The sequence below is a fragment of the Osmerus eperlanus genome, chromosome 19, assembly GCF_963692335.1.
Source record: "Osmerus eperlanus chromosome 19, fOsmEpe2.1, whole genome shotgun sequence".
Taxonomy (NCBI): domain Eukaryota; kingdom Metazoa; phylum Chordata; class Actinopteri; order Osmeriformes; family Osmeridae; genus Osmerus; species Osmerus eperlanus.
In genome coordinates this window covers 6,528,225-6,666,459 of record NC_085036.1, presented here as the reverse complement: position 1 = coordinate 6,666,459, position 138,235 = coordinate 6,528,225, and the positions used below count along the sequence as shown (strand labels likewise).

The 138,235-nt window shown below is 44.1% G+C and overlaps 12 protein-coding genes, 5 long non-coding RNA genes and 1 pseudogene across 24 annotated transcripts in view; 15 read left to right on the top strand and 3 right to left on the bottom strand.

Moving 5' to 3' along the window:
• Nucleotides 1–4,899, top strand: part of birc2 (baculoviral IAP repeat containing 2) — a 7,436-nt gene extending 2,537 nt beyond the window's left edge. For 2 of the 3 annotated variants that reach the window (XM_062486189.1, XM_062486190.1), the window contains exons 4-14: nt 6–286; nt 469–786; nt 1,081–1,348; nt 1,794–1,893; nt 1,979–2,057; nt 2,166–2,214; nt 2,299–2,541; nt 2,868–2,966; nt 3,210–3,365; nt 3,999–4,040; nt 4,537–4,899. In XM_062486189.1, coding sequence (XP_062342173.1) covers nt 6–286; nt 469–786; nt 1,081–1,348; nt 1,794–1,893; nt 1,979–2,057; nt 2,166–2,214; nt 2,299–2,541; nt 2,868–2,966; nt 3,210–3,365; nt 3,999–4,040; nt 4,537–4,730 — 1,829 coding nt within the window. In that variant the 3' untranslated portion in view covers nt 4,731–4,899. The remainder of the gene's footprint in view (nt 1–5; nt 287–468; nt 787–1,080; nt 1,349–1,793; nt 1,894–1,978; nt 2,058–2,165; nt 2,215–2,298; nt 2,542–2,867; nt 2,967–3,209; nt 3,366–3,998; nt 4,041–4,536) is intronic. The other variant, XM_062486191.1, reaches the window with a different exon arrangement.
• A 937-nt stretch (nt 4,900–5,836) lies between these two features.
• LOC134039397 (DNA polymerase theta-like) lies at nt 5,837–22,444 on the top strand. Of its 4 annotated transcripts, none has more exons than XM_062485239.1 (35): nt 5,837–6,115; nt 6,264–6,372; nt 6,460–6,926; nt 6,997–7,235; nt 7,464–7,646; nt 8,087–8,217; nt 8,448–8,604; nt 8,693–8,804; nt 8,917–9,118; nt 9,274–9,415; nt 9,643–9,789; nt 10,041–10,253; nt 10,478–10,620; nt 10,719–10,950; nt 11,086–11,228; nt 11,605–11,798; nt 11,986–12,110; nt 12,374–12,617; nt 13,011–14,703; nt 14,840–16,583; nt 16,749–16,886; nt 16,981–17,183; nt 17,351–17,567; nt 18,623–18,816; nt 18,938–19,066; nt 19,178–19,352; nt 19,532–19,655; nt 19,881–19,978; nt 20,102–20,184; nt 20,379–20,480; nt 20,693–20,804; nt 20,966–21,090; nt 21,206–21,341; nt 21,663–21,766; nt 21,924–22,444. In XM_062485239.1, the coding sequence occupies exons 1-35, from the start codon at nt 6,048–6,050 to the stop codon at nt 22,035–22,037; spliced, it is 8,742 nt and encodes a 2,913-aa protein (XP_062341223.1). In that variant the 5' UTR covers nt 5,837–6,047; the 3' UTR covers nt 22,038–22,444. The 4 variants fall into 4 exon arrangements, 3 of the variants coding, with proteins under 3 accessions (XP_062341223.1, XP_062341222.1, XP_062341224.1); XM_062485238.1 differs by having other exon boundaries at nt 19,878–19,978; XR_009932772.1 differs by lacking the exons at nt 19,532–19,655; nt 19,881–19,978; nt 20,102–20,184; ... (4 more) ...; nt 21,663–21,766; nt 21,924–22,444 and having other exon boundaries at nt 18,922–19,066; nt 19,178–19,316.
• An 11,944-nt stretch (nt 22,445–34,388) lies between these two features.
• Nucleotides 34,389–36,603, top strand: LOC134039399 (DNA polymerase theta-like). Of its 2 annotated transcripts, none has more exons than XM_062485242.1 (7): nt 34,389–34,467; nt 34,684–34,785; nt 34,987–35,098; nt 35,252–35,376; nt 35,492–35,627; nt 35,949–36,052; nt 36,227–36,603. In XM_062485242.1, exons 1-7 carry the CDS (start codon nt 34,390–34,392, stop codon nt 36,338–36,340), a joined length of 771 nt encoding a protein of 256 aa, XP_062341226.1. In that variant the 5' UTR covers nt 34,389; the 3' UTR covers nt 36,341–36,603. The 2 variants fall into 2 exon arrangements, with proteins under 2 accessions (XP_062341226.1, XP_062341225.1); XM_062485241.1 differs by having other exon boundaries at nt 35,468–35,627.
• A 12,869-nt stretch (nt 36,604–49,472) lies between these two features.
• Nucleotides 49,473–58,042, top strand: LOC134040027 (DNA polymerase theta-like). The gene is made up of 14 exons (XM_062486250.1): nt 49,473–49,646; nt 53,649–53,855; nt 53,992–54,085; nt 54,398–54,489; nt 54,589–54,763; nt 55,159–55,282; nt 55,515–55,615; nt 55,741–55,823; nt 56,014–56,115; nt 56,326–56,437; nt 56,593–56,717; nt 56,833–56,968; nt 57,290–57,393; nt 57,566–58,042. Exons 1-14 carry the CDS (start codon nt 49,473–49,475, stop codon nt 57,677–57,679), a joined length of 1,743 nt encoding a protein of 580 aa, XP_062342234.1. The 3' UTR covers nt 57,680–58,042.
• A 4,585-nt stretch (nt 58,043–62,627) lies between these two features.
• On the top strand, nt 62,628–63,186 carry LOC134039401 (uncharacterized). The gene is made up of 3 exons (XR_009932773.1): nt 62,628–62,706; nt 62,932–63,029; nt 63,155–63,186. It is a non-coding gene; the product is annotated as an uncharacterized LOC134039401 (long non-coding RNA).
• Nucleotides 63,187–63,195: 9 nt separating this feature from the next.
• Nucleotides 63,196–65,131, top strand: LOC134039400 (DNA polymerase theta-like). The gene is made up of 7 exons (XM_062485243.1): nt 63,196–63,237; nt 63,462–63,563; nt 63,774–63,885; nt 64,045–64,169; nt 64,261–64,420; nt 64,742–64,845; nt 65,018–65,131. Exons 3-7 carry the CDS (start codon nt 63,798–63,800, stop codon nt 65,129–65,131), a joined length of 591 nt encoding a protein of 196 aa, XP_062341227.1. The 5' UTR covers nt 63,196–63,237; nt 63,462–63,563; nt 63,774–63,797.
• A 2,146-nt stretch (nt 65,132–67,277) lies between these two features.
• LOC134040026 (DNA polymerase theta-like) lies at nt 67,278–72,599 on the top strand. The gene is made up of 15 exons (XM_062486249.1): nt 67,278–67,304; nt 67,434–67,544; nt 68,036–68,086; nt 68,191–68,421; nt 68,532–68,810; nt 68,871–68,984; nt 70,073–70,158; nt 70,384–70,481; nt 70,607–70,689; nt 70,934–71,035; nt 71,246–71,357; nt 71,513–71,637; nt 71,753–71,888; nt 72,210–72,313; nt 72,486–72,599. The coding sequence occupies exons 1-15, from the start codon at nt 67,278–67,280 to the stop codon at nt 72,597–72,599; spliced, it is 1,773 nt and encodes a 590-aa protein (XP_062342233.1).
• Nucleotides 72,600–74,745: 2,146 nt separating this feature from the next.
• Nucleotides 74,746–80,251, top strand: LOC134040025 (DNA polymerase theta-like). The gene is made up of 15 exons (XM_062486248.1): nt 74,746–74,772; nt 74,902–75,012; nt 75,504–75,554; nt 75,659–75,889; nt 76,000–76,278; nt 76,339–76,452; nt 77,533–77,618; nt 77,844–77,941; nt 78,067–78,149; nt 78,392–78,493; nt 78,704–78,815; nt 78,971–79,095; nt 79,211–79,346; nt 79,668–79,771; nt 79,875–80,251. Exons 1-15 carry the CDS (start codon nt 74,746–74,748, stop codon nt 79,986–79,988), a joined length of 1,773 nt encoding a protein of 590 aa, XP_062342232.1. The 3' UTR covers nt 79,989–80,251.
• Nucleotides 80,252–84,948: 4,697 nt separating this feature from the next.
• LOC134039793 (uncharacterized) lies at nt 84,949–85,758 on the top strand. 2 transcript variants are annotated; one of them, XR_009932824.1, is made up of 3 exons: nt 84,949–84,997; nt 85,223–85,320; nt 85,680–85,758. It is a non-coding gene; the product is annotated as an uncharacterized LOC134039793 (long non-coding RNA). The 2 variants fall into 2 exon arrangements; XR_009932823.1 differs by lacking the exon at nt 85,680–85,758 and adding an exon at nt 85,444–85,475.
• A 10-nt stretch (nt 85,759–85,768) lies between these two features.
• On the top strand, nt 85,769–87,602 carry LOC134039792 (DNA polymerase theta-like). Its single transcript, XM_062485877.1, has 6 exons — nt 85,769–85,781; nt 85,984–86,095; nt 86,251–86,375; nt 86,491–86,626; nt 86,948–87,051; nt 87,226–87,602. Exons 2-6 carry the CDS (start codon nt 86,008–86,010, stop codon nt 87,337–87,339), a joined length of 567 nt encoding a protein of 188 aa, XP_062341861.1. The 5' UTR covers nt 85,769–85,781; nt 85,984–86,007; the 3' UTR covers nt 87,340–87,602.
• A 4,711-nt stretch (nt 87,603–92,313) lies between these two features.
• LOC134039348 (uncharacterized) lies at nt 92,314–92,908 on the top strand. Its single transcript, XR_009932765.1, has 3 exons — nt 92,314–92,362; nt 92,588–92,685; nt 92,809–92,908. It is a non-coding gene; the product is annotated as an uncharacterized LOC134039348 (long non-coding RNA).
• A 23-nt stretch (nt 92,909–92,931) lies between these two features.
• LOC134040024 (DNA polymerase theta-like) lies at nt 92,932–95,052 on the top strand. Its single transcript, XM_062486247.1, has 7 exons — nt 92,932–92,940; nt 93,112–93,213; nt 93,438–93,549; nt 93,703–93,827; nt 93,943–94,078; nt 94,400–94,503; nt 94,676–95,052. The coding sequence occupies exons 1-7, from the start codon at nt 92,932–92,934 to the stop codon at nt 94,787–94,789; spliced, it is 702 nt and encodes a 233-aa protein (XP_062342231.1). The 3' UTR covers nt 94,790–95,052.
• Nucleotides 95,053–96,935: 1,883 nt separating this feature from the next.
• Nucleotides 96,936–102,485, top strand: LOC134040023 (DNA polymerase theta-like). Its single transcript, XM_062486246.1, has 15 exons — nt 96,936–96,962; nt 97,092–97,202; nt 97,694–97,744; nt 97,849–98,079; nt 98,190–98,468; nt 98,529–98,642; nt 99,735–99,820; nt 100,046–100,143; nt 100,269–100,351; nt 100,626–100,727; nt 100,938–101,049; nt 101,205–101,329; nt 101,445–101,580; nt 101,902–102,005; nt 102,109–102,485. Exons 1-15 carry the CDS (start codon nt 96,936–96,938, stop codon nt 102,220–102,222), a joined length of 1,773 nt encoding a protein of 590 aa, XP_062342230.1. The 3' UTR covers nt 102,223–102,485.
• Nucleotides 102,486–110,372: 7,887 nt separating this feature from the next.
• Nucleotides 110,373–113,016, top strand: LOC134039623 (uncharacterized). The gene is made up of 7 exons (XM_062485602.1): nt 110,373–110,406; nt 110,662–110,740; nt 110,899–111,224; nt 111,378–111,428; nt 111,567–112,124; nt 112,288–112,581; nt 112,764–113,016. Exons 5-7 carry the CDS (start codon nt 111,576–111,578, stop codon nt 112,965–112,967), a joined length of 1,047 nt encoding a protein of 348 aa, XP_062341586.1. The 5' UTR covers nt 110,373–110,406; nt 110,662–110,740; nt 110,899–111,224; nt 111,378–111,428; nt 111,567–111,575; the 3' UTR covers nt 112,968–113,016.
• Nucleotides 113,017–118,196: 5,180 nt separating this feature from the next.
• Nucleotides 118,197–118,774, top strand: LOC134039481 (uncharacterized). The gene is made up of 3 exons (XR_009932783.1): nt 118,197–118,317; nt 118,438–118,541; nt 118,669–118,774. It is a non-coding gene; the product is annotated as an uncharacterized LOC134039481 (long non-coding RNA).
• A 5,978-nt stretch (nt 118,775–124,752) lies between these two features.
• LOC134039759 (uncharacterized) lies at nt 124,753–126,330 on the bottom strand. Its single transcript, XR_009932820.1, has 3 exons — nt 125,891–126,330; nt 125,433–125,715; nt 124,753–125,279 (listed from the first exon to the last, which is right to left on the bottom strand). It is a non-coding gene; the product is annotated as an uncharacterized LOC134039759 (long non-coding RNA).
• Nucleotides 126,331–130,282: 3,952 nt separating this feature from the next.
• LOC134039249 (beta-1,4-galactosyltransferase 1-like) lies at nt 130,283–134,039 on the bottom strand (annotated as a pseudogene).
• Nucleotides 134,040–135,899: 1,860 nt separating this feature from the next.
• The window catches only part of LOC134039250 (tripartite motif-containing protein 5-like), a 2,502-nt gene continuing 166 nt past the window's right edge, over nt 135,900–138,235 (bottom strand). Inside the window, exon 2 of the mRNA XM_062484965.1 lies at nt 135,900–137,595. Coding sequence (XP_062340949.1) covers nt 136,593–137,582 — 990 coding nt within the window. The 5' untranslated portion in view covers nt 137,583–137,595 and the 3' untranslated portion in view covers nt 135,900–136,592. The remainder of the gene's footprint in view (nt 137,596–138,235) is intronic.

Here is a 138,235-nt window from a genome sequence, read left to right as displayed (position 1 = left end):
TCCAGAGCTGTTCCGCTTCTCCACGTTTGCCCGTTTCCCAGCATCGGGGGTGACTGAGAGGAGCCTGGCGCGGGCAGGCTGGTTCTACACGGGCGTGGGGGACCGGGTGCAGTGTTTCAGGTGTAACGTGACCATGGAAGGCTGGCAGGCCGGAGACTGTCCCACAGAGCGACACCGGCAGCTCTCCCCCTCCTGCTCCTTCATCCAGAGCCTCCCCTCCACAGCCAACCTGCTCTCCTCCTCCCACTCCGCCTTCTCCCCACTCCGCAGTGCCCAAGCCATACCGGTGAGAGCAGGGATGATGATTAGAAAAACATCCAAATGTCGTCCATATGCATATTCGCATCCATCTCTTATGAACAAAGTGAACGTTGGTTGATTCGACTACTTTTGTCGACATACCGCTTTTAATGATGTTCGGCAAACTCCGACATTGACCAAAAAATAAAACCATTGTCCACTCCACAGGTGTCTGGCCCAGGTCCGGCCCCCGTCCCAGCTCCGAACCCCCCCACGGCAAGCCAGGGGGAGGAGGTGGTGGGCTATCTCAACATGGGCTTCTCCGCGCCTCCCCCCTCCAGCCCACTGAGCTCCAGGGGGGTGGAGGACATGTCCCATCAGAGACCCCCCACCTGCCACAACCCCAGCATGCGCAGGGAGCAGGACCGCCTAGACTCCTTCAACACCTGGGTCCTCTCCACCATCACGCCCAGCGAGCTGGCCAAGGCTGGTTTCTACTACTTGGGCATGGGAGACAGGGTGGCCTGCTTCACCTGCGGAGGACAGGTACTGGAGATACAAGTTATGCTATCATCCTCGCCAACACCTTTCTTCCTTCCTGTTTTGAGATGGTGTCGGTGTACACATGAGTGGATAGGTCCCGTTTCACCAGTGAACTTATCAAATGGGCGATGCTACACAATAACAGACAGAGGAGGATATTTTATGAGTATTCCAAAAGCGAGGTTTATATTTACAACTCCTGTGATTTTATTGCTTGTGGTGTTTCTGTTGGTACTCATAGCTAAGTTACTGGCAGCTCACTAACTGTTCTGTTGATAAACATTTGATATCTTGCAGCTAAGCAACTGGGAGCCTGGCGACCGTGCCGTGTCGGAGCACCAGAGGCACTACCCCAACTGCCGCTTCGTTCGAGGGGACCGCGCTGACAACGTGTCCCTGGCAGGGGTGGCCGGGGCTGGGCCGGCAGGGGCCCCCGTTGCCCTCAGCAACGTGTCCAACCCAGCCATGCAGCAGAGCGAGGAGAGGCTGCTCACCTTCGTCAACTGGCCTTCTCGTATCCCCGTGCGGCCCGACCAGTTGGCCAAGGCTGGCTTCTACTACGTTGGTGAGGAGGAATATTGGCTTTTAAGGAGCTTGTCCAGGCTACTTTACTTTTTTATTTAAATTACGGTGTCGATTGTTGCAGATAGGGGGAAAAAATCTCCACTCTTGTACTGAAAAGTATTGCCGCTTAACACCCTGAACCGACGGTTTGTTTTGTTTAAAACGAGTCATACAACACTTTTGCATTTCTTTTAAATAAGGTGGTGGGTGGAGTTTTCAGGTTATTGTGGGTCACTTGTGGAGTTCCCCCCCTCCCTCACTGAACCCACACAGCTTTAGTATATGTCATTACACCACCGAAGATGATTTTTCTCCATCCTATTTTAAGTGTGAAACCCTGTTTTTTTTTTTTTTTTTTTTTTACTGGTGGTAGTTCCCCCAGAACTTTCCAGAATGACATTACACACCATCTCTGAGTACTCAAAATGTGTGTGCCTGTGCCCAAGGTCGCAACGATGACGTGAAGTGTTTCTGCTGTGACGGAGGCCTGCGATGCTGGGAGTCTGGGGACGACCCCTGGGTGGAACATGCCAAATGGTTTCCAAGGTAACCGTTTCTAACAATCGACTTAAAAGCGTTACATGGAAGCTGTCTGGGGGCAATCTTTGTTCATTATAACTGTGGTTGACAGGTGTGAGTACTTGCTCCAGGAGAAAGGCCAGGAGTTTGTTCAACAGATCCAGGCTCGTTTCCCAAGGCTGTTTGAGCAGGTAAATTTAAACTACAACTGTGGTCCAGTAACACACACCTAATCACAGGAAGTGCCCACAATAAAACAGGAAGTCACATGTCTCTCGTTCGCCCCCCCCCCCCCCCAGCTTCTCACCAACGGAGACAGCAGCTCCAGAGAGTTTGTGGATCCACCAGGTGAGCGAAGGGAGCGAGACGCAAATGCCCAAATCCAATTCAGCTGAACACTCACAAAATACAATCTCTCCCTGCGCCTCTCAGTGGTCCACCTGGGTCCAGGCGAGGAGCGGTCAGAGGACGCGGTCATGATGAACACCCCGGTTGTGCTCTCGGCCCTGGAGATGGGCTTCGACCGCAGCGTGGTCAAGCAGACGGTCCAGAGCAAGATCCTGACCAGCGGGGAGAACTACAAGACGGTGCAGGAGCTGGTGTCCGACGTGCTGTGCGCCGTGGAGCAGAAGAAGGAGGAGGAGAAGGAAATGCTGGCCGAGGCCATGGCATCCGGTACAGATAGACGTTTTGACTAGGCTGCCGGCGCGGCGGCCATTTTGAACACAGTCTCTAGGATTACGCTAGAGCTAGTTTGTGTTTAACCCCAGGCCCCAGGTAGGCCTGCTCGCGAGTCTTTCCCAGCCACTTGTTCACTAAGTATAAAGTAACACAACCAAAACCTTCCCTTGTCTGTTCCCACGGCTATCATTTATCACACAGCTTTGCATTGTGGGTAATGTAAACATGCAACCACTGGCCACTGATGAGCATCCATCTTTAGAAGAGGGATGAATAGGGTACATATGCAGTCGTCTAACTGGTCTCTCTTTTGTTTTTAGATGGTTTCACCTTCCTAAAGAGACACCAGACAGCATTGGTTCAGCGCCTGAAGAGCGTCGAGTCAGTGTTGGAGCACCTGAAAGAGCAGAATGTGATAAGTACGTGTGGCTCTTATCGCAACTAGCCTAGGGCTTTGGTCTTCTCTCATGGTAACTGTTATATAGTTTGACATCGTCCCTTGAGTGCCAGCAAGCTCTGTACAGTTTCTGAATAAATAATGAATATGAAATAATAAGAACAAAATAATATTCTTAAGGAAATTAACAAAGTAAATATTTGGACTATATGAAAGGCTAAAATAAGACGAGCCTTGGTTAATCTTGGTCTGATTGCTGTCTTAGCTGCGGAACAGTACGCCGACCTGCAGAGCCAGACCACTCCCCAGCTGCAGACGGCCAAGCTCATCGAGCTGGTGCTCGCCAAGGGCAACGCCGCCGCCGAGGTCTTCAGGAACTGGATCCAGAAGAATGACGTGCTCCTGCTCAGAGACCTCATGGGTACCTACCTAGCTCCATCGCCCGTCGCCATGTCATCCCCACTCCTCACCACCGCCCCAGATTGTCACATCTCCTAAACTACTTCCCGGGATGGTCTCCCGGAGACAGATTAAACCTAATCCCAGGAGATATGCAGATATGCAGTGCGCTTTCCAATTGGAAATGGCATTTTTCTTTCATTATGAGGCTGTGAACATCTGGGTTTGGGGAAATGTCTATTTTGTTGTTGTTGTTGTATTTCCCGGTGAATAAGAAGTCGGGGTGGGATGTTGAGGGACCAGTGAGTCAACTTGTGTTGTATCGTCTTGACCATGTCACTGTGAGAATGATTGGTGGGCTTGGGTTAGGAGAGTCAGGTAGGCACACAACTGATCTAGACAGGCCTATTTCTTCAACTACTATGCCAAACAGAATTCATCCTTTTTTTTTAAATAATTTTAAAAACTTATTATGAAGGTGTGTGACAAAGGTTTAGAATTTGCAGGATTGAGCCGAGTTTATCTTAGGCTCAACACAGCTGGAGTTTAGCCCAGACCAGCTCGGCACGACTCGGGTTTCATCCCTATCCAATCCAGCCCAGCACTCCCCCGAATCCAAGCGCGTGTTTAATTTCTCTTCTCACTGCACTTTCAGCCCAGACAAATGAAGCTGCATCACCGAGTCAAGATCTCTCAGGTATACACACAAATACACACATACTGCTGCTTATGCTTCTCTCTCTCACACACACACACACACACACACAAACACATGCTTGTAGCTTTGGCTTAGAGAGATTCAGCTCGCCTTTGGAAGATGAGGCCTCTGAACCTGGATTGGGAATAGGCTGGTTGTCACAGGCTGGGTCCGATCCTCCTTCCCCAATACTTAGAATTGGCCTGGTGTTAGAGAGGGTTCCGAGGCCTCATCCCTGCTCTTTCCTGCGCTAGTGAGAAAGGAGAGTGTGTGTGTGTGAGAGATTGCACAAGTGTGTGTTGGTGTGTCGATGCACGCATGTCAGGATGTGAGCGTTCTGCACATATGTAGATGTTGGTGTTCCGTGTGTGTGTGTCTAACTGAAGTACAACTCGTTTTCTCGCATGCGTCCATAACTCTTCTCCCTCTTCTCTGCTTCCTCCTCCTGCCGTCACGGCCTTCCTCCCCCTCCCCTCCCTCCCCCATCTTCCTGCAGACCTGCCCATGGAAGAGCAGCTACGAAGGCTGCAGGAGGAGCGGACCTGCAAGGTGTGCATGGACAAGGAAGTCAACATCGTGTTCATCCCCTGCGGACACCTGGTGGTGTGCAAGGAGTGCGCTCCCTCGCTGCGAAAGTGCCCCATCTGCCGGGGCCTGGTGAAGGGAACCGTGCGCACCTTTCTCTCCTAGATAATAAAGAGCCACACCCAAACTATACGGCTGGTTGCTTGCGTTGCAGCAGCTCCTAGAACTGCTCGATGTTCTAACTAGACATATGTTAACTGTAAATCCCCATGGGTCACTATCATATGATCATCTCTGATGTTATTGTATTTAATAAAGTGAAAGACAAACACTGTGTCTAAGAATACATTTGTTTAGGGTTGTTTGGATTAACCTTCAAAAATCATCTCAACAATAGGTGACCAAAGATGTATTTTTCTGTCACCAATTCCATGCCACATGGTTGGCTTCCGGCCCGGAAAGGTTTTTTTTTTTTAATCCAGCCATACTGAAAACCAAGGCTTACATCCGAACCCAGACAGGCATGCATGTGGTCTATAACTATAAGTAGGCTAATAGGTGTAGTAGTTACATGATACAGTGTAGGTTGAAGGTAGGTTTACGGTTAGCTCTCCTCTAAATCCCAGGTATGCAGTGAGGGACTTTCAAAAAGTATTGTGACGGCTGAAGGAGATCAAAGCATGTCAGCATAGCATGTGTACGGTCGGTTAAGGTGAGACTGCATCAGGACCAATCAGATGGCTTCCTTAAAGGATTAGTCATAGATCACGCTAGATCCCCTCACATTTCGCAATTCAGGACTGGTCACAAGTCACAACTATATACTAATAAAGTGTTTGTTGATTATATGCAATTTCATACAAACGAATCAATACTATTCACTTCCTCGTGATCGCGTAGCTTAACCTAGTTAGCCCCGGTCGTTCGGTTTCAAAGTTGACTTGATGACACATGAATTGCCAGACACCGACCACAAAACACACAAACCAAGCCATCTCAAAACGCATCATAATTAAGAGATTATTTACCGTTATCGATTCAGTTCAATCCAAACTCCTATTCCACATGCACAGAACCCTCGAATTTCGGATTGAATGCAAAGCGACATGTTGTGATGAACTTGGAAAAAGTTCATAACTGTTTCCCCACAGTTTGATGCCGCCTGCCGGGGGTGTTATTATGGCCAGCATGGCCGTGTAGATGGGCGTGTCTGAAACTTGGCCAGGATAAGTGTGCGGTACTTTCGAATTTTAGCACTCGACACACTCGGAACTGTTTTTGTGAAACACCGGGGCGGTCTTTTTGATTTCTGCTGCGAAGAAAGCCATGTTTATGTCTTCTATGAAAATGTTTAGTAAATTACTTTCCGCTTTTGTTCTTTGATTAACTTGTTAATATAAACAAACATGAGATTTATTTTCGAGCTTTATTTATTGTCAATATCAAACTAGAAATGTAATTTGGGGCAGTAACACTGCCAGAATGAGCTCCTCTGGTCCACCGAAAAGGAAATGCTATATGGGACAGCATCAGGTCATCAAGAAAAAAAGGTAGTTAGCATTTGACACATTGACAGCGCAATTCATAATATATAATGCGCGCCTATTGCAGTTGACAGTGAGTGTAATGTAATTTACCGTTTGTCGCTAGTGATCATTGTAAACACTTTGGTGCAACCTTCTTATCCTCTGTGTAAAGTATTGTGGTACCTGTGGAGCCACTGACACCAAGACGATCCAGACGCCTACTGGAGACACATGCACTGGGAGATAAATTACATGGAGCCAAACACAAAACACACGGCATGGTGAGTTTGGAACATGTTGATAGTCAGTGGCACGCTTGGACTGTTTGAAGCTGAACTTTAAAAGGCTTGTTGTGGAACTGTATGTAGGCTGTCGGGCAGTCGTTTGCAGTGGGTGAGTCGTCACTGGCTCTGGATGAGGAAATGCTTCAGGTGTTGGATGCCTTAGAACCCTCTGTAGAGAGAGGTGAACAGGGAAGACCAGCCCCACCAGTGGTAAGCTTTCATCCACCTCCGCTACCAGAGAATAAGGAGATTAACCAGAGGATGGGACTTGGAGACCAAGCACCTCTTCAGCCCACTGGACCAGGACCAGGGTCTCACAGACCCCACAGCCCAGCAGCACTCCCAGGGGCTGGGGAGAGTGTGTGTGAGGGACTTGGGGGGAGGTGGAGAGCAGACTGTAAAGGCCTGGCCCAGCGACTTCTCTTCAGTGAGGACACCGAAGAGTCAGACCAATCAGAGAAGGGCTGTCTCAAGCCAATGACAACTAACTGCAAGGATGGCTTGCCCCTTCCTACCAAAAAGAACAATCAGAAATCCAGCCGTTCCAAAGGGTGAGTGCTCATAGTTCTTCCTGAAATGAATTTAAAAATAGAAGAAAACTAACTAGCTATCAACGAACAGGGTTAAGCACAGGTCCAGGAGTTCCCCTCTGAGCACGGAGAAAGGAGACGGGCCAAGTGTACATGCCGACTCCCCATTGGACAACTCTGGTAACTACATCCTGTTCAGCCCCACCCACCTGGCCGCGGCGAGGGAGAGGGCAGAACTGCAGCGCTCGCTGAGGAACCAGTCCGTCTCCGTGCTTACGCCCCCTACAGGCCTGGAGGCCAACTCCCTCAACGACACAGTGCCCCAGCCAGGTAGTAGGACAGTCAGCCACAGCCTGTAGAAGGTCTGGACTGAACTTACACCTAACAAAAGTTGTTTTTAAATTGAGTTTAGAGCTTATAGTTATAGCATGTATGAGCAAGCTCTTCACATCCAGTAGGCCTATGGTGTAGACCTTGTGCTACACCATTCTATTCAATATGTCTATCAGCGGCCAGTGTGTGTAGGTGTTTTATGTAAACCCCTCCCCCTCCCTCCAGGTCAGAATGCGGCTATATGCGCCCCAGGGGAGCAGGCTGACAGGCTGCAGCTGTCCAGCTGGGGTCTACCCCGGCCTGTCCTGGAGCGCTACCACAGACACAGGCTCACCCACATGTTTGACTGGCAGGCTCAGTGCCTCATGGTGGGACAGGTGCTGCAGGGACGCAACCTGGTGTACTCTGGTGAGTCTGATCCACAGTAACCTGGTGTACTCTGGTGAGTCTGATCCACAGTAACCTGGTGTACTCTGGTGAGTCTGATCCACAGTAACCTGGTGTACTCTGGTGAGTCTGATCCACAGTAACCTGGTGTACTCTGGTGAGTCTGATCGGCAGCACCCTGGTTCTCCTCTGGTGAACAGCCTGCTGGTCCTGGCTGCTGGTGGGAATCGGATCTGTTCCAACCTGGTCTATTTGTCTCTCTCTCTCATGCTCTCTCTCTCTCTCTCTCTCTCTCTCTCTCTCTCTCTCTCTCTCTCTCTCTCTCTCTCTCTCTCTCTCTCTCTCTCTCTCTCTCTCTCTCACTTTCTCTCTTCCTTTCTTTTTCTTGCTCTCTGTCTGTCTCTCTCTCTCTCTCTCTCTCTCTCTCTCTCTCTCTATCTCTCTCACCCTCCTCCATGTAGCTCCCACCAGTGCTGGGAAGACCCTGGTGGCGGAGCTGCTGATGTTGAAGCGTGTGCTGGAGACCAGGAGGAAGGCCCTCTTCATCCTGCCCTTTGTCTCCGTGGCCAAGGAGAAGATGCACTACCTGCAGGTCCGCCATGGACGCCTGGACAGATGCATGGGAGTGTGTGTGGTTGTCTGTGTGGGTGTTTGTGTCTGGGTGTGAGTGTGTAATTGTGTCTCTGTAGCTGCCTGTGTGTGTGTGTGTGGTGGGGGGTAGTTATGTCTGGGTGAGTGTGTAATTGTGTCTGTAGCTGCCTGTGTGTGTGGTAGCCTTTGTGCGTTTGTGTAACTGTCGAGTGTCTCTCTCTATCCGTGTAGAGTGTGTTTGAGGAGGCAGGGGTGCGCGTGGAGGGGTACATGGGGAGCACCTCTGCTGCGGGCGGCTTCACGTCACTGGATGTGGCCGTGTGCACCATAGAGAAGGCCAACTCTCTCGTCAACAGACTCATAGAGGAAGACAGCCTGGATCTACTGGGTAAAGTGTATTTGTGTGTGTGCGTGTTAAAAGGACAGGGTGCAAGAGAGAGCGGGGGGATGAGATGACGTTTTGTTGTCTGCTGCAGGTATGGTGGTGGTGGATGAGCTCCACATGGTTGGAGACTCTGGGAGAGGATACCTCCTGGAATTGCTGCTCACCAAGATCCGCTACATCGCCCAGAAGCAAAACGCATCGGGGTGTGTGTGTGTGTTAAAAGCGTGGTGGTCGTGCATAATTCAAGCGAGGTTGTTTCTTTTTCAAAAAGTATCAAAAGTATAACATTTTATTTTTGAACATGTATATGTGTAGGTCTCTGTCTGAGGGGATCCAGATTGTGGGTATGAGTGCAACCCTGCCTAACCTGGAGCTCCTGGCTGGCTGGCTGGACGCGGAGCTCTACCAGACAGACTACAGGCCCGTGCCCCTGCAGGAGTGGCTCAAGGTGGGCAGCAACATCTACGACAGCAGCCTCTCTCTGGTCCGCTCGTTCGCACCCGCGCTGGCGGTCAAGGTATGAAAACAAAAAGTGGTCTGTTTATCTACGTGATGGGTGATCCTAGCATATTTGCTCATGAAGATAACTTTAAGTATTCTTACCTCGAGAAGTATACTGTGCGTATATGTGTAGAATTGATCGTGTGTAAACTAATTTGTGCGTGTGTATAGGGGGATGATGACCACATAGTGAGTCTGTGCTATGAGACTGTTAGAGAGGGGCACTCCGTCCTGCTGTTCTGCCCTTCCAAGATCTGGTGTGAGAAGCTGTCGGACGGCATCGCCAGAGAGTTCTACAACCTGAAACGCACAGGTAGATCCCTCACACACACACACACATACACACACACAACTACGCCATGACCCTCAACCGCACACACACACAGTCATCAATACTTGTACAGGACCCGCATTCAAAGGTGCTCATGATTTCTTTGTTTTAAAGGGTTTTGAAATTCAATGTGTGTGAAATGAAGTGTTTTTCTGACCTCAGTTTAGTTTTTTTATCGCTGACTGTCTTGTGTCTCCCGTCCCTCTCAGAGGGGCAGGGAGATGGTGACCTCCAGGCCGTGTGTCTGGACCAGGGAGGACTGGCGGATGTGTTAGCCCAGCTGAGGCGCACCCCGGCTGGGCTAGACCCCATGCTGCAGCGCACTGTTCCCTGGGGGGTGGCCTTCCACCATGCCGGTAAAAAAATACGGGTTTTTAAACCCCAAACACACACAGTACATTTACCACATCAAGCCCCGGGATATATTCATGGGGTTATCTCAACTCATTTACGTACTTCAAGTATTTCACTCCAACTGCATATCAATAAGGGCTCCAGAATTAAGATAAGGAGACTTCGAGAATCGAGCCACTGACCCAACAAACCAGGCAAACCCTTCCTGGGTCAAACTGGTGTACTCCGATGCCCCCTATGTTGTCATTTTAAGGCTTGACGTTCGACGAGCGAGACGTGTTGGAGGGGGCGTTCCGCCAGGGACTGGTCAGGGTGCTGGCCGCCACCTCTACCCTCTCCTCGGGGGTCAACCTCCCGGCCCGCAGGGTCATCATACGAACGCCCACCTTCAACGGACGCCTGCTGGACCCGCTCACCTACAAGCAGATGGCCGGCCGGGCGGGGAGAAAGGGAGTGGACACCATGGGTAAGGAGAGAGGGGAGGGGGGGAGGGGACAAAGGGACAAAGGTAATGTATCAGGATCTGCAGGACCTAGAGGAGGAAACCTTATTACATGTATAAACACTGTGTATATTCCCACATTACTTTATTTGAGAAGGACATTGATTAACAACGCTCTAACTATTTAGCCAGCGGAACATGTCTCTGTCTTTCTCTCCCTCACCCTCCTCTCCTTTCCTCCTTCTCAGGGGAGAGCGTGCTGGTGTGTAAGGAGGCGGAGCGTCAGAAGGGTGTCAGCCTCCTCCAGGGCTCCCTTCAGCCAATCAGCAGCTGTCTGGTGAAGAGGGAGGGGGAGGGCGTGACCACCAGCATGCTCCGAGCCATCCTGGAGGTAAAAAAAAAAACCTGAACACTAACTAACCAACTATTAAGGACAGTTTTTTTTTCTTTCCTACTCAGCACTAACACACTTGAAATTCTCTCCCCCAGATTATTGTCGGAGGCGTGGCCAGCACTCCACAGGATGTGAGGTTGTATGCTTCCTGTACTCTGCTAGCTGCTAGCCTGCAGCCTGGCCAGAGACCAGAAGGGGGCGCCGTGGGGAGGAAGGCCAAGAAGGGAGGCCGGGGACGGGGGCCGGAGGCTAACGAGGGGGCGATCGAGGCCTGCGTGGACTGGCTGATGGAGAACGAGTTCATCAACATCCAAAAAGAAGGAGAAGGTGAGAGAGAGAGCTGTGGAGCTAACATCAACAAGCTAACACGGCATCATCGTCAAACCTTTCCCAAACGTTGAACCTCTTTCCTTCAACTAGTCACCTCTCTTTGTCTCCTCTCTCCCTCTCCTCTCGCCACAGAGGAGCGGTACTGCCCCACCCTCCTGGGCGCGGCCACCCTCTCCTCCTCCCTCTCTCCCCCCGAGGCTCTTGGGATATTTGCCGACCTCCAGCGGGCCATGAAGGGCTTTGTACTGGAGAACGACCTTCATATCCTCTACCAGGTGCAGCACGAGCACTCACTCACACACTCACTCACTCACACAAACTCACTCATTCTCACCCACTCTCACTCTCTCACTCTCTCACTCACTCACTCACTCACTCACTCACACAAACTCACTCATTCTCTCTCTCTCTCTCTCTCACTCACTCACTCACTCACTCACTCACTCACTCACTCACTCACTCTCTCTCTCTCTCTCTCTCTCTCTCTCTCTCTCTCTCTCACTCACTCACTCACTCACTCACTCTCACTCACACACACACACACACACACACACTCACAAACGCACTCATTCTCACCAACTCTCTCTCACACACTCACTCTCTCTGTCACACACAGTACACACACCCGGTCCTCACCGTGTCTCTCTGTAGATCACTCCAGTGTACGCTGAGTGGACCACCATCGACTGGTACCAGTTCTTCTGCCTGTGGGAGCAGCTGCCCTCGTCCATGAAGCGCGTGGCCGAGCTGGTCGGCGTCCAGGAGGGCTTCCTCGCTCGCTCCGTCAGCGGCAAGCTCGTCGCCAAGACGGAGAGGCAGCACAGGCAGATGGCTGTGCACAAACGGTACACACACACACAGATATATACACACACACACATGTATTTACACTGCTGGCCATGAAGACTCAAGTTACCGATAAACAAAAAGGAAAAGAGGAAGAGGGTAAAAAAAACACAGTTGAAAGTAGAAGTACACACTTATCGAATGACCCCTCCCACCTCCCTCCCTCTGTTCTTCTTCTGTCTGTAGGTTCTTCACCACTCTGGTCCTACAGGACCTAGTCAATGAGGAACCGCTGGGTGCCGTGGCAACGAAATACAACTGCAACCGTGGGCAGCTGCAGTCCCTTCAGCAGTCAGCATCTACCTATGCTGGTACACACACACACACTCTCCTACACAAACACACACACTGCACCCTTCTCCTACACATACATAAACATACACACCATACCCATCTCCTACACACACACACACACACACACACACACACACACACACACACACACACACACACACACACACATACATACATACCTACCTACAAACTCCACCTTCAATACACAGCCACACATACACACTCCAACACCCCCCCTAACACACCAGGCTGAGGTCCTACATGTGTCCCCCTTCCTCAGGCATGGTGACGGTGTTCTGTAAGCGCCTGGGCTGGCACACCCTGGAGCTGCTGCTGTCCCAGTACCAGACCCGGCTGAGCTTCGGGGTGCAGCGGGAGCTGGTGGACCTGGTCAGGGTGTCCCTGCTGAACGCGGCGCGGGCCCGCACGCTCTACGACCAGGGCCTCTGCACCGTGGCCCAGCTGGCCCGCGCCACGCTCACGGAGGTGGAGAAAGCTCTGAGGAAGGCCGTGCCCTTTAAGAGGTGTGGTGTGGGTGTGTGTGTGTTTCACGTTTATGGTTCTGAGGCCCGGTCCACACATACATGCGTATTTATTTTTGGTCACAGAAAATGTGGCTTTCGCAAAACGTCCTCCAGGGTGACATGTAGACAGGGAAAACACCGTTTTTGGCTTGTCATGTCATTGTTAGCAACTGTTAACCGGAACTGGTAATAACTTGTTTTTCAGGCTTCTGATTGGCCAACATGGCTTAAGGGTTATACCGCCCCCTGTTGGTCGCCTCTTGGTAGCGTGTGTTAGCGTTTTTATGTGGTGGGAGAATTTTAAAACAGGGCTTGTGTGGACTAGGCCTGAGATTGAATGGATGACAGTGCGGATGATGATGATGGTGGTGGTGGTGTGCATGTCACCCTCAGCTCGAAACGGGCCGTGGACGAGAGCGAGATGGAGGCGGCCGAGAGGCGGAGCCTTCGCTGCGTTTGGGTCAGCGGTGGGCGGGCCCTGACGGAGCGGGAAGCAGCCAATGAGATTGTGTCGGAGGCTAGGCTCCTCCTCCAGCAAGACCTGGCCGATTTAGGAGTGGAGTGGGACCCCGGGACCCTCCCCCCAGAGGCGGGCCTCGACAGCGATCCTGACGAAGACTCTCACAGCTCGCCCGAAACGCAACAAAACCACAGCAAACCTCAGAGGGAGGACGCGAAGAAGGAGGAGAAGAGAGAGGGAGACAGGAGGGGGAGAGGAGAAATGAGGAGGCGGGATGGAAAAACTGAGGTGGAAGTGGGAGAGAGGGAAGGAGCGAACCGGCCAGAAAAGACAGAGGCAAACAGGAAGGGGGGAGAGACGAAAATGAACGAGGGGGGAGGAGCTGGTGGGGAAAAGACGAAGGGAGAAGATGCAGGACGGAGGGACGGACAGAAGTTAAGGGCTGAGGAAAGAGAGGAGGATCAGGAACAGCCGAGAAGTACCACAGGAAGTTCAGGGCGAGAAATGGGGACGGAAAAAAAGGTAGGACCAACACAGAGACGTGTAGAAATGAAAGTGTCAGAGCAAGCGGAGGAGGTTGAAAGCGCCCTGTCCACCTCTGCGCTTCCGGAAGGACCCATCGCCATCCCCACCCGTCCTGAGAGGAGTCTCACACAGGAGTTAGCTGAGTTGGTCTTCAGCCCCCTTCCCCCACCCCAGCCCTCTCCCATGCCCCCTCCTCGCTTCAGAGCCCCCATCTCCCGCGTGGAGGAACCTCCAGCAGTAGGCTGCGTTTCCTCTGGGACACTAGAGAGGACAGGACCAGCTCAGACAGCTACATCACCCATGCAGACAGGGAAAGGGCACCAGTCTAGAGCTCTGAGGAAAGTGCTCCATTTCATCCATTCAGAGGCAGGGCAAGAGAGGGGAGAGACGGACCCCGTCCGAACCACATCTCCACTCCCTTTGATTCCCAAACACGCACCCCCAACCCCGGCCACGCACCTCCTTCCAGCTCCAGCTTCTCCCCCCTTACTCGACCCCGTCCTCCCTCAGAGGGCGGCACCCTCCCCGGCCTCGCCCCCCCAGCCCCTCTCACCGGCTCAGCCTCCAGCCCCGCCTCTCTCCACTGTGGCCACGCGCAGGAGGCTCGAGGACGAGGGGACGGACGACTTCTCGTCCCCGGAGCTGTACGTCAGAGAGGAGAGGAGGAGGGAGGAGGAGGAGAAGGAGGAGGCCCAGGAAGGAGAGGGCTTCGGGGACAGCTTTGAGCTGGACACCCAGACAGAGCTAATGATCCAGCAGCAGGAGAATCCACAGAGAGAAGTGAAAGCGGGCGACGGAGGGATAGAGCGGAGGGAGGGAGCGCTGGGGAGCGCAGCGGAGGAGGAGGGAGAGGAAGAGAGGCGTGTTTTAGAGAGGGAGACGCGTTGGCCTGCGTCGGGGAAGACGGGGAGAGGAGGAGGTTACGGCGACGAGAGTGCAGGTGAAAAGGAAGCCCTGCGTGGGTCTCCGAGCAACGGTGTCCACAGCGACCGTGACAGGGAGGTACTTGGTGGCTCCGTCACCATCGGCAACGGACAACCCAAACTTGGCATCTCTTTAACTGACAGTCAGATGGAAAACTTCCTCAACTACAGTCAAGAGGTAGGGGACCAATGCCCCTCCACACACACTTTACTGGCCACAACCCACAATGTGTCAGTGTGTGTGTGTGTGTGTGTAAAATAATTGGTTCTTTTTACACTTTTAGAATCCAAACATCCTGCTTTTCCTCCCTCAGGTCTTAGCAGATGGAGATGGTGGTGTTTATGAAGATGACAAAGAGGATGAACTTTTTGGTAGAGGTGATCTGTCTCGTGTCTCAGTGTCAGATCACGTCACGTCTAACAGTCTGAACGGCAGCAGTAGCTTCCTGTTTGACAGCCTATACGATAGCTCCCTTTTGGCTGCCCTGAGCCCGGAAGAGGAATCTAACCAATCAGAGAAGGAGGAAGTGCAGGGGGAGGGACCAGCTGCCACAGAGGCCGCAAGCCGCCACAAGCTCCCCTCCACACAAGAGAAAAGACGAAGTGGGCTCCTGACAAATCAGGAGGCAGAAGAGCAGGAGGCTATCCAATGGGGAGAGTCGTCCTTCAACCTATCAGAGTGGGGCGACTCGTTGTTGGTGGGTGAACATTTCCTGGAAAGGCGGAGCCTCCTGAGACACACAGAGAGAACCCAGCAGGAAAATAATCCCAACCGTGGTCAAACAGAACATCCCGAACCAACGGACCAACAAATACCAGAACCACAACACGGTCAGGATACTGCTCAAACTCGCCCTACAGAAGCACAACCGCACCACGGTCAGACAGACCCACTCAAACCCGACCAGTGCACGTTTCAGACAGACCGACCACAACCGCAACACAACCCCAGTCAGACGAACGAACAACACAACACTGAAGACCCAAGCCCCAGCGGACCAACCTTGAGCCGAGAGGTTGGCGTCGAGGAAGAGAGGGAGAAGAGGAGAGACGAGGGGAGAGAACGGGAGAGAGCGGACAGAGAGGCAGGGGCCCCGCCCGACCCATCGGTGTTTAAACACCCGGCACTGCCGAGTCAGCCGACTGACACCTGTCCTCAGTGCAGCCCCGGACTCCAGGACATCTTCGACCGTTGGCCGAGCATGTCCGACCAGCTGTCACCACACACCCTCCTGGTGGGGTCGACACGCACGCACACGGACGCGCAGCCTGCTAGTGAGGGAGAGCGAGCGTTCTCAGAGAGGCAGGTTGTTAGTGGAGAGACCAGAGCGAGCAGCAGTCACAGAGATACAAGAGGGAGACTGGAGGAGAGACCTGGTTCTGGTGACCTCATCCCCCCCACACCAGAAACTAACCCCGTCACCCCCAGAGTCAAACGAACCACCTCCTCGGTCCAGTCACCTCTTACCACACGGCCCCTCAACCAATCCACTCCCACTACCGCCCGCCCTGACCAACCAGGAGTCCCTGAATGTCCCCAGTCCCGCCCACGGCCCAGAATTGACCCGATCAGCAGTAAGCGACACAGACCTCTGCCAGTCGAGGCTGTATCAGACACTGAACAGCAAGAGTCTACCTCGCACACCCCAAACCCCGACACGCACTTTGGCACTGAGACAAAGGCCCCAGGAGAGCGTACACACTCAACGTTAGACCCCACATCTGTCCCCCATCCCAAAACCCAGCCACGCCCTCGCATGGACCCCAGACCTCCCCCGGCTCCGGCCCAAACCCCAGCCCCCGCCCCCTCACTTCCGCCCCCAGCCGAGGCTCCTTCCCCCCTGGACTCGTCTCTCACCGACGAGGGCTTCACCCTCCAGCTGTCCCAGGATGCCCCTCTCACCCCCGGCAGCCCCGGGGCCTTCTCCATCGTGGACGTGGCGAGCGACAGGCGCCTGTTTAGCACCTTCCTGAGCGAGTGGAGGACGAAGGGCAGGTACTCCCTCGCTCTGGCCTGCGAGAGGAGGGAACACACACAGCCGCCCAAACACAGAGGAGGTGAGGAAGAGTAACACACAGACACACATACAAACTCAGACACACGCGCACACTCAGACACACATACACACACAGTCAGACATGCACATAATACCACGCCCAAGCCAGAACATGTCTTCGTATGTGAGCTAGGTCATGCTAACCCCAGCGCTGGGCTGTGTCCAGTCTCGTGTCTTCAGCCCATCTCAGAGCCAGACGGGTTCTCCGTGAGGGGGGGCGAGGGGCTGCTGCTGACCGGCCTGTCTGTCTGCTGGGGGGGGCGCGACGCCTACTACATATCACTGCAACAGAAGCAGAGCACAGGTACACACACACACACTAACACAACCAACATGCCTGCGTAGCTACACACAACCCACGCACAACTTCTCCATCAATTCCTCTTTGTCCCCCACAGATATCAGTTCAAGTCTGGCCCCGCCTCCACTGGATGCTGATTTGCCGGTGGTTGAGAGGCTGGAGCAGGTAAAGGCCTGCCTAAACCGGTCATTGGTTAAAGGTGCAGGAGGCGTGGTTATCACTTACGACATCATCGAGGCGTACAAGACCTTGGTGCTTAGCTGTGGCATCGGTCTAGACGGCAGTTGTGAAGACCCCAAGGTAATGCACACACACACATACACGTGTACAAAACACACACACACACATACACGTGTACAACACACACACACAGCATATGTTGTTCGTATTCTCCCTGAGTGAGGGTGTGCGTGCATGCATTACCTCGGGGTCTGTCGAGGTCTCGTAATGCTCTGTGCGTCCTGTAGGTGGCGTGTTGGCTGTTGGACCCTGGCAGTGAGGAGAGGACCCTGGCCAGCGTGGTGACCTGCTTCTGCCCCCAAGAGCTGGATCTGCTGGAGGGCCTGGGGGAGGGGAGACACGCACACACTCACTCCCCACGCCTGAGGGCCGCCACGGAGAGCGTGTTGGTGCATGCTGCCATGGACCAGCTGAACACGCTGCTGGAGAAAGATGGACTGCTAGGTGGGGAACACACACACACATGTAGTCCTGTGCAAATCACTTTTTACAATCATCTTAATTCTTTCTTTTTTTTGTCTTTTGTATTTGTGCTGCCGTATAGAAGTGCAATGTCTCATTTAGTGCTGTCAAACGATAAAAATATTTAATGGTGATTAATCGCATTAATGTCCTAGTTAACTCGCGATTAATTGCAATTAATCGCACATTCTTATCTATTCTAAATGTCCCTTGATTTATTTTTGTCCCATTATTTTTTTCTCATTTTAATGCTCTTATCAACATTGAAAAGTGGATTGGATTGCTTCGTTAGTGCAAATGTTTTTTTTTTAATTGAAAACAACATTGCAACATTGCCTGGCTTTGACGAGGGGGCGGAGAATTCGCATCAGCTGTGTGCTTGGCCATCAAGTGGTAACTGGACGTGCTGCGATGATAGCTCAGTTCACAACGACAAAACACACAGATCAATTTGGTCTTGTCAATGGAACCATTTGACCATTTCCATTCAGAATCTTATTGGTATCCTTTTTGGCATCTCGCGCTCGCTATCCACTCAAAACGTAACGTTAGCCTACTACTGTGTGCGGCGTGCCTGTTGTTTTGTTTTGCTAGATCCGGTGTGGTGTTGTAGTTTTTCTAACGTCAGTAGTCGTTGCAACAGCATGTGAAAAAAACTACAAAGTTTGCTAGGCCAAAAACAACGTTAATCTCGCAATAAAAGAATTAACACCGTTAAAATGGGTTTGCGTTATCGCCGTTAATAACGCGTTTAACTGACAGCACTAGTCTCATTATGTCTTAAAGCATTTTTTTGTAACTTTTTTTGTGCCTAAGACTTCTGCACAGTACTGTGCGCACACACACCTGCATGATATTCCTCCTAATCCACTGTTCAGTTTCACCATGTTAAATTTTCAATGTATTCATGCTGTGTGTGTGTGTGTGTGTGTGTGTGTGTGTGTGTGTGTGTGTGTGTGTGTGTGTGTGTGTGTGTGTGTGTGTGTGTGTGTGTGTGTGTGTGTGTGTGTGTGTGTGTGTGTGTGTGTGTGCCCCAGACGTGTTCCGCCGTGTGGAGATGCGTTCGCAGGTGTGTCTGGCTCTGCTGGAGCTGAACGGGGTGGGCTTCAGCGTGGAGGAGTGCAAGAGACAGAAGCACGTGATGCAGGCCAAGCTCTCTGCCCTGGAGGCCCAGGCCTACAGCCTGGCCGGCCACAGCTTCTCCCTGACCAGCATCGATGACATAGCCCAGGTCTGACCTGAAGCTAGCTCTGTCTGTCTGTCTGTCTGTCTGTCTGGAGATACACACATGTGCATGACTCTACCTTGTCTGTCCATTTGGCACTGTCTGTTAAAGGTGTGTGTGTGTTCAGATTATGTTTCTGGAGCTGCGTCTGCCTCCTAATGGAGACGTGACTGGTCTGAAGAACAAGAGGACCCTGGGATACGCCAGGAGAGGAGCGGGGAGGGTGCGCCTGGGCAAGCAGTTCAGCACCACCAAGGTAACTCTCTCACACACACACACACACACACACACAGCCAGCCATGCAACAACATGCAGCTGGGAACTGAAACATGCAAGGTTTCACCGGTCGCTTACCTGACATCATCAGGACGTTCTGGAGAAGCTCCGCCCCCTGCACCCGTTCCCAGGGGTGATCCTGGAGTGGAGGAGGATCACCAACGCTATGACCAAGGTGGTGTTCCCTCTCCAGAGAGAGAGACAACACCACCCTCTGCTGGCCATGGACAGGATACACCCTGTGTCTCAGACACACACCACCACAGGTAGATGAACACACCCACGCAGATGTCAACATAGCCCTACACAACAATAACCAAATGCGTTAGCGTGTTACCCATCTATATGAGTTAAGGTTATATGGGCTCATTAACAAATACAGTGTATTCTATAACATTTATTTGTTAGGACATGTTATGCAATGTTTCTTGTTTCCCTGTGCCAGGCCGAGTGAGCTTCACTGAGCCCAACATCCAGAACGTTCCGAAAGACTTTGAGATCCAGATGGCCACCGTTGTGGGCGAGAGCCCCCCCTCACAAGATGGCCGCCAGGCTGCCACCCGGCCAGGGTACGTGGGGACCACAGGGAGAGACCGAGAGGGTGACCGTAGGGACACAGAGTGCTGGGGTGGATGGGAGGAGAGACCACAGGAAAAGGCATGCTGGAGAGAGGAGCTGAGTCAAAAGGGGCTCTGTGGAGATCTCAGAGAAAAGCACAGAAAAGTCTCCCTCCAGCTGTATGCTCCTAGGGTGACATTCTTAACGATGACATGGTGGGATTGTCCTCCCAGCAGGAGAGGGCGCTCCAGGCTGCCAGCCCCTCCTGCAGGCAGTCCAGAGAAGGATGTCGCCTTCTCCGTCAGCATGAGACACGCCTTCGTACCCTTCTCAGGTTAGGCCACCCCCTCCTTTGGCTTTGCGTGCGCGTGCAGTCAAAATTAGTTTTGATTGGATTAATTGAAGGTGTGTCTCTCTCTATCTCTCTACCTCCCTCTATCTCTCTCTCTCTCTGTAGGAGGGATGATCCTAGCTGCAGATTATTCCCAGTTGGAGCTGCGGGTGCTAGCTCACCTCTCTAAGGACCGGCGCCTCCTACAGGTCAGGAGATGCACGCATGCACAAACACAGTCTGACAGGAATGCTGACAGCAAAATGGTCCTCACCTGATGCACTCTCTCTGTCTTTCTCTGTTTCCTCTCTCTCTCTGTCTCTCTCTATCTCTCTCTCTCTTTGTCTCTCTCCCTCTTTCTGTTTCCTCTCTCTGTCTCTCTCTCTCTCTCTCTCTGAGCCAGGTGCTGAACGGAGGGGTGGATGTTTTCCGCTGCATCGCGGCAGAGTGGAAGAACATAACCCCAGATGCTGTGAAGGACGGCCTCAGACAGCAGGCCAAGCAGGTGGGGTGGGGCGAGGGGGGGGTGCTATCAAGGCTAGTTGGTCAAGAAAAAAATAAAAAGGGCTGGGTGAGGCTGACTGTCCGATAAACAAATACACACATACTCACTTCATGAAGGTGTGCCACTTACAAATCAGCAAAGTCCCGAAATATGACAAGTCACATCATGACAAGTCATTAATGTGTGTTAAACATGTGTGCTAACACACTCAGATTTGCTATGGCATCATCTACGGGATGGGAGCCAAGTCTCTGGGGGAGCAGATGGGCGTGGATGAGAACGATGCTGCCTGTTACATAGAGAGCTTCAAGGCCAGATACACAGGTAGACACCATTTCACCATTCCTGTTCAACTTGTGTGTTGTGTTCATGATTGGTTAAGAGTATGTTTCTGTGTGTGTGTTTCTCTCTCTCTGTGTGTGTATTTCACTCTCTTTCTCTGTGTGTGTGTTTCTCTGTGTGTGTGTGTGTGTGTGTCCATCCAGGGATCCAGTCCTTCCTGAGAGACACGGTGAAGAGCTGTGTAAAAAAGGGCTACGTTCAGACACTGCTGGGACGCAGGAGATACCTGCCTGGGATCACAAACGGCAACACTTACGCCAGGGCACATGTATGTGTGTGTGTGTGTGAGGGGGTGAGGGGGTGTGAGGCCCATCTGAAGTGTTATAACACATCTTATCTCTGATGTTTGACTGTAACAGAGTGTGTGTGGTTCTGCCTCTCAGGCAGAGCGCCAGGCGGTGAACACCACTGTTCAGGGTTCAGCTGCTGACATTGTTAAACTGGCCACTGTCAACATCCAGCAGAGACTACAGGAAACCTTCCCTACTGCCCCCCTGTCACATCAACACCCACACTCAGGTAACACACACAGTAGCAAGTAGCTCACAACATTTACAAAAGGTACACATCATGTGACTATTTCAAATATGTCTGTATGAACACAAACACTAATGGCCTTTGCACACATTTGAGTCCGAAATTCGTGTCTGAAATGTTTGCACGTTAAAAAACGTTATGTCAATCACGCTTACACACTACCTCCGAAACATTTAGAGTTTTTTTGACAATTCAAAGCCACCAAATTTTGAGGCTGACGATTACAAAAAAACGCATACGAACATTTTGCACTCAGTGTGAAAAGGCCTTTACTGTGGTACTGATGCGTCGATGGCTGTGCAGACAGGGGCCGTAGCAGGACATGGCCTCGGGTCAGAGGGGCTTACTTCATCCTGCAGCTGCATGACGAGCTGATCTACGAGACCACAGAAGAAGACCTCATTCGGGTATGACTGAACCCTGAGCTTTAACCCCTGACCTTTAGCACCCTAACCTTGATAGACAGGCTCAGGCCTTAACCCTTCAAGGCTGCCTACAGTGAGATACAGGACAATACTGTGTAAGGACAGAATTTCAGACATGTTTTTCCTCCATCTCCCTTAGGTGGCTCAAATAGTGAAGAGAGAGATGGAGTCAGCAGTCAAGCTTTATGTGAAGCTCAGAGCCAAAGTCAAGGTGGGACCCAGCTGGGGTGACCTCCAGGACATGGAAATATGAAGGTGGGTTGAAAGTGGCCTTAGACATACTGAAGTAGGACTTGACAGCTTTACACAAGTGTTGCTTTCTGTGTTTTTCTACGTATATTTCTGTGTGATAGTCATTTATTCTCAACAATATACTGAATGGACTGAAATGTTTAACATATAACATATAAGTGTCAAGATAAGTTTTAATCTCTGCTGTTTACGAATGAACTGAATGTAGTAATGCATATGTATATTTTTAATCCTCTAAATTGTGATCCTGTGTAAAAGTTATTTGTCGGGGTAACGTATTTGATCCCATAATTACATATTAATAATATTGTGTTTGAAACATACAGTAAATGTAATCCATGAATCTCTGAATGTAACCTCCATACTGTGCTGTATGTTAGGATGATTTGTAAATAAAACAAATATATATGAGCAGAGCATCAACAGTGAGACCTCTTTATTAATATCATTTAATAACTATTGAAGCATCTGGTGTTGGAACACCTCAAATCCATCACGGACCCTCTCCTGGACCCCCCTGCAGTTTGCCTACAGAGCCAACAGGTCTGTACATACAGCTACAATTAAAACACAAACAAGGTGCTTGGACTGGGGCAGCTAGCTGAGCCAGTGGTTAGCTGGTCAGGTCCATGCTGGCATGCACGAAGCAAAAATGTTTTGGAGGGAAACAAGAGCTTGCTTATGAAAAATAATGTCTGTATCTTACTTCGACTCGAATGCCGGAGGAGTTCCCGAACAGACCTACACTGCTACAATTATAGACAGGAAAGAATGTAGTCCCAGCCAAGTATTGCTTTGTATGGATTTCAAAATAAAAGATTTACTAAATGACAACATGTGGCGCAAATGAGCGAAATAACAATAATTGCAGATCATTTATTGGAGTGATTTAAATGATGAGAAATATGGACGTAGGCCTATGTATATTTATATCAATACGTTCCATCTTTATGAAAAATACATCCGAATGCTAGACATAATGACGTACAAAAAAACGTAATAATGTGTTATCTGCATACTTTATTGTAACATTACAGAGCTTGCTCATATTTCTTCTGAACAAGCAGGTGAACAGTACAGCTTTCTCAGGAGATTTTCTCAGTCAGGCTAATCAGCCAATTTTGTGTTTTTGGTGAGTAATTCTTATTTACTTATTAATATTTACTTTGTATAATATTAGTCGTAACATTGTATTTTATTACTTTGTTTTATCCACATTGCCTGGTGAATGTTTGGAACGGTTGGAAAAAGGTGGCGTTTGTGTTTTAACAACGTTTCTGTAATTAGTTATCGCTTAGGGAATTGTTCAAATCTGTGAATATATTTCCAACTTTATCTGTCTTGGCTATACAACCAATTAATAATTTATCAGTAAGGCAGAGATAATAATATGTAGAGAACCAGCCTTTTAGTGCCAAATTGAATTTTAGTGCTGGCTATATTCATAATGGAAACAGTTTTCTATTCTGATTATTTAAAAACTGAAAAAACTGAAAGTAGTACTGTCATTGTTCATGCAATTCACGTTTTACAGAAAACACAATCGGTATGACCAAATGAGGAATATTGACGTATATTTATTTAAAATTATATAGGCTACTGTATAAAATATGTATTATGTCCAAATGCTACACATTATGACGTAGGCTACAGCAACGTAATAATGGTGTACATTCATACTTTAATCTAACATTACAGAGCTACATCACATTTCTTCTGAAAAAGTGAACGGTATTTACTGTCTAGCTTTCTCTGAAGATTTTCTCAAGCTAATCAGCCAATTTCGGTGAGTAATTCTTCTTAACACATTAATACTTAGTGTAATCTTACATGTAACGGAATTTAATGCTAAATGTAATCCACACTTCTGTAATGCAGTTACCGTCAATAACATGGGTGTACAACTAAAAACAAATGTCCTCCACATTCAAAATTCAGTACATTTACAGCAAGTTTTGATACATGGTTTTCTTATTGTGCATTGTTATGACAGACCACATCAGTAAAAAGAGACTCAAGACTCAGTCCACAAAAGTAAATCAAACCTCAACAGCATTGCAGTTACTAACATTTTTTTTTAAATCTCAATTGCTTCACAGCCAATTACTGTGCGAAAACATTAAGGAGAGGCAGATTGATGGCTGCAACAAACATGCCGAATCCAGACTCTCCCAGTCAGGTCAGCTCCTCTTTAATAACACTTTCCCATATCACTGTTATTGGCCATAGGCTAATGCAGGGGTTTTCAGAGATTTATGCAAACCGTGCCCTGACTAATTAACGATGTTGATGATTCTCCACAGTCTGACAGAGTGACAGCATTGCTGAAGAGAAGGGATGAGCGTCCTCTTTCCTCCATCAGCTTGTCATACTCGGATGTCACAACTGACTCAGACACTGATGGTGAATCTCAGGTGAGAGAGCTGTACCTGATGCTGACATTGGGTTATATATTGTTTTCTGTAATGACAAGTAACCATGGTTGGTGAAGACTAACGACGTATCTTTCACAGAGTGATGATCCTCAGAACCATCCTTGGACCAAAAGAAGTGGCAAGGATTCAACCAAGGGGGATGACCTGTCTCTACATTCATTTGATGAGGCAGATTTTCTGGTCAGCTTGTGCATAGTGATAAGTGAAATGGATAAGGTCTTGCATCAATTTACATTTAAATACTTAAACACCAAACATAGTCAAATCCCAGTGACTGTGTCTCTAATGTAGGGAGATGAACATGATGGAATCAGTTCCCGACAGAATGTCAGAGATTCGAAAAATGGGGATGACCTCTCTATTCATTCATTCGATGAGGCCGATTTTCTGGTCAGTTTGTGCATCAAAAGCATCAAGGTACATTACATTTTTGAACATAGACTAACAATATGTTACCATCTGACCCACAGTGTGATGAGGACTGTGACCACAGTGTGAAACCTGTTCAGGACAAACGCCTGGTATGTGTGTGACAAAAGGTCTATGAATTGGCCTGTTTTTCTGTTCAGATTTTCCCCTCTGCCCTGTTCCTGCACATTGTACTTTACTCTTGCTCTCCCTCTAGAATCGTGTTACGGATTGCGAAGTCCAGGACATTCTGTCTCCCTCTGTGAGTGTACGGAAAGAGAACAGAGCCAATCTGCGGAAGAGAGCCAGGCAGGCCCGTGCTGAAAGACACAATTTCTTTAAAATGTTTGAAAAAATCCTGCAAGACCTGGAACGTGACGCAGACATGGAGGAGATCCCGAACACCAAACACGTCAAAGACGTGTCTGCTGTGAAGATCCAGAGACAGGTATCGAATGACACTATCCTGATTAAGTTGGTCGATTGTCATCCTAAAGCGCCTTGGAAAGATCTCAGGTCCCACATGCCAAAAGGTTATATCTTCTCTTGTCTCCCCAGGATCTCTCTGAGATAGAGATCACTTCTGTGGTCCCCCTCTCCATTGAGGATGCCACGGACTCAACCCCTCTGACTCCTCCTACTCCCGAGGTCCTCCTCTTGAACCAGCAGGTCCCCCAGGCTCCTCTCAACTGTGTCACCGTTGGAGTTGTGACTCCTAGCAGGCCTGAGACTCCGCCTGCTGTGGGGTGTTTGCCCCACTCTCGTCTGCCACCAATCACCAACTTGAGCACTGATGCAAAGAAGCTGCTGCAAGGAGGATTGGATGAGCTCCAGCAGGTGGGTCATTATCATCACAGGCAAATATATGATGATATTCACAAGGTGTTCTGTTTTCAGGATATGACGAAGCAGACAACGGGGAAAAAGAAGGCCAAAGCCCAGTCACACATCCAACCACTGACTGTGGAGGAAGATTCCATTAACAACGGGAAGGAGAAGAAAAAGAAAAATGTGGGAAAGAGGTGAGGGCAGATAGCAGAAAGGCTAAATGAAGGGGGTCGTACAATGTGGGTAAAGAGCGCAAGACCCTCATTGTAAGGATGTGAGAATGCATACTGGTATGGCAGATTACATTTGATGTTTTTTCTTATGATTGACAGGTTTCTCCAGTGGCTGTCGCGCAAACTCATATGCGGCTGTTGTTCAGATGTTTAACAAACATCATGCATGCATATGCTCTTTCTCTCTCTCTGTCTTTCACTACACAGAGATCATGTAGACATACACACATATGACATCATCCGTTACACACCACCCTTACACACACACACATTCATTCTCTCTCTCTCTCTCTCTCTCTCTCTCTCTCTCTCTCTCTCTCTCTCTCTCTCTCTCTCTCTCTCTCTCTCTCTCTCTCTCTCTCTCTCTCATACACACTTATGATGTCAGCAGTTGCACACCACCCTTTCCTCAGACTTTTTTTTTCATATCACAGATGCTTGACTTAATGTTGTTCTCAATAAAGTTATCATTTTGTGCTTCATTTGGTATTGCTTTTTGATGGTTACTACTTGATGATTATTACTGCACTGCATCACGTGGGCTTGCTGTAATGGAGATGTTGATGAAGAAAGTGTTTTGTCCGTCTCTTCATAAACGGAGTGACTAAGTTCAGTTGAGTTCTGGATTTTAATAAGTATTATCAATCTGCAGATTGGGAGAGAAAACCAGACCTCTGACAATAAATGACCACACAACACCAGGCTTAGGTCTCAATCATGTCTCTCTCAGCTCTGAAAGCCGGAGGACCATCTTTTATAGGGCACAGGAATGTAAACATAGATAGTGACAGTCAGGCTGTAATGACGTTACAACAGTCTCAGAGGAAGAGATTCACAGCTCCCAACACATGACCACTCAGACTAGAGAGATCATAGTTGGCGCTCTCCTTGTAGTCATGACCAAGGACGTTTACCCAGTACTTTCTCCTGATCACGAACATCTATTAACCCTGACACATAGACACCATCTACTCTTATTAATAGCAAGCTTACATGAGAACATACTAACTAGTATCCAATGACTAGTTATATTGATTAGTGAATAATGTAAGCACACAGGAAATCCCAATTTCTTCCACAATGTACTACCAGTGTTTTCTTTTGGGAGTCTGATAAAGGAAAGAATAGAAATATGGTCACGCACAAAATATACACAGAAAAACTCCTTCAAATATTGTTACAATGTAAACTTGACAAAATGTGTAGTCTAAACTGGTCTTTGGGCCGTACTTGATGGACAATCTCATATGGCCGCCACCTAGAAGGGATGACATCACTCTCCCACACGGCCAGCACCTAGAAATCACAGAAATTCACAATCATCAAGGAAGTACACAGCCTCATAAGATCTCTCAGACCATCTGTCTCAAACAAATGACTTTTCAAGAGTGCCCATTTCTAGTCTAGGATCCATTCTATTTTGTGCAGTTTCTGTGGTCAAGATTATTGCCTATCAATATTGCTGTTAACTTGGCAGGCTAACACGAGCATCTAGCTGCCCTGTTGACTGTTGGACATTGTGATACTCAATGAGAAACAACAACTTGATAAATGAGTCCATTCATACCCTGGTCCTAAGATTTTCCCCGGCGAAAACCTTGGTTGACTGTGGTGCTAATGTCCTTCCCATTATAAACCCTCATTTTAGGCAGGAGCACCATCAGCTTGTAGTTGTCATTGACCTGAAAAAATGTTCATTCATTAAACAGTTTGAAACACAAAAGAAAGCCCATGTACAAAACAAATATAAAACCTAGATCAATACTTACTGTAAGGTTTAGGTTATCCTCAACTTTCAGCTCCTCCAACGATTCATGTGTGGTGACATCCTCCAGGTCATTGTTGCTTAGGTCCAGTTTGAGCAAGGAGGGCAGACACATACCCTGGGGCATCTCTTCAAGAGAGTTCCCAGATAAGTCCAACTGTTCCAAACATTTGAGGAGAAAAAGCAATGGAACAGGCAAGTCCTTACTCTTAAGTCCCAACTTCGAGAGGCTGTGATCATTACAGAACTACATCACATTTCTTCAGAAAAAAAAAAGTGAACAGTATTTACTGTCTAGCTTTCTCTGAAGATTTTCTCAAGCTAATCAGCCAATTTGGTGCTTTTCGGTGAGTAATTCTTCTTAACACATTAATACTTAGTGTAATCTTACATGTAACGGAATTTAATGCTCAATTTAATCCACACTTCTGTAATGCAGTTACAGTCAAATGGGCTCTGTGGAGATCTAATAGAAAAGCACAGAAAAGATTGTCTCCCTCCAGCTGTATGCTCCTAGGGTGACATTCATAACGATGACACGGTGGGTTTGTCCTCCCAGCAGGAGAGGGCGCTCCAGGCTGCCAGCCCCTCCTGCAGGCAGTCCAGAGAAGGATGTCGCCTTCTCCATCAGCATGAGACACGCCTTCATCCCCTTCTCAGGTTAGGCCATGCCCTCCTTTGGGTTTGCGTGCGCGTGCAGACGAAATTAGTTTTGATTGGATTCATTGAAGGTGTGTCGCTCTCTCTCTTTCTGTAGGAGGGATGATCCTAGCTGCTGATTATTCCCAGTTGGAGCTGCGGGTGCTAGCTCACCTCTCTAAGGACCAGCGCCTCCTACAGGTCAGGAGACGCACGCACAAACAGTCAGACAGGAATGCTGACAGGACACCTTGTGGACAGCAAAATGGTCCTCACCTGATGATGCTCTCTGTCTCTCTGTTTCCTCTCTCTCTCTTTGTCTCTCTCCCTCTCTCTGTTTCCTCTCTCTCTCTGTCTCTCTCTCTCTCTGAGCCAGGTGCTGAACGGAGGGGTGGACCTCATTCGGGTATGACTGAACCCTGAGCTTTAACCCCTGACCGTTAGCACCCTAACCTTGATAGACAGGCTCAGGCCTTAACCCTTCAAGGCTGCCTACAGTGAGATACAGGACAATACTGTGTAAGGACAGAATTTTAGACATGTTTTTCCTCCATCTCCCTTAGGTGGCTCAAATAGTGAAGAGAGAGATGGAGTCAGCAGTCAAGCTTTATGTGAAGCTCAGAGCAAAAGTCAAGGTGGGACCCAGCTGGGGTGACCTCCAGGACATGGAAATATGAAGGTGGGTTGAAAGTGGCCTTAGACATACTGAAGTAGGACTTGACAGCTTTACACAAGTGTTGCTTTCTGTGTTTTTCTACGTATATTTCTGTGTGATAGTCATTTATTCTCAACAATATACTGAATGGACTGAAATGTTTAACATATAACATATAAGTGTCAAGATAAGTTTTAATCTCTGCTGTTTACGAATGAACTGAATGTAGTAATGCATATGTATATTTTTAATCCTCTAAATTGTGATCCTGTGTAAAAGTTATTTGTCGGGGTATCTTATTTGATCCCATGATTACATATTAATAATATTGTGTTTGAAACATACAGTAAATGTAATCCATGAATCTCTGAATGTAACCTCCATACTGTGCTGTATGTTAGGATGATTTGTAAATTAAAAAAATATATATGAGCAGAGCATCAACAGTGAGACCTCTTTATTAATATCATTTAATAACTATTGAAGCATCTGGTGTTGGAACACCTCAAATCCATCACGGACCCTCTCCTGGACCCCCCTGCAGTTTGCCTACAGAGCCAACAGGTCTGTACATACAGCTACAATTAAAACACGAACAAGGTGCTTGGACTGGGGCAGCTAGCTGAGCCAGTGGTTAGCTGGTCAGGTCCATGCTGGCATGCACGAAGCAAAAATGTTTTGGAGGGAAACAAGAGCTTGCTTATGAAAAATAATGTCTGTATCTTACTTCGACTCGATTGCCGGAGGAGTTCCCGAACAGACCTACACTGCTACAATTATAGACAGGAAAGAATGTAGTCCCAGCCAAGTACTGCTTTCTATGGATTTCAAAATAAAAGATTTACTACATGACAACGTGTGGCGCAAATGAGCGAAATACATATTGCAGTTAATTTATTGGAGTGATTTAAATGATGAGAAATATTGACGTAGGCCTATGTATATTTATATCAATACGTTCCATCTTTATGAAAAATACATCCGAATGCTAGACATAATGACGTACAAAAAAACGTAATAATGTGTTATCTGCATACTTTATTGTAACATTACAGAGCTTGCTCAAATTTCTTCTGAACAAGCAGGTGAACAGTACAGCTTTCTCAGGAGATTTTCTCAGTCAGGCTAATCAGACAATTTTGTGTTTTTGGTGAGTAATTATTATTTACTTATTAATATTTACTTTGTATAATATTAGTCGTAACATTGTATTTTATTACTTTGTTTTATCCACATTGCCTGGTGAATGTTTGGAACGGTTGGAAAACGTTTGTGTTTTAACAACGTTTCTGTAATTAGTTATTGCTTAGGGAATTGTTCAAATCTGTGAATATATTTCCAACTTTATCTGTCTTGGCTATATACAACCAATTAATAATTTATCAGTAAGGCAGAGATAATAATATGTAGAGAACCAGCCTTTTAGTGCCAAATTGAATTTTAGTGCTGGCTATATTCATAATGGAAACAGTTTTCTATTCTGATTATTTAAAAACTGAAAAAACTGAAAGTAGTACTGTCATTGTCACGTTTTACAGAAAACACAATCGAAATGACCAAATGAGGAATATTGACGTATATTTATTTAAAATTATATAGGCTACTGTATAAAATATGTATTATGTCCAAATGCTACACATTATGACGTAGGCTACAGCAACGTAATAATGGTGTACATTCATACTTTAATCTAACATTACAGAGCTACATCACATTTCTTCTGAAAAAGTGAACGGTATTTACTGTCTAGCTTTCTCTGAAGATTTTCTCAAGCTAATCAGCCAATTTCGGTGAGTTATTCTTCTTAACACATTAATACTTAGTGTAATCTCACATGTAACGGAATTTTATGCTAAATGTAATCCACACTTCTGTAATGCAGTTACCGTCAATAACATGGGTGTACAACTAAAAACAAATGTCCTCCACATTCAAAATTCTGTACATTTACAGCAAGTTTTGATACATGGTTTTCTTATTGTGCATTGTTATGACAGACCACATCAGTAAAAAGAGACTCAAGACTCAGTCCACAAAAGTAAATCAAACCTCAACAGCATTGCAGTTACTAACATTTTTTTTAAATCTCAATTGCTTCACAGCCAATTACTGTGCGAAAACATTAAGGAGAGGCAGATTGATGGCTGCAACAAACATGCCGAATCCAGACTCTCCCAGTCAGGTCAGCTCCTCTTTAATAACACTTTCCCATATCACTGTTATTGGCCATAGGCTAATGCAGGGGTTTTCAGAGACTAGATTTATGCAAACCGTGCCCTGACTAATTAACGATGTTGATGATTCTCCACAGTCTGACAGAGTGACAGCATTGCTGAAGAGAAGGGATGAGCGTCCTCTTTCCTCCATCAGCTTGTCATACTCGGATGTCACAACTGACTCAGACACTGATGGTGAATCTCAGGTGAGAGAGCTGTACCTGATGCTGACATTGGGTTATATATTGTTTTCTGTAATGGCAAGTAACCATGCTTGGTGAAGACTAACGACGTATCTTTCACAGAGTGATGATCCTCAGTACCATCCTTGGACCAAAAGAAGTGGCAAGGATTCAACCAAGGGGGATGACCTGTCTCTACATTCATTTGATGAGGCAGATTTTCTGGTCAGCTTGTGCATAGTGATAAGTGAAATGGATAAGGTCTTGCATCAACTTACATTTCAATACTTAAACACCAAACATAGTCAAATCCCAGTGACTGTGTCTCTAATGTAGGGAGATGAACATGATGGAATCAGTTCCCGACAGAATGTCAGAGATTCGAAAAATGGGGATGACCTCTCTATTCATTCATTCGATGAGGCCGATTTTCTGGTCAGTTTGTGCATCAAAAGCATCAAGGTACATTACATTTTTGAACATAGACTAACAATATGTTACCATCTGACCCACAGTGTGATGAGGACTGTGACCACAGTGTGAAACCTGTTCAGGACAAATGCCTGGTATGTGTGTGACAAAAGGTCTATGAATTGGCCTGTTTTTATGTTCAGATTTTCCCCTCTGCCCTGTTCCTGCACATTGTACTTTACTCTTGCTCTCCCTCTAGAATCGTGTTACGGATTGCGAAGTCCAGGACATTCTGTCTCCCTCTGTGAGTGTACGGGAAGAGAACAGAGCCAATCTGCGGAAGAGAGCCAGGCAGGCCCGTGCCGAAAGACACAATTTCTTTAAAATGTTTGAAAAAATCCTGCAAGACCTGGAACGTGACGCAGACATGGAGGAGATCCCGAACACCAAACACGTCAAAGACGTGTCTGCTGTGAAGATCCAGAGACAGGTATCGAATGACACTATCCTGATTAAGTTGGTCGATTGTCATCCTAAAGCGCCTTGGAAAGATCTCAGGTCCCACATGCCAAAAGGTTATATCTTCTCTTGTCTCCCCAGGATCTCTCTGAGATAGAGATCACTTCTGTGGTCCCCCTCTCCATTGAGGATGCCACGGACTCAACCCCTCTGACTCCTCCTACTCCCGAGGTCCTCCTCTTGAACCAGCAGGTCCCCCAGGCTCCTCTCAACTGTGTCACCGTTGGAGTTGTGACTCCTAGCAGGCCTGAGACTCCGCCTGCTGTGGGGTGTTTGCCCCACTCTTGTCTGCCAGCAATCACCAACTTGAGCACTGATGCAAAGAAGCTGCTGCAAGGAGGATTGGATGAGCTCCAGCAGGTGGGTCATTATCATCACAGGCAAATATATGATGATATTCACAAGGTGTTCTGTTTTCAGGATATGACGAAGCAGACAACGGGGAAAAAGAAGGCCAAAGCCCAGTCACACATCCAACCACTGACTGTGGAGGAAGATTCCATTAACAACGGGAAGGAGAAGAAAAAGAAAAATGTGGGAAAGAGGTGAGGGCAGATAGCAGAAAGGCTAAATGAAGGGGGTCGTACAATGTGGGTAAAGAGCGCAAGACCCTCATTGTAAGGATGTGAGAATGCATACTGGTATGGCAGATTACATTTGATGTTTTTTCTTATGATTGACAGGTTTCTCCAGTGGCTGTCGCGCAAACTCATATGCGGCTGTTGTTCAGATGTTTAACAAACATCATGCATGCATATTCATGCTCTTTCACTACACTGAGATCATGTAGACATACACACTCCACCCTTACACACACACATTCACTCTCTCTCTTTCTCTTTCTCTCTCTTTCTCTCTCCCTCTCTTTCACACACATACCCTCTCTCTCTCTTTTTCTCTCTCTCTCTATTTCTCACACACACACACACATCTACACACATTCACTCTCTCTCTCTTTCTCTCTTTTTCTCTCTCTTTTTCTCTCTCTCTCTCTCTCTCTCTCTCTCTCTCTCTCTTTCACTACACATAGATCATGTAGACATACACACTTATGACATCATCAGTTACACACCAGAATTTTTTTTTCATATCACAGATGCTTGACTAAATGTTGTTCTCAATAAAGTTATTATTTTGTGTTTCATTTGGTATTGCTTTTTGATGGTTGATGATTATACTGACCTGCTTCACATGGGTTTCCTGTAGTGGAGATGGACTACTAGTGTTTTCTTCTGGGAGTCTGATAAAGGAAAGAATAAAAATGAATGGTCACACATAAAATATACACAGAAAAATTATTACAAATATTGTTACAATGTAAACTTGACAAAATGTGTAGTCCAGAGCCATAGAAAAAATGTCTATGGCTCTGGTGTAGTCTAAACTGGACTATGGGCCGTAGTGGACTTGATGGACAATCTCATATGGCCGTCACCTAGACATTACAGAACCTTAGCAGCGAAAGTTGGATCCCTCTGCATCAAAACACTTCCTGACGTCACAGTTTGGCTTTCACAACGTATGCTGTATCTAGCCAACCAACTTTGAGATCCAGATGGCCACCGTTGTGGGCGAGAGCCCCCTCTCACAAGATGGCCGCCAGGCTGCCACCCGGCCAGGGTACGTGGGGACCACAGGGAGAGACCGAGAGGGTGACCGTAGGGACACAGAGTGCTGGGGTGGATGGGAGGAGAGACCACAGGAAAAGGCATGCTGGAGAGAGGAGCTGAGTCAAAAGGGGCTCTGTGGAGATCTCAGAGAAAAGCACAGAAAAGTCTCCCTCCAGCTGTATGCTCCTAGGGTGACATTCATAATGATGACACGGTGGGTTTGTCCTCCCAGCAGGAGAGGGCGCTCCAGGCTGCCAGCCCCTCCTGCAGGCAGTCCAGAGAAGGATGTCGCCTTCTCCGTCAGCATGAGACACCCCTTCTCAGGTTAGGCCACCCCCTCCTTTGGCTTTGCGTGCACGTGCAGTCAAAATGAGTTTTGATTGGATTCATTGAAGGTGTGTCTCTCTATCTCTCTACCTCCCTCTATATCTCTCTCTCTCTCTGTAGGAGGGATGATCCTAGCTGCAGATTATTCCCAGTTGGAGCTGCGGGTGCTAGCTCACCTCTCTAAGGACCGGCGCCTCCTACAGGTCAGGAGATACACGCATGCACAAACACAGTCAGACAGGAATGCTGACAGCAAAATGGTCCTCACCTGATGCACTCTCTCTGTCTTTCTCTCTGTTTCCTCTCTCTCTCTCTCTCTCTCTCTCTCTCTCTCTCTGTCTGTCTGTCTGTCTGTCTGTCTGTCTGTCTCTCTGTCTCTCTCTGTCTCTGTCTCTCTCTGACACGTGTGTCTGAGCCAGGTGCTGAACGGAGGGGTGGATGTTTTCCGCTGCATCGCGGCAGAGTGGAAGAACATAACCCCAGATGCTGTGAAGGACGGCCTCAGACAGCAGGCCAAGCAGGTGGGGTGGGGCGGGGGGGATGCTATCAAGGCTAGTTGGTCAAGAACAAAATAAAAAGGGCTGGGTGAGGCTGACTGGCCGATAAACAAACACACACATACTCACTTCATGAAGGTGTGCCACTTACAAATCAGCAAAATCCCGAAGTCACATCATGACAAGTCATTAATGTGTGTTAAACATGTGTGCTAACACACTCAGATTTGCTATGGCATCATCTACGGGATGGGAGCCAAGTCTCTGGGGGAGCAGATGGGCGTGGATGAGAACGATGCTGCCTGTTACATAGAGAGCTTCAAGGCCAGATACACAGGTAGACACTGTCTGTGGGCACATTCTTTTAGCCTTGCAAAACAAAGATGCACCATTCCTGTTTGTTCAACTTGTGTGTTGTGTTCATGATTGGTTAAGAGTATGTTTCTGTGTGTGTGTTTCTCTCTCTGTGTGTGTGTGTGTGTCCATCCAGGGATCCAGTCCTTCCTGAGAGACACGGTGAAGAGCTGTGTAAAAAAGGGCTACGTTCAGACACTGCTGGGACGCAGGAGATACCTGCCTGGGATCACAAACGGCAACACCTACGCCAGGGCACATGTATGTGTGTGTGTGTGTGAGGGGGTGAGGGGGTGTGAGGCCCATCTGAAGTGTTATAACACATCTTATCTCTGATGTTTGACTGTAACAGAGTGTGTGTGGTTCTGCCTCTCAGGCAGAGCGCCAGGCGGTGAACACCACTGTTCAGGGTTCAGCTGCTGACATTGTTAAACTGGCCACTGTCAACATCCAGCAGAGACTACAGGAAACCTTCCCTACTGCCCCCCTGTCACATCAACACCCACACTCAGGTAACACACACAGTAGCAAGTAGCTCACAACATTTACAAAAGGTACACATCATGTGACTATTTCAAATATGTCTGTATGAACACAAACACTAATGGCCTTTGCACACATTTGAGTCCGAAATTCGTGTCTGAAATGTTTGCACGTTAAAAAACGTTATGTCAATCACGCTTACACACTACCTCCGAAACATTTAGAGTTTTTTTGACAATTCAAAGCCACCAAATTTTGAGGCTGACGATTACAAAAAAACGCATACGAACATTTTGCACTCAGTGTGAAAAGGCCTTTACTGTGGTACTGATGCGTCAATGGCTGTGCAGACAGGGGCCGTAGCAGGACATGGCCTCGGGTCAGAGGGGCTTACTTCATCCTGCAGCTGCATGACGAGCTGATCTACGAGACCACAGAAGAAGACCTCATTCGGGTATGACCCTGAACCCTGAGCTTTAACCCCTGACCTTTAGCACCCTAACTTTGAGCACCCTAACCTTGATAGACAGGCTCAGGCCTTAACCCTTCAAGGCTGCCTACAGTGTGATACAGGACAATACTGTGTAAGGACAGAATTTCAGACATGTTTTTCCTCCATCTCCCTTAGGTGGCTCAAATAGTGAAGAGAGAGATGGAGTCAGCAGTCAAGCTTTATGTGAAGCTCAGAGCCAAAGTCAGGGTGGGACCCAGCTGGGGTGACCTCCAGGACATGGAAATATGAAGGTGGGTTGAAAGTGGCCTTAGACATACTGAAGTAGGACTTGACAGCTTTACACAAGTGTTGCTTTCTGTGTTTTTCTACGTATATTTCTGTGTGATAGTCATTTATTCTCAACAATATACTGAATGGACTGAAATGTTTAACATATTTTAAAGTGTCAAGATAAGTTTTAATCTCTGCTGTTTACGAATGAACTGAATGTAGTAATGCATATGTATATTTTTAATCCTCTAAATTGTGATCCTGTGTAAAAGTTATTTGTCGGGGTAACATTTGATCCCATAATTACATATTAATAATATTGTGTTTGAAACGTACAGTAAATGTAATCCATGAATCTCTGAATGTAACCTCCATACTGTGCTGTATGTTAGGATGATTTGTAAATAAAACAAATATATATGAGCAAAGCATCAACAGTGAGACCTCTTTATTAATATCATTTAATAACTATTGAAGCATCTGGTGCTGGAACACCTCAAATCCATCACGGACCCTCTCTTGGACCCCCCTGCAGTTTGCCTACAGAGCCAACAGGTCTGTACATACAGCTACAATTAAAACACGAACAAGGTGCTTGGACTGGGGCAGCTAGCTGAGCCAGTGGTTAGCTGGTCAGGTCCATGCTGGCATGCACGAAGCAAAAATGTTTTGGAGGGAAACAAGAGCTTGCTTATGAAAAATTATGTCTGTATCTTACTTCGACTCGAATGCCAGAGGAGTTCCCGAACAGACCTACACTGCTACAATTATAGACAGGAAAGAATGTAGTCCCAGCCAAGTATTGCTTTGTATGGATTTCAAAATAAAAGATTTACTAAATGACAACATGTGGCGCAAATGAGCGAAATAACAATAATTGCAGGTAATTTATTGGAGTGATTTAAATGATGAGAAATATTGACGTAGGCCTATGTATATTTATATCAATACGTTCCATCTTTATGAAAAATACATCCGAATGCTAGACATAATGACGTACAAAAAAACGTAATAATGTGTTATCTGCATACTTTATTGTAACATTACAGAGCTTGCTCATATTTCTTCTGAACAAGCAGGTGAACAGTACAGCTTTCTCAGGAGATTTTCTCAGTCAGGCTAATCAGCCAATTTTGTGTTTTTGGTGAGTAATTCTTATTTACTTATTAATATTTACTTTGTATAATATTAGTCGTAACATTGTATTTTAATACTTTGTTTAATTCACATTGCCTGGTGAATGTTTGGAACGGACGGGAAAAGGTGGCGTTTGTGTTTTAACAACGTTTCTGTAATTAGTTATTGCTTAGGGAATTGTTCAAATCTGTGAATATATTTCCAACTTTACCTGTTGGCTATATACAACCAATTCATAATGTATCAGTAAGGCAGAGATAATGATATGTAGAGAACCAGCCTTTTATTGCCAAATTGTATTTTAGTGCTGGCTATATTCATAATGAGAGATTATTCTGATTATTTAAAAACTGAAAAAACTGAAAGTAGTGTCATTGTTCATGCAAATCACGTCTTACAGAAAGCACAATCGTAATTACCAAATGATAAATATTGACGTATATTTATTTAAAATGATATATAAATATCTGTATAAAAGTAGCTTATGTCCAAATGCTACACATTATGATGTAGGCTACAACAACGTCATAATGGTGTACATTCATACTTTAATCTAACATTACAGAGCTACATCACATTTCTTCTGAACAAGTGAACGGTAATTACTGTCTAGCTTTTACTGAAGATTTTCTCAAGATAATCAGCCAATTTGGTGCTTTTCGGTGAGTAATTCTTCTTAACACATTAATACTTAGTGTAATCTTACATGTAACGGAATTGAATGCTAAATGTAATCCACACTTCTGTAATGCAGTTACCGTCAATAACATGGGTGTACAACTAAAAACAAATGTCCTCCACATTCAAAATTCTGTACATTTACAGCAAGTTTTGATACATGGTTTTCTTATTGTGCATTGTTATGACAGACCACATCAGTAAAAAGAGACTCAAGACTCAGTCCACAAAAGTAAATCAAACCTCAACAGCATTGCAGTTACTAACATTTTTTTTAAATCTCAATTGCTTCACAGCCAATTACTGTGCGAAAACATTAAGGAGAGGCAGATCGATGGCTGCAACAAACATGCCGAATCCAGACTCTCCCAGTCAGGTCAGCTCCTCTTTAATAACACTTTCCCATATCACTGTTATTGGCCATAGGCTAATGCAGGGGTTTTCAGAGACTAGATTTATGCAAACCGTGCCCTGACTAATTAACGATGTTGATGATTCTCCACAGTCTGACAGAGTGACAGTACTGCTGAAGAGAAGGGATGAGCGTCCTCTTTCCTCCATCAGCTTGTCATACTCGGATGTCACAACTGACTCAGACACTGATGGTGAATCTCAGGTGAGAGAGCTGTACCTGATGCTGACATTGGGTTATATATTGTTTTCTGTAATGGCGAGTAACCATGCTTGGTGAAGACTAACGACGTATCTTTCACAGAGTGATGATCCTCAGTACCATCCTTGGACCAAAAGAAGTGGCAAGGATTCAACCAAGGGGGATGACCTGTCTCTACATTCATTTGATGAGGCAGATTTTCTGGTCAGCTTGTGCATAGTGATAAGTGAAATGGATAAGGTCTTGCATCAACTTACATTTCAATACTTAAACACCAAACATAGTCAAATCCCAGTGACTGTGTCTCTAATGTAGGGAGATGAACATGATGGAATCAGTTCCCGACAGAATGTCAGAGATTCGAAAAATGGGGATGACCTCTCTATTCATTCATTCGATGAGGCCGATTTTCTGGTCAGTTTGTGCATCAAAAGCATCAAGGTACATTACATTTTTGAACATAGACTAACAATATGTTACCATCTGACCCACAGTGTGATGAGGACTGTGACCACAGTGTGAAACCTGTTCAGGACAAACGCCTGGTATGTGTGTGACAAAAGGTCTATGAATTGGCCTGTTTTTCTGTTCAGATTTTCCCCTCTGCCCTGTTCCTGCACATTGTACTTTACTCTTGCTCTCCCTCTAGAATCGTGTTACGGATTGCGAAGTCCAGGACATTCTGTCTCCCTCTGTGAGTGTACGGAAAGAGAACAGAGCCAATCTGCGGAAGAGAGCCAGACAGGCCCGTGCCGAAAGACACAATTTCTTTAAAATGTTTGAAAAAATCCTGCAAGACCTGGAACGTGACGCAGACATGGAGGAGATCCCGAACACCAAACACGTCAAAGACGTGTCTGCTGTGAAGATCCAGAGACAGGTATCGAATGACACTATCCTGATTAAGTTGGTCGATTGTCATCCTAAAGCGCCTTGGAAAGATCTCAGGTCCCACATGCCAAAAGGTTATATCTTCTCTTGTCTCCCCAGGATCTCTCTGAGATAGAGATCACTTCTGTGGTCCCCCTCTCCATTGAGGATGCCACGGACTCAACCCCTCTGACTCCTCCTACTCCCGAGGTCCTCCTCTTGAACCAGCAGGTCCCCCAGGCTCCTCTCAACTGTGTCACCGTTGGAGTTGTGACTCCTAGCAGGCCTGAGACTCCGCCTGCTGTGGGGTGTTTGCCCCACTCTTGTCTGCCACCAATCACCAACTTGAGCACTGATGCAAAGAAGCTGCTGCAAGGAGGATTGGATGAGCTCCAGCAGGTGGGTCATTATCATCACAGGCAAATATATGATTATATTCACAAGGTGTTCTGTTTTCAGGATATGACGAAGCAGACAACGGGGAAAAAGAAGGCCAAAGCCCAGTCACACATCCAACCACTGACTGTGGAGGAAGATTCCATTAACAACGGGAAGGAGAAGAAAAAGAAAAATGTGGGAAAGAGGTGAGGGCAGATAGCAGAAAGGCTAAATGAAGGGGGTCGTACAATGTGGGTAAAGAGCGCAAGACCCTCATTGTAAGGATGTGAGAATGCATACTGGTATGGCAGATTACATTTGATGTTTTTTCTTATGATTGACAGGTTTCTCCAGTGGCTGTCGCGCAAACTCATATGCGGCTGTTGTTCAGATGTTTAACAAACATCATGCATGCATATTCATGCTCTTTCACTACACTGAGATCATGTAGACATACACACTCCACCCTTACACACACACATTCACTCTCTTTTTCTCTCTCTCTTTCTCTCTCTCTCTCCCTCCCTCTCTCACACACACACATACACACACATTCACTCTCTCTCTTTCTCTCTCTCTCTCTCTCTCTCCCTCTCTTTCACACACATACACTCTCTCTCTCTTTTTCTCTCTCTCTCTCTTTCTCACACACACACACACATCTACACACATTCACTCTCTCTCTCACTTTTTCTCTCTCTTTTTCTCTCTCTTTTTCTCTCTCTCTCTCTCTCTCTCTCTCTCTCTCTCTCTCTCTCTCTCTCTCTCTCTCTCTCTCTCTTTCACTACACATAGATCATGTAGACATACACACTTATGACATCATCAGTTACACACCAGACTTTTTTTTTCATATCACAGATGCTTGACTAAATGTTGTTCTCAATAAAGTTATCATTTTGTGTTTCATTTGGTATTGCTTTTTGATGGTTGATGATTATACTGACCTGCTTCACATGGGTCCTGTAGTGGAGATGGACTACTAGTGTTTTCTTCTGGGAGTCTGATAAAGGAAAGAATAAAAATGAATGGTCACACATAAAATATACACAGAAAAATTATTACAAATATTGTTACAATGTAAACTTGACAAAATGTGTAGTCCAGAGCCATAGAAAAAATGTCTATGGCTTGGGTGTAGTCTAAACTGGACTATGGGCCGTAGTGGACTTGATGGACAATCTCATATGGCCGTCACCTAGACATTACAGAACCTTAGCAGCGAAAGTTGGATCCCTCTGCATCAAAACACTTCCTGACGTCACAGTTTGGCTCTCACAACGTATGCTGTATCTAGCCAACCAACGTGACCGTGACACATCTCCAATATTATTCAGAGGACTGGTTTTAGAAGTGGTATACACCTGTAAAACAATGACATTTCTTTACAAAGAGGAGCACCCGTTTGAGAATAGGAGGTCAGAGGGAGAGAAAATAAGGAAGAACCTAAACCAACCTAAACCTTGAGGGTTTAGGTTGGTTGAGGGGCAGTTCTATGGGCATATGTGAAGCCCTCTGTGACATGCTTGCGTGTAAAAAGGGCTATACAAATAAATTTGATTTGATTTGAAGAAGTACCCGGACAGGGTGCCAGTAAGTTGTCACAACTAAAGATTGTTGCATACATTTACTTGATGCTAAACCTGCTACCCATGCTAGATGCTCTGAGGTATGTTTGTAAAACGCTGACAGGGCTGTTTTGTTATGAGTCTACATTCATTATAAGGGTGGGAACAGCTCAGTGGCAGAGCATTTGACTACAGATCAAGGTCAAAGGTTCCAAGCCCCCTCTTTGTCTCTTAAGCGTCTGTATATAATATAAATTATATATTACTGTATATACTCCACACTTATATTCATATAATATACATTATATATTACTGTATATACTCCACACTTATGTTCATATAATATACATTATATATTACTGTATATTCTCCATACTTATATTGTTTTTTTTCTTTTTTGTTGCAGATTCACTTCAGATGTCCGGTCCGTTCTAAGTCGAAACCTCCATCAGCATCGGCTATGGTGATTGGTCAGTTTGAGCTAGCAACTGGCTCCACTTCTTAGAATGCCTTCTCTGCTGGCTGTTGCACACGCCCCTCCCTCCCCTTTCCCCATACAGTCAGTTCTTCATCTCTATGTGAGGCCTTTGAGAATGAGATGAGACTTGGGACCTCAATAGGAAAGGGGAGCAACAAGGAAACCTAAAAACAAGTAGAGAACAGCTTTTTAGTTTTTTTTGTTTTTTGAAAACAAACATTTTTGCCTTATAGTCTTTGGATTCTTGGTCTCAGTCTATATTACCTGTCAACGTTTCAGAAAATGTTTCGTATTCCATTCCTGTCTTCACCTTGTCATCTATTTGCTCAGGTGAAATATCACATTGAAAGACATTTCTGGGGTTTCAAAGCCACATTATAACAATCAAGTTGAAAATATCCATGTCACAGATGGACTGCTCTCTTTCAATTATTGAGAATGTACAGATTTTTTCAGTTGTCGTAATATGAAATTACATAAATGTCAGCAATTTTTAGAAATACTTTTCTATTTTCAAATTATTGACTGTTTTCTATTTTTCTATATTTTTCTATTTACTTCGATGTACCAAAACATCCCAGCCCTATCAATCAACAATGTATGTCTCTGGGTGGGTATGGGTAGAAAACATGGAGTCTATCAGTGTTTCCAATAAAACGCTGGGTATCATCCTTGTGACAGATCGGTGTTGAGATTGGGCATGGTTTCATTATAAGCAAAAGTCCTAGCATGTCCTGTATTGACATGGTCACCTATCTGTTCAGTAAATATTTTTACCTTGAAGGTAAGACATTTGACATGAGCTCTGGAAGAAATTGAGAGACCGACGCAAGCAAGCACACCCTACAATTTCCCCTGAAATTGTACCCTCTCTAGTTTAAATAGTCATTTTCTCAAAATGTATACATTAAAATTCCTTACAATGAGCATAAGTCTATTAACCCTTGTGTTCTCCTCGGGTCGTTCTGACCCATCAGTCATTGTGACCCACCGTCGTATTGCGACAACTTTACCGCATACAAAAACAAAGTGAAGCATTTTCTTTTAACCGTCGGGCTGTCTCAGACCCCCCACATTGCGAAGGTTAAAAGAAAAGTATTTTTATTTGGTTTTGTATTGGGTAAAATTGGGTAAACACAATGATGGTTCGTTATGAACCTTTGGGTCATGTGACCCGAAGGCAGCACGAGGGTTAATTGTTAAATATATTCAACATAATCAATTAAAATATACTATAATGTTTTAAATATGGCTAGCTGTGAAACAAGCAAGATTCAAAACTCGTATGAGATTGGTTTACATGTAATTTTCAGGAAGTGAAATAGTTTTGAGGTGGAAATGACCTCAGTTTTCGCGCTTTCCCAACCGTTTCTCTTTTCCAGCATTTCACCTCGGCGCTGCCTGCCAGGATCGTGATTTTGCTCTGTAACGGTAAACTATCTGCAGTCATCCAATATAACTGCTAGTAATCTCTGTGCGTACTTATGTTTTACTTGTGCAGTTAATACCGTACTTAACTGATTTGAATAATCAAATCCAGTAAATCCGTCATGATACATTTTCGTCTAGTTTGATGGCTAGCTAAGTCTCACATGGTCGATGCTTCAGCTAGGGTGGCTAATTTGCGGCTGGCGTCAGTGAAATAGGAACATAGAGTATGTTTCCTCAGATAAAGATTCGTAGCAAGTACAGTTCAAATTATACATACAAATTTGTAGGTTTTTGCCAGCTCCAAATTTAGGATGAACTATTAGCTAGCTCTGCTGTGGGTCAGCGCGAATGCTATTTTTATAGCTAATTATTAACATTGGAGTGAACTAGCTAGTGTTGCACAGTAAACCTGTACTAAAAAGAGACACTCTTACATAGCTTCAGTGTCCCTGTGCATACATAGGAGACAATCACTGTAAAAGAGCTGCAGTTCCGGTGCAGACAGGAGAACCTAGCAGAACGCCATCTCTGTAGCACTCTCCAGTCCAGAACCCTCGACTCTTACGATACTTCAAACGATGCGATGTTAATATACCTCTCTGTACAAACGAGTCTGACGAACTGTCGTGACCTCAGGTGGGCGATGGCTGCGATGGAGAGCTGGAGAGATGGTTGTTCTGCTAGGTTCTCCTGTCTCTGCACAGGAACTGCAGATCTTTTGCAGTGATCGTTAATGAGCCTAATGACGAATCATAGTCAGAATGATGATGGCCCATGCTACACCCCCTACAATGGAAGCCAATTCCAGGTTGATGGTAAACAATATAAAACAGTACATGGGAAGTCCGAAAGTTAAATTGTTGAATTTAATAGTGAATTTAATACTTGTTATCATTATTAAAAAGTTTAAATGAGTTTTGTCTTTGTTCTTGCTTTGACTTTTAATTTAGCAAATCCAAAGCACGTTTGTGTGGTAAAATCACAGTTAACAAGTCAAATTTGCAGTATTTTGCAGTGTTATTTAAATTGTAAATGTACAGTAAATTAGTGGCTACTAGTTGCATTACTTTTACAGTAAAAAAACCTAGAAATACAGACACTGTAATTTATATACAGCAAGACAATGTAATTCCACAGCTACATACTGCTATATCACAGTAATCCAATGGCATGACAACTGTGAAGTTACAATATACCGCTGTAGTTGCATTGCATTTTACTGTGAAATGTTTACAGTTCGTTATTGTGAAACGTGCAATACATTACTGTGAAATATTTATAGTAAATTACTGTAAAATTACTGTGAAAGTAATGCAACTAGTAGCCAGTAATTTACTGTAAAGTATAAAAACGTCATAATGGTGTATATTTATACTTAAATGAAACATTACAGAGCTACATCCCATTTCTTCTGAACAGGCAGGTGAATAGTAACTTGAAGACTCGTATTGTAAGCCTTCTCAGAAGATTTTCACAGGCTATTCAGACAATTTTGTGCTTTTTGGTTAGTAATTCTTATTTACACATTAATGTTTCCCCTACTTATTGTAATCTTACACGTAAAACATAATTTAATTCTAAATGTAATCCATACTTTCGTTACATTTAAAGCAAGTTTTGATACATGGTTTTCTTTTTGTATTGTTATAACTGGCCACATCAGTACAGAGACTCAAGGCTCAGTCCACAAATGGCCTGTAAATCAAACCTCAAAAGCATTGCAGTTACAAAAGTTACAAGTTCTCTCTCTCAATTGCTTCACAGCCAATCATTGTGAGCCAATCAAGGAGAGGCAGATATCTGGGGTTCAGCAACAGATATGCCGAAACCAAATTCTCCCAGTCAGGTCAGCTCCTCTCTAATAACACTTTCCCATATCACTGTTATTGGCCATAGGCTAATGCAGGGGTTTTCAGAGAATAGATTTATGCAAACCGTTCCCTGACTAATTAACGATGTTGATGATTCTCCACAGTCTGACAGAGTGACAGCATTGCTGAAGAGAAGGGATGAGCGTCCTCTTTCCTCCATCAGCTTGTCATACTCGGATGTCACAACTGACTCAGACACTGATGGTGAATCTCAGGTGAGAGAGCTGTACCTGATGCTGACATTGGGTTATATATTGTTTTCTGTAACGGCGAGTAACCATGGTTGGTGAAGACTAACGACGTATCTTTCACAGAGTGATGATCCTCAGTACCATCCTTGGACCAAAGGAAGTGGCAAGGATTCAACCAAGGGGGATGACCTGTCTCTACATTCATTTGATGAGGCAGATTTTCTGGTCAGCTTGTGCATAGTGATAAGTGAAATGGATAAGGTCTTGCATCAACTTACATTTAAATACTTAAACACCAAACATAGTCAAATCCCAGTGACTGTGTCTCTAATGTAGGGAGATGAACATGATGGAATCAGTTCCCGACAGAATGTCAAAGAGTCAAAAAATGGGGATGACCTCTCCATTCATTCGATGAGGCCGATTTTCTGGTCAGTTTGTGCATCAAAAGCATCAAGGTACATTACATTTTTGAACATAGACTAACAATATGTTACCATCTGACCCACAGTGTGATGAGGACTGTGACCACAGTGTGAAACCTGTTCAGGACAAACGCCTGGTATGTGTGTGACAAAAGGTCTATGAATTGGCCTGTTTTTCTGTTCAGATTTTCCCCTCTGCCCTGTTCCTGCACATTGTACTTTACTCTTGCTCTCCCTCTAGAATCGTGTTACGGATTGTGAAGTCCAGGACATTCTGTCTCCCTCTGTGAGTGTACGGAAAGAGAACAGAGCCAATCTGCGGAAGAGAGCCAGGCAGGCCCGTGCCGAAAGACACCATTTCTTGAAAATGTTTGACAAAATCCTGCAAGACCTGGAACGTGACGCAAACATGGAGATCCCGAACACCAAACACGTCAAAGACGTGTCTGCTGTGAAGATCCAGAGACAGGTATCGAATGACACTATCCTGATTAAGTTGGTCGATTGTCATCCTAAAGCGCCATGGAAAGATCTCAGGTCCCACATGCCAAAAGGTTATATCTTCTCTTGTCTCCCCAGGATCTCTCTGAGATAGAGATCAGTCCTGTGGTCCCCTTCTCCATTGAGGATGCCACGGACTCAACCCCTCTGACTCCTCCTACTCCCGAGGTCCTCCTCTTGAACCAGCAGGTCCCCCAGGCTCCTCTCAACTGTGTCACTGTCGGAGTTGTGACTCCTAGCAGGCCTGAGACTCTGCCTGCTGTGGAGTGTTTGCCCCACTCTCGTCTGCCACCAATCACCAACTTGAGCACTGATGCAAAGAAGCTGCTGCAAGGAGGATTGGAAGAGCTCCAGCAGGTGGGTCATTATCATCACAGGCAAATATATGATGATATTCACAAGGCATAAATCACAATATGCACAATAACTGACTGTATAAATTGTGGACTAATGAGGCTTGAAAAGAACCACGATTGGTTCATTGTCATCCATGTAAGCATGTGTTCTGTTTTCAGGATATGACGAAGCAGACAACGGGGAAAAAGAAGGCCAAAGCCCAGTCACACATCCAACCACTGACTGTGGAGGAAGATTCCATTAACAACGGGAAGGAGAAGAAAAAGAAAAATGTGGGAAAGAGGTGAGGGCAGATAGCAGAAAGGCTTAAATGAAGGGGGTCGTACAATGTGGGTGAAGACAGCAAGACCCTCAGTGGAAGGATGTGAGAATGCATACTGGTATGACATATTTAATTTAATTAGTATTCTTATGATTGACAGGTTTTTCCAGTGGCTGTCGCGCAAACTCATGTGTGGCAGTTGTTTAGATGTTTAACAAACATCACACACATACTCATGCATACATATACACACACATTCTCTCTTTCTCGATTCTCTCTGTCTCTCTCTTTTTCTCTCTCTCTTTCTCTCTTTCTCTGTCTCTTTCTCTCTCCCCTTCTCTCTTTCTCTGTCTCTCTGTCTCTCTCTTTCTCTCTCCCCTTCTCTCTTTCTCGCTCTGTCTCTCTTTCTCTCTCTTTCTCTCTGTCTCTTTCTCTGTCTCTCTTTCTCTCTCTATTTCGGTCTCTCTTTTCTCTCGTTCTCTCCCTCTATTTCTCTTTGTCTCTTTTTCTCTCCCTCTCTTTCTCTCTTTCTCTCTGTCTATCTTTCTCTCTGTCTCTCTGTTTCTCTGTCTCTCTCTTTCTCTCTGTCTCTCTTTCTCTCTTGTCTCTCCTTCTCTATCTCTCTGTCTCTCTCTCTCTTTCTCCCATTCTATCTTTCTCTCTGTCTCTCTCGCTTTCTCTGTCTCTCTTTCTCTCTCTATTTCGGTCTCTCTTTTCTCTCGTTCTCTCCCTCTATTTCTCTCTGTCTCTTTTTCTCTCCCTCTCTTTCTCTCTGTCTCTTTTTTTCTCTCTCTCTCTCTCTCTCTCTCTCTCTCTCTCTCTCTCTCTCTCTCCCTTTCTCGCTGTCCCTCTTTCTCTCTCGCTGTCCCTCTTTCTCTCTCGCTGTCCCCCCCCCCCCTCTCTCTCTCTCTCTCAAAAAAAAAAAAAAAAAAAGAGAGAAACACACACTCATACACTTATATATAGATAGCACAACCCTCAACATAAGAAGACTGAACACTGCTCAATTACACATCAAACACGGAAGACTTCAGATAACTTCTCAGGACTGGTAAATTAAAGGTGAGAGCCGAAATTACTTTTGAATGTATTTTTTACCACATACACATTTTTTTATTTAAAGTGCTGGTGAATTGAACAATCTTCTCAATGAGTTTCTCATTATATAATCCCAACTAGTTATCCTTTTATTACAGCTGTAGTTCTAATCAATCTGTCACGACCCCACCCCCTTGAGCTTGTTTTCCCTGTCTGTCTGGTTTCTTCTGTGTTTTGTGTTGTGTTCCTGAACGTACCCCGTTGGTAGGTTGGTACTAGCGTGCCAATCTATATAAGTATATATATAAACTTTTTCTTGTTTTTTCAGTCTCTTCACCCCGGAATCCCTTCACTCCCGCCTGGCCACCTGGAATCACTAACCTGCACGTTCGGCACCACCATCCGCCTCTCATCACCTGTACTCACCTGTCTTCACGTCTGGCAATACCCTTCTGTTTTGCATCATCAATAAACATCACCTTTTTCACCACCTACCAGTCCAGGTCTGCGTTTGGGTTCAATCACTGGGAACTGTGACACAATCAGTCATTTCTTGCCTCTCTGACATGTTGGGCCTCCCATTGTTTAAAACTTTTATCAGTGCAAACTGTATTGTGTGTGTGTACAACGTTTTGATAATGGATGGCCTTAAAATCATAAATGAGCGAAGCAGGTTCAGGCATGGCACTCGGGCAGCGCGCATCATATCACCCACATGCATACGCATCCTCAATTACCTGTGTGTTCTGCGCTGCTGCCACCCACCACCATCCCCTTCTCCCCCATGTTGTCTGTCTGTTCTCCCCGTGGGGGATTTAACTCTTTGCTCCCTGCCTCATGTCATGCATGCTGCAGTGAAGGCAGGGAGCGCCTTCCCATGTACATCCATTCCGCCAATGTAAAACCATTTGTCATGTGTATGAATAAAGGGTGAAATCAATCACGTGAGTGTCTTGACTGAACAGTTGTAATGTGGTCAACAAAGTGTGTAATTCAGTTAACAAAGGTTAACTTGTGTGTGGTTAAAACATTTTCAGTTCTTCCCCTTGACCATTCATTCAGCTCCAGTATGGCAGCAGCTTCCTCAACTCTGACAGACCACCTCCTCTGCTCCATCTGCACTGAGGTCTTCACTGACCCAGTGTCTCTCAGCTGCCAACACACCTTCTGTATGAGATGTATCCAACAGAGTCTGGATGCTGGTCACCAGCACTGACCAGAGTGCAGACAGCCTGTCAGGGACAGGAACTTCCAGATCAACAAGCTGATAAAGAACATAACTGACCAGCTGAGACTGAAGGAGAACAAGAAGGGGAGAGGAGGAGTGGAGAGAGAAGATGTGTGTCCAGAACATGGAGAGTCTGAAGCTGTTCTGTGAGACAGACGACCAGCTGATCTGTCTGATCTGCAGAGATGGAAGAGAGCACAGAGGTCACACATTCAGACCTCTCAAAGAGGCCCAGGAGGATCTGAGAGGAAAGTTGGTGTCAGTTATACTTGGTAGCTCTGAGGGGGACATTGATGAGGCAAGCAAAGCAATACATGAGCAACAACAAGTCCTCTCTGATCAAAGGCATCGATGCGATGACATCCAAAGCAAGATTAAGGCCCAATTTGAGGAGGTCATCGCCATGTTGAGGGAAAAAGAGAAGGAAGCAATGAGAAGAATTGACATTCAGCGTTGTCCGGCTAACATGAGAAGGCGTCTGACTGAGCTGGAGAGATACTTGGCTAAAGCCAGAGAAAGAAACAACACACTGCAGTCTGGGATGGAGATCACTGACCCCAGAGAATTCCTTAGGTGGTGGAGAGAGAAGGGCAGTGCTTTGTGTAATACATCTCCCAAATGTCTACAGGTCTGCAGATCCAGTGTGTTGATGCATATGCATATGCAAGATGCCACTATAGATTATGACAACCTTACGGGTTGCATTCTTTGGGAGAAAATGGATAAAATCCTGAAATGGCATCTTAGTACAGTAAAACAAGACATGTGCTGCATAGCATAACCTTTTCTCAAATTGTATTGTAAACTGTATAGCTTAATAGTTACAGATTGCTCTCGCATACTTATGATTAATTCCAATGCTTGCCTTGTACATGTAAATCTCACATAGCCAGTGTAAAACTATTTAGCACAACTTTTAGCTGGTTTGCCTATTAATATTTGTTTTAGTATATTTTAATCAATATGTATTACATTAAATAATGGCTTGAGGGTTTAGGTAACTTTAGGGGCAGTTCTATGGGCGTATGTGAAGCCCTTGTGACATTGTTTGTAAAAAGGGCTATACACAAGTACATTTGATTTGACTTAGAGAACAATAAAAGTCAAACAAAGCATGATGTAAAAGTCAAAAGCTATTTCCTGATAGCATTTAAGATCAGTAAAGACAGCAATAGCCTCACTGGTTTCAAAGCAACAACACAAAGAAATTGTATTGAAAACGATTTTTTAAATGTAGCAATTTTATTTTTCTTCTGTTTCCTTTTCCACTAATTGACATTGACATTACATTTTTTTGGGTTGGGGAAATACTGATAGAGAAATGGGTTAAGATATTGTCTAAGGGTGTGTAAAAATCTATATTCCCATTTTCATATTGTCCGTCATCCAGATTTTTTTTTTTCATTAATGGAAAACGGGATTTCAACTTCACTGTAGGACAAATCAGACTCAAACAATTATTTTAAAACACATTTTAGCCTATAGAAACCACAGTCTACGATTGAAACGTTTCATCAGTGCTTTGTGTGATACATCACCCAAATGTCCAGAAGTCTACAGATCAAATGTGCGCCGTCTTCAACAACTGGAGGATATAGATTATGACAACTTTACAGGTTGCATTCTTTGGGAGAACATTGATAAAATCCTTAAATGGCATCTTAGTAAAGTAAAGCAGATACAAAGAGAGAACCCCAACAAGACTGACACAAGGACAACACATGCAAACAGAAATGTAATGACATGCATCTGTATTTGTACTCTTACAAAGTATGCAAAAACCTGCTTGGAATATATCAGGTCAGGATGAAGTGCATGGAGAGGAACTGCTGCCCACAGGATCTGATCCTGGTGAGACACAGGATGCTTCAGAGAGGTTTGGCCACGTCGAGAGAGGCAACTCCTCAACCGTTTTAGAGTGTATACACTAACATTTGTGTCTTGGGTACAAGCAACAGCTTTATCCTGTCCTTTCCTCAAGTATTATTATAAACTGTATAGTTTAATAATTAAAGGTTAATCTCACATACTTTTTATGATTAATTCAAATGTCTGCCCTCTACACCTATTAGTCTGATACAGCCAGTGTAAAACAATTTAGCAAAGTTTCTAGTTGGTTTACCTCTTAATGTTTGTTTTTACTGGATGTTAATCAACATGTATGAAATAAAATTATGGCTGTAAGAACAATCAAAGTCAAACAAAACATGATGTAAAAGTCAAAAGGTATGGCCTTATAGCATGTAAGAGTGAAGACAAGACAATAGCCATCCCCTTCTCCCCCATGTTGTCTGTCTGTTCTCCCAGTGGGGGATTTAACTCTTTGCTCCCTGCCTCATGTCATGCATGCTGCAGTGAAGGCAGGGAGCGCCTTCCCATGTACATCCATTCCGCCAATGTAAAAACATTTGTCATGTGTATGAATAAAGGGTGAAATCAATCACTTGAGTGTCTTGACTGAACAGTTGTAATGTGGTCAACAAAGTGTGTAATTCAGTTAACAAAGGTTAACTTGTGTGTGGTTAAAACACTTTCAGTTCTTTCCCTTCACCATTCATTCAGCTCCAGTATGGCAGCAGCTTCCTCAACTCTGACAGACCATCTCCTCTGCTCCATCTGCACAAAAGGTATGGCCTTATAGCATGTAAGAGTGAAGACAAGACAATAGCCACAGTGGTTTCAAAGTATACACACAAATAATGAAATAATGTTGAAAACTAAAAAAAAAGAAAATCTTTTTCATTCTCCACTAATTGGCACTGACCGCTGACATGCTTAGGTAAAGTATATGTATTTATTTTAATGACAAACCATCCAAATGTAGCAGATACGAGATATACATATATTGTTTTCCTCTTTATCTTTAATACTAATTTCCTATACGTGTATTCACTAGCCAATCAGCAGGTTGGATATACAGGTGAGACTAAACAGGAAGTAGTCGGAGCCCGGGAAGGTGAAGAACGTGAGTGCAGCTGCTTGACTGCAGAATTGGAAGAGTGAACAATGAAGTTAAATAGCCTACTCAATATAGTTTAAGTTAGCGACACAAAGTGATTGCCTTTTTGCCTTTGGAGTGTGTAGCCGTTAAAACGTTAGCGAGGCGCGGTACACCGGCCAGAGGAAGAAGTTAGAATCGCGTTGGTTTGTGTACGCTGTCCTTTGATCCTTGCCGCCGCTGAGGTCGACAGTTCCCTGCCATCCAGAGACTGCTTCAGAGCTCCAGCGACCGAGTGTAAACTGAAGAGAAGTCTTGAGGTGAAGTAACCTGACTTTGGGTTATTAAACAGTTAATTAGTGGAGAGAAGCCAATGGTGTTACTCGCGAATGCGACGGAGAGAGATGGACTGAAACTTTTGTTAATTGACAGTTTTTTTCCTGTGGACTAAGTCTGAACGAGATTTGAGTATTTTGCTCTGGACTGAAACCATTTTCTGTTTAACACAAGTATTTAGTATGTTGGCCAACATTAGTGGTAACATGTTTGAATTACAACTGTGAAGTGATTTTGAATAACCAGGTTATTTCTATACACTGCATTTGTATTATTTTCCTAATTGACTTAGTATAATAAATCATCACTAATTTTCAATCTTCAACTATTTGTTTACACTGCGAAGTTCTTGATCTTCTCTGAAGTAGGGGCGTCTCATACCCTGCCCGTAGAGTATGGTAGTTAGGGGAAGTACAGGGTAAGTTGCACATACGGACACTTATGCTTGTATTCTGTCATTTAGGTCATCACCGTGACATGTACAAATCCTAAAGCCTAAATTATTATATTTGTTTCACTTAGGGCAGGGTAGACTTGGGACTAGTAGGCCTGGGGGTTAGGGACTCAGATCCTTTAATCTCCAGCCTTCAGGGAAGAGTCATTTACCCCTACTAAGCGGACGTAGGTCCCGTTCGCTACACAAAAATAACATAAATATATTCAATATGTTTGTGAGAATATTCAATTCCACACACAAACACTGTAACAGTGACCCAGCTGGGTCAACACAGCAAGCAGATAGGAGTATTGGTCAGATATGAAAGTTTCTGGTCTTATACAGACAGATCTCTCCCCACAAGCTGCCTGGTCATATGTTAGATCTCTGACACAAAACGCCTCTGATCACAGGAGTTGTGAATGCAAAGGAGGAGATGGTGGTGTTACATGACTTAGTTACACACTCTTCCTGCAACTAAAAGTGGGAAAGAACAAATTGATTTCATGACAGGATCATATACATATCACTGCAACAGAAGCAGAGCACAGGTACAGACACACACTAACACAACCGACATGCCTGTGTAGCTACACACAACCCATGCTCTGGCCCCGCCTCCACTGGATGCTGATTTGCTGGTGGGTGAGAGGCTGGAGCAGTTAAAGGCCTGCCTAAACCGGTCATTACTTAAAGATGCAGGGGGCGTGGTTATCACTTACGACATCATCGAGGCGTACAAGACCTTGGTGCTTAGCTGTGGCATCGGTCTAGACGGCAGTTGTGAAAACCCCAAGGTAATGCACGCACACATACACGTGTACAACACACACACACAGCCTATGTTGTTCGTATTCTCCCTGAGTGAGGGTGTGCGTGCATGCATTACCTCGGGGTCTGTCAAGGTCTCATAATGCTCTGTGCGTCCTGTAGGTGGCGTGTTGGCTGTTGGACCCTGGCAGTGAGGAGAGGACCCTGGCCAGCGTGGTGACCTGCTTCTGCCCCCAAGAGCTGGATCTGCTGGAGGGCCTGGGGGAGGGATGACGCAGACACACACACACAGTCCTTTATTTCTTTTTTTTGTCTTCTGTATTTGTGCTGCTGTATCTTATTATGTCTTAAAGCATTTTTTCGTAACTTTTTTTGTGCCTAAGACTTTTGCACAGTACTGTGCGCACACACACCTGCATGATATTCCTCCTAATCCACTGTTCAGTTTCGCCATGTTAAGCTTTCAATGTATTCATGCTGTGTGTGTGCGTGTGTGTGCGCCTAACGTGTTCCGCCGTGTGGAGATGCGTTCGCAGGTTTCTGGAACTTCGTCTGTCTCCTAATGAAGACATGACTGGTCTGAAGAACAAGAGGACCCTGGGATACGCCAGGAAAGGAGCGGGGAGGGTGCGCCTGGGCAAGCAGTTCAGCACCACCAAGGTAACTCTCTCACACACACACACAGCCAGCCATGCAACAACATGCAGCTGGGAACTGAAACATGCAAGGTTTCATCGGTCGCTTACCTGACATCATCAGGATGTTCTGGAGAAGCTCCGACCCCTGCACCCGTTCCCAGGGGTGATCCTGGAGTGGAGGAGGATCACCAACGCTATGATCAAGGTGGTGTTCCCTCTCCAGAGAGAGAGACAACACCACCCTCTGCTGGCCATGGACAGGATACACCCTGTGTCTCAGACATACACCCCCACATGTAGATGAACACACCCACGCAGATGTCAACATAACCCTACACAACAATAACCACATGTGTTACCCAGTTACCCATCTAGCTGAGTTAAGGTTATATGGGCTCATAAAGAAATACAGTGTATTCTATAACATGATGAATTTATTATGACATATGTTATGCATGCGCGGAGTCAGGTGGCTGAGCGGTTAGGGAAGCGGGTTAGTAATCAGAAGGTTCCCAGTTCTATTCCCGGCCGAGCCAGATGACGTTGTGACGTTGACGTTGTGTCCTTGGGCAAGGCACTTCACCCTACTTGCCTCAGGGGGAATGTCCCTGTACTTACTGTAAGTCGCTCTGGATAAGAGCGTCTGCTAAATGACTAAATGTATGCAATGTTTCTTGTTTCCCCGTGCCAGGCCGAGTGAGCTTCACTGAGCCCAACATCCAGAACGTTCCGAAAGACTTTGAGATCCAGATGGCCACCGTTGTGGGCGAGAGCCCCCCCTCACAAGATGGCCGCCAGGCTGCCACCCGGCCAGGGTACGTGGGGACCACAGGGAGAGACCGAGAGGGTGACCGTAGGGACACAGAGTGCTGGGGTGGATGGGAGGAGAGACCACAGGAAAAGGCATGCTGGAGAGAGGAGCTGAGTCAAAAGGGGCTCTGTGGAGATCTCAGAGAAAAGCACAGAAAAGAAGAAAGAAGTCTCCCTCCAGCTGTATGCTCCTAGGGTGACATTCATAATGATGACACGGTGGGTTTGTCCTCCCAGCAGGAGAGGGCGCTCCAGGCTGCCAGCCCCTCCTGCAGGCAGTCCAGAGAAGGATGTCGCCTTCTCCGTCAGCATGAGACACGCCTTCGTACCCTTCTCAGGTTAGGCCACCCCCTCCTTTGGCTTTGCGTGCGCGTGCAGTCAAAATGAGTTTTGATTGGATTCATTGAAGGTGTGTCTCTCTATCTCTCTACCTCCCTCTATTTCTCTCTCTCTCTCTCTGTAGGAGGGATGATCCTAGCTGCAGATTATTCCCAGTTGGAGCTGCGGGTGCTAGCTCACCTCTCTAAGGACCGGCGCCTCCTACAGGTCAGGAGATACACGCATGCACAAACACAGTCAGACAGGAATGCTGACAGCAAAATGGTCCTCACCTGATGCACTCTCTCTGTCTTTCTCTCTGTTTCCTCTCTCTCTCTCTCTCTCTCTCTCTCTCTCTCTGTCTGTCTCTCTGTCTCTCTCTGTCTCTGTCTCTCTCTGACACGTGTGTCTGAGCCAGGTGCTGAACGGAGGGGTGGATGTTTTCCGCTGCATCGCGGCAGAGTGGAAGAACATAACCCCAGATGCTGTGAAGGACGGCCTCAGACAGCAGGCCAAGCAGGTGGGGTGGGGCGAGGGGGGTGCTATCAAGGCTAGTTGGTCAAGAACAAAATAAAAAGGGCTGGGTGAGGCTGACTGTCCGATAAACAAACACACACATACTCACTTCATGAAGGTGTGCCACTTACAAATCAGCAAAGTCCCGAAATGTGACAAGTCACATCATGACAAGTCATTAATGTGTGTTAAACATGTGTGCTAACACACTCAGATTTGCTATGGCATCATCTACGGGATGGGAGCCAAGTCTCTGGGGGAGCAGATGGGCGTGGATGAGAACGATGCTGCCTGTTACATAGAGAGCTTCAAGGCCAGATACACAGGTAGACACTGTCTGTGGGCACATTCTTTTAGCCTTGCAAAACAAAGATGCACCATTCCTGTTTGTTCAACTTGTGTGTTGTGTTCATGATTGGTTAAGAGTATGTTTCTGTGTGTGTGTTTCTCTCTCTGTGTGTGTGTGTGTGTGTCCATCCAGGGATCCAGTCCTTCCTGAGAGACACGGTGAAGAGCTGTGTAAAAAAGGGCTACGTTCAGACACTGCTGGGACGCAGGAGATACCTGCCTGGGATCACAAACGGCAACACCTACGCCAGGGCACATGTATGTGTGTGTGTGTGTGAGGGGGTGAGGGGGTGTGAGGCCCATCTGAAGTGTTATAACACATCTTATCTCTGATGTTTGACTGTAACAGAGTGTGTGTGGTTCTGCCTCTCAGGCAGAGCGCCAGGCGGTGAACACCACTGTTCAGGGTTCAGCTGCTGACATTGTTAAACTGGCCACTGTCAACATCCAGCAGAGACTACAGGAAACCTTCCCTACTGCCCCCCTGTCACATCAACACCCACACTCAGGTAACACACACAGTAGCAAGTAGCTCACAACATTTACAAAAGGTACACATCATGTGACTATTTCAAATATGTCTGTATGAACACAAACACTAATGGCCTTTGCACACATTTGAGTCCGAAATTCGTGTCTGAAATGTTTGCACGTTAAAAAACGTTATGTCAATCACGCTTACACACTACCTCCGAAACATTTAGAGTTTTTTTGACAATTCAAAGCCACCAAATTTTGAGGCTGACGATTACAAAAAAACGCATACGAACATTTTGCACTCAGTGTGAAAAGGCCTTTACTGTGGTACTGATGCGTCAATGGCTGTGCAGACAGGGGCCGTAGCAGGACATGGCCTCGGGTCAGAGGGGCTTACTTCATCCTGCAGCTGCATGACGAGCTGATCTACGAGACCACAGAAGAAGACCTCATTCGGGTATGACTGAACCCTGAGCTTTAACCCCTGACCTTTAGCACCCTAACTTTGAGCACCCTAACCTTGATAGACAGGCTCAGGCCTTAACCCTTCAAGGCTGCCTACAGTGTGATACAGGACAATACTGTGTAAGGACAGAATTTCAGACATGTTTTTCCTCCATCTCCCTTAGGTGGCTCAAATAGTGAAGAGAGAGATGGAGTCAGCAGTCAAGCTTTATGTGAAGCTCAGAGCCAAAGTCAGGGTGGGACCCAGCTGGGGTGACCTCCAGGACATGGAAATATGAAGGTGGGTTGAAAGTGGCCTTAGACATACTGAAGTAGGACTTGACAGCTTTACACAAGTGTTGCTTTCTGTGTTTTTCTACGTATATTTCTGTGTGATAGTCATTTATTCTCAACAATATACTGAATGGACTGAAATGTTTAACATATTTTAAAGTGTCAAGATAAGTTTTAATCTCTGCTGTTTACGAATGAACTGAATGTAGTAATGCATATGTATATTTTTAATCCTCTAAATTGTGATCCTGTGCAAAAGTTATTTGTCGGGGTAACATTTGATCCCATAATTACATATTAATAATATTGTGTTTGAAACGTACAGTAAATGTAATCCATGAATCTCTGAATGTAACCTCCATACTGTGCTGTATGTTAGGATGATTTGTAAATAAAACAAATATATATGAGCAAAGCATCAACAGTGAGACCTCTTTATTAATATCATTTAATAACTATTGAAGCATCTGGTGTTGGAACACCTCAAATCCATCACGGACCCTCTCCTGGACCCCCCTGCAGTTTGCCTACAGAGCCAACAGGTCTGTACATACAGCTACAATTAAAACACGAACAAGGTGCTTGGACTGGGGCAGCTAGCTGAGCCAGTGGTTAGCTGGTCAGGTCCATGCTGGCATGCACGAAGCAAAAATGTTTTGGAGGGAAACAAGAGCTTGCTTATGAAAAATTATGTCTGTATCTTACTTCGACTCGAATGCCGGAGGAGTTCCCGAACAGACCTACACTGCTACAATTATAGACAGGAAAGAATGTAGTCCCAGCCAAGTATTGCTTTGTATGGATTTCAAAATAAAAGATTTACTAAATGACAACATGTGGCGCAAATGAGCGAAATAACAATAATTGCAGATAATTTATTGGAGTGATTTAAATGATGAGAAATATTGACGTAGGCCTATGTATATTTATATCAATACGTTCCATCTTTATGAAAAATACATCCGAATGCTAGACATAATGACGTACAAAAAAACGTAATAATGTGTTATCTGCATACTTTATTGTAACATTACAGAGCTTGCTCATATTTCTTCTGAACAAGCAGGTGAACAGTACAGCTTTCTCAGGAGATTTTCTCAGTCAGGCTAATCAGCCAATTTTGTGTTTTTGGTGAGTAATTCTTATTTACTTATTAATATTTACTTTGTATAATATTAGTCGTAACATTGTATTTTAATACTTTGTTTAATTCACATTGCCTGGTGAATGTTTGGAACGGACGGGAAAAGGTGGCGTTTGTGTTTTAACAACGTTTCTGTAATTAGTTATTGCTTAGGGAATTGTTCAAATCTGTGAATATATTTCCAACTTTACCTGTTGGCTATATACAACCAATTCATAATGTATCAGTAAGGCAGAGATAATGATATGTAGAGAACCAGCCTTTTATTGCCAAATTGTATTTTAGTGCTGGCTATATTCATAATGAGAGATTATTCTGATTATTTAAAAACTGAAAAAACTGAAAGTAGTGTCATTGTTCATGCAAATCACGTCTTACAGAAAGCACAATCGTAATTACCAAATGATAAATATTGACGTATATTTATTTAAAATGATATATAAATATCTGTATAAAAGTAGCTTATGTCCAAATGCTACACATTATGATGTAGGCTACAACAACGTCATAATGGTGTACATTCATACTTTAATCTAACATTACAGAGCTACATCACATTTCTTCTGAACAAGTGAACGGTAATTACTGTCTAGCTTTTACTGAAGATTTTCTCAAGATAATCAGCCAATTTGGTGCTTTTCGGTGAGTAATTCTTCTTAACACATTAATACTTAGTGTAATCTTACATGTAACGGAATTTAATGCTAAATGTAATCCACACTTCTGTAATGCAGTTACCGTCAATAACATGGGTGTACAACTAAAAACAAATGTCCTCCACATTCAAAATTCTGTACATTTACAGCAAGTTTTGATACATGGTTTTCTTATTGTGCATTGTTATGACAGACCACATCAGTAAAAAGAGACTCAAGACTCAGTCCACAAAAGTAAATCAAACCTCAACAGCATTGCAGTTACTAACATTTTTTTAAAATCTCAATTGCTTCACAGCCAATTACTGTGCGAAAACATTAAGGAGAGGCAGATCGATGGCTGCAACAAACATGCCGAATCCAGACTCTCCCAGTCAGGTCAGCTCCTCTTTAATAACACTTTCCCATATCACTGTTATTGGCCATAGGCTAATGCAGGGGTTTTCAGAGACTAGATTTATGCAAACCGTGCCCTGACTAATTAACGATGTTGATGATTCTCCACAGTCTGACAGAGTGACAGTACTGCTGAAGAGAAGGGATGAGCGTCCTCTTTCCTCCATCAGCTTGTCATACTCGGATGTCACAACTGACTCAGACACTGATGGTGAATCTCAGGTGAGAGAGCTGTACCTGATGCTGACATTGGGTTATATATTGTTTTCTGTAATGGCGAGTAACCATGCTTGGTGAAGACTAACGACGTATCTTTCACAGAGTGATGATCCTCAGTACCATCCTTGGACCAAAAGAAGTGGCAAGGATTCAACCAAGGGGGATGACCTGTCTCTACATTCATTTGATGAGGCAGATTTTCTGGTCAGCTTGTGCATAGTGATAAGTGAAATGGATAAGGTCTTGCATCAACTTACATTTCAATACTTAAACACCAAACATAGTCAAATCCCAGTGACTGTGTCTCTAATGTAGGGAGATGAACATGATGGAATCAGTTCCCGACAGAATGTCAGAGATTCGAAAAATGGGGATGACCTCTCTATTCATTCATTCGATGAGGCCGATTTTCTGGTCAGTTTGTGCATCAAAAGCATCAAGGTACATTACATTTTTGAACATAGACTAACAATATGTTACCATCTGACCCACAGTGTGATGAGGACTGTGACCACAGTGTGAAACCTGTTCAGGACAAACGCCTGGTATGTGTGTGACAAAAGGTCTATGAATTGGCCTGTTTTTCTGTTCAGATTTTCCCCTCTGCCCTGTTCCTGCACATTGTACTTTACTCTTGCTCTCCCTCTAGAATCGTGTTACGGATTGCGAAGTCCAGGACATTCTGTCTCCCTCTGTGAGTGTACGGAAAGAGAACAGAGCCAATCTGCGGAAGAGAGCCAGGCAGGCCCGTGCCGAAAGACACAATTTCTTTAAAATGTTTGAAAAAATCCTGCAAGACCTGGAACGTGACGCAGACATGGAGGAGATCCCGAACACCAAACACGTCAAAGACGTGTCTGCTGTGAAGATCCAGAGACAGGTATCGAATGACACTATCCTGATTAAGTTGGTCGATTGTCATCCTAAAGCGCCTTGGAAAGATCTCAGGTCCCACATGCCAAAAGGTTATATCTTCTCTTGTCTCCCCAGGATCTCTCTGAGATAGAGATCACTTCTGTGGTCCCCCTCTCCATTGAGGATGCCACGGACTCAACCCCTCTGACTCCTCCTACTCCCGAGGTCCTCCTCTTGAACCAGCAGGTCCCCCAGGCTCCTCTCAACTGTGTCACCGTTGGAGTTGTGACTCCTAGCAGGCCTGAGACTCCGCCTGCTGTGGGGTGTTTGCCCCACTCTCGTCTGCCACCAATCACCAACTTGAGCACTGATGCAAAGAAGCTGCTGCAAGGAGGATTGGATGAGCTCCAGCAGGTGGGTCATTATCATCACAGGCAAATATATGATGATATTCACAAGGTGTTCTGTTTTCAGGATATGACGAAGCAGACAACGGGGAAAAAGAAGGCCAAAGCCCAGTCACACATCCAACCACTGACTGTGGAGGAAGATTCCATTAACAACGGGAAGGAGAAGAAAAAGAAAAATGTGGGAAAGAGGTGAGGGCAGATAGCAGAAAGGCTAAATGAAGGGGGTTGTACAATGTGGGTAAAGAGCGCAAGACCCTCATTGTAAGGATGTGAGAATGCATACTGGTATGGCAGATTACATTTGATGTTTTTTCTTATGATTGACAGGTTTCTCCAGTGGCTGTCGCGCAAACTCATATGCGGCTGTTGTTCAGATGTTTAACAAACATCATGCATGCATATTCATGCTCTTTCACTACACTGAGATCATGTAGACATACACACTCCACCCTTACACACACACATTCACTCTCTTTTTCTCTCTCTCTTTCTCTCTCTCTCTCTCTCCCTCCCTCTCTCACACACACACATACACACACATTCACTCTCTTTCTTTCTCTTTCTCTCTCTCTCTCTCTCCCTCTCTTTCACACACATACACTCTCTCTCTCTTTTTCTCTCTCTCTCTATTTCTCACACACACACACACATCTACACACATTCACTCTCTCTCTCTTTCTCTCTTTTTCTCTCTCTTTTTCTCTCTCTTTTTCTCTCTCTTTCTCTCTCTCTCTCTCTCTCTCTCTCTTTCACTACACATAGATCATGTAGACATACACACTTATGACCTCATCAGTTACACACCAGAATTTTTTTTTCATATCACAGATGCTTGACTAAATGTTGTTCTCAATAAAGTTATTATTTTGTGTTTCATTTGGTATTGCTTTTTGATGGTTGATGATTATACTGACCTGCTTCACATGGGTTTCCTGTAGTGGAGATGGACTACTAGTGTTTTCTTCTGGGAGTCTGATAAAGGAAAGAATAAAAATGAATGGTCACACATAAAATATACACAGAAAAATTATTACAAATATTGTTACAATGTAAACTTGACAAAATGTGTAGTCCAGAGCCATAGAAAAAATGTCTATGGCTCTGGTGTAGTCTAAACTGGACTATGGGCCGTAGTGGACTTGATGGACAATCTCATATGGCCGTCACCTAGACATTACAGAACCTTAGCAGCGAAAGTTGGATCCCTCTGCATCAAAACACTTCCTGACGTCACAGTTTGGCTTTCACAACGTATGCTGTATCTAGCCAACCAACTTTGAGATCCAGATGGCCACCGTTGTTGGCGAGAGCCCCCCCTCACAAGATGGCCGCCAGGCTGCCACCCGGCCAGGGTACGTGGGGACCACAGGGAGAGACCGAGAGGGTGACCGTAGGGACACAGAGTGCTGGGGTGGATGGGAGGAGAGACCACAGGAAAAGGCATGCTGGAGAGAGGAGCTGAGTCAAAAGGGGCTCTGTGGAGATCTCAGAGAAAAGCACAGAAAAGTCTCCCTCCAGCTGTATGCTCCTAGGGTGACATTCATAATGATGACACGGTGGGTTTGTCCTCCCAGCAGGAGAGGGCGCTCCAGGCTGCCAGCCCCTCCTGCAGGCAGTCCAGAGAAGGATGTCGCCTTCTCCGTCAGCATGAGACACGCCTTCGTACCCTTCTCAGGTTAGGCCACCCCCTCCTTTGGCTTTGCGTGCGTGTGCAGTCAAAATGAGTTTTGATTGGATTCATTGAAGGTGTGTCTCTCTATCTCTCTACCTCCCTCTATTTCTCTCTCTCTCTCTCTGTAGGAGGGATGATCCTAGCTGCAGATTATTCCCAGTTGTAGCTGCGGGTGCTAGCTCACCTCTCTAAGGACCGGCGCCTCCTACAGGTCAGGAGATACACGCATGCACAAACACAGTCAGACAGGAATGCTGACAGCAAAATGGTCCTCACCTGATGCACTCTCTCTGTCTTTCTCTCTGTTTCCTCTCTCTCTCTCTCTCTCTCTCTCTCTCTCTCTCTCTCTCTCTCTCTCTCTCTCTCTCTCTCTCTCTCTCTCTCTCTGTCTGTCTCTCTGTCTCTGTCTCTCTCTGACACGTGTGTCTGAGCCAGGTGCTGAACGGAGGGGTGGATGTTTTCCGCTGCATCGCGGCAGAGTGGAAGAACATAACCCCAGATGCTGTGAAGGACGGCCTCAGACAGCAGGCCAAGCAGGTGGGGTGGGGCGAGGGGGGTGCTATCAAGGCTAGTTGGTCAAGAACAAAATAAAAAGGGCTGGGTGAGGCTGACTGTCCGATAAACAAACACACACATACTCACTTCATGAAGGTGTGCCACTTACAAATCAGCAAAGTCCCGAAATGTGACAAGTCACATCATGACAAGTCATTAATGTGTGTTAAACATGTGTGCTAACACACTCAGATTTGCTATGGCATCATCTACGGGATGGGAGCCAAGTCTCTGGGGGAGCAGATGGGCGTGGATGAGAACGATGCTGCCTGTTACATAGAGAGCTTCAAGGCCAGATACACAGGTAGACACTGTCTGTGGGCACATTCTTTTAGCCTTGCAAAACAAAGATGCACCATTCCTGTTTGTTCAACTTGTGTGTTGTGTTCATGATTGGTTAAGAGTATGTTTCTGTGTGTGTGTTTCTCTCTCTCTGTGTGTGTGTGTGTGTGTGTCCATCCAGGGATCCAGTCCTTCCTGAGAGACACGGTGAAGAGCTGTGTAAAAAAGGGCTACGTTCAGACACTGCTGGGACGCAGGAGATACCTGCCTGGGATCACAAACGGCAACACCTACGCCAGGGCACATGTATGTGTGTGTGTGTGTGAGGGGGTGAGGGGGTGTGAGGCCCATCTGAAGTGTTATAACACATCTTATCTCTGATGTTTGACTGTAACAGAGTGTGTGTGGTTCTGCCTCTCAGGCAGAGCGCCAGGCGGTGAACACCACTGTTCAGGGTTCAGCTGCTGACATTGTTAAACTGGCCACTGTCAACATCCAGCAGAGACTACAGGAAACCTTCCCTACTGCCCCCCTGTCACATCAACACCCACACTCAGGTAACACACACAGTAGCAAGTAGCTCACAACATTTACAAAAGGTACACATCATGTGACTATTTCAAATATGTCTGTATGAACACAAACACTAATGGCCTTTGCACACATTTGAGTCCGAAATTCGTGTCTGAAATGTTTGCACGTTAAAAAACGTTATGTCAATCACGCTTACACACTACCTCCGAAACATTTAGAGTTTTTTTGACAATTCAAAGCCACCAAATTTTGAGGCTGACGATTACAAAAAAACGCATACGAACATTTTGCACTCAGTGTGAAAAGGCCTTTACTGTGGTACTGATGCGTCAATGGCTGTGCAGACAGGGGCCGTAGCAGGACATGGCCTCGGGTCAGAGGGGCTTACTTCATCCTGCAGCTGCATGACGAGCTGATCTACGAGACCACAGAAGAAGACCTCATTCGGGTATGACTGAACCCTGAGCTTTAACCCCTGACCTTTAGCACCCTAACTTTGAGCACCCTAACCTTGATAGACAGGCTCAGGCCTTAACCCTTCAAGGCTGCCTACAGTGTGATACAGGACAATACTGTGTAAGGACAGAATTTCAGACATGTTTTTCCTCCATCTCCCTTAGGTGGCTCAAATAGTGAAGAGAGAGATGGAGTCAGCAGTCAAGCTTTATGTGAAGCTCAGAGCCAAAGTCAGGGTGGGACCCAGCTGGGGTGACCTCCAGGACATGGAAATATGAAGGTGGGTTGAAAGTGGCCTTAGACATACTGAAGTAGGACTTGACAGCTTTACACAAGTGTTGCTTTCTGTGTTTTTCTACGTATATTTCTGTGTGATAGTCATTTATTCTCAACAATATACTGAATGGACTGAAATGTTTAACATATTTTAAAGTGTCAAGATAAGTTTTAATCTCTGCTGTTTACGAATGAACTGAATGTAGTAATGCATATGTATATTTTTAATCCTCTAAATTGTGATCCTGTGTAAAAGTTATTTGTCGGGGTAACATTTGATCCCATAATTACATATTAATAATATTGTGTTTGAAACGTACAGTAAATGTAATCCATGAATCTCTGAATGTAACCTCCATACTGTGCTGTATGTTAGGATGATTTGTAAATAAAACAAATATATATGAGCAAAGCATCAACAGTGAGACCTCTTTATTAATATCATTTAATAACTATTGAAGCATCTGGTGCTGGAACACCTCAAATCCATCACGGACCCTCTCCTGGACCCCCCTGCAGTTTGCCTACAGAGCCAACAGGTCTGTACATACAGCTACAATTAAAACACGAACAAGGTGCTTGGACTGGGGCAGCTAGCTGAGCCAGTGGTTAGCTGGTCAGGTCCATGCTGGCATGCACGAAGCAAAAATGTTTTGGAGGGAAACAAGAGCTTGCTTATGAAAAATTATGTCTGTATCTTACTTCGACTCGAATGCCGGAGGAGTTCCCGAACAGACCTACACTGCTACAATTATAGACAGGAAAGAATGTAGTCCCAGCCAAGTATTGCTTTGTATGGATTTCAAAATAAAAGATTTACTAAATGACAACATGTGGCGCAAATGAGCGAAATAACAATAATTGCAGATAATTTATTGGAGTGATTTAAATGATGAGAAATATTGACGTAGGCCTATGTATATTTATATCAATACGTTCCATCTTTATGAAAAATACATCCGAATGCTAGACATAATGACGTACAAAAAAACGTAATAATGTGTTATCTGCATACTTTATTGTAACATTACAGAGCTTGCTCATATTTCTTATGAACAAGCAGGTGAACAGTACAGCTTTCTCAGGAGATTTTCTCAGTCAGGCTAATCAGCCAATTTTGTGTTTTTGGTGAGTAATTCTTATTTACTTATTAATATTTACTTTGTATAATATTAGTCGTAACATTGTATTTTAATACTTTGTTTAATTCACATTGCCTGGTGAATGTTTGGAACGGACGGGAAAAGGTGGCGTTTGTGTTTTAACAACGTTTCTGTAATTAGTTATTGCTTAGGGAATTGTTCAAATCTGTGAATATATTTCCAACTTTACCTGTTGGCTATATACAACCAATTCATAATGTATCAGTAAGGCAGAGATAATGATATGTAGAGAACCAGCCTTTTATTGCCAAATTGTATTTTAGTGCTGGCTATATTCATAATGAGAGATTATTCTGATTATTTAAAAACTGAAAAAACTGAAAGTAGTGTCATTGTTCATGCAAATCACGTCTTACAGAAAGCACAATCGTAATTACCAAATGATAAATATTGACGTATATTTATTTAAAATTATATATAAATATCTGTATAAAAGTAGCTTATGTCCAAATGCTACACATTATGATGTAGGCTACAACAACGTCATAATGGTGTACATTCATACTTTAATCTAACATTACAGAGCTACATCACATTTCTTCTGAACAAGTGAACGGTAATTACTGTCTAGCTTTTACTGAAGATTTTCTCAAGATAATCAGCCAATTTGGTGCTTTTCGGTGAGTAATTCTTCTTAACACATTAATACTTAGTGTAATCTTACATGTAACGGAATTTAATGCTAAATGTAATCCACACTTCTGTAATGCAGTTACCGTCAATAACATGGGTGTACAACTAAAAACAAATGTCCTCCACATTCAAAATTCTGTACATTTACAGCAAGTTTTGATACATGGTTTTCTTATTGTGCATTGTTATGACAGACCACATCAGTAAAAAGAGACTCAAGACTCAGTCCACAAAAGTAAATCAAACCTCAACAGCATTGCAGTTACTAACATTTTTTTTAAATCTCAATTGCTTCACAGCCAATTACTGTGCGAAAACATTAAGGAGAGGCAGATCGATGGCTGCAACAAACATGCCGAATCCAGACTCTCCCAGTCAGGTCAGCTCCTCTTTAATAACACTTTCCCATATCACTGTTATTGGCCATAGGCTAATGCAGGGGTTTTCAGAGACTAGATTTATGCAAACCGTGCCCTGACTAATTAACGATGTTGATGATTCTCCACAGTCTGACAGAGTGACAGTACTGCTGAAGAGAAGGGATGAGCGTCCTCTTTCCTCCATCAGCTTGTCATACTCGGATGTCACAACTGACTCAGACACTGATGGTGAATCTCAGGTGAGAGAGCTGTACCTGATGCTGACATTGGGTTATATATTGTTTTCTGTAATGGCGAGTAACCATGCTTGGTGAAGACTAACGACGTATCTTTCACAGAGTGATGATCCTCAGTACCATCCTTGGACCAAAAGAAGTGGCAAGGATTCAACCAAGGGGGATGACCTGTCTCTACATTCATTTGATGAGGCAGATTTTCTGGTCAGCTTGTGCATAGTGATAAGTGAAATGGATAAGGTCTTGCATCAACTTACATTTCAATACTTAAACACCAAACATAGTCAAATCCCAGTGACTGTGTCTCTAATGTAGGGAGATGAACATGATGGAATCAGTTCCCGACAGAATGTCAGAGATTCGAAAAATGGGGATGACCTCTCTATTCATTCATTCGATGAGGCCGATTTTCTGGTCAGTTTGTGCATCAAAAGCATCAAGGTACATTACATTTTTGAACATAGACTAACAATATGTTACCATCTGACCCACAGTGTGATGAGGACTGTGACCACAGTGTGAAACCTGTTCAGGACAAACGCCTGGTATGTGTGTGACAAAAGGTCTATGAATTGGCCTGTTTTTCTGTTCAGATTTTCCCCTCTGCCCTGTTCCTGAACATTGTACTTTACTCTTGCTCTCCCTCTAGAATCGTGTTACGGATTGCGAAGTCCAGGACATTCTGTCTCCCTCTGTGAGTGTACGGAAAGAGAACAGAGCCAATCTGCGGAAGAGAGCCAGGCAGGCCCGTGCCGAAAGACACAATTTCTTTAAAATGTTTGAAAAAATCCTGCAAGACCTGGAACGTGACGCAGACATGGAGGAGATCCCGAACACCAAACACGTCAAAGACGTGTCTGCTGTGAAGATCCAGAGACAGGTATCGAATGACACTATCCTGATTAAGTTGGTCGATTGTCATCCTAAAGCGCCTTGGAAAGATCTCAGGTCCCACATGCCAAATGGTTATATCTTTTCTTGTCTCCCCAGGATCTCTCTGAGATAGAGATCACTTCTGTGGTCCCCCTCTCCATTGAGGATGCCACGGACTCAACCCCTCTGACTCCTCCTACTCCCGAGGTCCTCCTCTTGAACCAGCAGGTCCCCCAGGCTCCTCTCAACTGTGTCACCGTTGGAGTTGTGACTCCTAGCAGGCCTGAGACTCCGCCTGCTGTGGGGTGTTTGCCCCACTCTCGTCTGCCACCAATCACCAACTTGAGCACTGATGCAAAGAAGCTGCTGCAAGGAGGATTGGATGAGCTCCAGCAGGTGGGTCATTATCATCACAGGCAAATATATGATGATATTCACAAGGTGTTCTGTTTTCAGGATATGACGAAGCAGACAACGGGGAAAAAGAAGGCCAAAGCCCAGTCACACATCCAACCACTGACTGTGGAGGAAGATTCCATTAACAACGGGAAGGAGAAGAAAAAGAAAAATGTGGGAAAGAGGTGAGGGCAGATAGCAGAAAGGCTAAATGAAGGGGGTTGTACAATGTGGGTAAAGAGCGCAAGACCCTCATTGTAAGGATGTGAGAATGCATACTGGTATGGCAGATTACATTTGATGTTTTTTCTTATGATTGACAGGTTTCTCCAGTGGCTGTCGCGCAAACTCATATGCGGCTGTTGTTCAGATGTTTAACAAACATCATGCATGCATATTCATGCTCTTTCACTACACTGAGATCATGTAGACATACACACTCCACCCTTACACACACACATTCACTCTCTTTTTCTCTCTCTCTTTCTCTCTCTCTCTCTCTCCCTCCCTCTCTCACACACACACATACACACACATTCACTCTCTTTCTTTCTCTTTCTCTCTCTCTCTCTCTCCCTCTCTTTCACACACATACACTCTCTCTCTCTTTTTCTCTCTCTCTCTATTTCTCACACACACACACACATCTACACACATTCACTCTCTCTCTCTTTCTCTCTTTTTCTCTCTCTTTTTCTCTCTCTTTTTCTCTCTCTTTCTCTCTCTCTCTCTCTCTCTCTCTCTTTCACTACACATAGATCATGTAGACATACACACTTATGACCTCATCAGTTACACACCAGAATTTTTTTTTCATATCACAGATGCTTGACTAAATGTTGTTCTCAATAAAGTTATTATTTTGTGTTTCATTTGGTATTGCTTTTTGATGGTTGATGATTATACTGACCTGCTTCACATGGGTTTCCTGTAGTGGAGATGGACTACTAGTGTTTTCTTCTGGGAGTCTGATAAAGGAAAGAATAAAAATGAATGGTCACACATAAAATATACACAGAAAAATTATTACAAATATTGTTACAATGTAAACTTGACAAAATGTGTAGTCCAGAGCCATAGAAAAAATGTCTATGGCTCTGGTGTAGTCTAAACTGGACTATGGGCCGTAGTGGACTTGATGGACAATCTCATATGGCCGTCACCTAGACATTACAGAACCTTAGCAGCGAAAGTTGGATCCCTCTGCATCAAAACACTTCCTGACGTCACAGTTTGGCTTTCACAACGTATGCTGTATCTAGCCAACCAACTTTGAGATCCAGATGGCCACCGTTGTTGGCGAGAGCCCCCCCTCACAAGATGGCCGCCAGGCTGCCACCCGGCCAGGGTACGTGGGGACCACAGGGAGAGACCGAGAGGGTGACCGTAGGGACACAGAGTGCTGGGGTGGATGGGAGGAGAGACCACAGGAAAAGGCATGCTGGAGAGAGGAGCTGAGTCAAAAGGGGCTCTGTGGAGATCTCAGAGAAAAGCACAGAAAAGTCTCCCTCCAGCTGTATGCTCCTAGGGTGACATTCATAATGATGACACAGTGGGTTTGTCCTCCCAGCAGGAGAGGGCGCTCCAGGCTGCCAGCCCCTCCTGCAGGCAGTCCAGAGAAGGATGTCGCCTTCTCCGTCAGCATGAGACACGCCTTCGTACCCTTCTCAGGTTAGGCCACCCCCTCCTTTGGCTTTGCGTGCGTGTGCAGTCAAAATGAGTTTTGATTGGATTCATTGAAGGTGTGTCTCTCTATCTCTCTACCTCCCTCTATTTCTCTCTCTCTCTCTCTGTAGGAGGGATGATCCTAGCTGCAGATTATTCCCAGTTGGAGCTGCGGGTGCTAGCTCACCTCTCTAAGGACCGGCGCCTCCTACAGGTCAGGAGATACACGCATGCACAAACACAGTCAGACAGGAATGCTGACAGCAAAATGGTCCTCACCTGATGCACTCTCTCTGTCTTTCTCTCTGTTTCCTCTCTCTCTCTCTCTCTCTCTCTCTCTCTCTCTCTCTCTCTCTCTCTCTCTCTCTCTCTCTCTCTCTCTCTCTCTCTCTCTCTGTCTGTCTGTCTCTCTGTCTCTCTCTGTCTCTGTCTCTCTCTGACACGTGTGTCTGAGCCAGGTGCTGAACGGAGGGGTGGATGTTTTCCGCTGCATCGCGGCAGAGTGGAAGAACATAACCCCAGATGCTGTGAAGGACGGCCTCAGACAGCAGGCCAAGCAGGTGGGGTGGGGCGAGGGGGGTGCTATCAAGGCTAGTTGGTCAAGAACAAAATAAAAAGGGCTGGGTGAGGCTGACTGTCCGATAAACAAACACACACATACTCACTTCATGAAGGTGTGCCACTTACAAATCAGCAAAGTCCCGAAATGTGACAAGTCACATCATGACAAGTCATTAATGTGTGTTAAACATGTGTGCTAACACACTCAGATTTGCTATGGCATCATCTACGGGATGGGAGCCAAGTCTCTGGGGGAGCAGATGGGCGTGGATGAGAACGATGCTGCCTGTTACATAGAGAGCTTCAAGGCCAGATACACAGGTAGACACTGTCTGTGGGCACATTCTTTTAGCCTTGCAAAACAAAGATGCACCATTCCTGTTTGTTCAACTTGTGTGTTGTGTTCATGATTGGTTAAGAGTATGTTTCTGTGTGTGTGTTTCTCTCTCTCTGTGTGTGTGTGTGTGTCCATCCAGGGATCCAGTCCTTCCTGAGAGACACGGTGAAGAGCTGTGTAAAAAAGGGCTACGTTCAGACACTGCTGGGACGCAGGAGATACCTGCCTGGGATCACAAACGGCAACACCTACGCCAGGGCACATGTATGTGTGTGTGTGTGTGAGGGGGTGAGGGGGTGTGAGGCCCATCTGAAGTGTTATAACACATCTTATCTCTGATGTTTGACTGTAACAGAGTGTGTGTGGTTCTGCCTCTCAGGCAGAGCGCCAGGCGGTGAACACCACTGTTCAGGGTTCAGCTGCTGACATTGTTAAACTGGCCACTGTCAACATCCAGCAGAGACTACAGGAAACCTTCCCTACTGCCCCCCTGTCACATCAACACCCACACTCAGGTAAAACACACAGTAGCAAGTAGCTCACAACATTTACAAAAGGTACACATCATGTGACTATTTCAAATATGTCTGTATGAACACAAACACTAATGGCCTTTGCACACATTTGAGTCCGAAATTCGTGTCTGAAATGTTTGCACGTTAAAAAACGTTATGTCAATCACGCTTACACACTACCTCCGAAACATTTAGAGTTTTTTTGACAATTCAAAGCCACCAAATTTTGAGGCTGACGATTACAAAAAAACGCATACGAACATTTTGCACTCAGTGTGAAAAGGCCTTTACTGTGGTACTGATGCGTCAATGGCTGTGCAGACAGGGGCCGTAGCAGGACATGGCCTCGGGTCAGAGGGGCTTACTTCATCCTGCAGCTGCATGACGAGCTGATCTACGAGACCACAGAAGAAGACCTCATTCGGGTATGACTGAACCCTGAGCTTTAACCCCTGACCTTTAGCACCCTAACTTTGAGCACCCTAACCTTGATAGACAGGCTCAGGCCTTAACCCTTCAAGGCTGCCTACAGTGTGATACAGGACAATACTGTGTAAGGACAGAATTTCAGACATGTTTTTCCTCCATCTCCCTTAGGTGGCTCAAATAGTGAAGAGAGAGATGGAGTCAGCAGTCAAGCTTTATGTGAAGCTCAGAGCCAAAGTCAGGGTGGGACCCAGCTGGGGTGACCTCCAGGACATGGAAATATGAAGGTGGGTTGAAAGTGGCCTTAGACATACTGAAGTAGGACTTGACAGCTTTACACAAGTGTTGCTTTCTGTGTTTTTCTACGTATATTTCTGTGTGATAGTCATTTATTCTCAACAATATACTGAATGGACTGAAATGTTTAACATATTTTAAAGTGTCAAGATAAGTTTTAATCTCTGCTGTTTACGAATGAACTGAATGTAGTAATGCATATGTATATTTTTAATCCTCTAAATTGTGATCCTGTGTAAAAGTTATTTGTCGGGGTAACATTTGATCCCATAATTACATATTAATAATATTGTGTTTGAAACGTACAGTAAATGTAATCCATGAATCTCTGAATGTAACCTCCATACTGTGCTGTATGTTAGGATGATTTGTAAATAAAACAAATATATATGAGCAAAGCATCAACAGTGAGACCTCTTTATTAATATCATTTAATAACTATTGAAGCATCTGGTGTTGGAACACCTCAAATCCATCACGGACCCTCTCCTGGACCCCCCTGCAGTTTGCCTACAGAGCCAACAGGTCTGTACATACAGCTACAATTAAAACACGAACAAGGTGCTTGGACTGGGGCAGCTAGCTGAGCCAGTGGTTAGCTGGTCAGGTCCATGCTGGCATGCACGAAGCAAAAATGTTTTGGAGGGAAACAAGAGCTTGCTTATGAAAAATTATGTCTGTATCTTACTTCGACTCGAATGCCGGAGGAGTTCCCGAACAGACCTACACTGCTACAATTATAGACAGGAAAGAATGTAGTCCCAGCCAAGTATTGCTTTGTATGGATTTCAAAATAAAAGATTTACTAAATGACAACATGTGGCGCAAATGAGCGAAATAACAATAATTGCAGATAATTTATTGGAGTGATTTAAATGATGAGAAATATTGACGTAGGCCTATGTATATTTATATCAATACGTTCCATCTTTATGAAAAATACATCCGAATGCTAGACATAATGACGTACAAAAAAACGTAATAATGTGTTATCTGCATACTTTATTGTAACATTACAGAGCTTGCTCATATTTCTTCTGAACAAGCAGGTGAACAGTACAGCTTTCTCAGGAGATTTTCTCAGTCAGGCTAATCAGCCAATTTTGTGTTTTTGGTGAGTAATTCTTATTTACTTATTAATATTTACTTTGTATAATATTAGTCGTAACATTGTATTTTAATACTTTGTTTAATTCACATTGCCTGGTGAATGTTTGGAACGGACGGGAAAAGGTGGCGTTTGTGTTTTAACAACGTTTCTGTAATTAGTTATTGCTTAGGGAATTGTTCAAATCTGTGAATATATTTCCAACTTTACCTGTTGGCTATATACAACCAATTCATAATGTATCAGTAAGGCAGAGATAATGATATGTAGAGAACCAGCCTTTTATTGCCAAATTGTATTTTAGTGCTGGCTATATTCATAATGAGAGATTATTCTGATTATTTAAAAACTGAAAAAACTGAAAGTAGTGTCATTGTTCATGCAAATCACGTCTTACAGAAAGCACAATCGTAATTACCAAATGATAAATATTGACGTATATTTATTTAAAATGATATATAAATATCTGTATAAAAGTAGCTTATGTCCAAATGCTACACATTATGATGTAGGCTACAACAACGTCATAATGGTGTACATTCATACTTTAATCTAACATTACAGAGCTACATCACATTTCTTCTGAACAAGTGAACGGTAATTACTGTCTAGCTTTTACTGAAGATTTTCTCAAGATAATCAGCCAATTTGGTGCTTTTCGGTGAGTAATTCTTCTTAACACATTAATACTTAGTGTAATCTTACATGTAACGGAATTTAATGCTAAATGTAATCCACACTTCTGTAATGCAGTTAACGTCAATAACATGGGTGTACAACTAAAAACAAATGTCCTCCACATTCAAAATTCTGTACATTTACAGCAAGTTTTGATACATGGTTTTCTTATTGTGCATTGTTATGACAGACCACATCAGTAAAAAGAGACTCAAGACTCAGTCCACAAAAGTAAATCAAACCTCAACAGCATTGCAGTTACTAACATTTTTTTAAAATCTCAATTGCTTCACAGCCAATTACTGTGCGAAAACATTAAGGAGAGGCAGATCGATGGCTGCAACAAACATGCCGAATCCAGACTCTCCCAGTCAGGTCAGCTCCTCTTTAATAACACTTTCCCATATCACTGTTATTGGCCATAGGCTAATGCAGGGGTTTTCAGAGACTAGATTTATGCAAACCGTGCCCTGACTAATTAACGATGTTGATGATTCTCCACAGTCTGACAGAGTGACAGTACTGCTGAAGAGAAGGGATGAGCGTCCTCTTTCCTCCATCAGCTTGTCATACTCGGATGTCACAACTGACTCAGACACTGATGGTGAATCTCAGGTGAGAGAGCTGTACCTGATGCTGACATTGGGTTATATATTGTTTTCTGTAATGGCGAGTAACCATGCTTGGTGAAGACTAACGACGTATCTTTCACAGAGTGATGATCCTCAGTACCATCCTTGGACCAAAAGAAGTGGCAAGGATTCAACCAAGGGGGATGACCTGTCTCTACATTCATTTGATGAGGCAGATTTTCTGGTCAGCTTGTGCATAGTGATAAGTGAAATGGATAAGGTCTTGCATCAACTTACATTTCAATACTTAAACACCAAACATAGTCAAATCCCAGTGACTGTGTCTCTAATGTAGGGAGATGAACATGATGGAATCAGTTCCCGACAGAATGTCAGAGATTCGAAAAATGGGGATGACCTCTCTATTCATTCATTCGATGAGGCAGATTTTCTGGTCAGTTTGTGCATCAAAAGCATCAAGGTACATTACATTTTTGAACATAGACTAACAATATGTTACCATCTGACCCACAGTGTGATGAGGACTGTGACCACAGTGTGAAACCTGTTCAGGACAAACGCCTGGTATGTGTGTGACAAAAGGTCTATGAATTGGCCTGTTTTTCTGTTCAGATTTTCCCCTCTGCCCTGTTCCTGCACATTGTACTTTACTCTTGCTCTCCCTCTAGAATCGTGTTACGGATTGCGAAGTCCAGGACATTCTGTCTCCCTCTGTGAGTGTACGGAAAGAGAACAGAGCCAATCTGCGGAAGAGAGCCAGGCAGGCCCGTGCCGAAAGACACAATTTCTTTAAAATGTTTGAAAAAATCCTGCAAGACCTGGAACGTGACGCAGACATGGAGGAGATCCCGAACACCAAACACGTCAAAGACGTGTCTGCTGTGAAGATCCAGAGACAGGTATCGAATGACACTATCCTGATTAAGTTGGTCGATTGTCATCCTAAAGCGCCTTGGAAAGATCTCAGGTCCCACATGCCAAAAGGTTATATCTTCTCTTGTCTCCCCAGGATCTCTCTGAGATAGAGATCACTTCTGTGGTCCCCCTCTCCATTGAGGATGCCACGGACTCAACCCCTCTGACTCCTCCTACTCCCGAGGTCCTCCTCTTGAACCAGCAGGTCCCCCAGGCTCCTCTCAACTGTGTCACCGTTGGAGTTGTGACTCCTAGCAGGCCTGAGACTCCGCCTGCTGTGGGGTGTTTGCCCCACTCTCGTCTGCCACCAATCACCAACTTGAGCACTGATGCAAAGAAGCTGCTGCAAGGAGGATTGGATGAGCTCCAGCAGGTGGGTCATTATCATCACAGGCAAATATATGATGATATTCACAAGGTGTTCTGTTTTCAGGATATGACGAAGCAGACAACGGGGAAAAAGAAGGCCAAAGCCCAGTCACACATCCAACCACTGACTGTGGAGGAAGATTCCATTAACAACGGGAAGGAGAAGAAAAAGAAAAATGTGGGAAAGAGGTGAGGGCAGATAGCAGAAAGGCTAAATGAAGGGGGTTGTACAATGTGGGTAAAGAGCGCAAGACCCTCATTGTAAGGATGTGAGAATGCATACTGGTATGGCAGATTACATTTGATGTTTTTTCTTATGATTGACAGGTTTCTCCAGTGGCTGTCGCGCAAACTCATATGCGGCTGTTGTTCAGATGTTTAACAAACATCATGCATGCATATTCATGCTCTTTCACTACACTGAGATCATGTAGACATACACACTCCACCCTTACACACACACATTCACTCTCTTTTTCTCTCTCTCTTTCTCTCTCTCTCTCTCTCCCTCCCTCTCTCACACACACACATACACACACATTCACTCTCTTTCTTCCTCTTTCTCTCTCTCTCTCTCTCCCTCTCTTTCACACACATACACTCTCTCTCTCTTTTTCTCTCTCTCTCTATTTCTCACACACACACACACATCTACACACATTCACTCTCTCTCTCTTTCTCTCTTTTTCTCTCTCTTTTTCTCTCTCTTTTTCTCTCTCTTTCTCTCTCTCTCTCTCTCTTTCACTACACATAGATCATGTAGACATACACACTTATGACCTCATCAGTTACACACCAGAATTTTTTTTTCATATCACAGATGCTTGACTAAATGTTGTTCTCAATAAAGTTATTATTTTGTGTTTCATTTGGTATTGCTTTTTGATGGTTGATGATTATACTGACCTGCTTCACATGGGTTTGCTGTAGTGGAGATGGACTACTAGTGTTTTCTTCTGGGAGTCTGATAAAGGAAAGAATAAAAATGAATGGTCACACATAAAATATACACAGAAAAATTATTACAAATATTGTTACAATGTAAACTTGACAAAATGTGTAGTCCAGAGCCATAGAAAAAATGTCTATGGCTCTGGTGTAGTCTAAACTGGACTATGGGCCGTAGTGGACTTGATGGACAATCTCATATGGCCGTCACCTAGACATTACAGAACCTTAGCAGCGAAAGTTGGATCCCTCTGCATCAAAACACTTCCTGACGTCACAGTTTGGCTTTCACAACGTATGCTGTATCTAGCCAACCAACTTTGAGATCCAGATGGCCACCGTTGTTGGCGAGAGCCCCCCCTCACAAGATGGCCGCCAGGCTGCCACCCGGCCAGGGTACGTGGGGACCACAGGGAGAGACCGAGAGGGTGACCGTAGGGACACAGAGTGCTGGGGTGGATGGGAGGAGAGACCACAGGAAAAGGCATGCTGGAGAGAGGAGCTGAGTCAAAAGGGGCTCTGTGGAGATCTCAGAGAAAAGCACAGAAAAGTCTCCCTCCAGCTGTATGCTCCTAGGGTGACATTCATAATGATGACACGGTGGGTTTGTCCTCCCAGCAGGAGAGGGCGCTCCAGGCTGCCAGCCCCTCCTGCAGGCAGTCCAGAGAAGGATGTCGCCTTCTCCGTCAGCATGAGACACGCCTTCGTACCCTTCTCAGGTTAGGCCACCCCCTCCTTTGGCTTTGCGTGCGCGTGCAGTCAAAATGAGTTTTGATTGGATTCATTGAAGGTGTGTCTCTCTATCTCTCTACCTCCCTCTATTTCTCTCTCTCTCTCTCTGTAGGAGGGATGATCCTAGCTGCAGATTATTCCCAGTTGGAGCTGCGGGTGCTAGCTCACCTCTCTAAGGACCGGCGCCTCCTACAGGTCAGGAGATACACGCATGCACAAACACAGTCAGACAGGAATGCTGACAGCAAAATGGTCCTCACCTGATGCACTCTCTCTGTCTTTCTCTCTGTTTCCTCTCTCTCTCTCTCTCTCTCTCTCTCTCTCTCTCTCTCTCTCTCTCTCTCTCTCTCTCTCTCTCTCTCTCTCTCTCTCTCTCTCTCTCTCTGTCTGTCTGTCTCTCTGTCTCTGTCTCTCTCTGACACGTGTGTCTGAGCCAGGTGCTGAACGGAGGGGTGGATGTTTTCCGCTGCATCGCGGCAGAGTGGAAGAACATAACCCCAGATGCTGTGAAGGACGGCCTCAGACAGCAGGCCAAGCAGGTGGGGTGGGGCGAGGGGGGTGCTATCAAGGCTAGTTGGTCAAGAACAAAAAAAAAAGGGCTGGGTGAGGCTGACTGTCCGATAAACAAACACACACATACTCACTTCATGAAGGTGTGCCACTTACAAATCAGCAAAGTCCCGAAATGTGACAAGTCACATCATGACAAGTCATTAATGTGTGTTAAACATGTGTGCTAACACACTCAGATTTGCTATGGCATCATCTACGGGATGGGAGCCAAGTCTCTGGGGGAGCAGATGGGCGTGGATGAGAACGATGCTGCCTGTTACATAGAGAGCTTCAAGGCCAGATACACAGGTAGACACTGTCTGTGGGCACATTCTTTTAGCCTTGCAAAACAAAGATGCACCATTCCTGTTTGTTCAACTTGTGTGTTGTGTTCATGATTGGTTAAGAGTATGTTTCTGTGTGTGTGTTTCTCTCTCTCTGTGTGTGTGTGTGTGTCCATCCAGGGATCCAGTCCTTCCTGAGAGACACGGTGAAGAGCTGTGTAAAAAAGGGCTACGTTCAGACACTGCTGGGACGCAGGAGATACCTGCCTGGGATCACAAACGGCAACACCTACGCCAGGGCACATGTATGTGTGTGTGTGTGTGAGGGGGTGAGGGGGTGTGAGGCCCATCTGAAGTGTTATAACACATCTTATCTCTGATGTTTGACTGTAACAGAGTGTGTGTGGTTCTGCCTCTCAGGCAGAGCGCCAGGCGGTGAACACCACTGTTCAGGGTTCAGCTGCTGACATTGTTAAACTGGCCACTGTCAACATCCAGCAGAGACTACAGGAAACCTTCCCTACTGCCCCCCTGTCACATCAACACCCACACTCAGGTAACACACACAGTAGCAAGTAGCTCACAACATTTACAAAAGGTACACATCATGTGACTATTTCAAATATGTCTGTATGAACACAAACACTAATGGCCTTTGCACACATTTGAGTCCGAAATTCGTGTCTGAAATGTTTGCACGTTAAAAAACGTTATGTCAATCACGCTTACACACTACCTCCGAAACATTTAGAGTTTTTTTGACAATTCAAAGCCACCAAATTTTGAGGCTGACGATTACAAAAAAACGCATACGAACATTTTGCACTCAGTGTGAAAAGGCCTTTACTGTGGTACTGATGCGTCAATGGCTGTGCAGACAGGGGCCGTAGCAGGACATGGCCTCGGGTCAGAGGGGCTTACTTCATCCTGCAGCTGCATGACGAGCTGATCTACGAGACCACAGAAGAAGACCTCATTCGGGTATGACTGAACCCTGAGCTTTAACCCCTGACCTTTAGCACCCTAACTTTGAGCACCCTAACCTTGATAGACAGGCTCTATGTTTTTCCTCCATCTCCCTTAGGTGGCTCAAATAGTGAAGAGAGAGATGGAGTCAGCAGTCAAGCTTTATGTGAAGCTCAGAGCCAAAGTCAGGGTGGGACCCAGCTGGGGTGACCTCCAGGACATGGAAATATGAAGGTGGGTTGAAAGTGGCCTTAGACATACTGAAGTAGGACTTGACAGCTTTACACAAGTGTTGCTTTCTGTGTTTTTCTACGTATATTTCTGTGTGATAGTCATTTATTCTCAACAATATACTGAATGGACTGAAATGTTTAACATATTTTAAAGTGTCAAGATAAGTTTTAATCTCTGCTGTTTACGAATGAACTGAATGTAGTAATGCATATGTATATTTTTAATCCTCTAAATTGTGATCCTGTGTAAAAGTTATTTGTCGGGGTAACATTTGATCCCATAATTACATATTAATAATATTGTGTTTGAAACGTACAGTAAATGTAATCCATGAATCTCTGAATGTAACCTCCATACTGTGCTGTATGTTAGGATGATTTGTAAATAAAACAAATATATATGAGCAAAGCATCAACAGTGAGACCTCTTTATTAATATCATTTAATAACTATTGAAGCATCTGGTGTTGGAACACCTCAAATCCATCACGGACCCTCTCCTGGACCCCCCTGCAGTTTGCCTACAGAGCCAACAGGTCTGTACATACAGCTACAATTAAAACACGAACAAGGTGCTTGGACTGGGGCAGCTAGCTGAGCCAGTGGTTAGCTGGTCAGGTCCATGCTGGCATGCACGAAGCAAAAATGTTTTGGAGGGAAACAAGAGCTTGCTTATGAAAAATTATGTCTGTATCTTACTTCGACTCGAATGCCGGAGGAGTTCCCGAACAGACCTACACTGCTACAATTATAGACAGGAAAGAATGTAGTCCCAGCCAAGTATTGCTTTGTATGGATTTCAAAATAAAAGATTTACTAAATGACAACATGTGGCGCAAATGAGCGAAATAACAATAATTGCAGATAATTTATTGGAGTGATTTAAATGATGAGAAATATTGACGTAGGCCTATGTATATTTATATCAATACGTTCCATCTTTATGAAAAATACATCCGAATGCTAGACATAATGACGTACAAAAAAACGTAATAATGTGTTATCTGCATACTTTATTGTAACATTACAGAGCTTGCTCATATTTCTTCTGAACAAGCAGGTGAACAGTACAGCTTTCTCAGGAGATTTTCTCAGTCAGGCTAATCAGCCAATTTTGTGTTTTTGGTGAGTAATTCTTATTTACTTATTAATATTTACTTTGTATAATATTAGTCGTAACATTGTATTTTAATACTTTGTTTAATTCACATTGCCTGGTGAATGTTTGGAACGGACGGGAAAAGGTGGCGTTTGTGTTTTAACAACGTTTCTGTAATTAGTTATTGCTTAGGGAATTGTTCAAATCTGTGAATATATTTCCAACTTTACCTGTTGGCTATATACAACCAATTCATAATGTATCAGTAAGGCAGAGATAATGATATGTAGAGAACCAGCCTTTTATTGCCAAATTGTATTTTAGTGCTGGCTATATTCATAATGAGAGATTATTCTGATTATTTAAAAACTGAAAAAACTGAAAGTAGTGTCATTGTTCATGCAAATCACGTCTTACAGAAAGCACAATCGTAATTACCAAATGATAAATATTGACGTATATTTATTTAAAATGATATATAAATATCTGTATAAAAGTAGCTTATGTCCAAATGCTACACATTATGATGTAGGCTACAACAACGTCATAATGGTGTACATTCATACTTTAATCTAACATTACAGAGCTACATCACATTTCTTCTGAACAAGTGAACGGTAATTACTGTCTAGCTTTTACTGAAGATTTTCTCAAGATAATCAGCCAATTTGGTGCTTTTCGGTGAGTAATTCTTCTTAACACATTAATACTTAGTGTAATCTTACATGTAACGGAATTTAATGCTAAATGTAATCCACACTTCTGTAATGCAGTTAACGTCAATAACATGGGTGTACAACTAAAAACAAATGTCCTCCACATTCAAAATTCTGTACATTTACAGCAAGTTTTGATACATGGTTTTCTTATTGTGCATTGTTATGACAGACCACATCAGTAAAAAGAGACTCAAGACTCAGTCCACAAAAGTAAATCAAACCTCAACAGCATTGCAGTTACTAACATTTTTTTTAAATCTCAATTGCTTCACAGCCAATTACTGTGCGAAAACATTAAGGAGAGGCAGATCGATGGCTGCAACAAACATGCCGAATCCAGACTCTCCCAGTCAGGTCAGCTCCTCTTTAATAACACTTTCCCATATCACTGTTATTGGCCATAGGCTAATGCAGGGGTTTTCAGAGACTAGATTTATGAAAACCGTGCCCTGACTAATTAACGATGTTGATGATTCTCCACAGTCTGACAGAGTGACAGTACTGCTGAAGAGAAGGGATGAGCGTCCTCTTTCCTCCATCAGCTTGTCATACTCGGATGTCACAACTGACTCAGACACTGATGGTGAATCTCAGGTGAGAGAGCTGTACCTGATGCTGACATTGGGTTATATATTGTTTTCTGTAATGGCGAGTAACCATGCTTGGTGAAGACTAACGACGTATCTTTCACAGAGTGATGATCCTCAGTACCATCCTTGGACCAAAAGAAGTGGCAAGGATTCAACCAAGGGGGATGACCTGTCTCTACATTCATTTGATGAGGCAGATTTTCTGGTCAGCTTGTGCATAGTGATAAGTGAAATGGATAAGGTCTTGCATCAACTTACATTTCAATACTTAAACACCAAACATAGTCAAATCCCAGTGACTGTGTCTCTAATGTAGGGAGATGAACATGATGGAATCAGTTCCCGACAGAATGTCAGAGATTCGAAAAATGGGGATGACCTCTCTATTCATTCATTCGATGAGGCCGATTTTCTGGTCAGTTTGTGCATCAAAAGCATCAAGGTACATTACATTTTTGAACATAGACTAACAATATGTTACCATCTGACCCACAGTGTGATGAGGACTGTGACCACAGTGTGAAACCTGTTCAGGACAAACGCCTGGTATGTGTGTGACAAAAGGTCTATGAATTGGCCTGTTTTTCTGTTCAGATTTTCCCCTCTGCCCTGTTCCTGCACATTGTACTTTACTCTTGCTCTCCCTCTAGAATCGTGTTACGGATTGCGAAGTCCAGGACATTCTGTCTCCCTCTGTGAGTGTACACAGAGAACAGAGCCAATCTGCGGAAGAGAGCCAGGCAGGCCCGTGCCGAAAGACACAATTTCTTTAAAATGTTTGAAAAAATCCTGCAAGACCTGGAACGTGACGCAGACATGGAGGAGATCCCGAACACCAAACACGTCAAAGACGTGTCTGCTGTGAAGATCCAGAGACAGGTATCGAATGACACTATCCTGATTAAGTTGGTCGATTGTCATCCTAAAGCGCCTTGGAAAGATCTCAGGTCCCACATGCCAAAAGGTTATATCTTCTCTTGTCTCCCCAGGATCTCTCTGAGATAGAGATCACTTCTGTGGTCCCCCTCTCCATTGAGGATGCCACGGACTCAACCCCTCTGACTCCTCCTACTCCCGAGGTCCTCCTCTTGAACCAGCAGGTCCCCCAGGCTCCTCTCAACTGTGTCACCGTTGGAGTTGTGACTCCTAGCAGGCCTGAGACTCCGCCTGCTGTGGGGTGTTTGCCCCACTCTCGTCTGCCACCAATCACCAACTTGAGCACTGATGCAAAGAAGCTGCTGCAAGGAGGATTGGATGAGCTCCAGCAGGTGGGTCATTATCATCACAGGCAAATATATGATGATATTCACAAGGTGTTCTGTTTTCAGGATATGACGAAGCAGACAACGGGGAAAAAGAAGGCCAAAGCCCAGTCACACATCCAACCACTGACTGTGGAGGAAGATTCCATTAACAACGGGAAGGAGAAGAAAAAGAAAAATGTGGGAAAGAGGTGAGGGCAGATAGCAGAAAGGCTAAATGAAGGGGGTTGTACAATGTGGGTAAAGAGCGCAAGACCCTCATTGTAAGGATGTGAGAATGCATACTGGTATGGCAGATTACATTTGATGTTTTTTCTTATGATTGACAGGTTTCTCCAGTGGCTGTCGCGCAAACTCATATGCGGCTGTTGTTCAGATGTTTAACAAACATCATGCATGCATATTCATGCTCTTTCACTACACTGAGATCATGTAGACATACACACTCCACCCTTACACACACACATTCACTCTCTTTTTCTCTCTCTCTTTCTCTCTCTCTCTCTCTCCCTCCCTCTCTCACACACACACATACACACACATTCACTCTCTTTCTTTCTCTTTCTCTCTCTCTCTCTCTCCCTCTCTTTCACACACATACACTCTCTCTCTCTTTTTCTCTCTCTCTCTATTTCTCACACACACACACACATCTACACACATTCACTCTCTCTCTCTTTCTCTCTTTTTCTCTCTCTTTTTCTCTCTCTTTCTCTCTCTCTCTCTCTCTCTCTTTCACTACACATAGATCATGTAGACATACACACTTATGACATCATCAGTTACACACCAGAATTTTGTTTTCATATCACAGATGCTTGACTAAATGTTGTTCTCAATAAAGTTATTATTTTGTGTTTCATTTGGTATTGCTTTTTGATGGTTGATGATTATACTGACCTGCTTCACATGGGTTTCCTGTAGTGGAGATGGACTACTAGTGTTTTCTTCTGGGAGTCTGATAAAGGAAAGAATAAAAATGAATGGTCACACATAAAATATACACAGAAAAATTATTACAAATATTGTTACAATGTAAACTTGACAAAATGTGTAGTCCAGAGCCATAGAAAAAATGTCTATGGCTCTGGTGTAGTCTAAACTGGACTATGGGCCGTAGTGGACTTGATGGACAATCTCATATGGCCGTCACCTAGACATTACAGAACCTTAGCAGCGAAAGTTGGATCCCTCTGCATCAAAACACTTCCTGAAGTCACAGTTTGGCTTTCACAACGTATGCTGTATCTAGCCAACCAACTTTGAGATCCAGATGGCCACCGTTGTTGGCGAGAGCCCCCCCTCACAAGATGGCCGCCAGGCTGCCACCCGGCCAGGGTACGTGGGGACCACAGGGAGAGACCGAGAGGGTGACCGTAGGGACACAGAGTGCTGGGGTGGATGGGAGGAGAGACCACAGGAAAAGGCATGCTGGAGAGAGGAGCTGAGTCAAAAGGGGCTCTGTGGAGATCTCAGAGAAAAGCACAGAAAAGTCTCCCTCCAGCTGTATGCTCCTAGGGTGACATTCATAATGATGACACGGTGGGTTTGTCCTCCCAGCAGGAGAGGGCGCTCCAGGCTGCCAGCCCCTCCTGCAGGCAGTCCAGAGAAGGATGTCGCCTTCTCCGTCAGCATGAGACACGCCTTCGTACCCTTCTCAGGTTAGGCCACCCCCTCCTTTGGCTTTGCGTGCGCGTGCAGTCAAAATGAGTTTTGATTGGATTCATTGAAGGTGTGTCTCTCTCTATCTCTCTACCTCCCTCTATCTCTCTCTCTTTCTGTAGGAGGGATGATCCTAGCTGCAGATTATTCCCAGTTGGAGCTGCAGGTGCTAGCTCACCTCTCTAAGGACCGGCGCCTCCTACAGGTCAGGAGATACACGCATGCACAAACACAGTCAGACAGGAATGCTGACAGCAAAATGGTCCTCACCTGATGCACTCTCTCTGTCTTTCTCTCTGTGTCTCTCTCTCTGTCTCTCTCTGTCTCTGTCTCTCTCTGACACGTGTGTCTGAGCCAGGTGCTGAACGGAGGGGTGGATGTTTTCCGCTGCATCGCGGCAGAGTGGAAGAACATAACCCCAGATGCTGTGAAGGACGGCTTCAGACAGCAGGCCAAGCAGGTGGGGTGGGGCGAGGGGGGGTGCTATCAAGGCTAGTTGGTCAAGAACAAAAAAAAAAGGGCTGGGTGAGGCTGACTGGCCGATAAACAAACACACACATACTCACTTCATGAAGGTGTGCCACTTACAAATCAGCAAAATCCCGAAGTCACATCATGACAAGTCATTAATGTGTGTTAAACATGTGTGCTAACACACTCAGATTTGCTATGGCATCATCTACGGGATGGGAGCCAAGTCTCTGGGGGAGCAGATGGGCGTGGATGAGAACGATGCTGCCTGTTACATAGAGAGCTTCAAGGCCAGATACACAGGTAGACACTGTCTGTGGGCACATTCTTTTAGCCTTGCAAAACAAAGATGCACCATTCCTGTTTGTTCAACTTGTGTGTTGTGTTCATGATTGGTTAAGAGTATGTTTCTGTGTGTGTGTTTCTCTCTCTCTGTGTGTGTGTGTGTGTCCATCCAGGGATCCAGTCCTTCCTGAGAGACACGGTGAAGAGCTGTGTAAAAAAGGGCTACGTTCAGACACTGCTGGGACGCAGGAGATACCTGCCTGGGATCACAAACGGCAACACCTACGCCAGGGCACATGTATGTGTGTGTGTGTGTGAGGGGGTGAGGGGGTGTGAGGCCCATCTGAAGTGTTATAACACATCTTATCTCTGATGTTTGACTGTAACAGAGTGTGTGTGGTTCTGCCTCTCAGGCAGAGCGCCAGGCGGTGAACACCACTGTTCAGGGTTCAGCTGCTGACATTGTTAAACTGGCCACTGTCAACATCCAGCAGAGACTACAGGAAACCTTCCCTACTGCCCCCCTGTCACATCAACACCCACACTCAGGTAACACACACAGTAGCAAGTAGCTCACAACATTTACAAAAGGTACACATCATGTGACTATTTCAAATATGTCTGTATGAACACAAACACTAATGGCCTTTGCACACATTTGAGTCCGAAATTCGTGTCTGAAATGTTTGCACGTTAAAAAACGTTATGTCAATCACGCTTACACACTACCTCCGAAACATTTAGAGTTTTTTTGACAATTCAAAGCCACCAAATTTTGAGGCTGACGATTACAAAAAAACGCATACGAACATTTTGCACTCAGTGTGAAAAGGCCTTTACTGTGGTACTGATGCGTCAATGGCTGTGCAGACAGGGGCCGTAGCAGGACATGGCCTCGGGTCAGAGGGGCTTACTTCATCCTGCAGCTGCATGACGAGCTGATCTACGAGACCACAGAAGAAGACCTCATTCGGGTATGACACTGAACCCTGAGCTTTAACCCCTGACCTTTAGCACCCTAACTTTGAGCACCCTAACCTTGATAGACAGGCTCAGGCCTTAACCCTTCAAGGCTGCCTACAGTGTGATACAGGACAATACTGTGTAAGGACAGAATTTCAGACATGTTTTTCCTCCATCTCCCTTAGGTGGCTCAAATAGTGAAGAGAGAGATGGAGTCAGCAGTCAAGCTTTATGTGAAGCTCAGAGCCAAAGTCAGGGTGGGACCCAGCTGGGGTGACCTCCAGGACATGGAAATATGAAGGGGGGTTGAAAGTGGCCTTAGACATACTGAAGTAGGACTTGACAGCTTTACACAAGTGTTGCTTTCTGTGTTTTTCTACGTATATTTCTGTGTGATAGTCATTTATTCTCAACAATATACTGAATGGACTGAAATGTTTAACATATTTTAAAGTGTCAAGATAAGTTTTAATCTCTGCTGTTTACGAATGAACTGAATGTAGTAATGCATATGTATATTTTTAATCCTCTAAATTGTGATCCTGTGTAAAAGTTATTTGTCGGGGTAACATTTGATCCCATAATTACATATTAATAATATTGTGTTTGAAACGTACAGTAAATGTAATCCATGAATCTCTGAATGTAACCTCCATACTGTGCTGTATGTTAGGATGATTTGTAAATAAAACAAATATATATGAGCAAAGCATCAACAGTGAGACCTCTTTATTAATATCATTTAATAACTATTGAAGCATCTGGTGCTGGAACACCTCAAATCCATCACGGACCCTCTCCTGGACCCCCCTGCAGTTTGCCTACAGAGCCAACAGGTCTGTACATACAGCTACAATTAAAACACGAACAAGGTGCTTGGACTGGGGCAGCTAGCTGAGCCAGTGGTTAGCTGGTCAGGTCCATGCTGGCATGCACGAAGCAAAAATGTTTTGGAGGGAAACAAGAGCTTGCTTATGAAAAATTATGTCTGTATCTTACTTCGACTCGAATGCCGGAGGAGTTCCCGAACAGACCTACACTGCTACAATTATAGACAGGAAAGAATGTAGTCCCAGCCAAGTATTGCTTTGTATGGATTTCAAAATAAAAGATTTACTAAATGACAACATGTGGCGCAAATGAGCGAAATAACAATAATTGCAGATAATTTATTGGAGTGATTTAAATGATGAGAAATATTGACGTAGGCCTATGTATATTTATATCAATACGTTCCATCTTTATGAAAAATACATCCGAATGCTAGACATAATGACGTACAAAAAAACGTAATAATGTGTTATCTGCATACTTTATTGTAACATTACAGAGCTTGCTCATATTTCTTCTGAACAAGCAGGTGAACAGTACAGCTTTCTCAGGAGATTTTCTCAGTCAGGCTAATCAGCCAATTTTGTGTTTTTGGTGAGTAATTCTTATTTACTTATTAATATTTACTTTGTATAATATTAGTCGTAACATTGTATTTTAATACTTTGTTTAATTCACATTGCCTGGTGAATGTTTGGAACGGACGGGAAAAGGTGGCGTTTGTGTTTTAACAACGTTTCTGTAATTAGTTATTGCTTAGGGAATTGTTCAAATCTGTGAATATATTTCCAACTTTACCTGTTGGCTATATACAACCAATTCATAATGTATCAGTAAGGCAGAGATAATGATATGTAGAGAACCAGCCTTTTATTGCCAAATTGTATTTTAGTGCTGGCTATATTCATAATGAGAGATTATTCTGATTATTTAAAAACTGAAAAAACTGAAAGTAGTGTCATTGTTCATGCTAATCACGTCTTACAGAAAGCACAATCGTAATTACCAAATGATAAATATTGACGTATATTTATTTAAAATGATATATAAATATCTGTATAAAAGTAGCTTATGTCCAAATGCTACACATTATGATGTAGGCTACAACAACGTCATAATGGTGTACATTCATACTTTAATCTAACATTACAGAGCTACATCACATTTCTTCTGAACAAGTGAACGGTAATTACTGTCTAGCTTTTACTGAAGATTTTCTCAAGATAATCAGCCAATTTGGTGCTTTTCGGTGAGTAATTCTTCTTAACACATTAATACTTAGTGTAATCTTACATGTAACGGAATTTAATGCTAAATGTAATCCACACTTCTGTAATGCAGTTAACGTCAATAACATGGGTGTACAACTAAAAACAAATGTCCTCCACATTCAAAATTCTGTACATTTACAGCAAGTTTTGATACATGGTTTTCTTATTGTGCATTGTTATGACAGACCACATCAGTAAAAAGAGACTCAAGACTCAGTCCACAAAAGTAAATCAAACCTCAACAGCATTGCAGTTACTAACATTTTTTTAAAATCTCAATTGCTTCACAGCCAATTACTGTGCGAAAACATTAAGGAGAGGCAGATCGATGGCTGCAACAAACATGCCGAATCCAGACTCTCCCAGTCAGGTCAGCTCCTCTTTAATAACACTTTCCCATATCACTGTTATTGGCCATAGGCTAATGCAGGGGTTTTCAGAGACTAGATTTATGCAAACCGTGCCCTGACTAATTAACGATGTTGATGATTCTCCACAGTCTGACAGAGTGACAGTACTGCTGAAGAGAAGGGATGAGCGTCCTCTTTCCTCCATCAGCTTGTCATACTCGGATGTCACAACTGACTCAGACACGGATGGTGAATCTCAGGTGAGAGAGCTGTACCTGATGCTGACATTGGGTTATATATTGTTTTCTGTAATGGCGAGTAACCATGCTTGGTGAAGACTAACGACGTATCTTTCACAGAGTGATGATCCTCAGTACCATCCTTGGACCAAAAGAAGTGGCAAGGATTCAACCAAGGGGGATGACCTGTCTCTACATTCATTTGATGAGGCAGATTTTCTGGTCAGCTTGTGCATAGTGATAAGTGAAATGGATAAGGTCTTGCATCAACTTACATTTCAATACTTAAACACCAAACATAGTCAAATCCCAGTGACTGTGTCTCTAATGTAGGGAGATGAACATGATGGAATCAGTTCCCGACAGAATGTCAGAGATTCGAAAAATGGGGATGACCTCTCTATTCATTCATTCGATGAGGCCGATTTTCTGGTCAGTTTGTGCATCAAAAGCATCAAGGTACATTACATTTTTGAACATAGACTAACAATATGTTACCATCTGACCCACAGTGTGATGAGGACTGTGACCACAGTGTGAAACCTGTTCAGGACAAACGCCTGGTATGTGTGTGACAAAAGGTCTATGAATTGGCCTGTTTTTCTGTTCAGATTTTCCCCTCTGCCCTGTTCCTGCACATTGTACTTTACTCTTGCTCTCCCTCTAGAATCGTGTTACGGATTGCGAAGTCCAGGACATTCTGTCTCCCTCTGTGAGTGTACGGAAAGAGAACAGAGCCAATCTGCGGAAGAGAGCCAGGCAGGCCCGTGCCGAAAGACACAATTTCTTTAAAATGTTTGAAAAAATCCTGCAAGACCTGGAACGTGACGCAGACATGGAGGAGATCCCGAACACCAAACACGTCAAAGACGTGTCTGCTGTGAAGATCCAGAGACAGGTATCGAATGACACTATCCTGATTAAGTTGGTCGATTGTCATCCTAAAGCGCCTTGGAAAGATCTCAGGTCCCACATGCCAAAAGGTTATATCTTCTCTTGTCTCCCCAGGATCTCTCTGAGATAGAGATCACTTCTGTGGTCCCCCTCTCCATTGAGGATGCCACGGACTCAACCCCTCTGACTCCTCCTACTCCCGAGGTCCTCCTCTTGAACCAGCAGGTCCCCCAGGCTCCTCTCAACTGTGTCACCGTTGGAGTTGTGACTCCTAGCAGGCCTGAGACTCCGCCTGCTGTGGGGTGTTTGCCCCACTCTCGTCTGCCACCAATCACCAACTTGAGCACTGATGCAAAGAAGCTGCTGCAAGGAGGATTGGATGAGCTCCAGCAGGTGGGTCATTATCATCACAGGCAAATATATGATGATATTCACAAGGTGTTCTGTTTTCAGGATATGACGAAGCAGACAACGGGGAAAAAGAAGGCCAAAGCCCAGTCACACATCCAACCACTGACTGTGGAGGAAGATTCCATTAACAACGGGAAGGAGAAGAAAAAGAAAAATGTGGGAAAGAGGTGAGGGCAGATAGCAGAAAGGCTAAATGAAGGGGGTTGTACAATGTGGGTAAAGAGCGCAAGACCCTCATTGTAAGGATGTGAGAATGCATACTGGTATGGCAGATTACATTTGATGTTTTTTCTTATGATTGACAGGTTTCTCCAGTGGCTGTCGCGCAAACTCATATGCGGCTGTTGTTCAGATGTTTAACAAACATCATGCATGCATATTCATGCTCTTTCACTACACTGAGATCATGTAGACATACACACTCCACCCTTACACACACACATTCACTCTCTTTTTCTCTCTCTCTTTCTCTCTCTCTCTCTCTCCCTCCCTCTCTCACACACACACATACACACACATTCACTCTCTTTCTTTCTCTTTCTCTCTCTCTCTCTCTCCCTCTCTTTCACACACATACACTCTCTCTCTCTTTTTCTCTCTCTCTCTATTTCTCACACACACACACACATCTACACACATTCACTCTCTCTCTCTTTCTCTCTTTTTCTCTCTCTTTTTCTCTCTCTTTTTCTCTCTCTTTCTCTCTCTCTCTCTCTCTCTCTTTCACTACACATAGATCATGTAGACATACACACTTATGACCTCATCAGTTACACACCAGAATTTTTTTTTCATATCACAGATGCTTGACTAAATGTTGTTCTCAATAAAGTTATTATTTTGTGTTTCATTTGGTATTGCTTTTTGATGGTTGATGATTATACTGACCTGCTTCACATGGGTTTGCTGTAGTGGAGATGGACTACTAGTGTTTTCTTCTGGGAGTCTGATAAAGGAAAGAATAAAAATGAATGGTCACACATAAAATATACACAGAAAAATTATTACAAATATTGTTACAATGTAAACTTGACAAAATGTGTAGTCCAGAGCCATAGAAAAAATGTCTATGGCTCTGGTGTAGTCTAAACTGGACTATGGGCCGTAGTGGACTTGATGGACAATCTCATATGGCCGTCACCTAGACATTACAGAACCTTAGCAGCGAAAGTTGGATCCCTCTGCATCAAAACACTTCCTGACGTCACAGTTTGGCTTTCACAACGTATGCTGTATCTAGCCAACCAACTTTGAGATCCAGATGGCCACCGTTGTTGGCGAGAGCCCCCCCTCACAAGATGGCCGCCAGGCTGCCACCCGGCCAGGGTACGTGGGGACCACAGGGAGAGACCGAGAGGGTGACCGTAGGGACACAGAGTGCTGGGGTGGATGGGAGGAGAGACCACAGGAAAAGGCATGCTGGAGAGAGGAGCTGAGTCAAAAGGGGCTCTGTGGAGATCTCAGAGAAAAGCACAGAAAAGTCTCCCTCCAGCTGTATGCTCCTAGGGTGACATTCATAATGATGACACGGTGGGTTTGTCCTCCCAGCAGGAGAGGGCGCTCCAGGCTGCCAGCCCCTCCTGCAGGCAGTCCAGAGAAGGATGTCGCCTTCTCCGTCAGCATGAGACACGCCTTCGTACCCTTCTCAGGTTAGGCCACCCCCTCCTTTGGCTTTGCGTGCGCGTGCAGTCAAAATGAGTTTTGATTGGATTCATTGAAGGTGTGTCTCTATCTCTCTACCTCCCTCTATTTCTCTCTCTCTCTCTCTGTAGGAGGGATGATCCTAGCTGCAGATTATTCCCAGTTGGAGCTGCGGGTGCTAGCTCACCTCTCTAAGGACCGGCGCCTCCTACAGGTCAGGAGATACACGCATGCACAAACACAGTCAGACAGGAATGCTGACAGCAAAATGGTCCTCACCTGATGCACTCTCTCTGTCTTTCTCTCTGTTTCCTCTCTCTCTCTCTCTCTCTCTCTCTCTCTCTCTCTCTCTCTCTCTCTCTCTGTCTGTCTGTCTGTCTGTCTCTCTGTCTCTCTCTGTCTCTGTCTCTCTCTGACACGTGTGTCTGAGCCAGGTGCTGAACGGAGGGGTGGATGTTTTCCGCTGCATTGCGGCAGAGTGGAAGAACATAACCCCAGATGCTGTGAAGGACGGCCTCAGACAGCAGGCCAAGCAGGTGGGGTGGGGCGAGGGGGGTGCTATCAAGGCTAGTTGGTCAAGAACAAAAAAAAAAGGGCTGGGTGAGGCTGACTGGCCGATAAACAAACATACTATACTACATACACACATACTCACTTCATGAAGGTGTGCCACTTACAAATCAGCAAAGTCCCGAAATGTGACAAGTCACATCATGACAAGTCATTAATGTGTGTTAAACATGTGTGCTAACACACTCAGATTTGCTATGGCATCATCTACGGGATGGGAGCCAAGTCTCTGGGGGAGCAGATGGGCGTGGATGAGAACGATGCTGCCTGTTACATAGAGAGCTTCAAGGCCAGATACACAGGTAGACACTGTCTGTGGGCACATTCTTTTAGCCTTGCAAAACAAAGATGCACCATTCCTGTTTGTTCAACTTGTGTGTTGTGTTCATGATTGGTTAAGAGTATGTTTCTGTGTGTGTGTTTCTCTCTCTCTGTGTGTGTGTGTGTCCATCCAGGGATCCAGTCCTTCCTGAGAGACACGGTGAAGAGCTGTGTAAAAAAGGGCTACGTTCAGACACTGCTGGGACGCAGGAGATACCTGCCTGGGATCACAAACGGCAACACCTACGCCAGGGCACATGTATGTGTGTGTGTGTGTGAGGGGGTGAGGGGGTGTGAGGCCCATCTGAAGTGTTATAACACATCTTATCTCTGATGTTTGACTGTAACAGAGTGTGTGTGGTTCTGCCTCTCAGGCAGAGCGCCAGGCGGTGAACACCACTGTTCAGGGTTCAGCTGCTGACATTGTTAAACTGGCCACTGTCAACATCCAGCAGAGACTACAGGAAACCTTCCCTACTGCCCCCCTGTCACATCAACACCCACACTCAGGTAACACACACAGTAGCAAGTAGCTCACAACATTTACAAAAGGTACACATCATGTGACTATTTCAAATATGTCTGTATGAACACAAACACTAATGGCCTTTGCACACATTTGAGTCCGAAATTCGTGTCTGAAATGTTTGCACGTTAAAAAACGTTATGTCAATCACGCTTACACACTACCTCCGAAACATTTAGAGTTTTTTTGACAATTCAAAGCCACCAAATTTTGAGGCTGACGATTACAAAAAAACGCATACGAACATTTTGCACTCAGTGTGAAAAGGCCTTTACTGTGGTACTGATGCGTCAATGGCTGTGCAGACAGGGGCCGTAGCAGGACATGGCCTCGGGTCAGAGGGGCTTACTTCATCCTGCAGCTGCATGACGAGCTGATCTACGAGACCACAGAAGAAGACCTCATTCGGGTATGACTGAACCCTGAGCTTTAACCCCTGACCTTTAGCACCCTAACTTTGAGCACCCTAACCTTGATAGACAGGCTCAGGCCTTAACCCTTCAAGGCTGCCTACAGTGTGATACAGGACAATACTGTGTAAGGACAGAATTTCAGACATGTTTTTCCTCCATCTCCCTTAGGTGGCTCAAATAGTGAAGAGAGAGATGGAGTCAGCAGTCAAGCTTTATGTGAAGCTCAGAGCCAAAGTCAGGGTGGGACCCAGCTGGGGTGACCTCCAGGACATGGAAATATGAAGGTGGGTTGAAAGTGGCCTTAGACATACTGAAGTAGGACTTGACAGCTTTACACAAGTGTTGCTTTCTGTGTTTTTCTACGTATATTTCTGTGTGATAGTCATTTATTCTCAACAATATACTGAATGGACTGAAATGTTTAACATATTTTAAAGTGTCAAGATAAGTTTTAATCTCTGCTGTTTACGAATGAACTGAATGTAGTAATGCATATGTATATTTTTAATCCTCTAAATTGTGATCCTGTGTAAAAGTTATTTGTCGGGGTAACATTTGATCCCATATTTACATATTAATAATATTGTGTTTGAAACGTACAGTAAATGTAATCCATGAATCTCTGAATGTAACCTCCATACTGTGCTGTATGTTAGGATGATTTGTAAATAAAACAAATATATATGAGCAAAGCATCAACAGTGAGACCTCTTTATTAATATCATTTAATAACTATTGAAGCATCTGGTGCTGGAACACCTCAAATCCATCACGGACCCTCTCCTGGACCCCCCTGCAGTTTGCCTACAGAGCCAACAGGTCTGTACATACAGCTACAATTAAAACACGAACAAGGTGCTTGGACTGGGGCAGCTAGCTGAGCCAGTGGTTAGCTGGTCAGGTCCATGCTGGCATGCACGAAGCAAAAATGTTTTGGAGGGAAACAAGAGCTTGCTTATGAAAAATTATGTCTGTATCTTACTTCGACTCGAATGCCGGAGGAGTTCCCGAACAGACCTACACTGCTACAATTATAGACAGGAAAGAATGTAGTCCCAGCCAAGTATTGCTTTGTATGGATTTCAAAATAAAAGATTTACTAAATGACAACATGTGGCGCAAATGAGCGAAATAACAATAATTGCAGATAATTTATTGGAGTGATTTAAATGATGAGAAATATTGACGTAGGCCTATGTATATTTATATCAATACGTTCCATCTTTATGAAAAATACATCCGAATGCTAGACATAATGACGTACAAAAAAACGTAATAATGTGTTATCTGCATACTTTATTGTAACATTACAGAGCTTGCTCATATTTCTTCTGAACAAGCAGGTGAACAGTACAGCTTTCTCAGGAGATTTTCTCAGTCAGGCTAATCAGCCAATTTTGTGTTTTTGGTGAGTAATTCTTATTTACTTATTAATATTTACTTTGTATAATATTAGTCGTAACATTGTATTTTAATACTTTGTTTAATTCACATTGCCTGGTGAATGTTTGGAACGGACGGGAAAAGGTGGCGTTTGTGTTTTAACAACGTTTCTGTAATTAGTTATTGCTTAGGGAATTGTTCAAATCTGTGAATATATTTCCAACTTTACCTGTTGGCTATATACAACCAATTCATAATGTATCAGTAAGGCAGAGATAATGATATGTAGAGAACCAGCCTTTTATTGCCAAATTGTATTTTAGTGCTGGCTATATTCATAATGAGAGATTATTCTGATTATTTAAAAACTGAAAAAACTGAAAGTAGTGTCATTGTTCATGCAAATCACGTCTTACAGAAAGCACAATCGTAATTACCAAATGATAAATATTGACGTATATTTATTTAAAATGATATATAAATATCTGTATAAAAGTAGCTTATGTCCAAATGCTACACATTATGATGTAGGCTACAACAACGTCATAATGGTGTACATTCATACTTTAATCTAACATTACAGAGCTACATCACATTTCTTCTGAACAAGTGAACGGTAATTACTGTCTAGCTTTTACTGAAGATTTTCTCAAGATAATCAGCCAATTTGGTGCTTTTCGGTGAGTAATTCTTCTTAACACATTAATACTTAGTGTAATCTTACATGTAACGGAATTTAATGCTAAATGTAATCCACACTTCTGTAATGCAGTTAACGTCAATAACATGGGTGTACAACTAAAAACAAATGTCCTCCACATTCAAAATTCTGTACATTTACAGCAAGTTTTGATACATGGTTTTCTTATTGTGCATTGTTATGACAGACCACATCAGTAAAAAGAGACTCAAGACTCAGTCCACAAAAGTAAATCAAACCTCAACAGCATTGCAGTTACTAACATTTTTTTAAAATCTCAATTGCTTCACAGCCAATTACTGTGCGAAAACATTAAGGAGAGGCAGATCGATGGCTGCAACAAACATGCCGAATCCAGACTCTCCCAGTCAGGTCAGCTCCTCTTTAATAACACTTTCCCATATCACTGTTATTGGCCATAGGCTAATGCAGGGGTTTTCAGAGACTAGATTTATGCAAACCGTGCCCTGACTAATTAACGATGTTGATGATTCTCCACAGTCTGACAGAGTGACAGTACTGCTGAAGAGAAGGGATGAGCGTCCTCTTTCCTCCATCAGCTTGTCATACTCGGATGTCACAACTGACTCAGACACTGATGGTGAATCTCAGGTGAGAGAGCTGTACCTGATGCTGACATTGGGTTATATATTGTTTTCTGTAATGGCGAGTAACCATGCTTGGTGAAGACTAACGACGTATCTTTCACAGAGTGATGATCCTCAGTACCATCCTTGGACCAAAAGAAGTGGCAAGGATTCAACCAAGGGGGATGACCTGTCTCTACATTCATTTGATGAGGCAGATTTTCTGGTCAGCTTGTGCATAGTGATAAGTGAAATGGATAAGGTCTTGCATCAACTTACATTTCAATACTTAAACACCAAACATAGTCAAATCCCAGTGACTGTGTCTCTAATGTAGGGAGATGAACATGATGGAATCAGTTCCCGACAGAATGTCAGAGATTCGAAAAATGGGGATGACCTCTCTATTCATTCATTCGATGAGGCCGATTTTCTGGTCAGTTTGTGCATCAAAAGCATCAAGGTACATTACATTTTTGAACATAGACTAACAATATGTTACCATCTGACCCACAGTGTGATGAGGACTGTGACCACAGTGTGAAACCTGTTCAGGACAAACGCCTGGTATGTGTGTGACAAAAGGTCTATGAATTGGCCTGTTTTTCTGTTCAGATTTTCCCCTCTGCCCTGTTCCTGCACATTGTACTTTACTCTTGCTCTCCCTCTAGAATCGTGTTACGGATTGCGAAGTCCAGGACATTCTGTCTCCCTCTGTGAGTGTACGGAAAGAGAACAGAGCCAATCTGCGGAAGAGAGCCAGGCAGGCCCGTGCCGAAAGACACAATTTCTTTAAAATGTTTGAAAAAATCCTGCAAGACCTGGAACGTGACGCAGACATGGAGGAGATCCCGAACACCAAACACGTCAAAGACGTGTCTGCTGTGAAGATCCAGAGACAGGTATCGAATGACACTATCCTGATTAAGTTGGTCGATTGTCATCCTAAAGCGCCTTGGAAAGATCTCAGGTCCCACATGCCAAAAGGTTATATCTTCTCTTGTCTCCCCAGGATCTCTCTGAGATAGAGATCACTTCTGTGGTCCCCCTCTCCATTGAGGATGCCACGGACTCAACCCCTCTGACTCCTCCTACTCCCGAGGTCCTCCTCTTGAACCAGCAGGTCCCCCAGGCTCCTCTCAACTGTGTCACCGTTGGAGTTGTGACTCCTAGCAGGCCTGAGACTCCGCCTGCTGTGGGGTGTTTGCCCCACTCTCGTCTGCCACCAATCACCAACTTGAGCACTGATGCAAAGAAGCTGCTGCAAGGAGGATTGGATGAGCTCCAGCAGGTGGGTCATTATCATCACAGGCAAATATATGATGATATTCACAAGGTGTTCTGTTTTCAGGATATGACGAAGCAGACAACGGGGAAAAAGAAGGCCAAAGCCCAGTCACACATCCAACCACTGACTGTGGAGGAAGATTCCATTAACAACGGGAAGGAGAAGAAAAAGAAAAATGTGGGAAAGAGGTGAGGGCAGATAGCAGAAAGGCTAAATGAAGGGGGTTGTACAATGTGGGTAAAGAGCGCAAGACCCTCATTGTAAGGATGTGAGAATGCATACTGGTATGGCAGATTACATTTGATGTTTTTTCTTATGATTGACAGGTTTCTCCAGTGGCTGTCGCGCAAACTCATATGCGGCTGTTGTTCAGATGTTTAACAAACATCATGCATGCATATTCATGCTCTTTCACTACACTGAGATCATGTAGACATACACACTCCACCCTTACACACACACATTCACTCTCTTTTTCTCTCTCTCTTTCTCTCTCTCTCTCTCTCCCTCCCTCTCTCACACACACACATACACACACATTCACTCTCTTTCTTTCTCTTTCTCTCTCTCTCTCTCTCTCTCTCTCCCTCTCTTTCACACACATACACTCTCTCTCTCTTTTTCTCTCTCTCTCTATTTCTCACACACACACACACATCTACACACATTCACTCTCTCTCTCTTTCTCTCTTTTTCTCTCTCTTTTTCTCTCTCTTTTTCTCTCTCTTTCTCTCTCTCTCTCTCTCTCTCTTTCACTACACATAGATCATGTAGACATACACACTTATGACCTCATCAGTTACACACCAGAATTTTTTTTTCATATCACAGATGCTTGACTAAATGTTGTTCTCAATAAAGTTATTATTTTGTGTTTCATTTGGTATTGCTTTTTGATGGTTGATGATTATACTGACCTGCTTCACATGGGTTTGCTGTAGTGGAGATGGACTACTAGTGTTTTCTTCTGGGAGTCTGATAAAGGAAAGAATAAAAATGAATGGTCACACATAAAATATACACAGAAAAATTATTACAAATATTGTTACAATGTAAACTTGACAAAATGTGTAGTCCAGAGCCATAGAAAAAATGTCTATGGCTCTGGTGTAGTCTAAACTGGACTATGGGCCGTAGTGGACTTGATGGACAATCTCATATGGCCGTCACCTAGACATTACAGAACCTTAGCAGCGAAAGTTGGATCCCTCTGCATCAAAACACTTCCTGACGTCACAGTTTGGCTTTCACAACGTATGCTGTATCTAGCCAACCAACTTTGAGATCCAGATGGCCACCGTTGTTGGCGAGAGCCCCCCCTCACAAGATGGCCGCCAGGCTGCCACCCGGCCAGGGTACGTGGGGACCACAGGGAGAGACCGAGAGGGTGACCGTAGGGACACAGAGTGCTGGGGTGGATGGGAGGAGAGACCACAGGAAAAGGCATGCTGGAGAGAGGAGCTGAGTCAAAAGGGGCTCTGTGGAGATCTCAGAGAAAAGCACAGAAAAGTCTCCCTCCAGCTGTATGCTCCTAGGGTGACATTCATAATGATGACACGGTGGGTTTGTCCTCCCAGCAGGAGAGGGCGCTCCAGGCTGCCAGCCCCTCCTGCAGGCAGTCCAGAGAAGGATGTCGCCTTCTCCGTCAGCATGAGACACGCCTTCGTACCCTTCTCAGGTTAGGCCACCCCCTCCTTTGGCTTTGCGTGCGCGTGCAGTCAAAATGAGTTTTGATTGGATTCATTGAAGGTGTGTCTCTCTATCTCTCTACCTCCCTCTATTTCTCTCTCTCTCTCTCTGTAGGAGGGATGATCCTAGCTGCAGATTATTCCCAGTTGGAGCTGCGGGTGCTAGCTCACCTCTCTAAGGACCGGCGCCTCCTACAGGTCAGGAGATACACGCATGCACAAACACAGTCAGACAGGAATGCTGACAGCAAAATGGTCCTCACCTGATGCACTCTCTCTGTCTTTCTCTCTGTTTCCTCTCTCTCTCTCTCTCTCTCTCTCTCTCTCTCTCTCTCTCTCTCTCTCTCTCTCTCTCTCTCTCTCTCTCTCTCTCTCTCTCTCTCTCTCTCTCTCTCTCTCTGTCTGTCTGTCTGTCTGTCTGTCTGTCTCTCTGTCTCTCTCTGTCTCTCTCTGACACGTGTGTCTGAGCCAGGTGCTGAACGGAGGGGTGGATGTTTTCCGCTGCATCGCGGCAGAGTGGAAGAACATAACCCCAGATGCTGTGAAGGACGGCCTCAGACAGCAGGCCAAGCAGGTGGGGTGGGGCGAGGGGGGTGCTATCAAGGCTAGTTGGTCAAGAACAAAAAAAAAAGGGCTGGGTGAGGCTGACTGGCCGATAAACAAACACACACATACTCACTTCATGAAGGTGTGCCACTTACAAATCAGCAAAGTCCCGAAATGTGACAAGTCACATCATGACAAGTCATTAATGTGTGTTAAACATGTGTGCTAACACACTCAGATTTGCTATGGCATCATCTACGGGATGGGAGCCAAGTCTCTGGGGGAGCAGATGGGCGTGGATGAGAACGATGCTGCCTGTTACATAGAGAGCTTCAAGGCCAGATACACAGGTAGACACTGTCTGTGGGCACATTCTTTTAGCCTTGCAAAACAAAGATGCACCATTCCTGTTTGTTCAACTTGTGTGTTGTGTTCATGATTGGTTAAGAGTATGTTTCTGTGTGTGTGTTTCTCTCTCTCTGTGTGTGTGTGTGTGTCCATCCAGGGATCCAGTCCTTCCTGAGAGACACGGTGAAGAGCTGTGTAAAAAAGGGCTACGTTCAGACACTGCTGGGACGCAGGAGATACCTGCCTGGGATCACAAACGGCAACACCTACGCCAGGGCACATGTATGTGTGTGTGTGTGTGAGGGGGTGAGGGGGTGTGAGGCCCATCTGAAGTGTTATAACACATCTTATCTCTGATGTTTGACTGTAACAGAGTGTGTGTGGTTCTGCCTCTCAGGCAGAGCGCCAGGCGGTGAACACCACTGTTCAGGGTTCAGCTGCTGACATTGTTAAACTGGCCACTGTCAACATCCAGCAGAGACTACAGGAAACCTTCCCTACTGCCCCCCTGTCACATCAACACCCACACTCAGGTAACACACACAGTAGCAAGTAGCTCACAACATTTACAAAAGGTACACATCATGTGACTATTTCAAATATGTCTGTATGAACACAAACACTAATGGCCTTTGCACACATTTGAGTCCGAAATTCGTGTCTGAAATGTTTGCACGTTAAAAAACGTTATGTCAATCACGCTTACACACTACCTCCGAAACATTTAGAGTTTTTTTGACAATTCAAAGCCACCAAATTTTGAGGCTGACGATTACAAAAAAACGCATACGAACATTTTGCACTCAGTGTGAAAAGGCCTTTACTGTGGTACTGATGCGTCAATGGCTGTGCAGACAGGGGCCGTAGCAGGACATGGCCTCGGGTCAGAGGGGCTTACTTCATCCTGCAGCTGCATGACGAGCTGATCTACGAGACCACAGAAGAAGACCTCATTCGGGTATGACTGAACCCTGAGCTTTAACCCCTGACCTTTAGCACCCTAACTTTGAGCACCCTAACCTTGATAGACAGGCTCTATGTTTTTCCTCCATCTCCCTTAGGTGGCTCAAATAGTGAAGAGAGAGATGGAGTCAGCAGTCAAGCTTTATGTGAAGCTCAGAGCCAAAGTCAGGGTGGGACCCAGCTGGGGTGACCTCCAGGACATGGAAATATGAAGGTGGGTTGAAAGTGGCCTTAGACATACTGAAGTAGGACTTGACAGCTTTACACAAGTGTTGCTTTCTGTGTTTTTCTACGTATATTTCTGTGTGATAGTCATTTATTCTCAACAATATACTGAATGGACTGAAATGTTTAACATATTTTAAAGTGTCAAGATAAGTTTTAATCTCTGCTGTTTACGAATGAACTGAATGTAGTAATGCATATGTATATTTTTAATCCTCTAAATTGTGATCCTGTGTAAAAGTTATTTGTCGGGGTAACATTTGATCCCATAATTACATATTAATAATATTGTGTTTGAAACGTACAGTAAATGTAATCCATGAATCTCTGAATGTAACCTCCATACTGTGCTGTATGTTAGGATGATTTGTAAATAAAACAAATATATATGAGCAAAGCATCAACAGTGAGACCTCTTTATTAATATCATTTAATAACTATTGAAGCATCTGGTGCTGGAACACCTCAAATCCATCACGGACCCTCTCCTGGACCCCCCTGCAGTTTGCCTACAGAGCCAACAGGTCTGTACATACAGCTACAATTAAAACACGAACAAGGTGCTTGGACTGGGGCAGCTAGCTGAGCCAGTGGTTAGCTGGTCAGGTCCATGCTGGCATGCACGAAGCAAAAATGTTTTGGAGGGAAACAAGAGCTTGCTTATGAAAAATAATGTCTGTATCTTACTTCGACTCGAATGCCGGAGGAGTTCCCGAACAGACCTACACTGCTACAATTATAGACAGGAAAGAATGTAGTCCCAGCCAAGTATTGCTTTGTATGGATTTCACTAAATGACAACATGTGGCGCAAATGAGCGAAATAACAATAATTGCAGATAATTTATTGGAGTGATTTAAATGATGAGAAATATTGACGTAGGCCTATGTATATTTATATCAATACGTTCCATCTTTATGAAAAATACATCCGAAAGCTAGACATAATGACGTACAAAAAAACGTAATAATGTGTTATCTGCATACCTTATTGTAACATTACAGAGCTTGCTCATATTTCTTCTGAACAAGCAGGTGAACAGTACAGCTTTCTCAGGAGATTTTCTCAGTCAGGCTAATCAGCCAATTTTGTGTTTTTGGTGAGTAATTCTTATTTACTTATTAATATTTACTTTGTATAATATTAGTCGTAACATTGTATTTTATTACTTTGTCTTATGCCTGGTGAATGTTTGGAACGGTTGGAAAACGTTTGTGTTTTAACAACGTTTCTGTAATTAGTTATTGCTTAGGGAATTGTTCAAATCTGTGAATATATTTCCAACTTTATCTGTCTTGGCTATATACAACCAATTAATAATTTATCAGTTAAGCAGAGATAATAATATGTAGAGAACCAGCCTTTTAGTGCCAAATTGAATTTTAGTGCTGGCTATATTCATAATGGAAACAGTTTTCTATTCTGATTATTTAAAAACTGAAAAAATTGAAAGTAGTACTGTCATTGTTCATGCAATTCACGTTTTACAGAAAACACAATCGGTATGACCAAATGAGGAATATTGACGTATATTTATTTAAAATTATATAGGCTACTGTATAAAATATGTATTATGTCCAAATGCTACACATTATGACGTAGGCTACAGCAACGTAATAATGGTGTACATTCATACTTTAATCTAACATTACAGAGCTACATCACATTTCTTCTGAAAAAGTGAACGGTATTTACTGTCTAGCTTTCTCTGAAGATTTTCTCAAGCTAATCAGCCAATTTCGGTGAGTAATTCTTCTTAACACATTAATACTTAGTGTAATCTTACATGTAACGGAATTTAATGCTAAATGTAATCCACACTTCTGTAATGCAGTTACCGTCAATAACATGGGTGTACAACTAAAAACAAATGTCCTCCACATTCAAAATTCTGTACATTTACAGCAAGTTTTGATACATGGTTTTCTTATTGTGCATTGTTATGACAGACCACATCAGTAAAAAGAGACTCAAGACTCAGTCCACAAAAGTAAATCAAACCTCAACAGCATTGCAGTTACTAACATTTTTTTTAAATCTCAATTGCTTCACAGCCAATTACTGTGCGAAAACATTAAGGAGAGGCAGATTGATGGCTGCAACAAACATGCCGAATCCAGACTCTCCCAGTCAGGTCAGCTCCTCTTTAATAACACTTTCCCATATCACTGTTATTGGCCATAGGCTAATGCAGGGGTTTTCAGAGACTAGATTTATACAAACCGTGCCCTGACTAATTAACGATGTTGATGATTCTCCACAGTCTGACCGAGTGACAGCATTGCTGAAGAGAAGGGATGAGCGTCCTCTTTCCTCCATCAGCTTGTCATACTCGGATGTCACAACTGACTCAGACACTGATGGTGAATCTCAGGTGAGAGAGCTGTACCTGATGCTGACATTGGGTTATATATTGTTTTCTGTAATGGCGAGTAACCATGCTTGGTGAAGACTAACGACGTATCTTTCACAGAGTGATGATCCTCAGTACCATCCTTGGACCAAAAGAAGTGGCAAGGATTCAACCAAGGGGGATGACCTGTCTCTACATTCATTTGATGAGGCAGATTTTCTGGTCAGCTTGTGCATAGTGATAAGTGAAATGGATAAGGTCTTGCATCAACTTACATTTAAATACTTAAACACCAAACATAGTCAAATCCCAGTGACTGAGTCTCTAATGTAGGGAGATGAACATGATGGAATCAGTTCCCGACAGAATGTCAGAGATTCGAAAAATGGGGATGACCTCTCTATTCATTCATTCGATGAGGCCGATTTTCTGGTCAGTTTGTGCATCAAAAGCATCAAGGTACATTACATTTTTGAACATAGACTAACAATATGTTACCATCTGACCCACAGTGTGATGAGGACTGTGACCACAGTGTGAAACCTGTTCAGGACAAACGCCTGGTATGTGTGTGACAAAAGGTCTATGAATTGGCCTGTTTTTCTGTTCAGATTTTCCCCTCTGCCCTGTTCCTGCACATTGTACTTTACTCTTGCTCTCCCTCTAGAATCGTGTTACGGATTGCGAAGTCCAGGACATTCTGTCTCCCTCTGTGAGTGTACGGAAAGAGAACAGAGCCAATCTGCGGAAGAGAGCCAGGCAGGCCCGTGCCGAAAGACACAATTTCTTTAAAATGTTTGAAAAAATCCTGCAAGACCTGGAACGTGACGCAGACATGGAGGAGATCCCGAACACCAAACACGTCAAAGACGTGTCTGCTGTGAAGATCCAGAGACAGGTATCGAATGACACTATCCTGATTAAGTTGGTCGATTGTCATCCTAAAGCGCCTTGGAAAGATCTCAGGTCCCACATGCCAAATGGTTATATCTTTTCTTGTCTCCCCAGGATCTCTCTGAGATAGAGATCACTTCTGTGGTCCCCCTCTCCATTGAGGATGCCACGGACTCAACCCCTCTGACTCCTCCTACTCCCGAGGTCCTCCTCTTGAACCAGCAGGTCCCCCAGGCTCCTCTCAACTGTGTCACCGTTGGAGTTGTGACTCCTAGCAGGCCTGAGACTCCGCCTGCTGTGGGGTGTTTGCCCCACTCTCGTCTGCCACCAATCACCAACTTGAGCACTGATGCAAAGAAGCTGCTGCAAGGAGGATTGGATGAGCTCCAGCAGGTGGGTCATTATCATCACAGGCAAATATATGATGATATTCACAAGGTGTTCTGTTTTCAGGATATGACGAAGCAGACAACGGGGAAAAAGAAGGCCAAAGCCCAGTCACACATCCAACCACTGACTGTGGAGGAAGATTCCATTAACAACGGGAAGGAGAAGAAAAAGAAAAATGTGGGAAAGAGGTGAGGGCAGATAGCAGAAAGGCTAAATGAAGGGGGTCGTACAATGTGGGTAAAGAGCGCAAGACCCTCATTGTAAGGATGTGAGAATGCATACTGGTATGGCAGATTACATTTGATGTTTTTTCTTATGATTGACAGGTTTCTCCAGTGGCTGTCGCGCAAACTCATATGCGGCTGTTGTTCAGATGTTTAACAAACATCATGCATGCATATTCATGCTCTTTCACTACACTGAGATCATGTAGACATACACACTCCACCCTTACACACACACATTCACTCTCTTTTTCTCTCTCTCTTTCTCTCTCTCTCTCTCTCCCTCTCTCACACACACACATACACACACATTCACTCTCTCTCTTTCTCTGTCTCTCTCTCTCTCTCTCCCTCTCTTTCACACACATACACTCTCTCTCTCTTTTTCTCTCTCTCTCTTTCTCACACACACACACACACACACACACACACATCTACACACATTCACTCTCTCTCTCTTTCTCTCTTTTTCTCTCTTTTTCTCTCTCTCTCTCTCTCTCTCTCTCTCTCTCTCTCTCTCTCTCTCTTTCACTACACAGAGATCATGTAGACATACACACTTATGACATCATCAGTTACACACCAGATTTTTTTTCATATCACAGATGCTTGACTAAATGTTGTTCTCAATAAAGTTATCATTTTGTGTTTCATTTGGTATTGCTTTTTGATGGTTGATGATTATACTGACCTGCTTCACATGGGTTTGCTGTAGTGGAGATGGACTACTAGTGTTTTCTTCTGGGAGTCTGATAAAGGAAAGAATAAAAATGAATGGTCACACAAAATATACACATAAAAACTATTACAAATATTGTTACAATGTAAACTTGACTAAATGTGTAGTCCAGAGCCATAGAAAAAATGTCTATGGCTCTGGTGTAGTTTAAACTGGACTATGGGCCGTAGTGGACTTGATGGACAATCTCATATGGCCGTCACCTAGACATTACAGAACCTTAGCAGCGAAAGTTGGATCCCTCTGCATCAAAACACTTCCTGACGTCACAGTTTGGCTCTCACAACGTATGCTGTATCTAGCCAACCAACGTGACCGTGACACATCTCCAATATTATTCAGAGGTTTTATAAGTGGTATACACCTATAAAACAATGACATTTCTTTACAAAGAGGAGCACCCGTTTGAGAATAGGAGGTCAGAGGGAGAGAAAATAAGGAAGAAGTACCCGGACAGGGTGCCAGTAAGTTGTCACAACTAAAGATTGTCGCATACATTTACTTGATGCTAAACCTGCTACCCATGCTAGATGCTCTGAGGTATGTTTGTAAAACGCTGACAGGGCTGTTTTGTTATGAGTCTACATTCATTATAAGGGTGGGAACAGCTCAGTGGCAGAGCATTTGACTACAGATCAAGGTCAAAGGTTCCAAGCCCCCTCTTTGTCTCTTAAGCGTCTGTATATAATATACATTATATATTACTGTATATACTCCACACTTATATTCATATAATATACATTATATATTACTGTATATACTCCACACTTATGTTCATATAATATACATTATATATTACTGTATATACTCCATACTTATATTGTTTTTTTTCTTTTTTGTTGCAGATTCACTTCAGATGTCCGGTCCGTTCTAAGTCGAAACCTCCATCAGCATCGGCTATGGTGATTGGTCAGTTTGAGCTAGCAACTGGCTCCACTTCTTAGAATGCCTTCTCTGCTGGCTGTTGCACACGCCCCTCCCTCCCCTTTCCCCATACAGTCAGTTCTTCATCTCTATGTGAGGCCTTTGAGAATGAGATGAGACTTGGGACCTCAATAGGAAAGGGGAGCAACAAGGAAACCTAAAAACAAGTAGAGAACAGCTTTTTAGTTTTTTTTGTTTTTTGAAAACAAACATTTTTGCCTTATAGTCTTTGGATTCTTGGTCTCAGTCTATATTACCTGTCAACGTTTCAGAAAATGTTTCGTATTCCATTCCTGTCTTCACCTTGTCATCTATTTGCTCAGGTGAAATATCACGTTGAAAGACATTTCTGGGGTTTCAAAGCCACATTATAACAATCAAGTTGAAAATATCCATGTCACAGATGGACTGCTCTCTTTCAATTATTGAGAATGTACAGATTTTTTCAGTTGTCGTAATATGAAATGACATAAATGTCAATTTAAAAAAAAAAAACTTTTCTATTTTCTATTTTCTGGGTGGGTATGGGTAGAATACATGGAGTCTATCAGTGTTTCCAATAAAACGCTGGGTATCATCCTTGTGACAGATCGGTGTTGAGATTGGGCATGGTTTCATTATAAGCAAAAGTCCTAGCATGTCCTGTATTGACATGGTCACCTATCTGTTTAGTAAATATTTTTACCTTGAAGGTAAGACATTTGACATGAGCTCTGGAAGAAATTGAGAGACCGACGCAAGCAAGCACACCCTACAATTTCCCCTGAAATTGTACCCTCTCTAGTTTAAATAGTCATTTTCTCAAAATGTATACATTAAAATTCCTTACAATGAGCATAAGTCTATTAATTGTTAAATATATTCAACATAATCAATTAAAATATACTATAATGTTTTAAATATGGCTAGCTGTGAAACAAGCAAGATTCCAAACTCGTATGAGATTGGTTTACATGCAATTTTCAGGAAGTGAAATAGTTTTGAGGTGGAAATGACCTCAGTTTTCGCGCTTTCCCAACCGTTTCTCTTTTCCAGCATTTCACCTCGGCGCTGCCTGCCAGGATCGTGATTTTGCTCTGTAACGGTAAACTATCTGCAGTCATCCAATATAACTGCTAGTAATCTCTGTGCGTACTTATGTTTTACTTGTGCAGTTAATACCGTACTTAACTGATTTGAATAATCAAATCCAGTAAATCCGTCATGATTGCAAACATTTTCGTCTAGTTTGATGGCTAGCTAAGTCTCACATGGTCGATGCTTCAGCTAGGGTGGCTAATTTGCGGCTGGCGTCAGTGAAATAGGAACATAGAGTATGTTTCCTCAGATAAAGATTCGTAGCAAGTACTGTTCAAATTATACATACAAATTTGTAGGTTTTTGCCAGCTCCAAATTTAGGATGAACTATTAGCTAGCTCTGTTGTGGGTCAGCGCGAATGCTATTTTTATAGCTAATTATTAACATTGGAGTGAACTAGCTAGTGTTGCACAGTAAACCTGTACTAAAAAGAGACACTCTTACATAGCTTCAGTGTCCCTGTGCATACATAGGAGACAATCACTGTAAAAGAGCTGCAGTTCCGGTGCAGACAGGAGAACCTAGCAGAACGCCATCTCTGTACAGTAGCACTCCATCCAGTCCAGAACCCTCGACTCTTACGATACTCAAACGATGCGATGTTAATATACCTCTCTATACAAACGAGTCTGACTAACTGTCGTGACCTCTCAGGTGGGCTATGGCTGCGATGGAGAGCTGGAGAGATGGTTGTTCTGCTAGGTTCTCCTGTCTCTGCACAGGAACTGCAGATCTTTTGCAGTGATCGTTAATGAGCCTAATGACGAATCATAGTCAGAATGATGATGGCCCATGCTACACCCCCTACAATGGAAGCCAATTCCAGGTTGATGGTAAACAATATAAAACAGTTCATGGGAAGTCTGAAAGTTAAAGTGTTGAATTTAATAGTGAATTTAATACTTGTTATCATTATTAAAAAGTTTAAATGAGTTTTGTCTTTGTTCTTGCTTTGACTTTTAATTTAGCAAATCCAAAGCATGTTTGTGTGGTAAAATCACAGTTAACAAGTCAAATTTGCAGTATTTTGCAGTGTTATTTAAATTGTAAATGTACAGAAAATTACTGGCTACTAGTTGCATTACTTTTACAGTACAAAACATAGAAATACAGACAATCACTGTAATTTATATACAGCAAGACAATGTAATTCCACAGCTACATACTGCTATATCACAGTAATCCAATGGCATGACAACTGTGAAGTTACAATATACCACTGTAGTTGCATTGCATTTTACTGTTAAATGTTTACAGTTCGTTATTGTGAAACATGTGCAATACATTACTATGAAATATTTATAATAAATTACTGTAAAATTACTGTGAAAGTAATGCAACGAGTAGCCAGTGATTTACTGTAAAGTTACAGTGAAATATTTTACAGTGTACACATGATGACGTATAAAAACGTCATAATGGTGTATATTAATACTTAAATGAAACATTACAGAGCTCCATCCCATTTCTTCTGAACAGGCAGGTGAATAGTAACTTGAAGACTTGTATTGTAAGCCTTCTCAGAAGATTTTCTCAGGCTATTCAGACAATTTTGTGCTTTTTGGTTAGTAATTCTTATTTACACATTAATGTTTCCCCTACTTATTGTAATCTTACACGTAAAACATTTAATTCTAAATGTAATCCATACTTTCGTTACATTTAAAGCAAGTTTTGATACATGGTTTTCTTTTTGTATTGTTATAACTGGCCACATCAGTACAGAGACTCAAGGCTCAGTCCACAAATGGCCTGTAAATAAAACCTCAAGAGCATTGCAGTTACAAAAGTTAAAAGTTTTCTCTCTCTCAATTGCTTCACAGCCAATCGTGAGCCAATCAAGGCATGGCAGATATCTGGGGATCTGCAACAAACATGCCGAAACAGAACTCTTCCAGTCAGGTCAGGCTCCTCTCAAATAACACTTTCCCATAATCACTGTTATTGGCCATAGCCTAATGCATGTGAAATGGTAAGAGCCTTATATCAACTTAAATTTAAATGTTATAAACAGCAAACATGGTCAAATACTTCTCTGAGTGACTGTGTGTCTATTGTAGGGAGTTGGCCATGATGGGACAACTGTCCAGGAGATGGAGAATTGTTTTAAAAATGGGGATGATCTTTCTCTCCAGTCACTTGATGAGTCAGATTTTCTGGTCAGTAGTTTATGCATAGTGATAGGTGAAAGGGATGACACCAAATTGGTAAGATCCTATTTTACATAAACTTAAATGGTTAATCATCAAACATGGTCAAATAGCTCTGAGTGACTGTGTCTCTATTGTAGGGAGTTGAACTTGGGACCACTATCTGACCAAATGAAAAGGATCGGAAAAATGTGGACCAGCTATCTCTCCACTCATTTGATGAGGCGGATATTCTGGTAAGTCTGTGCATAGTAATGAATTAAATGGATTAAACAAATTATACAAGTTTGTATGAACTTCTAAGTGACAGTTTGTGCATCAAAAGCATCAAGGTACATTACATTTTGAAGATAGACTGTGTGAACAATATGTTACCATCTGACTCACAGTCTGATGAGGACCGTGACCACCAGGAGAATCCACTTCCGGATAAACGCCTGGTATGTGTATGTGTGTGACAAAGGGTCAATGAATTGGCCTGTTTTTCTGTTAGTGATGAATCAGCTTTTCCCTCACCTTCTCACATTTTCCCCTCTGCCCTGTTCCTGCACATTGTACTTTACTCTTGGTCTCCCTAGAATCATGTTATGGATTACGAAGTCCAGGCCCTTCGTCCTTCCTCTGTGAGAGCCGTGACCAAGCCTTGCATCACTAATGACGTGCACCCCACCATGCTACACGATCAGAAGAGGCGCGACAGGCAGTACCGTGCTACAAGAGTCATGAAAAGGTTCCAAAAAACCCTGCTTGCCCTGGAACAGGACCTTATGACAACCAAGGAGGAGATCCTGAACACCAACGAGTACTTCAAAGAGATGTCTCGTGTGAAGAGCCAGGGACAAGGCCGGATGGGTGCGTCTCTGAGAAGATTCGTTTATAACGTCAGAGGGAGAAGGCTGAAGATTCAGGCGCAGAAGTATATACGGGTCAGCGAAGATTTCGTTGCGCTGATCCAAATGGTCGAGAAGGACTGCAGAGCTGATCTCAATCTGACGGGCCTGGAGAACTGGCAGAGAGAGGTTAAGAAGCTGCGCATGGCCTGCAGGACCTGCACTGAGAGGATCCAACCACTCGAGGTGTGTGGTTCCCCACCACAGGTCCAACCCTCTCAAGAGAAGTCCTCCATCCAACACTTTGTAAATAATCAGTACAGAGACTGTACGTATTCATTTATTCAGCTATTGTTTGATTCAAGGTATGGTATGGCACTGTTTGTTTATCATCCTAAAGAGCCATGGAAAGATCCCAGGTCCCACATGCTAAAAGGTTATGTCTTCTCTTGTGACTGTGTGTCCCCAGGATCTCTCTGAGACAGAGATCACTCATGTGGTCCCCTTCACTATTGAGGATGCCATGGAATCACCCCCTCTGACTCCTCCTACTCCCGAGGCCCTCCACCTCAACCAGCAGCTTCCCCGGACTTTGACTCCCCTCAACTGCGTCACCAATGGAGTTGTGACTCCAACCTGGCCTGAGACTCGGCCTGCTGTGGGGTATTTACCCCCCCCCCCCCCTCCTCGTCTGCAACCAATCCAAAACATGAGCGCTGATGCAAAGAAGCTGCTCCAGGGAGGATTGGAAGAGCTTCAGCAGGTGGGTCATTATCATCATATGCAAATATATGATGATATTCACTGTTTAAGCATAAATCCCAATTTGCACAATAACTGACAATATAAATTGCGGACTAATGAGGCTGGAAAAGAACCATGATTTCATTGGTTACATTTTTTCTCAGCTCAGTGATTCTTGTGATTCATGTGTTCTGCTTTCAGGATGTGACGGAAGAGAAGAAGCCTGGCAAAGGGGAGAAGAAGAAGACTGGCAAAGGGGAAAAGACGTCCGAAACCCAGTCGTACGTCAAACCACTGACCGTGTTGGAAGTCAGCGACAAACACCAAGAGGAATACTCTGAAAACAATGTGAACAAGGAGAAAAAAAGAAAAAGAAGAATGTGGGAAAGAGGTGAGGACAGATAGCAGAAAGGCAAAATGAAGGGGGTAGTAGAATGTGGGTAAAGAGCGCTGTGACCCTCATTGTAAGGATGTGAGAATGCATACTGGTATGGCAGATTTAAATAGTATTCTTATCAGACATAAGGGGGGGGGGGGGTAGTCATTCAGTGAACTGCGAACAGGTGCGCGTGTCAGAAGGGAGCGCGAGTGCATGGAAATATTATCGCGAAGGGCCTTGTATCACCAGTGCAGACCACCATCAGAAGCTGAAAGCACTGGCCTCGGCGATTTACCTGACTGAATTTGGTGAATGATGGTTTCAATCATTTTTATATTTTCTGGTATATCTAAGTTAAGTTACCCAGGAGCTCTGTTGACATAGACTTAGCTAATGTTAGCTACAGCTTGATGAATTGACTCATTGAACACAGCAGGAGAGAACGCAATGTTAGCCAGTTAGCTAAAGCTCCGGTGGAAAATTCCAAATGAACATTGAAGGACTGAAATATTGTGTGTCTATTCCAATATGTAATGATAGTATCAATGACACAAATCTGTGTTCTAGAAAGAGTGGTCTGGAGTCGCAGAGGTCCGATAATATCAGCTTTAATGCAGCAGTTGGAAATCAACAAGTACAGAGCTCTGGGGTTGTCTACGTTTCCCTACCCGCAACAGAGTTTGGGCTGGTTCAGAAGTCCAACTGGCTATCTTTCCCTGCCCCAGCATTATTATATACAATGCAATTGAAACACAAGTATCAAAAAGGGTTCAGCTTGTTCTCTCGTGCGTCAGGGAGTTGTTCTTGCCTACGCGTCCCACTTGCTCGGGTGCCATCTTCACCCAGTTTCAAGGTTGTTTCTGAAAAGGAAGAGATAGAGACACAAAGAACAGCCTGCTTCCCACTCCGTGTGAGACCCAATGTTTAAGCCTGAGCACACTTCTAAGTTCATGAGACATAACTTTAATAAGCACAATACATAACTTTACTAAGAACAATATATTCTTTAACGTATGCAGCCCCTAGTGCCGCTTACACACAACAGTGACACTGACAGATCGAAAGCTAATTTGAGACAATATAAAGATGGAAAACCAGGCTAAGAAACGTAAACGTAATTACTTTCACTAGACAACGTTTTACCAATTGGACAAACGGCTGTGTTTGTTTGTTTCAAGCTCCAAAAACTATTTTGTGCTCAAATCTGACCAAAAAAAATTCACGCGCGCTCGCATTAAGCATGGAAGTCCCTAACTAGCATCACACCAGGCAGAATTTGCATGCATTAGCAGGGCGCTCGCTGTGGGCCGGTCTGGATCAAAGTCCAGGGCCTATTTTTACTCCCAGTCTGTCCCTGCCGTTCTATCAATAAGCAGACCAGCCAACCTGTACGCAATTTGTGTAGCGGATACGCATTTTGACTTCAAAGTACGCTTGTACTTGTATTGGCTGTCAATCATGATGGAAGAGTAGACAAGTTAAGTTACAGCATGTCCACCATCTCTTGTTAGGGTTATGCATTAAGCCATTTCTGGTGCCCTTACCACATTGTGCCTCATATACTGTAAATATTAGACCCAGTGACAGGCTGGCATGAAATGGCTTGCATAATACTTAGTAAGGAGGCCATAATAATTTTTGACTTTTCCAGCTCTCCCCAGGTTGGCAAAATAAGTATCTAAAAATGCATCAGATTGATGCTTTAAAATATGGAATATTAAAAATGTTCTTATGGGGGAGCATGCACCCGGACCCCCTTAGAGGGGTAATATCCTTCTCACCTTTTTCACCTGAAGGATTCTTATTCTATGTGTCTATTCCAATATGTAATGATGGTATTCAATGACACAAATCTGTGTTCTAGAAAGAGTGGTCTGGAGTCGCAGAGGTCCGATAATATCAGCTTTAATGCAGCAGTTGGAAATCAACAAGTACAGAGCTCTGGGGTTGTCTACGTTTCCCTACCCGCAACAGAGTTTGGGCTGGTTCACGAAGTCCAACTGGCTATCTGTCCCTCCCCAGCATATATTTATACAGTGCAATTGAAACACAAGTATTAAAAAAGGGTTGAGCTTGTTCTCTCGTGCATCAGGGAGTTGTTCTTGCCTACGCGTCCCACCTGCTCGGGTGCCGTCTCCACCCGGTTTCAAGGTTGTTTCTGAAAATGAAGAGATAGAGACACAAAGAACAGCCTGCTTCCCACACCCAGTGTGAGACCCAATGTTTAAGCCTGAGCACACTTCTAAGTTCATAACTTTAATAAGCACAATGCATAACTTTAATAAGCACAATATATTCTTTAATCCCTCTTTTGATCTCTGAAAACACCAGAGATCAATCAACATAGCCCGGACCAACCACCGCCTCCTCGTCCTGGTCAGCCAGCCCCAGCAATGGCATTTGGAACCCCTTCGTCGGGTTCTCCTCAGCCGAGACAATGATCCTGTTACACAGGGACCTGATACTTGGGATACAGCAACAATCATGTTGATATTGATATAGCACACTCTTAAGTAAAATAGCGGAAACCTACTTAGTCCAGTACAATTCTAGTGTGGTCAAGCAGTATCACTCTTGACCTAGTCGTAACCCTCTTTTCTGGACTCTCTTCGTAGCAATAGCAAAAGGTTCACTGGCCCTTCTCCACCAACTCCTGCAACGTACGGCTGGATTCTGGAGCAGCACAACACATGCTCCAGTGGTACCACGTACTTCCTTTCCCCAGCACCCTTAGGGCGTGCAAGGTTCTCTCGATGACCTTGAATGGTCCTGTCCATAAATGTACAACAGGCTTCCCCGAACATCTGATGATGTATTGGGGCAGGTGGGACAGGGTCTTCAAGGGGAAGGGGGGGGCCAGACCACTCCTAGGTCTGATGGGGCATAGGGGCAGATGGGGCAGGGTCTCCAGGGGAATGGGGCCTTAGAACAGGGGTTAGGTAGTCAGACCCGCCGGTCTGACTCGTCCTGAAGCAGAAAAGAGTTACAGTCCCAGCATCACCTTATCTCCCATGATCAAGCAGTAACTGAGTCAAATGAGATGCGAACAGTCGAACACCAATGATTAAACACAGATATTGAAATCAAGAACCCATTTCAGGATTTAAAGTGGATATTTTTAAAGTTCAAATAAATCCCTCCTTTCACACCCTTATAAGGTGTGACAACAAACCCAAATTCAAAAAATATCCCATTACCGATTACACAATGTTGACATACAATAATGATGAGACTATGCAGCGTTATAGCCAAGTGGTGTGGACACAGTGGGAAAACCCTAATGATGTTATAGGGGAAAACCCACCGTCACTCCAGAGTGGACATTCGACATCCATGTATCCACGGCAGACCTGGACATGCTCACAGGCCCCCTTCACCACATACATACAACTTTAGCCAAGCTTTTAGAATTGTAATAAAATAAACTAAATTCGAAACAAATAGAAAAACCAGAAATTAGACAGGATATTTTAAAGTTCTCATAAGATCCCTCCTTTCATTGATAACTTTAATCAATACCCAATCTCCTCGTTTGACTCCTCCACTCTTTGGTTTACTGCTTCACCTGGAACAGAATTTAGCAGAAGACATCTCTTTTCTAGTTAGCATTTTTTAATAAAATTGGTTAACCATTTGATTCGCCTCTTTATCATGCTATGTGAAAGGTTTAAGTTGTGGTATTACATATGATCTCCAATAAATCAATTCAAATGGTGTTATGCACCTGGTATAGGACTGGGAAAGACTTCAATTCACATAGTAAACATACTGTATCTATAATTACCAGGCAGTATTTTCCCTTCAGTTTTCTTATTGTTGAGCAAACACATGTAACAGCATCTAATAACGAGCCCCCATATTCAACTCCTATTAGTCATGCCTAGAAATGACAATCTGTTTCTTTGTTCCCTTCTTTAGAAAATCAACTGTTAGTCTAATTTCTTTCACTCCAAAAAACCTTTTCTGTCTGTTAAAACAGTTAAGTTTAAGACCAATATTGTTTTAGATTCTCTATTTTACCAAATCACAGCTCTTTTTATCAAAGATATGATAAAAGCAATTTTCATTATGCCAAACCAGAATCTGTATGCGTCTTAAATGAAATATAGACCAAATAATGTTCTTAATGTAGCTATTAACCAAACATTTTTCCCAAATATATTTTCTATAAAGGTCAGATAGGTAGAACTTCATAACTCGTTTTGCTGCAGTTCAAAACGAGCCAATTAGCTCAAACCATCATAACCACAATTTATCAGACTTGATGAGTCTTCCCAAATTATTTCAGAACTGAATGTTATAATAATCCTCTTCATGCACTAATACCATTTATCAATACAACATTATCACAGCCTAACTGTTTATCCCAAACAGTATGCCAGGCTTTGATAAAACTCTCAAATAAAACTTAAAACCAAATTACAATTAAACTCCAAATAAAAGTACATTTAGTTATTTTCTCTTTCTCATTTTTAACCAAATTACATCTAATACCTTTATCAAAACTCTTAAAAACCCTAGATTTTACTATTTTGACTTAAAATGTTATCCCATATACCATCAAAGTATATTCATAGTTTCCTCTTCAAAACATCAGTGTTTAAACCAATCATCTCTTCACATCCACAAAACGTTCTTGTTTTATTTCATAACCTTCCATGATCCTCTCTAAACCAATCCTTTATGTAACTTTCCAATTGCTTCCTCATAATTTTTCACATACATTTCCTCAAACCATTCTTTGACCAACACAGCTGGTTTGCTCTAGTATAACTCTTCCAATTGTATTAGAACCAATTTATAAACCAGGGGTTCAATTTCTGCATTTTTACTGAATACCGTCACACATCACAGATTTTCCGCCTATAAATCCAAGTTCTGGTCGGAAAAGCTTTAAAAAAAAAACCTTCCCTGTTTGGCTAGGAATTATAACAAATGTTGATCACGCATTTGTTAACCACCAAACTTGGGATTCATCTAAACGAACACATCTATCAGCATTAATACTCACATAATTATGCAGAACTATACCCTCTGGGATCACCTTTGTAAGATCTCAAGTAACAGGACTCTTTTAGCCCCCACCTTTCTCCAACTCTCCTCGGGATTTCTGTAACTTCTTGGTCAAAGAAAAAAGCACGATAAAAGTGAGTGATTTCACAATTTAAAAACTTGTTAGACTTTGCACCGAATATGACCCGTTTTCATGCCTGCAATAAGGTAACTGCTTTTTGTCAACAGTGGCAATATGGCGGCCACCATGCCTTCATCGAGGAGTATGGACGACGAAGAAAATGTATTAAGACACCAGAGTGTCTTAATAAATCGAAAAGCAAACATTGTTATATGCATATTACTTCAGTCAAGCACGAGGAGGTAAATTATTTCACCACTACACGATGGAATACATACAGGACAAGCCTACAAAAGTGGCTTGGGTTGAAGGGTGAGAGAAGGTAGCGGTCCAGTTTTGCCATTATAGCATGTCTTCTTTAGGGTGACTGAGGTTGGAGAAAACAACATGGTGCAGTTGGAGAGCTTGGATGGCCAACAACTGAAGACCAGGACACCCTATGTCTCACTGAAGCCTCGGCGGAAGAGTGAGTGTAACTTATAGCACAGATCTCAATATAAACAACCTAAAGCATTACTGTGTATTATAGTCACAAGACAGCGTCTACTCCTTTTCGGCCAGTCCCTATAAGCTAACATTATTGTATTTTTTAGGCTACATGCATTGGACTCCAGGACCCTGTGTCCCATCCATCTGAGACAGTGTGCTTGGATGGGCCTGAACCTCTGTGCTCAGAGTTGGAGGAGGACTGTCTTCAGGTAAACTTCATTTAGCTTTATATCACTATTCATTTTTTTTTCTTTCAAACATGAGGTTGTTGATGCCTATGATGTTAATTCTCAATTTGTCTTCTCTCAGGATGTCCAGGACCGTGATGATGTCATCACAGGTGTTAAGTGGTGGTTGACCTGTCCAACTTCACTGAGCAGGGTGGAGGTACAAAGGGCCACAGTTCTCTCCCCATGTTGTTGGCTGGAAGATGTTTCCATTGACCACTCTCAGCCTGTCTTGCAGACACAACATCCCCCATGTAGGAGGCATCTACGCCACAAGATCCCTCGCCCTCCTCTCCTCTGTGCCTGCATCAACTCAGAGGTTTGTTCAGATTTTAAATGTTTGTGCGAACCACTGGGTAACGTCAACTGCAAGGTAGGTACAGTTAATGTTTTTGACTCCTCTGGTCACAGCACAACCGAGTTCATTTCGCAAATAACTGCAGAGGCAGCTCAGATTGTGGGCTGTTGTCAATCGCAAACAGTTTCGCTCTCTGCAGAGGTGAGGACCCAGCATGCGTGGAGTATGAACTGTGTCACCACCTCTTTTCCTGCTTTCAGGCTGGGCACTTGACACCATTCTCCAGCTCCACACGGAACTTTTCGTGCAGATATACATGAGAAACACTACGAGGACTGTAAGAAAATGCAGACGTCCCACCACCGCCAAGTCTATGACTCTTTTGAGCACAGAGTCAAAGGAACAAAATTGGAGTTTATAACCGACACGAGAAGCAAGACTCCAGAGATACCTAATTATACCCATTTATATTGTTTGTGTTGGTGATACATGGTGAACATAATTAATGTGTTCGCATTAATGGCTGCGTAGTGATAACATTTTAACAACACATTTAAATTAACCTAAGCAGTTTCACAGAAGTAATCAGACAGCAATGGTGGTTTTGTGGATTTATTATTTACACAAATCATGAAGTAAAGGTGCATCTATGGATGGTAGCAAATAAGTGTTTGTACTAGTGACTTTTGCTAGATGTAGCAACTTCTATTCAAAAAAGCACCTAGCGACAAATCTAGCGACATTTTGGACAAACCTTAGCTACTTTCCGTAGAAGAAAGTCGCTGGTAGGTCTACCGTCCAGCAACCGTGTGGCCTTGTTTTCCTGCTTGCAATATGCGACACCATTTGGTCGCAGTCTAGAGCCCTGTATGGCCCAAGGGTCAACAACTTCGCTTCCTCCCACTGTATGAAAATGAAGCCAAAATATCCCAGATACAGGTGCTGCCATCTTGCGCTTCTCCTTCACGTTATTTTCTTAATCTTCCTCTTGCTTTTTCTCACTGACTTCCTCCACAGTCAGTGGTTTGATGTATGACTGGGTCGATGTATGACTGTCATCTGGATGTCCCAGTTTTCTATATTCCTCCTCCCGTCCCTGTCCTTCCTCTCCAACTGTTTGTCACTCGACACCTGCCACTGCAGGCACAGGGTGTGAAGTGTCTTTATCGAGAGACGCCTGGGACAGAGACTTCTCAGCCCTCCCCTGGATCTTCTCTTTTTAAAGAGGTTATACTCCTCGTCTCATCAGGTCTGTCGGCTGGCCGTGTGACTCCACCTGTGCCTCCCTCCATGGCCACTATGCTGGTCTGGGTTACAGCCAGACCTTCTTCAGCTTGGGAGTGTGCCTGGAGAGACAGTCTGGACTTGTCTTCCTCTTTGGACAATCTCTCCAGAAGAAATAGGTGGTTGTCTTCACCGTAACTTCCAAAAGCCCTAGAGAAGCAAAGGCAGAATCCCGTAACATCAGTTACGGGTCTCAATGTTACTCAAGAACATTAAAACTGAGTTAAGGTTTCACTTTACCTACTAGGTAACCTAGCAACAAACTAAAAAATCTCATAGCGACAAGCAACTAAACTGGCGACTTTCTGCTACTCTTGACAATCTCCGTTGTCGTTGTTGAGCAGAAGTAAAACAACTAATTTGATGGCCTGCCTTTTCTTGTTTTTAGAAAATCCACTGCAAACAACATCCTCTGAGAAGTTAAATCCACAGCATAATTTTTGGGCGTTAAAGGCCATATGGCAGGTTAAACACTACTGTTGACTAATGGGTACATGAAGCACTCAAGATATGTATATCTTTTAAAATATCTCCAAATGGTGTCTCCAAATGGTGTTAAAGACCAGTTTTTGGTGTTAGCATTAGCATGTTAGCACAAATCGGCGATGACTTCACGTTGGTGAGTTGTGGAGGAGAGAAGCCTCAGCCTAGTACTTAGAACTATGGCGTCTGACTGGGATGAAGTAGAGGTGGCTAAAACCACTAACGTGTATGATGGTCCGCAGCCGTATAATTTCGAACCAAGTAGACATGAGAGGGCAAATGAGGAATTGTGAAGATTGTGCCATTGACCAACGAAGATGAGCTGTAATATTATACAATTATAACAATTGAGGTGTTCTAAAAAAATAAATATTTGTTACATTAAACATTTACACAATTTCTGCAGAATTAAACACTTTCTGTTCTTCGTCCCAATATCTCTACAGAGCGTGCAGCTAATTTTATGCTCAACACTTGAACGGGGTCTTATTACTTGAAAGAGGAATTACTGCTTCTTCTCAGTTACACTATCAGGGCTTGGAAATACTGTGACTTGCAAAAGTAGGCAAATGGCTAGTAGAACATAACATTTCATAATAATTTCAGTCAATCAAACAGCTGCAAGACCCAGTGAAATGTTATATACAACTAGCAAACTAACGTTAGCTAGCATCGCTAATGACATTGGCTAACTCAACTTCGGTAGGCTATCCTCGCATCCTTGCAAGCTGGCCAGTGCAAGTACAGTAACATGGCATTTTATTTTGTTTGAGTTTAAACTTGTCCAGTGGGGCAGGTACATTACTCTGCCCTACAAAAAAAATCCACTTGTCCCGGACAATCATGTCGTTAGCTGTAATTCAGATAAGTAGACTAGTACTACCGGTAACTTATCTAGATCTAGAAAGAAGACATCATGCTAGCTATGGGCTAACTTGCCAGTCCCACCTAGAAATCCCCCCAAGATCATTGATGATTAGGCTATAAAAAAAACATGGAATTTCGACAGTCAATAGGAATGAGGCGCCTTGGAGGTGGAGGCAGATTGAGCTTTGACCCGATGCTCCCTGGGCAGCAGCCCAACAGTCCACGGGGACCGTATCTTGATGGACTCGCTCTCATTGTCGGGTCACTTCGCTCGCGTCCGGCTGCGCCATTAGCCTACACACTGACATTAATTCAATTGTTATTCTCCCACGCAAGGATTAGGTTTGGTGTATTTGGGATGAAGAAGGGATGAGCGTCTTCTCTCCTCCATCAGCTTGTTATACTGTGATGTCACAACTGACTCAGACACTGATGGTAAATCTCAGGTGAGAGAACTGTACCTGACCCTGACATTGGGTTATATATTGTTTTCTGTAACGGCGAGTAACCACGGTTGGTGAAGACTAACAACGTATCTTTCACAGAGTGATGATCCTGAGTACCATCCTTGGACCAAAAGAAGTGGCAAGGATGTCAAGGATTCAAACAAGGGGGATGACCTGTCTATACATTCATTTGATGTAGCAGATTTTCTGGTCAGCTTGTGCATAGTGATAAGTGACTTGATCGACTTCAACTTAAATGGTTGAAAAGCACACATGGTCAAATGCCTCTGAGTGACTGTCTCTAATGTAGGGAGAGGAACATGATGGGATGATTTGGACCCAGAATACCCGACAGAATGTCATGGATTCAAACAAAGGGGATGACCTATCTATACATTCATTTGATATAACGCCAGTCATTATCGGGAATGTTTGTGGACTTCAGCTCTACAAAGACAGGTCACTCAGTTGTGACATCAGAGTATAACAAGCTGATGGAGGAAAGAGGATGCTCATCCCTTCTCTTCAGCAATGCTGTCAGTCTGTCAGACTGTGGAGAATCATCAACATTGTTAAGTCAGGGAACGGTTTTCATAAATCTAATCTCTGCTATACATCGGCCTGATTTTCGGTTGTAGGGCTACTGATTTAATGGTCGAAACAGCTGCTTCCCAAATACACCAAACCTAATCCTTTAATTAATTCCATTCCTTGCGTGCGTCTCTCCTCAAATAACCTTGGTTAGGCTACACCCAGGTGTTACAATTGGTGTGGTTGTCCCGTATTTTTGTCTATAAACTCCGTTCATCACATTACGGCATGGGCTCAAATCTTAGAATACAATATTGTGTATCGTACATTTTGTATGAATGAATGTTAAAAATAATATTTTTTATTTATATTAAGCTATGGGCCTTCACGCAATCTTTGTCTATGGTATATTTAGGAGGACTAACAGCCCTTCGGTTAGCCTTGTGCTACGGTTTCGTAAAATAAAAAAATATTTTCAAACCCAATTGGAATTTAGGTCCTTAATTCAGCTCTTAAAATATATCCATAGTAAGAAAGATAACAAGCAAATACGCAATATCCAGGGTAAAGCAGATTACATTCATTTCATTCAGCCAACAATAGCTTTCTTATTTAATGAGTCAGGTGGCTGAGCGGTGAGGGAATCGGGCCAGTAATCATAAGGTTGCCAGTTCGATTCCCGGCTGTGCCAAATGACGTGTCCTTGGGCAAGGCACTTGCCTCGGGGGGAATGTCCCTGTACTTACTGTAAGTCGCTCTGGATAAGAGCATCTGCTAAATGACTAAATGTAAATGTAATGAGCGTGTAGCTATGCTAGCTGGACATTTATACTTGCGATATTGGCAGAATAACACATTGTCAATATCATGAGTTACGGTAAAACTTTGCAAATATGTATTTTGATGTCAGTGTTTCTAGCAGCTGTAACCTCAGCAAAGGTTAGATGACAAGCTAGCTATCTAAAAATGCACTTATAGTTATCTTAGCAAACAGGTAGTGAGTTGCACAGTAACAACAAGGTAGAAGCTAACAACACAACTTTGCCATTTAAATTGATTATGTAAAATTAGCGCGACTTTTGGGGATTGGGACGCATGAGTGTGACGTAATGCATTCGTAATGCATTGTTAAACACTACCAGAAGGGGGCGATGTGGCGTTAAACACAGATTGGGGGAGGGGGCGTGCCCACTTACACACACTTAAGGCCGATTTATACTTCTCCGTTTTTACGGAGACGGACACAGGGAATGCCCTCTCCGACGAGTCCTCTAGTCCTCCCTCCCTCCCATTGTTTCACCTACCATCCAAAACCCGGATTATGTGACCTGTACTCATTGTGGCCGACGGTTTGCGCCGGGCCAGCAGAGCGACATGTCCTCAAATGTCAGAACATTAAGAGCGTGTTCATTGTATCTGGGGAAAATACAAACATTGCTTCATTCAAGCTCAGCAGTTTTATTACATATTTTTTTGTGTACTTTCATACTGCCAATACATACAGTAGATGGATTCAAGATTTGCCCAGTGGGCTATTCATGGGTTTGTCACCTGACTTTTGTTGCAGCCGCCATCTTTAGCACCCATTTTAAGACTCCTCGGGTCTCCTCAGTGACAATGGATGATGTTGCACACGAAAATAGCACACCTTACCACCGACGAAAAGCAACAATATTTTAAAAAGATAGGTTTTGATACTTATTTACTGCACGTCTCACTTTATTTAACTCCGCCAGACCGTCAGAAAAATGACTCCCCTTTTCACAATGAAAGCTCATAATAAAATACCTTACATAACTAATGTTACTAATGTAAATGTATATCAACGTTATAAACCCATAAATTAATGTGACACCTTGTTTAGATTATAATTAACTTGTTTGTAAATTGATTTACAACCATGTAGATGTGCAACTATGTGACCTAAACCAATTGTTGATGCCCTATGAAGTATACTGAAAACATTTGAAAGCATAGAGAAGGACTGAAAAGAAATGGCTGCATAGTGATAACATTTTAATTACACATTTAAATCAACCTTAAGCAGTTTCACAGAAGTAATCAGATAGCAATGGTGGTTTTGTGGATTTATTATTTACACAAAGCATGAAGTAAAGGTGCATCTATGGTAGAAAATAAATGCTTGTACTTGTAACTTTGTCGCTAGATTTAGCAACTTTTCAGTCCTCTTTAGCAACTTGTATTCAAAAAAGCACCTAGCGACAAATCTAGCGACATTTTGGACAAACCTTAGCTACTTTCCATGGAAGAAAGTCGCCAGTAGGTCTACTGTCAGCGACAGCGTGGTCTTGATTTTCTGCTCGTCAAATGTGACCATTTGGTCGCAGTCTAGAGCCCTGTATGGCCCTAGGGTCAACAACTTACCTTCCTCCCACTGTACGAAAATGAAGACAAAATATCCCAGATACAGGTGCTGCCATCTTGCGCTTCTCCTTCACGTTGTTTTCTGAATCTTCCTCCTGCTTTTTCTCACTAACTTCCTCCACAGTCAGTGGTTCGATGTATGACTGGGCTTTGGCCTTCTTTTCCCCTTTGTCAGTCCTCTTTTTCGCGATATTCTGAAAACAGAACACATGCTTGCATGGAAGAAATCCTGATTCTTTTCAAGCCTCATTCGTTATTATTGTGCATATTGTGATTTATGCTTTAACAGTGTCAACAATGTAATTTAACATGTGATGACACCTGTGGTGATGATGATGATGACCCACCTACTGGAGCTCTTCCAATCCTCCTTGGAGCAGCTTCTTTGCATCAGCGCTCAAGTTGGTGATTGGTCCCAGACGAGAGTGTGGTAAATACCCCACAGCAGGCGGAGTCTCAGGCCTGCAAGGAGTCACAACCCCAACGGTGACAGTTAAGAAGAGTCAAAGCCCGGGGAACCTGCTGATTGAAGAGGATGGCCTCGGGAGTAGGAGGAGTCAGCGGGGGTGATTCCGTGGCATCCTCAATGCAGAAGGGGACCACAGGAGTGATCTCTGTCTCAGATAGAGCCTGGGGACACAGTCACAAGAGAAGACATCACCTTTTGGCATGTGGGACCTGGGATCTTTCCATGCCTCTTTAGGATGATAATCCACTAACTTAATCAGGATAGTGTCATTCTATACCTTGAATCAAACAATAGCTGAATCAATGAATATGTACTGTTTCTGTATTGATTACTTACAAAGCGTTGGATGGTTCACTTCTCTTCCTGAGAGGGGTTGATCTTTGGTGTTGAACTACACACTTGGTCGCTCCTCGCAGTGAAGGCCCTGCACGCCATGTGCAGCTTCTGCATCTCTCTTTGCCATATCTCATGCAGGTCCACATCACTGTGATCAGCGTGGTCCGAGTCCATGACTTCGTAAAGTCCTTCAAACTCTGTCAAGATACGTTCCAACATGTCTTTCTGGATCTTCTGGAGCCTTCTCCCCCTGAACTCGTTCTCATACCGTCTCAGGGCTGCACCCACCTTGCCTCTGGCTCTTCGCGGGTATTCTGGGTCCAAATCATCCCATCATGTTCCTCTCCCTACATTAGAGACGGTCACTCAGAGGCATTTGACCATGTGTGCTTTTCAACCATTTAAGTTGAAGTCGATCTAGTCACTTATCACTATGCACAAGCTGACCAGAAAATCTGCTACATCAAATGAATGTATAGACAGGTCATCCCCCTTGTTTGAATCCTTGACATCCTTGCCACTTCTTTTGGTCCAAGGATGGTACTCAAGATCATCACTCTGTGAAAGATACGTTGTTAGTCTTCACCAACCATGGTTACTCGCCGTTACAGAAAACAATATATAACCCAATGTCAGGGTCAGGTACAGTTCTCTCACCTGAGATTTACCATCAGTGTCTGAGTCAGTTGTGACATCCGAGTATGACAAGCTGATGGAGGAAAGAGGACGCTCATCCCTTCTCTTCAGCAATGCTGTCACTCTGTCCGGTGAGTTGGAGTTGTGACTCCAACGGTGACACAGTTGAGAGGAGCCTGTGGGACCTGCTGGTTCAAGTGGAGGACCTCGGGAGTAGGAGGAGTCAGAGGGGTTGAGTCCGTGGCATCCTCAATGGAGAAGGGGACCACAGGACTGATCTCTATCTCAGAGAGATCCTGGGGAGACAAGAGAAGATATAACCTTTTGGCATGTGGGACCCGAGATCTTTCCATGGCGCTTTAGGATGACAATCGACCAACTTAATCAGGATAGTGTCATTCGATACCTTGAATCAACCAATAGCTGAATCAATGAATATGTACTTGTTCATGTATCTTATCAGGGCTGCACCCACCTGGCCTTGTCTCTGGATCTTCACAGCAGACACGTCTTTGACGTGTTTGGTGTTCGGGATCTCCTCCATGTTTGCGTCACGTTCCAGGTCTTGCAGGATTTTTTCAAACATTTTCAAGAAATGGTGTCTTTCGGCACGGGCCTGCCTGGCTCTCTTCCGCAGATTGGCTCTGTTCTCTTCCCGTACACTCACAGAGGGAGACAGAATGTCCTGGACTTCGCAATCCGTAACACGATTCTAGAGGGAGAGCAAGAGTAAAGTACAATGTGCAGGAACAGGGCAGAGGGGAAAATCTGAACAGAAAAACAGGCCAATTCATAGACCTTTTGTCACACACATACCAGGCGTTTGTCCTGAACAGGTTTCACGCTATGGTCACAGTCCTCATCACACTGTGGGTCAGATGGTAACATATTGTTAGTCTATGTTCAAAAATGTAATGTACCTTGATGCTTTTGATGCACAAACTGACCAGAAAATCGGCCTCATCGAATGAATGAATAGAGAGGTCATCCCCATTTTTCGACTCTGACATTCTGTCGGGAACTGATTCCATCATGTTCATCTCCCTACATTAGAGACACAGTCACTGGGATTTGACTATGTTTGGTGTTTAAGTATTTAAATGTAAGTTGATGCAAGACCTTATCCATTTCACTTATCACTATGCACAAGCTGACCAGAAAATCTGCCTCATCAAATGAATGTAGAGACAGGTCATCCCCCTTGGTTGAATCCTTGCCACTTCTTTTGGTCCAAGGATGGTACTGAGGATCATCACTCTGTGAAAGATACGTTGTTAGTCTTCACCAACCATGGTTACTCGCCGTTACAGAAAACAATATATAACCCAATGTCAGGGTCAGGTACAGTTCTCTCACCTGAGATTTACCATTAGTGTCTGAGTCAGTTGTGACATCAGAGTATGACAAGCTGATGGAGGAAAGAGGACGCTCATCCCCTCTCTTCAGCAATGCTGTCACTCTGTCAGACTGTGGAGAATCATCAACATTGTTAAGTCAGGGCACGGTTTGCATAAATCTAGTCTCTGAAAACCCCTGCATTAGTCTATGGCCAATAACAGTGATTATGGGAAAGTGTTATTAGAGAGGAGCTGACCTGACTGGGAGAGTCTGGAGTCTAGATATCTAATAACATTAGCTCCCTACATAAATTTGGATAGGCTCCCTGCTCCTCACGACGCAGTATCCAGGGTTTACACCATAGTCTCTTCCTCATCCGTCTTGGTTGTTGTCTCTCCTGAATCCTCCTTGAAGCTTTGTAGGCCAGGTAGACCAACATGACTCTGGCTACATTTAGCAAGGTATCAACCTCATTCATCTTAAAATGATACTACAACACTGAAAAGTAATAAACTAGCTGAAAAAAGTATGTTACTGTCTGAGCAGTGTTGAGATGGCAGTTGGTTTACTGGACATTCTAAAGACAGTCACCTGCCAGGTACTAACGACTGCCAACTTTAAAATGTTGGGATTTGTTGGAGTTTGTTGGGGCAGTGTGCAAGCTGCTTTAAGGCCAAGGTTTATTTTTCCAACGAATTTGCGCTATTTGCTTGTTGGTAATAAACATTTAAACTGTTATCCATTGTATTTGATGTTGTTGGGTGTCACAAAACGGAATATAATACAAAAAAAGTAGCTACTTTTTGCAATGATTCTTCTTTCCCCCACAATGCATTGCATGACGTCACGTTGGGGAGACGACCGACCAAAGCCCGCTTAGAGACCATTGAAATCGATTAGAAATAAACACTAGGCTTGTACCAGAGAATGTTTAATATGGCCTCTGCTAGTACCATCAAAACATGGGACATCTAATCGGAAATGTGTTTAGAACGTTGGGGAAATTATTTAATCAGGGATGATCTTGGGGGGATTTCTAGGTGGGACTGGTAAGTTAGCTCATAGCTAGCCCATAGCTAGCATGATGTCTTTTTTCTAGATCTAGATAAGTTTACCGGTAGTACTAGTCTACTTATCTGAACTACAGCTAACGACATGATTGTCCGGGACAAGTGGATTTTTTTGTAGGGCAGAGAAATGTACCTGCCCCACTGGACACGTTTAATCTCAAACAAAATAAAATGCCATGTTACTGTACTTGCACTGGCCAGCTTGCAAATACTGAGGATAGCCTACCAAAGTTGAGTCAGCCAATGTCGTTAGCGATGCTAGCTAACGTTAGTTTGCTAGTTGTATATAACATTTCACTGGGTCTTGCAGCTGTTTGATTGACTGAAATTATTATGAAACTGTCTTAAATTATTGTACTCGTTGTGAAATATATTATTGTTGCTTGCTTTTTCCGCAGGTACACTCTTGCGGTTCTTGCTGTTTAATTGTAACTTGTCTAACTACATGCTCTTATTGCTCCTCCCTTTGGGACTTATTTGGTTTCACAATGTATGCTTCATGTTTGGCTACCCGCAATGTTTGGGGCTATCTCGTTGTTATGATCAGTGACCTATGCACTTTTGTAAAACTCTCTTGGAAGTCGCTTTGGATAAAAAAATCCCCCCGTCGCTCTGCCTCCCGTAGGCGCCAACGTCCAGCATGGTGAATCGGTACTGGGCATTGCAAACTGCCATCAACACCACGGAGTGCGTTCCCTTGTAGTTGAAATATTCGCTGCCAGCGGATGGAGGGGCTTTGATCTGCACTTTTCCTGTCAATGCAACCAATGCAGTTGGGGAAATCCCTACCTATTTCTTTGAACCCAGCTCTGGATGGGTAGGGGATAAACTCCTCTCAGTGCCTTGTGTATGGCCTGGCAAACTTCAGACACGATGTTAGAGACCGTGGCCGACCCAAGTCTGTAGCTAGCAGCCACACTGTTGTGAGCCCCCATTGGCCAGGATCAGGAGTGTGACGGCCAACCTCTCTGCTACCCCTCTCTCCCCAAACCTCTCTCTCCCTCTCTTCCCAAACCTCTCTCTCCCTCGCCCCAACCCTCCTCCTCTAATGTACTCACTATCTCCATCTCAAAATTCGCTACAGCCATTTTCTCCAATCGATCACCTACAAAGCGTTAACAATGTAACGGTAAAATAATTCAGTTGACGTCGTCCGCCTACGTCAGTACGTCGAGTGTCACACGAACGTTGAGCACAGGCAACTGTTCGCCTAAGTATAAATGCAGCAGCCTGAGCTTCTTTTTTTCGGCGACCATTTCAAAAGTGTCGGCGACATAAGTATAAATTAAACTTAAGGAAGGTTAGTAAAAGATTTTAGAATTCTAGATTGATTCTACAATCAAGAAAAGGATGTCCACAATTAAATATGCAAACGAGCGCTGTTTTTAATTTCTTTCAAAAGTTTTGTGGTATATTATTTTATTGATCCTATTCATAATTCATGTTTATAAATCACCCCACCTACCACCACACTCCCACAAAACACAGGTACACATACACCCACGTACACACTTAATGTGCACCTAAGTAAACCCTCCACAGCCAGAAATATAAAAGTTGTAAAATAATTAACTAAAAACTCTTATCTGTCCATCTTTCCTCCATGTCCTCCCTCAACTGTCACCCCCCCACCCCAGTCCTTCTCTATGTGGGCGACCCTGCGTCCACGGTGATGTTGGTGTACAGTCTGTGTCTCTCCACCTGCAAGACAGTGTATGAGAGACTGTTCAGGCTGTCTGTGTCCATGGTCTGTTTTGTTTGAGAGAGCATGTTGTGCCTGCAAAACAGCAGCACAGTGAGAAGCACAGTAGAGTAGGGCAGAATAAGAGTAAAACAGAGTAGAGCAGAGAAAAGTGAAATAGAGCAGATGAGTAGAGCAGAGTACAGTAGAGTGAAATAGAGCAGAGGACAGTAGAGTAGAGCAGACATGGATACCTCTGTGGGTTGGGTTCGTTGTGCTTGTCGGGGCCGTGCTTGATCATGCGATTTCCCAATCAGCCCGTCTGGCCTGCCCGTCTGGTTTGCCACGTCATCGTCCCCCCCAGCCCCAGTAGTTGTTAGGGCAACCGTTGATCTTCTCAAACTGTTCGCTGTTCAGAGCCGTGACTCCTCCGAAGAGCCCTGAGTACGGCAGTCTGAGAACCAAACACACACCCACACCAGAACCACACACACACACACAGAACCACAAACACACATCACACACAGACCATAAACACAAACAGAGCACAGTAGAATAGGGTACAATAGAGGGCAATAGAATATAGTTTACAGTAATACCGTTGACTGTTGTACAGTATAATAGAGAACACTGGGGTACAGTAGTATAGAGTACAGTAGAGGGCAGTAGAACAGTGCATAGTAGAATAGAATACGGTAGAATCCAGCACCTGAAACCAAACTTGTCTACCAACACAGAGAGATGCCTGGGCTGGTTGCTGCAGGTGTACATGTTGCGGTCGTCCATGGGCACCAGGTCCACATCGTTGAAGATGAAGCAGTTGTACAAGTCTTTTAAGGCCTCCGTGTAGCCGATGTTCATCAGCTTAGCCTTGTTGAACTTCCCCTCTCCAGCCTGGCAAGCAGAGGAGACCTGTCGAACGCTGGTGTGTTTGCGTGTGTGTGTGGGGGGTTCATGCACGTGTGTGTACCTGGTTGATGAAGTACACTCGGTAGTGTTGTCTCTGGCGCAGCAGGAGGGGGTGCAGGTAGAGCAGGAAGAACTTCAGGTGTTCCTCCCGGTTCCTGAACGGCACGATGACCGCCACGCGCTGCTCCAACAGGCAGTCTCGCGGACGCCACCAGCCCCCCTCCCACACCCTCGGGTTCTGCTTCTCCACCCATGCCAGCGTCACGTTCCTGGAGAAGTCCACCCTGGATGGACCCACTGCAATCAGTGTAGAGGTCAGTACAGGACAGTAGACTATAATACAGTTGAATAGAGTTCAATAGAATAGAATATAGAGCACCTGAAGACCAAGAGGAGAAGTTGAAACAAATGTGTCTTAATTTCACTTCATCTCCAAGATGGTTCAACTTAATTTCCTGACCATTTTAGGTAGGCTGTAAAAATGTCTTCAAGTAAAAAATACACAGGAGTTCACCCAACACAAAAACTGAAAATGTCACCTGATGTTTTTATTGGATTAATCAGAATCAGAATTCGGTTTATTCGCCATGTATGTTATACAAACACGGAATTTACTGTGGCAGGGACGTGCAAAACACTAAACATATACAGATATTAAATTAAGTAAAAGTACAAAAGTTTAACTATTTCTAAGAACTAAACAATCTAAGAATACAACAATTTAAATATAAAATAAAATATATATAAAAAACACAGGTCATAAGGTCATAGTTTTGACAGTGCACACCTGTGAATACAGTCCTGTAATGTCCCTGTTATAGACTCTAGATCGGTTCGTACTCCTGATCTTGTGTCACTCTCTCTCAGCTAACAAAGGATGAAGCTTCCATTGTTGACTTAATGCTGACTTTCAAGCTGTTTCATCAACTATCAAACACACTATCAGCCTGCTTGCGTTGTGTGTCTTGTCACTCACCAGGTACAGACAGAACAAGGAGTTGTTGACCTACCCAGCAAAGGAGAGGGCTCTTCACACGGCAGCAACACGGATGGGTAACTTGACTCTGGAGAGGGGAGAGGAGAGAGTTTACAGTTATTCCTGTAAGTAAACAACAGTACTTAAGAGCCATGGACAAGGATCTGGGAAAGAGCACATGCCGGGCAACGAATCCGCTCTCACCTGTTCCTCTTCAGCCATAAACACACCTGGTCCTGATCATCATCACTACACTACTTAAGCTGTGGCCTGACATCCAGTCCCTGCCGTATCGTTAGCCGTACTTGTATGTTGTGCTTGCGTGCCAGCCTTAATACTTCTACTTGTCAGTCTGTTCGTTTTCTAATCTTTTGCTTGTAGTACTTAAGAGCCATGGACAAGGATCTGGGAAAGAGCACATGCCGGGCAACGAATCCGCTCTCACCTGTTCCTCTTCAGCCATAAACACACCTGGTCCTGATCATCATCACTACACTACTTAAGCTGTGGCCTGACATCCAGTCCCTGCCGTATCGTTAGCCGTACTTGTATGTTGTGCTTGCGTGCCAGCCTTAATACTTCTACTTGTCAGTCTGTTCGTTTTCTAATCTTTTGCTTGTTTTTCTGATCGGATTCCTGTTCCTCTATTTTTTCAGTACCTTCACCCTGGAATTCCCTTCACTCCCGCCTGGCCACCAGTAACCACCGACCTGCACGTTCGTCACCACCATCAGCCTCCCATCACCCGTACTCACCTGTCTACACGTCTGGCAATACCCCTTCAGTCATTTTTGTATCACCAATAAATACCACCTTTTTCATCACCTACCTTGTCCAGGTCTGCGTTTGGGTTCAGTCACTGGGGATTGTGACATGTTTGGCATATAATTTAAAAAAATGAACTGGCTTCTGTCAAAAAAAAAACATAATTCGCTTGCTCTATATAGCCCTATCTCTCACCACCTATTGGGCTGTTTTACATATTAATTGATGTAGATTGCAAATTAATTTCAGATGAATTGGAGATTGTGTCATGGGGGTATAAGGAGTAACTGTAGCTAAAAACACACAAACAGTAACTTTGTCATTTAAACCAACAAACAAATGTCCACCTCACCACTATTCCCACAGTGGTTGGGTTATATGACAGGTAGTCCTAGTGGAGACGTCTGCTTCCTACCTGTGTCTCCCACAGGGGGGTCTGTTTCCAACCCCGGTGCCCCCTCTCCCTGGTTGGACTTGAAGATGTTGCTGTACAGCCACTTCAGCACCTGGTTGGAGTTTCTGGACAGTTCTGATTGGTTGAGGAAGCGATTGGCCACGATGACCATGCTGGGGTTGTGCAGCTGGAAAACAGAGTACTCTAGCAGGCACTCTAGCAGGCACAGACCCACCACGAACAACATGAACACAAACAGGCACTTCAGCATCTTCTAGGAATCCCAGAGGTCAGGTGTGGTGCGGTCCAGCTACTATCCAGCAGAGCCAGATCGGGTGTTTCCCCTGAATGGAGGCTTCAAATGAGCCTAGGATCACACTTTTGTTGTACTGTCCCGCTCCTTTTCTTTCTTCCTTCCTTTCTCTCTCTCTCTGTCCTGACTGCACTATATGAATGTCACAGTGCGTCAGTGTGCACTGGGAGTCACCCATCTCATATGCTAAAATATGGAGTTGCTGCATGGAGTCTCTACTTGATTGCTCTCACACCTCATTGTGTAATAAAGAATATATTGTGCTTATTAAAGTTATGCATTGTGCTTATTAAAGTTATGAACTTAGTGTGCTCAGGCTTAAACATTGGGTCTCACACTGGGTGTGGGAAGCAGGCTGTTCTTTGTGTCTCTATCTCTTCATTTTCAGAAACAACCTTGAAACCGGGTGGAGACGGCACCCGAGCAGGTGGGACGCGTAGGCAAGAACAACTCCCTGATGCACGAGAGCACAAGCTCAACCCTTTTTTGATACTTGTTTTTCAATTGCACTGTATAAATATATGCTGGGGAGGGACAGATAGCCAGTTGGACTTCGTGAACCAGCCCAAACTCTGTTGCGGGTAGGGAAACTTAGACAACCCCAGAGCTCTGTACTTGTTGATTTCCAACTGCTGCATTAAAGCTGATATTATCGGACCTCTGCGACTCCAGACCACTCTTTCTAGAACACAGATTTGTGTCATTGGATACCATCATTACATATTGGAATAGACACATAGAATAAGAATCCTTCAGTAACTTACTGCATTGCTAGTCATATGTTGGTAAGTAAGGGTCAAGACAGGGTGTGACTGGTTGTTCTTGGGTATAAATGAAATTGTGAAGCATTGTTCTGGGGATTCTTGATCTCCTGAGACCTTCTCCTCAGCTCTGGCTTGTCCTCTTGTCCTACTCCTTCTCCTTCCTCACCTCTTGCTTTCTCTCTCTTTCCAAAAATCATGGTAGAGTAGGTAAGATTTAAAGCCTTCATTTTGTAACATGTTTTCCCTGTAAAACTGCTTCTCTCCTATGGAATGCCGTTTTAATCAAAATTAATTAAATAAATAAATAGGTAAATAAATAAATATGGATATGAAATAAACCCTGAAATAAAAAAATTATAGGGCTGTCCCCGACTAAGATTTTCTTTGGTCGACCAAGACTCGACTAAAACGTCTGAAAATCGACTAATCGAAATTTGAAGCGCTTTTTTTTCACAAAACTAAACGTACAAACATTTTCCCGATCTGACTCAATGGCTGCTGGACATTGCAGATTCAGCCGCTAATAGCCTACTAATAATAAGACTTGTATCACCAGTCCTGTTGTAACCGAATGCCGATGGTATTTAGTATCTCTTACAATGTACTACAAATTAAAAATATTGTTTGTTTAACATGCAAATCATCAGAGCGCGCTTATCACTGCCTGAACTTGCAGCATGCAAACTTAGAAGCTGAGTGGGGAACGGTGCAACAGAGAAAGATTTTGTTGTCTTGGCCGGAGAAGATAATGTCATTTGATTTGGATGTGATTCTTATAATAGGCATATTCATTTTTCAACCCAGCGCGTTAGCATGAGCGAAGTAGGGCTAGGCCAACTTACGTTTTTCAGGTGATAGGCTACATCATATTCGACGTCGAACTATGAAAAATAAACCGTTGTTGGCAGAGTTTGCATTCAACGTTTTTCGAGTCACCCGGTACTTTGTAAATGTACTTTAATGAAATGCTGCCATACCACAGATTTCTTTGCCATTTTGACTAATAACACCGACAAAGTAGGCTATGGCAGAGTTTGTAGTTCTGCAGCCAATTGTGCTCGTGCCGTGTGCAAAATACCAAACCAAAACAAAGCGCAGATTGACGAAAGGGAAAACAGTAACACCTTCTTTTAAATTATATATTTTTAGAGTTGCTTTATTTGTCTTAAATAATATAATCTCCAATTTCTGTAGAACATTTAGTTAATTCAGCAATGATGACACAAGCGGGAATCAGATCTCACACTGCCATACGGCAGCTCGACTAAAAAAAGGCAATAAATATATAAATATATCATCATATTAATATATAGCTGAATCCATTTACCTAAATAAAGCAATAAATCCATTTACTTATTTCAAAATGACGTTTTTGTAAAGATGACATTTATTTATTTCATGGTACTTTTATTTCCTAATTCCTAACAAGATCGAAGGCAGATAGGGACACTTAGATTCGAGAGATAATGGAAGTCATAAATAGTGTTAGAGATGGCATGCTGGCCTTAGTAGATCAAGTTGATCAGCATTTTGAAGTGGTACTTGTACTTACGTTTTTGTACATCATAATGTGTAGCATTTGGAGTTACTTTTTTCTACAGATATATATATATTCAGGGCTCTCGTGTCGCACACTCGCTGTGAGACACGTATTTCAGCCATTTCTCACGCTCTTACGCACCTTGTATTTCTCACACATTTCAACAATTTCTCACGCTGAGAAGTAAGGGACAACTTATCCCTCTATATATATATAAAATGAATTGACGAGGCGCATGCATACTGAGATGATAGTTATACAGAGCCCCCTCCCCCCCTGTATACTGACAGATACTAACAGGATACTGAGATATGTTTCATAAGAATTTACCAAACGTCCACCTCCATAGAAGTCCCTGGATGTAATCAAATATGTTACCAAACAGAGGGTTGACCCAAGAGCGTGGAGGTGAGCCTATGTTTCGGGCCAGGGTGTACTCCAGATCCCTCCAGTTAGTGTGGGGCAGCAGGCTGAGGGGTGGCCGGAGGGCAAGACGGTTCTGCAGCAGACAGATACGGGGGAAGCTTCCAGACGGAGAAGACAGCTTTCTACTCTCATCCACCCTACCTTTCTCCCTCCACTGCACCACCAGGTCTCTGGGGTCAGACAGGTGCAGGAGGGACTGCAGATTGGCCAGTTGTGCTCTGGCGTCCACCAGACATGTTTCCATCATAGCCAGGTTCTTCTCCATTGCAGTCAGGTCACCCTGCTCATCTACCTTCCTCATCTCCTCCACTTCCCTCCACTCCAGCTCCTTCCTCAGCTCCTCAAACTGCTGGCTGATCTGGATTTTCAGCAGGTTGGAGGTCCACCTGGTGGTGGTTATCTCTCCACGCTGTCTCTCCCAGTAGCAGACCACCTCAAAGATATCAGCCGTCAGGAGGTCTAGAGCTGAGGACACTTCTCTCTTCACCTCCTCTCCTTCTTCCTCCACAGGCCTGAAGGAATGGCCGACATGGTCCCTCCCGTCCCGACACACGAGACAAACAAGCCTGCTGTCTTTCTTACAGAACAGAGTGAGCTCCTGGTTGTGGTGCTCGGGGCATGTGTGTGCTCTGTTCCCCTCCTGCCTGGCTTCATCAAGCCTCAGCTGCTCCACTAAGTCACGTACGATCCTGTGGGGTTGAAAAGACTCGGCGACAATAAAGGCGTTACACTGTGGACAGTGTTGGAGACCAGCACTCAGGCACTTGTGGATGCACTCTTTACAGTAGGTGTGTTGGCAGCTGAGGATCACTGGGTCAGTGAAGACCTCAGTGCAGATGGAGCAGAGGAGGTGGTCTAGAGCAGAGGAAATCCCCGCCATGCTGGTGAATGGACTGATCAAGGGGAGAGAAGAAGGGAAAATATTTTAAGAACATACAAGTTAACCTTTGTTAACCTAGTTACAAACGGTGTTAATCGCATTACAACTGTTATTTTATGCCCATCCATTGTCAAAAAGTTGTATACAAACACGATAAGTTGTCACTGTCTTTTTAAGTTTCGGTTTCGTTTTGTAATTATTTAGTTTCTATTTCAATTTAGTTATCTACTTTTTGTTTTTATTATTGTCTATATTTGGGGGGGGGGGGGGGGACCATGTAATTGTAACTATATAGCCTACTGTTTGTAGTTGATGTAGGCTAGTTGATGTAGGCTATTGTAAATAGAACGTGTAACAGAAGCTTTTTGTTAGTAGCACAAAAAGATTAGATGTTTCATTCAATATTTTTGAATCCTTTTTCCTTTTATGAATAGCATTGAAAAACTATCCTTTGCGCAAACTTGAAATTCTTCGACGACAAGATCTAGGCTATAGGACACTGGCTGGTAAATAGGTTAGGCCTACTCAAAATAATCCCACTTTGCTTGCGGCAGCATACATTTTCCCATCTGTGAATGCGAGATTGATTCAAACTAGATAACATTTGGGATAAACATTTAACATTTGGTCGAATATTACATTCAAAAGTAGTT

Excerpts from the sequence above, each read along its gene's own strand:
- LOC134039792 (XM_062485877.1), top strand. The coding sequence starts at position 86,008 with ATGGGAGCCAAGTCTCTGGGGGAGCAGATGGGCGTGGATGAGAACGAT. Across the intron at positions 86,376-86,490 it reads ACACCTACGCCAGGGCACAT|GCAGAGCGCCAGGCGGTGAA; the intron begins GTATGTGTGTGT and ends TCTGCCTCTCAG. Across the intron at positions 86,627-86,947 it reads ACATCAACACCCACACTCAG|ACAGGGGCCGTAGCAGGACA; the intron begins GTAACACACACA and ends ATGGCTGTGCAG.
- LOC134040025 (XM_062486248.1), top strand. The coding sequence starts at position 74,746 with ATGCCGAATCCAGACTCTCCCAGTCAG. Across the intron at positions 75,555-75,658 it reads CTGTTCAGGACAAACGCCTG|AATCGTGTTACGGATTGCGA; the intron begins GTATGTGTGTGA and ends CTCTCCCTCTAG. Across the intron at positions 77,619-77,843 it reads CAGGCTGCCACCCGGCCAGG|GAGAGGGCGCTCCAGGCTGC; the intron begins GTACGTGGGGAC and ends TCCTCCCAGCAG.
- LOC134040023 (XM_062486246.1), top strand. The coding sequence starts at position 96,936 with ATGCCGAATCCAGACTCTCCCAGTCAG. Across the intron at positions 97,745-97,848 it reads CTGTTCAGGACAAACGCCTG|AATCGTGTTACGGATTGCGA; the intron begins GTATGTGTGTGA and ends CTCTCCCTCTAG. Across the intron at positions 100,728-100,937 it reads TCAGACAGCAGGCCAAGCAG|ATTTGCTATGGCATCATCTA; the intron begins GTGGGGTGGGGC and ends TAACACACTCAG.
- LOC134039397 (XM_062485238.1), top strand. The coding sequence starts at position 6,048 with ATGAGCTCCTCTGGTCCACCGAAAAGGAAATGCTATATGGGACAGCAT. Across the intron at positions 6,116-6,263 it reads CAGGTCATCAAGAAAAAAAG|TATTGTGGTACCTGTGGAGC; the intron begins GTAGTTAGCATT and ends CTCTGTGTAAAG. Across the intron at positions 12,111-12,373 it reads GTCAGCATCTACCTATGCTG|GCATGGTGACGGTGTTCTGT; the intron begins GTACACACACAC and ends CCCCTTCCTCAG.
- LOC134040026 (XM_062486249.1), top strand. The coding sequence starts at position 67,278 with ATGCCGAATCCAGACTCTCCCAGTCAG. Across the intron at positions 67,305-67,433 it reads ATCCAGACTCTCCCAGTCAG|TCTGACAGAGTGACAGTACT; the intron begins GTCAGCTCCTCT and ends GATTCTCCACAG. Across the intron at positions 71,036-71,245 it reads TCAGACAGCAGGCCAAGCAG|ATTTGCTATGGCATCATCTA; the intron begins GTGGGGTGGGGC and ends TAACACACTCAG.
- LOC134039400 (XM_062485243.1), top strand. The coding sequence starts at position 63,798 with ATGGGAGCCAAGTCTCTGGGGGAGCAGATGGGCGTGGATGAGAACGAT. Across the intron at positions 63,886-64,044 it reads CTTCAAGGCCAGATACACAG|GGATCCAGTCCTTCCTGAGA; the intron begins GTAGACACTGTC and ends GTGTCCATCCAG. Across the intron at positions 64,846-65,017 it reads CAGAAGAAGACCTCATTCGG|GTGGCTCAAATAGTGAAGAG; the intron begins GTATGACTGAAC and ends CATCTCCCTTAG.
- LOC134040024 (XM_062486247.1), top strand. Across the intron at positions 94,079-94,399 it reads ACATCAACACCCACACTCAG|ACAGGGGCCGTAGCAGGACA; the intron begins GTAACACACACA and ends ATGGCTGTGCAG. Across the intron at positions 94,504-94,675 it reads CAGAAGAAGACCTCATTCGG|GTGGCTCAAATAGTGAAGAG; the intron begins GTATGACTGAAC and ends CATCTCCCTTAG.
- LOC134040027 (XM_062486250.1), top strand. The coding sequence starts at position 49,473 with ATGGAGAGTCTGAAGCTGTTCTGTGAGACAGACGACCAGCTGATCTGT. Across the intron at positions 53,856-53,991 it reads GCAGTTGTGAAAACCCCAAG|GTGGCGTGTTGGCTGTTGGA; the intron begins GTAATGCACGCA and ends TGCGTCCTGTAG. Across the intron at positions 56,718-56,832 it reads ACACCTACGCCAGGGCACAT|GCAGAGCGCCAGGCGGTGAA; the intron begins GTATGTGTGTGT and ends TCTGCCTCTCAG.
- LOC134039623 (XM_062485602.1), top strand. The coding sequence starts at position 111,576 with ATGGATTACGAAGTCCAGGCCCTTCGTCCTTCCTCTGTGAGAGCCGTG. Across the intron at positions 112,125-112,287 it reads AGTCCTCCATCCAACACTTT|GATCTCTCTGAGACAGAGAT; the intron begins GTAAATAATCAG and ends GTGTGTCCCCAG. Across the intron at positions 112,582-112,763 it reads GATTGGAAGAGCTTCAGCAG|GATGTGACGGAAGAGAAGAA; the intron begins GTGGGTCATTAT and ends TTCTGCTTTCAG.
- LOC134039399 (XM_062485241.1), top strand. The coding sequence starts at position 34,390 with ATGATCCTAGCTGCAGATTATTCCCAGTTGGAGCTGCGGGTGCTAGCT. Across the intron at positions 35,099-35,251 it reads CTTCAAGGCCAGATACACAG|GGATCCAGTCCTTCCTGAGA; the intron begins GTAGACACTGTC and ends GTGTCCATCCAG. Across the intron at positions 35,377-35,467 it reads ACACCTACGCCAGGGCACAT|AGTGTGTGTGGTTCTGCCTC; the intron begins GTATGTGTGTGT and ends TGACTGTAACAG.